The sequence below is a fragment of the Cetorhinus maximus genome, chromosome 15, assembly GCF_964194155.1.
Source record: "Cetorhinus maximus chromosome 15, sCetMax3.hap1.1, whole genome shotgun sequence".
In the NCBI taxonomy this organism is placed as follows: Eukaryota; Metazoa; Chordata; class Chondrichthyes; order Lamniformes; family Cetorhinidae; genus Cetorhinus; species Cetorhinus maximus.
In genome coordinates this window covers 82,046,720-82,159,793 of record NC_135893.1, presented here as the reverse complement: position 1 = coordinate 82,159,793, position 113,074 = coordinate 82,046,720, and the positions used below count along the sequence as shown (strand labels likewise).

Below are 113,074 nucleotides of genomic sequence, written 5' to 3'. Positions count from 1 at the left end.
GTCGTAGTAAGGTTTACTAATAGTAAAGCTCATTGGGAGTAGTAGGGTTATTAATTATAAATTAAGAAAGTAATAATAGAGTAATTAACATGTAATAAAGATGGCAAGGCAAGTGATGTGTTGCAACTGCAGAATGTGGAAATTCCTGGATACCAGTGTGATCCAGGGAAAACACGTCTGTATTAAGTGCCAGCGGCTTCAGCTCAGAGTCATTGAGCTGGAGGCCAAGCTTCAGACACTGAAGGAGGGGGAAAGTTACCTGGACACTTTGTTCCAGGAGGCGGTCACACCCCATAGGTTAAGGTCTTCTGATTTGGTTGGTGGTCAGGGCAAGGAGGGTGTGACTGCAAGTGAGGCAGAAGTAGAGGAACCTCAGCCCTTGCAATTGTCCAATAGGTTTGAGGTTCTCACAGCTTGTGAGGATGAAAGCGGGACTGCAGTGTGGATGAGTGAACTGACCTTGGTACCATGGTACAGGAAGCCTTTCAAGAGGGGGAAGTTAATAGGAATGTAATGGTAGTAGGGGACAGTATAGTAGGGGATTGACACAATTCTCTGCAGCCGAGAGAGTCCAGATGGCTGTGTTGCCTGCCCAGTGCCAGGGTTTGGGACATATGCTCGGGACTGGAGAGGAACTTGCAGGGGGGCAGGGGATGATGGGAGGGAGGATCCAGTTGTCATGGTCCATGTTGGTACCAACAACATAGACAGGACTAGGAAAGAGGTTCTGCTGAGGGAGTATGAGCAGCTAGGGGCTAAATTAAAAAGCAGAACCTCAAAGGTAATAATCTGGATAATTACCTGAGTCACGAGCAAATTGACATAAAGTAAATAAGATTAGAGAGATGAATGCATGACTCAAAGACTGGTGTGGGAGAAATGGGTTTCATTTCATGGGGCACTGGCACCAGTGAAAAGTGGGAGCTGTACCGTTGGGGCGACTGCATCTGAACCATGATGGGACCAGTGTTCTGGTGAGTCATAGAACTAGGGTGGTAGAAAGGACTTTAAACAAAATAGTGAGGGGAAAGGGAAATGTAGTAAATCAAAGGGCAACAACAAGGTGCTGAGCAGGTTAGCGATTTAGGCAAAGATAACCAGAGTCTGGCAGGAAGGGACAGAGTGCAAATTTAAGAGTGCACCAACAGATAATACCAGAGATTGCAGAGATGGTAAAAAGATCGAGTTAAAGGCTCTGTGTCTGAATGCGTACAGCATTCATGACAAAATGGATGAAGTGTTAGCACAGATAGAAATAAATGTTTATGACCTGATAACCTTTATGGAGACATGGTTGCAGGCTGACCAAGCCTGGGACCTGAATATTGAAGGAAAGATAGGAAGTTAGGAAAAGGTGCTAAGGTAGCTCTGTTAAGGATGTCATTACTACAGTAGTGAGAGATAACCTTAACACAAAAGAGCAAAATGTAGAATCAGTTTGGGTAGAGATAAGAAATAAAAAAGATGAGGTCACTTGTGGAAGTAGTTTATAGGCCCCCTAACAGTGGTTACACTGTAGAGCAGGGTATACAGGAAGAAAAATATGGGGTGTGGGACAATTTCGTAGAGCAAACGTTCTGCAGCCAACCAGGGAGTAGACTACTCTAGACTTGGTAATGAACAATGAGACAGGATTAATCTATATCCTCATGGTAAAGGAGCCTTTCGATGACAAGAGATGATAACATGATCAAATTTCACATTCAGACTGAAGGGATAAAGTGTGGGTCTAAGACCAGTGTTTTAAACCCGGATAAAGGTAAAAAGGGTAAGAAAGCAGAGCTAACCAAAATAACAGGGAAACTAGGTTAAATGATAGGACAGTAGAGATGCAGCGGCAGACTTTTAAAGAGATATTTAATAACTCTCAGCAAAGATTTAGCCCAGTAAGAAAGAAAGACTCCAAGAAGAGCGCATCATCATTCCTGGCGGAATAAAGTTAAGGATTGTATCAAATTGAAAGAAACACTATACAAATCTACAAAGACCAGTGGTAGGTCTGAAAATTGATCAGCTTTTAAGGACCAGCAAAGAAAGACTAAAACAAAGAGGGAGAAAGCCGAGTATTCAAGGAAGCTACCTAGTAATATAAAAGCAGATAGTAAGAGTTTCTACAAGTATTTAAATAAGAAACAAGTAACTAAAGCTAGTGTTTTTCCTCTAAAGAGCGAGCCTGGTGAATTGATAATGGAAAACAAGAGAATGGCAGAGGTGTTGATGTGGTATTGTGTGTCTGTCCTCACAGAAGACATAGGCCGGGAATTTCTGGCCCCATCCTGGCGGGAATTTGGTGGTGCAGCCGGAGGTCCATTGATTTTCGGTGGGACTGGACGATCCCAGTGGCAGGCGGGGATGGAAAATCCCTCCCATAGGAAACTTCCCAAAGCTACTTGAAAATCAAAAGATGAACAGGAGGGAGGAACTTAAAACAATCACCATCACTAGGGAAAAGGTGCTGGGAAAACTATTGGACCTAAAGGCTGACAAGTCCCCAGGACCAGATGGCCTGCATCCTAGGGTCTTAAAAGAAGTGGCTGCAGAGATAGTAGATGCATTGGCTATAGTCTTCCAAAATTATTTAGATTCTGAAAGGGGCCCCAATGGATTGAGAAATAGCTAAGGTAACAACTTTATTCAAGAAAGGAGGGAGACAGAAAGCAGGAAACTACAGGCCAGTTAGCCTAACATCTGTCATAGTAATAGATTCTAGCAATTTCCCTAAGGAGGTTATAGCAGGATACTAAGAAAATCATAATGTGATCAGACAGAGTCAACATGGCTTTATGAAAGAGAAATTGTGTTTAACTAATTTATTAGTTTTTTTGAGGAAGTAACAAGCATGGTGGACAAAGGGGAACATGCAGATGTGGTGTACTTGGATTTCCAAAAGGCATTTGATAAGATGCCACATCAAAAGTTACTACACAAGATAAGAGAACATGGTGTCGAGGGTAACATATTAGCATGAATAAAGGATTGGTAAGCTAACAGGAAGCAGAGAGTAGGGATAAATGGTTGACAAGATGTAACTAGTGGAGTGCCAGAGGGATCAGTGCCGGGGCCTCAACTATTTGTATTTGCATCAATGATTTGGATGAAGGTACTGAATGTATTGGAGCTAAATTTGCAGATGATGCCAAGATAGGTAGGAAAGTAAGTTGTCAAGAGAAGGTAGAGAGTCTGCAAAGGAATATAGACAGTTTAAATGAGTAGGCCAAAATTTGGCAGGTGGAGTATAATGTGGGAAAATGTGAACATGTCCACTTTGGCAGGAAGAATAGAAAGGCAGTGTAGTATTTAAATGGTGAGATGTTGCAGAACTCGGTGGTACAGAGGGACCTGGTATCCAGGTACATGAATCATAAAAAATTAGTAGTAGGTACAGCACGTGTTTAGGAAGGCAAATTGAACGTTGGTGTTTATTGCAAGGGGAATGGAATATAAAAATAGGAAAGTTTTAACTGCAGCTGTACTGGGCATTGGTGAGGCCACATCTGGAATACTGTGTACAGTTTTGGTCTCCTTGTTTGAAAAAAAAGTGTTTTGGTCTTTTTTGGGATTGGGAACAGTTTAGAATAAAGGAAAGGAGGACTAAGAGATTGATCAAGAGAGGAAAAATAGAGTGAGAGTAAACTTGCAAGGAACATAAAAGCGGACTATAAAAATTTCTGTAAGTATGTAAAATGCAAAAGATTAGTGACAACAAATGTAGGTCCCTTACAGTCCGCAATCGGAGAACTTATAATGGAGAACAAGGAATTGGCAGAACAATTAACCAACTACTTTAGTTCTGTCTTCATGGAAAAAGACACAAATAACTTCCCAGAAATACTAGGAAACCAAGGGTCTAGTGAGAATGAGGAACTGAAGGAAATTAGTATTATTAAAAAAAATAGCTCTGCAGAAATTAATGGTACTGAAAGCCGATAAATCCCCAAGGTCTGATAATCTACATTCTAGGGTACTAAAGGAGGTGGCCATGGAAATAGTGGATGTGTTGGTTATCATCCTCCAAAGTTCTGTAGATTCTGGAACAGTCCCAGCAGATTGGAGGGTGGTAAATGTAACCACACTATTTATAAAAGGAGAGAGGGAAAAAACATGGAAAATGCTAGAGTCTATTATAAACGATGTGATAACAGGACACTTAGAAAATATCAATGGGATTAGACAAAGTCAACATGGATTTATGAAAGGGAAATCATGCTTGACAAACCTACTGGAGTTTTTTGAGGATGAAACTAATAGAAGATAAGGGAGAACCAGGGGGTGTGGTGTATTTGGATTTTCAGAAAGCTTTTGATAAAGTCCCACATAAGAGGTTAGTGAGCAAAATTAAAGCACATGGGATTGGGGGTGATATATTGGCATAGGCTGAGAATTGGTTAACAAACAGGAAACAAAAAGTAGGAATAAATGGGTCTTTTTCAGAGCAGCAGGTGGGGTACCACAGGGATCAGTGCTTGGGCCCCAGCTATTTACAATATATTTCTATAATTTGGATGAGGGAACCAAATGTAATATTTCCAAGTTTGTTGACAACATGAAACTTGGTGGAAATGTGAGCGATGAGGAGGGTGTTGAGAGGCTTGAAGATGATTTAGACAGGTTGAGTGAGTGGGCGAATACATGAAAGATGCAGTATAAAGAGGATAAGTATGAAGTTATCCATTTTGATAGGAAAAACACAATGGCGGAGTATTATTTAAATGGCAATAGATTGGGAAATGTTGATGTACAAAGGGACCTGGGTGTCCTTGTACACCAGTCACTGAAAGCAAGCATGCAGGTACAGCAAGCGGTTAGGAAGGAAAATGGTTTGTTGGCCGTCATTGCAAGAGGATATGAGTACAGGGGCAATGATGTCTTACTGCAGCTGTACAGGGCCTTGGTGAGGCCACACCTGGAGTATTGTGTGCAGTTTTGGTCTCCTTACCCAAGAAAGGATAGAGGGAGTGCAGAGGAAGGTTCACCAGACTGATTCCTGGGATGGCAGGATGATCGTATGAGGAGAGATTGGGTCGACTGGGCCTGTATTCACTGGAGTTTAGAAGAATAAGAGGGGATCTCATTGAAACGTATAAACCTCTGACAGGGCTGGACAGACTGGATGCAGGGATGATGATTCCCCTGGCTGGAGGGTCTAGAACAATAGGGTCACAGTCTCAGGATACGGGATAGGTCATTTAGGACAGAGATGAGGAGAAATTTCTTCATTCAAAGGGTGGTCAACCTGTGGAATTCTCCACCACAGAAGGCTGTGGAGGCCAAGTCACTGAATATATTTAAAGAAGGGAACAGATAGATTTCTAGACACTAAAGGTGTAAAGGGGTATTGGAAGAGAGTGGGAGTATGGCATTGAGATAGAGGATCAGCCATGATCATATTGAATGGTGGAGCAGGCTTGAAGGGCCGAATGGCCTACTCCTGCTCCTATTTTCTATTTGAAAAATTATATAATTGCATTAGAAGCAGTTCAGAGAAGGTTCACTTGACTTATTCCTGGGATGAAGGGTTTATCGTATGAAGAAAGATTGAACAGGTTGGGCCTATACCCATTAGGAGTTTAAAAGAATGAGAGGTGATCTTATTGAAACATTGAGGGATTTGATAGGGTAGACTCTGGGAGGATATTTCCACTTGGGGGGGTGACTAGAACTAGGGGACACAGTTTAAAAATGAGATCTCCCTTTTAAGACGCAGATGAGGAAATATTTTCTCTCAGAGGGTCATTAGTATGTGGAATTCTTTCCCCAGATAGTAGTGGAGGCTAGGTTATTGAATTTATTCAAGGCAGAGTTAGACAGATTTTTGATAGATAAGGGAGTCATGAGTTGTGAAGGGCAGACAGGAAAGTGGAATTGAGACCACAACCAGATCAGCCATGATCTTATTGAACAGTGGAGCAGGCTCGAAGGGTTGAATAGCCTACTCCTGCTCCTAAGTCCTATGTTCCTATGTTTTCACTTCTGACAAAATGCCATCAATCTGAAATATTAACTCTGTTTCTCTCTCCGCAGATGCTGCCTGACCTGTTGGGTAGTTCCAGCATTCACTGTTATTTCTGATTTTCAGCATCTTTAGTATTGTGCTTTTTCTTTCAGTATATTGGTCTCGACTAACAATCCACAACTTGAGCAGGGTCATTATTAATAAAGACCACAACTCTAGGATCACTACTAGTAACAAGCTATTATCTGGTATGAGGCCAGCCCTGTGTTATAGCTGGGGCAGGACCAGAATTCAGACCCGAATGCAGAGGGCTCCAGTTTTACAACAGGAACAACTGTAACTTGATACTCAAGAGAGAATCAGAGAACAGAAGGATCCAACTGCATGATACATGGGGCATGGATGTATATGGATCAATTCATAAGCCATGTTTGCTCTGGTCATTTTATGATGTTTTGTCTTGGACAAGACAATTGGATAAATGGGTTTGTCTCAAGTGTAATATAATCCCACTCACGTTTAGCAAAACTAGTATGTAACACCAAGGACTCCAGGACTGCAGCCATTTCTTACCCTGACTGAGTATTGTAGCTCTGCCTAGTCATGACCTGAGAGTTGGAGGCCTTAATTCCAGCACACTTCTGAACCCGCCCAGCTCCAGCACGTGCTGAACCCGCCCAGCTCCAGCACAGTTTGGGCCTCTCAGATTTAGTCAGTATTAACTTTACTCTGGATTTTTATTTCTCATACATTGTTTCCCCCACCCCATATAGAAATGCTCCTGTATGTGTAACCCGCCTCCTGTGAGTTCATGGTCAGGGACTAGTACAGGAGCTCAGTTTGATCAGTGCTAATCTGGTACTTCTGCTGTATGAAACTGGAATTGAGCGAAGCTGAGGAACACCTGCTCGAGGGAGATCTGGTTGACTGAATAATCCTTGATTTTGTATTCCTCCTTGGCCCTTTCTAGTGTGCCGAAAATCTGCAAACAAGGGGAGGAAAATGGAAGTGATTCTCCATTTATATGCAAGCATGACAATTACAAGCACGAGCTACTAGTAATATTAGCTGTTGGTGAGCAAAGGGTTCACATCAGCAAGAATACTATCGGTAGGTTAGTAATTTCAGTTACAGTGAGTACTATTGATGGGTTAGTATCAGCAAGCAATCAGTACTATTGGTAGGTTAGTAATTTCAGTTACAGTGAGTACTATCAATGGGTTAGTATCAGCAAGGAATGAATACTATCGATAGTAATTTCAGTTACAGTGAGTACTATCGATGGGTTAGTATCAGCAAGGAATGAATACTATCGATAGTAATTTCAGTTACAGTGAGTACTATCGATGGGTTAGTATCAGTGAGCAGTGAGATGGTTTAATAACTCAGTTAATAATGAATACTATTGATGGGTTAGTAATATTAGTTCTCCTCTGGGCCTGATAAGAAAGCCTTTGGCCTTCCATGTTAGCTCCACACCCTGATCATGGTCCTGAGCTTCCTCTCTCTCCCCCACTAACCACTGGCTGTTGCAGTATTTTATTAAAGTTCAGCATGGCCTCCACATCCTTGGCCTGGCCACCTTCCCCGTTTGCAATGACTCCCCTGTTAATACTGGGGCCAAATCTACACTCCGAACACTGAGTCTCGCTCCTCTCTTTAATTGCTGTTCTTGGATGTACAGGAAGTTGTGTAAATGGGAGCAGGAAATTACAAAGGGACATAGACAGATTACATATGTAAGCAAAACTCTGACAGGTGGAGTTCAATGTGGTGAAATGTGAGGTCACCCACTTTGAATCTCTGAAAGACAAATCAGAATATTTTTTGTTGTTGAGACACTAAATCTGTGAAGGACCGACAGGATTTAGGTGTCCGCCTACACATTACTAAAATCTGGTGCGTATGTTCGCAAAGTAACCAAAAAGACTGATAGAAAATGGCCGTTAACTCAAGAGCATTGGAATCATAGTGAGGAAGTGAAGTTTCAGCTGTACCGAGCCTTTGTCAGACCTAATCTGGAGTAACTGTGCTTCACTTTGGGCACCGCACCTCAGGAAGGAGATATTGGCCTTGGAGGTGACGCAGTACAGATTCACCAGAATGACACTGGGGCTCAAAAGGTTAAATTTAGGAAGATAGGTTCTTTAGATTGGGTTTGTATTCCCATCTGATTGAGATGTTTAAAATTATTAAACAAATTGATAAGGTAGATAGAGAGAATCTATTTGCCCTGGTAGGGGAGTCCAGAAAAAGGGGGAATAACCTCAAAATTAGAACTCGGTCATTCAGGGGTGATGTCAGGAAGCGCTTCTTCACACAAAGGGTAGTGGGAATCTAGAACTTTCTCCCCAAAAGGTTGTGGATGCTAAAAAAATTGATTGAATGGTGTCACAGGTTTGAGGGGCTGTATGATCTCCCCCTGTTCCTACATAGCAGACGCAGGGCTGAATGGCCTCCTGCTGTTCTGAGGGGCTGAATGGTCTCCTTCTGCTCTGAGGGGCTGAATGGCCTCCTTTTCCTGTGCTGGGCCATTTCCTGCAGCCTCTCTCTGGAAGCTTCTGGTGCAGTGACAGCTATGAATCTTTCCTCCCAGGGTCCCAGTCAAACAAAGAAACCTACCTGAGGCCATGTCAAGTCTTGGCTGGTTAAGTGGTAATGCACCATTCCATGATGCTCATCTTTTACAATACTGCCTGTCACACAATGAAACAAAAGGATGTTAGAGCCAGAAATAAAAATAAAATGACATAATAAATATTAAAAGGACAAACAATAACCAATGAGATGGGCTCCTTAACCATTCCAGGTACACACGGTGTACACACCCCCTGGGTATGGTGACTGGGTACTGGAAGGGCTAGAGCCACTGAGTTCAAATCTCACCAGGGAAACTGCAAATTACATTCAATAAATCTGATCATTTATGCACAGATATCAACAGTCTCACCACGTCGGCTTGTCATAAAAACTCAAACGGTTCACTTATGTCTATTCTTAGCTGATCTGGCCCACAGATGACTTCAGACACACAATTGTGTGGTCAACTCTCAGTGTCTGCAGGGCAATCAGGAATAGGAAATAAGCGCAGCTTTTTCAATGTTGCCCTGAGAACAAATCTAAAAACATCAGGACTGGGCCCATTTTATCAATGAAATCAGTTGACAGTGAACAAACAGACTTCATGTCACAATGCCCTGTCACTGAACTATGCTTTCTCTAGATCTCAATGTCTTCTTGTCTTCACACATCACAGCTAGCTCTAGTCCCATTATCCAATGCCCACACATTTTGAACAGAGTTTACTGAAATACAGACATGAGCAGAGACCCTGAAGATTCTTTCAATCCTTAGCCCAGGGCACTGAGGCCAAAAGCAAACATCCTTCCCACCCTGTAACACTCCCCAAGGTCAAGTGATACAGCATAGAGCGTGAGAGCAATTCTCTTATCCACAGAAAGTGCGTGAGAGAGAGCGTGAGAGAGAGCAATAAAGAGCGCGAGAAAGGGAGGGCGGGCGAGAGGGAGGGCGGACGCATGAGAGAGACAGAGTGAGTGAGAGAGTGCTTGAGAGAATGAGAGAGAGAGCACAAGTGTGTGAAAGAGAGACAGAGTGACTGTGAGTGAGAGAGAGTGAGATAGAGAGACTGAGTGAGTGAGAAGAGCAAGTGAGAAGTGGGAGAGTGCTTGAGATAGTGCAATTTTGAGTGAGAGGGAGAGTGAGCGAGAGGGAGAGTGAGCGACAGGGTGAGAGCGACAGGGCGATTGTGTGTGAGCGGGAGGGGGCGCTGGCGAGAGAGGGGGCGAGAGGGGGCGCTGGCGAGAGAGGGGGCGCTGGCGAGAGAGGGGGCGCTGGCGAGAGAAGGGGCGAGAGGGGGCGTTGGCGAGAGAGGGGGTGCTGGCGAGAGATGGGGAAGAGAGTGGGCGCTGGCGAGAGATGGGGAAGAGAGTGGGCGCTGGCGAGAGAGGGGGCGCTGGCGAGAGAGGGGGAGAGAGGGGGCGCTCGTGAGAGAGGGGGAGAGAGGGAGCGCTGGCGAGAGAGGCGCTGGCGAGAGAGGGGGCGCTGGCGAGAGAGGGGGCGCTGGCGAGAGAGGGGGCGCTGGCGAGAGAGGGGGGCGCTGGCGAGAGAGGGGGGCACTGGCGAGAGAGGGGAGCGCTGGCGAGAGGGGGCGCTGGCGAGAGGGGGCGCTGGCGAGAGAGGGGGCGCTGGCGAGAGAGGGGGCGCTGGCGAGAGAGGGGGCGCTGGCGAGAGATGGGGAAGAGAGTGGGCGCTGGCGAGAGATGGGGAAGAGAGTGGGCGCTGGCGAGAGAGGGGGCGCTGGCGAGAGAGGGGGAGAGAGGGGGCGCTCGTGAGAGAGGGGGAGAGAGGGAGCGCTGGCGAGAGAGGGGGCGCTGGCGAGAGAGGGGGCGCTGGCGAGAGGGGGGGCGCTGGCGAGAGAGGGGGGCGCTGGCGAGAGAGGGGAGCGCTGGCGAGAGAGGGGGCGCTGGCGAGAGAGGGGGCGCTGGCGAGAGAGGGGGCGCTGGCGAGAGAGGGGGCGCTGGCGAGAGAGGGGGCGCTGGCGAGAGAGGGGGCGCTGGCGAGAGAGGGGGCGCTGGCGAGAGAGGGGGCGAGAGGGCGCTGGCGAGAGAGGGGGAGAGAGGGGGCGCTGGCGAGAGAGGGGGAGAGAGGGGGCGCTGGCGAGAGATGGGGAAGAGAGGGGGCGCTGGCGAGAGAGGGGGCGCTGGCGAGAGATGGGGCGCTGGCGAGAGATGGGGAAAGAGAGTGGGCGCTGGCGAGAGATGGGGAAGAGAGTGGGTGCTGGTGAGAGAGGGGGAGAGAGGGGGCGCTCGTGAGAGAGGGGGAGAGAGGGAGCGCTGGCGAGAGAGGGGGCGCTGGCGAGAGAGGGGGAGAGAGGGGGCGCTGGCGAGAGATGGGGAAGAGAGTGGGCGCTCGCGAGAGAGGGGGAGAGAGGGGGCGCTCGTGAGAGAGGGGGAGAGAGGGAGTGCTGGCGAGAGAGGGGGCGCTGGCGAGAGATGGGGAAGAGAGTGGGCGCTGGCGAAAGAGTGGGAGAGGGGGGCGCTGGCGAGAGATGGGGAAGAGAGTGGGCGCTTGCGAGAGAGGGGGAGAGAGGGGGCGCTCGTGAGAGAGGGGGAGAGAGGGGGCGCTGGTGAGAGAGGGGGAAAGAGAGGGGGTGCTGGGGAGAGAGGGAGCGCTGGCGAGAGAGGGCGAGAGAGGGGGCGCTGACAAGAGAGGGGGAGAGAGGGGGCGCTCACGAGAGAGGGGGAGAGAGGGGGTGCTAGCGAGAGAGTGGGAGAGAGGGGGCGCTGGCGAGAGAGGGGGAGAGAGGGGGCGCTGGCGAGAGAGGGGGAGAGTGGGGGTGCTCGTGAGAGAGGGGGCGCTCGTGAGAGAGGGGGCGCTCGTGAGAGAGGGAGCGCGCACGAGTGAGAGAGGGAGCGCGCACGAGTGAGAGAGTGCTTGACAAAATGAGAGAGAGCACAAGTGTGTGAAAGAGAGAGACTGATAGAATGAGAGAGAGTGCAATTGTGTGTGTGGGAGAGTGGGGGGAGGGGAGAGGCAGAGGGAGAGGGCGGGTGCGGGAGAGGACGGGAGACCGCAAGAGAGAGAGCAGGGGAGAGAAAAAGAGGCAGAGAAGGGGAGAGGGGGAGATGGAGAGAGAGGGACACACACTGATTCAGAAAGAAATTGAGACACAGAGTGAATGAGAGAGACAGAGGGAGACAGAGTGAGTGACAACATTAGAGTGAGAGAGAGTTTGACAGTAAGGGTATGTTAGAGAATGTGTGTGTAACAGAGAGAGAGAGTTTCCTATTTAATGTGCGGTTGACGTAGGGGAATCCAGATGAAGTTAGGTCTTTACCTTCAAATGATGTTTCAATAAAGTTCTTGAAAGGCTTGAGATCAGGTTTATCCCCGTGGATTTTGACCAGTAACGTATATCCGCTGCCAAATTTACTCTTGAGGTGCTGGGGACTCCCGAGGCACTTTAACTGACCGTTGACCATCACAGCCAGCCTGGTGCAGAGTGCCTCACACTCTTCCATACTGAAACACAGCGTGCAGACTTATTGAAGACCAATTACAGCATGTAATAGAAACATAGTACTGCATTCAGTTCTGAGCACCACACCTTAGGAAGGATATATTAGTTGGGTGCAGATTAGATTCATCAGAATGCTGCTGAGGCTACAAGAGTTAAATTATAGGGACATGTTGCATAGACTTGATGGTTCTACATTAATTGTATTCAATTGTATGCAGGTGGTGGACATTCATGAGGATTCACTTGTGCTCCTAGAACACGGCAAGAGGATGGTTGCTTAAAGGTGAAGGCTGGAAACGAAAAAAAATTCCGACAGAAAACTAAAATCCTCATGGCCATTGTGTTAAATGGCAGAAAGCAAACGTGGATGATATGATTACCCTCTGACATTCTCAGAGTCTGAACCATTCTCCGCTATCTGTTCTATTCTAGAAGGTCAGCTGGTGAAGTTTATAGACTAGGCTTGTATTCCACAGAGTAATAAAGAGCAAGGGGCGATAGAATCTTTTCATTTAATTTGCTGTGGGCATCCCTGACTAGTCACCACTTGTTGCCCATCCCTAATTGCCCTTGAGAAGGTGGTGGTGAGCTTCCTTCTTGAACCGCTGCAGTCCATGAGGTGTAGGTACACCCACAATCCTGCTAGGGAGGGGGTTCCAGAATTTTCACCCAACAACAGTGAAGGAAGGCAAGATAGTTCCAAGTCAGGATGGTGTGCGACTTGGAGGGGTACCTGCTGGCGGTGGTGTTCCTATGTGCCTGCTGTCCTTGTCCTTCTGGATGGTTGAGGTCATGGGTTTGCAAGGTTCTGTCAAAGGAACCATGGCGAGTTGCTGCAGCTGATAGGTGATGGTGGCATAGTAGTGATGTCACTGGACCAGTAATGCTTTGGGGACATGGATTTAAAGGTTCAACTCTCACCATGGCAGCTGGTGGAATTTAAATTTAATTAAATTTAAATTAATTGATAAAAAATAGAAATGAAAGCTATCTCAGGTATACAAATAGTCATTTGGTAGTACAGAACTTAGATATTGCTGAAAAAGAGTCACGTCTAAGCTTTTCGTCTTGCACTCATCAGGACACAGCTGAAATAGGGTGCATCAAAGGCATCCTGCAGGGTAATGGCTACCCTGGTCAAATCATTTTGTGCTGTATATCACGCAAACTCATGAACAGGCCTAAGACTGTTACTGGTTGGCCCTGAAAAGTACCCAGTCTATCAGATTACCCTGGAAGGGCAAGTTATCTCAAAATTTTGAGTAACAGGTGAAGCTAGCTGTTTCACACTGCTACTATGTAGTAGCAGCACAAGTGGTATTTGCCACCAACAGGATGTTGCCGTCAAGCCAGAAGGACATTCTGCCTATCACACAAATGAGTAATGTGGTGCATGAATTTCAGTGCCAGTGTGATGCTGGGTATATAGGCCGTACATCCCAAAGACTGGCGGATCATATCAAACAGCTTGTCCCAGCTGTTGTTCACAACGGTCAGGGTACAGACTGTCCCCAACCAGCCAGCCTGTGCTTGCAAAATTCAAACAGTGTCCAACATAAGATGTAATACCGCAATTGGACAACATTTGCTAAATAATCCTCAGTATGCTAAAAATTACGCTGACAACCAATTTAAGATTGTCAGTCGGGCTCGTAATGTGGCACATTTGTGTGTATTGGAAGCTATATTAATACCACCGGGCCCTGTTCTTTGCAGACAGACAGAACATGTACACACAATGCGCCTGTTTTCAGCTAAACAAAATAAGTGACAGCCATTTGTTGACTCATTCTTCAGGGCAATGCCTTGACCAATCAGGATCAAGCAGCCTGGTTTAAATTTCAAAAAAAATGCTTGGCAGTTAACTGTCAGTCACCATCAGTGGTGCATCCTCCATGGCAATGCCACTTGCCAACCAATCAGCACTCTCTTCAGATACAGTATAAATTGTTGTTTTCCACCTTATATTGATATTTTTGCAAGTGTCCTGATGAGCGCAAGATGAAAAGCTTAGACCTGACTCCTTTTTCAGCAATACTCAAAGCTATCTCAGTGATGATGGCATGAAATTATCATCAATTGTCATACAAACCCATCTGATTCACTAATGTCCTTTATAAAGGAAATCTGGCTTCCTTACCTGGTCTCGCCTATGTGTGACTCCAGACCCACAGCAATGTGGTTAGCCTTAAGTACCCTTTGAAATGGCCCAGCAAGCCACTCAGTTGTATCAAACTGCTGCAGAAAAGTCAGAAAGGAACAAAACCAGATGGACCACCTGGCATCAACTTAGGCACCGGAATTGACAATAGCACCCCCAGTCCTGTCGACCCTACAAAATTCTCTTTAACATCTGGGGACTTTTGCCAAAATTTGGAGAGCTGTCCCATAAACTAGAATCAAAGTATCTGCCAGACTGGGCTTCTGGCAGGTAGTGGTGAGGGAACCAACAAGGGGGAAAAACCTACTAGACCTGATCCTCACCAATCTACCTGTCACAGATGCATCTGTTCATGACAGTATAGGTAGGAATGATCACCGCACAGTCCTTGTGAAGACGAAATACAGTCTTCACATTGAAGATACCCTCTATTGTGTTATGTAGCATCACCAACGTGTTAAATGGGGTAGATTCAGAACAGATCTAGGAGCTAAAACTGGGCATCCATGAGGCGTTCTGGGTCATCAGCAACAGAATTGTATTCAACCACAATCTGTAACCTGGTCCGGCTTATCACTCATTCTACCATCACCATCAAGCCAAGGGATCTTGGGAGTCATACATAGCACAAAGGAAGATGGTTGTGGCTGTTGGAGGTCAATCATCTCAGTCCTGGGACATCACTGCAGGGGTTCCTCAGGGTAGTATCCTAGGTCCAACCATCTTCAGCTGCTTCATCAATGACCTTCCTTCTATCATGAGGTCAGAAGCGGGGATGTTTGCTGATGATTGCACAATGTTCAACACCATTCACAATACCTCAGATTTTGAAGCAGTCCATGTCCATACAGCAACACATGGACAATACTCAGACTTGGGCTGATAAGTGGCAAGTAACATTCACTCCACACAAGTGCCAGGCAATGACCATCTCCAGCAGAGAGAATCTAACCGTCTCCCCTTGACATTCAATGGCATTACAATCACTGAATCCCCCACTAAGGTTTTATTGGTTAGTTCTGCTACCTGGTACTTTTTAAAGGTCACTCTTATCAATTACTTTTTAAAATTATCAATTTATTGCTTTGACATTAATTTTTTTTGGAAATTCATTTTTAATATGTTTCTGAAATGTGCTCATCAGCCCCTTGAGTGAGAAAAACTTGAAAAGTGACCCCTCACGTGAAAAGGTGGACAACCCTACAGAGAAAGACAATGGCAATGGAGGCATGGAAACACCACCACCTTCAAGCTCTCCTCCTAGTCACACACCATGCTGACTGGAACTATATCGCCGTTCCTTCATTGTCACTGGATCAAAATCTGGGAACTTCCTGCCCTACACAACCATATGGACTGCAGAGGTTCAAGAAGGGGGCTCATTACCATCTTCTCAAGAGCAAATGGGATGTACAACAAATGCAGCCTTGCCAGCGATGCCATATTCCATGAAAGGATATAAAAAAATACTGCTGCTATTGTGTACGGATGGTGGATGAGGTGCCAATCAAGTGGGCTGCTTTGTCCTGGATGGTGTCAAGCTTCTTGAGTGTTGTTGGAGCTGGATTCACACAGGCAAGCAGAGAGTATTCCATCACACTCCTAACTTATGCCTTGTAGATGATGGACAGGCTTTGTGGAGTCAAAAGGTGAGTTACTCATTCCAGAATTTCCAGCCTCTGACCTGCGCTTGTAGCCACAGTATTTTTATGGTTAGTTCATTTAAGCTTCTAGTCAATGGTGACTCTGAGAATGTTGTGGATGGGGATTCAGTGATGGTAATGAACAGAAGAACTTAGACTTAGGAGCAGGAGTAGGTCATTCGGCCCTTTGAGCCTGCTCTGCCATTCAATGAGGTCATGGCTGATCTGGTTGCGCTCTCAACTTCACTTTGCCGTCTACCCCTCATAACCATTGAATGTCAAGGGGAGATGGCTAGGTTGAAGTGTTTATGATTTTTAAAGTATTTTATATGGTAGGTAGAGAGAAGCTATTTTCTTTGGTGGAAGAATCCAGAACAAGGGGGCAGAACCTTACAATTAGAGTCAGGCTGTTCAGGGACAATGACAGGGCACTGCTGCACACAAGGGTAGTGGGAATGTGGAACACTCTCCTTCAAAAAGCAATTGACGTTGTGGGGTCAAATGAAATTGAAAAACTGAGATTGATAAGATTTTTGTTAGTCAAGAGCACCAACAGTTATGGAACCAAGGTGGAGAAATGGAATTAAAGTGCCGATAAGCCATGATCTAAATGATGGTGCAGGCTGAAGGGGCTGAATTGCCTCCTCCGGTTATTATGAATGATAGTGTAATCCTACTCTAACAGAGAAGCAAATTGCCTACCTGTGAGAAGTGATGACAATAGACTTCCCGTTGTGTAGAAATCTGGTCATTGCATCCCATAAGAGTCTCCTGGAAACGGGATCCATGCCGGTGGAAGGTTCATCCAGGAAGATGACAGCAGGGTTTCCGGTCATCGCCACTGCGGCACTCAACTTCCTCTTATTTCCACCACTAGGACAGGACAAAACCAGCAGCAGCATGATTCTCAGCACGGGGAGACAAAGACCAGGAATCTCAGTGTGGGGAGAGAGAGGGGCCAGGAATTTTGGCACAGGAAGAAGCCAGGAACCTCTTTTACAGGGAGACAGAGAGGTCAGGGATCTCTTTAAAAGGGAGAGAGTGACCAGAAATCCCTGGACAGGGAAAGAGGCTGGGAATCTTGACTTAGGGAGAGACTAGGAATCTCAGCACAGGCAGAGGCTGGGAATCTCATAACAGGGAGGAACCAGGAATATCAGCAGAGGGAGGGACTAGAAATCACAGCACATTGAGAGACTGGGAATCGTAGCACAGAGAGAGAGAGACTGGCAATCTTAGCAAAAGGTTCCCTCCTTCCCCTCTTGGGAATTTCCTTATTGTTGATCTGGTAGCCTACGGATGGCACGGCCTCAAAATGACTGCAGTTCTTCTCTCCATCATTACCACCTGCCCCCAGCCCCCAGCCCAACCCCACCAAACCCAAACAAGTTCACCTCAGTTATGTAATCACCCCCGTATGTTTTGCAATTGAGCAGAATCAGGAAGGGCACTGCAGCCCATTATGTGATGGACTGAATGGCCTCCTCTGTGCTGTGAACTTTATGGCCATTGAGAAAAATTTGCCAACACCGGCCCTTCCATCTAATATGAATGAACAGTGAAGAGAATGTAAGGGTAAGGAGGCGTAGTGAAGGCCTGGCTTTACTCACCTGTATGTCCGTGCCAGCTTCCGGGCGTAAGGTTCGAGCAAGAGACTCTGCATCACATCATCCACACACTGGGTAATGGTATGCTCAGGAATGCCCCGTAATCGTGCATACATAAATAGCGTTTCCCGCCCTGTCATGTGACCAAGAAGAGCATCAAACTGGGGACAGTAACCAATGTTCTGCCGCACCTATCCAGAAACAGAGAGGAAAAAAAACAAAGAAATAAAGAAAACTCAGTGGGCTGAGATTCCATGATCTGCAACCCCACGGTCCACCTGCGAGACGTGAAACCCCCCCCGCTCCCTCCTCTGGTGGGATGTGAAACCCCGTTCCCCTCCTGTGGGATGGGAACGCCACCCCCCCCCCCCCCCCCCCCCCCCCCCCCCCCCCCCACCTTCCCCCCGAGGGATGGGAACGCCCTCTGCCTGGTGCCAAGAGCCAAGACCTGTCTGGGAAACTTCCCCCATACTTTACCCACTTGTCTTCCTCAGTCCAGTTAACAATGACCTACCTGCAATGCCCAGAAACTACCCTGGCAAAAAATGAAAGGGTGTCTGCTCCGATGTAGTGTATATCACTATTTAACTGTACAGTTGTTGTGGCACTGGAGAAGGTGCAAAAGAGGTTCAGCAGAATGATACCAGAACTAAGATGTTATACCTACCAGGATAAACTAAACAGGTGGGGGTTCTGTTCTCTAGAAAAGGGAAGACTGCGTGGTGACCTAATAGATATGTTTAAGATTATGAAAGGGTTTGATAGGATAGACATAGAGTGGATGTTCCCATTTGTGGAGCAGATCAGAACCAGCGACCATCAATATAAGACAGTGACTAATGAATCCAATAGGAAATTTAAGAAAAACCTCTGCCCAGAGAGTGGTGAGCATATGGAAATTGCTACCACAAAAGGTGGTTGAGGTAAATAGTATAGACACATTTAAGGGGAACCTGAAAGAGAAAGGAAATAGAAGAATATGCTGAAGGGTGGATGAAGAAGGGTGGGAGGAGATTGAATTTAAGCATAAACACCAGCATAGACCAGTTGGACAAAATTACAGCACAGTTTCTGTGCTGTAAGCACTTTGTACTATTGAATGGCTGGCGAGTACTCACCCTTTTTTTGTCTTTCAGGATGCTGTAACCTTTGACATAGGCATTTCCCCCGCTTATCTTCTCATCACCAGTCAACATCTTGAAGGTGGTTGATTTTCCAGCTCCATTAAACCCCAACAATCCAAAACATTCCCCTTTATTTACAGCTAAAGAAATCTTGTTCACAGCAAAAACTGTCTCTTTGTGATAAATCTGAAAGACAAAGTGTGAATTACAGACTAGGAGATCATTAAGCACTACAAATATAAACACAACTGGGAGTTAATGCCAGGTAATGACCCACTTGAATATCAGAAAGCCCAGCCATTTCCTCGACCTAAAATTGCCCCTTCGCCATTCCACCCCCAGCAAATCCTCAATCCCCAACCCAGCATCAAAGCCTTGGGGGTCACCTGAAAAGAACCAGCCACATCAAGACCGTGGCTACAAGAATAGGGCAGAGGCTGGTTATTCCATAATGAATGAAAGAAAGAAAGACTTGCATTTCTGTAGTGCCTTTCATGAGCATATAAAAAATAGGCACAGGGATAGACCATTTGGCCCCTCAAGTCTGGCCCGCCCCCAAATCCCTTGATTCACTGAGAGATCAAAAATCTATCTCACCTTGTATATACTCAATGACAGAGCATCCACAACTCTCTGGGGTAACAATTTCAAAGATTCGCACACCATTAGTTACAGCCTGGCAGCTTAAAAATACCTTGTTTATTCCTACTCACTGCTTCCTGTATATTAACCAATCCTACATCCATGCTAATATATTATCCCCAACTCCATGAGCCCTTGTCTTGTTTATTAATATTTTTTGTGGCACCTTTTTAGAAATCCAAGTATACTAAATATGCTGGTTCCCTTTATTTACCCTACTGGTTACATTTTCAAAAAAACTCTAATAAATTTGTACAACACAATTTCCCTTTTGTAAAGCTGTGTTGACTTTGTCTGATTATACTATGATTTTCAAAATGCGTTGTTAAGTCATCCATAATAAGATACCAGCATTTTACCAACAATTGATGTCGGGCTATCTGGTCTGTAGTTTCCTGTTTTATAGGGTAAAAACAGCATAAAAGGATGTAGTTCGGTTCATGGAGTCCATGCTGGCTCTCTGTAGAGCAATCCAGTCAATTCTATTCCCCTGTTCAAACCTCATAGCCTTGCAAATTTAACTTCCTCAAGTGCTCATCCAATTTCCTTTGAAATCATTGGTAGTCTCCACTTCTACCATGTTCGTAGGCAGCGAGATCAAGGTCATTACTGTGCACTGTGTAAAACAAGGTTCTTCCTCACAACACCCCTGTTTCTTTTACTAAAACCTTAAATTTGTATCCCCTAGTCCTTGTACCATCAGCTAATGGGAACTGCCTTTTTTTGCCTACTTTGCCTAAACCTTCATAATTCTGTATCCCGCTATTAGATTTCTCCTCGACCTCCTTTCCTCCAAGGAGAACAACCCCAGCTTTTCCAACCTAACCTTGTAACTAAAATCCCTCATCCCTTGTACATCTTCCGTGCAACCTCTCAAGGTCCTTCACATCCTTCAGTTGAGGCGACTAGAATAGATGCACTTAAGGAGAAACTGTGTAAGCACATGAAGGAGAAAGAAGTATAAGCATATGCTGATTAGGTCAGAGAAAGAAGGGTGGGAGAAGGCTGATGAAAAGTATAAATGGTGGCACAGACTGCGTGGGCCGAATGGTCTGTTTCTGTGCTGTACATTCTATGCAATTCTGTGATTGAACAGATTCAAACATGGAGTTGCAGGAAAGATAGGCAGGGATTTGGATTTGGAAGGCAACATCAAATGTGACCTACATGGAGGGAGGTAACAAAGTCAGTGCAATCAACCAGATCCACCATAGTCGATTGAAAAGAAGTTAAATGGCATTAAAGGGAACAAAAATGTACAAGGGCATTCCTTAAGTTTGCACAAGTTTTTAATGTGGCCTCATTAAGTATGGCATAAAGGTAAGTTATAAACTCCTGAACACGTTGAGAGGTATCAGTTTAAGCATCGCCTTGTTGCACATGCAGTTTCATTATGGCATTCTGGCTAGGTACAATCAGCTAGAGCAATTGAAGAATGTTTGTCTACTGTTAAAGAATCATTCAGTTCTCTCTCCCTCCCTTCTTGAATAGCGATGTTCCATTTGCTAACTTTCAATCCAGTGGAACCATTCTAGAATCTAGGTAATTTTGGAAAATCATTACCAATGCATCCATTATCTCTGCAGCTACTTCTTTTAGAACCCTAGGAGGTAGGCCATCAGGGCTGGAGATTTGTTGGCTTTCAGTCCCTTAGGTTTCTCCAATAGTTTTCTCTAAAGATATTAATTACCTTAAGTTCCTCGTTCTTATTCGCCCCTTGGTTACCCTCTATTTCTGGTATGTAATTTGTGTCTTCCTTTGTGAAGACAGGCACAAAATATTTGTTTAACACCTCTGTTATTTTATAGAAATACATAAGATATACACCACAGAAACAGGCTATTCAGCCCAACTAGCCCATGCCTGGGTTGTCTTATGAGAAAAGGTTGAGCAGAAATGGCCTTCTTCTGTGCTGTAATAATTCTGTGAGGCTGGGCCTATACTTATTGGAGTTTAAAAGAATGAGAGGTGATCTTATTGAAATATATAAGATTCTGAAGGGGCTTGAAAAAGTAAATGCTGAGAAGATCTTTCGTCTCATGGGGGAATCTAGAACAAGGGGGCACATATTAAAAATAAGAGGTCTCCTATTAAAGGCAGAGATGATGAAGAATTTCTTCTCCCAGGGGGCCATTAGTCTTTGGAATTCTCTTCCACAGAGAGCAGTAGAGGCTGGGTAATTGAATATATTCAAGGCTGAGTTAGACACACGGGAGTCAATGGTTATGGGGGAGGTGGGTGATTGGGGTTAGGGGTGGGGGGGCAGGCAGGAAAGTGGAGTCAAGGCCACAATCAGATCAACCATGATCATTTTGAATGGCAGAGCAGGCTCGATGAGCTGAATGGCTTATTCCTGCTCCTACAGTATTTCTTATGATCCACTCAGGCCTTCTCCCATCTTTCCTCATCTAAATCTATCATTGTAACTCTTGCATTCCCTTCTCCCTCATATGTTTGTTTTCCCTTAGATGCAGCTATACAATTTGCTTTAACCAGCCCCTGTGGTCACGAGTTCCACATTTTCACCCCTCTCTGGGGAATTTTCTTCTGAATTTGACATTAGATTTCTATCTCATATTGAGGGCCTCCAGTTATGCTCTTCCTCATAAAAGAAAACATTCTCTCTGTATCCACCCTATCAAAACCCTTCATAATTTTAAAGACCTCTATTAGGTCACCCCTCAGCCACTTTTTTTCCTCAGGAGAAAAGAGACTCAGATTGCCAATCCTTTCCTGATATGTATACCCATGTATTTCTGGTATCATCCCTGTAAATCTTCGCTGCACCCTCTCCAGTGCCTCTATATTCTTCTTTTAATATGCTAATCAGAACTGTATGCAGTACTCGTAAATTGAATGGCGGAGCAGCTTGAGGGGCTGAATGGCCTACTCCTCCTATTTTCTATTTGAAAAATGATTTAATTGCATTAGAAGCAGTTCAGAGAAGGTTCACTCAACTTATTCCGAGGATGAAGGGTTTATCGTATGAAGAAAGGTTCAACAGGTTGGGACTATACCCATTGGGACTTTAGAAGAATGAAAGGGGATCTTATTGAAACATAAGATCCTGAGGGGACTTGATAGGACAGACACCAGGAGAATATTTCCACTTGGCGGGGGGAAGACTAGAACCAGAGGACACAATTTAAGAATGAGATCTCCCTTTTAAGACGCAGATGGGGAGAAATAGTTTCTTTGAGGATCATTAGTATGTGGAATTCTCTTCCCCACAGAGTAGTGGTGGCTCGGTTAATGAATTTATTCAAGGCAGAGTTAGACAGATTTTTGATAGATGAGGGGGGCGGTGGGGTCAAGGGTTATGGGGGGCAGTCAGGACAGTGGAACTGAGACCACAACCAGATCAGCCATGATCTTATTGAATGGCGGAGCAGGCTCGAAGAGCCGAATGGCCTATTCCTAAGTCCTATGTAAATGTGGTCTAACAAGGTTGAGTGCAGATTTAGCATAACTTCCTTACTTTTCAATTCTATCTCTCCAGGAATAATGCCTAGTGCTTGGTTTGCACTTTTATGGCCTTGTTAACCTGGGAGGATAACAGGCATGAATCTCAGGGGAGGGGCCGGTTCAGGAGGTCACGCTTCGATTGACTGAGAAGCCCTCATTGCTGGGAGCTCCATTTTCAAGTGCACCGCTCTTTACTACTGCAGAACAGGAGGCAGCTGGAGGGATGGACCTCACTGTGGGATACAGACCAATTAAAGGGACCTACACTGCGATTAACTGCTCCAGCGACTTGAGACAACCAACAGAAAACTGAATGATAAAGATTGGAGTTTCCTCCAGCAGCCTCCCCTCGATAGGTCACTGAGCCCATTCTCACACTGCATAGCTGGTTTCCTGCTGCAATGTCACTATTGTTGGAGAGACATTGTACCTACCTTCGAGAGCTCCTTTATCACCAACGGGCTGTCTATTTGGGAAACTGGTGTCAGCTCGATCTTCAAACGCTCCTCCATGACATCAGAATCTTCAATGAGATGCGGGATCCTGCCTATCGTCAACGAAGCCTAGCAGAAAACAACAACATTAGCCTGTTCATATCTACTACACCACTCAAAACACTATTAGTCATAGAATGTGCAAGAAACTCATGGTAGGTCAGTGTGTGAGAGCGGAGGAGACACGTTAATGCTTCATTAGAATTGATAATGGTTCATTCTTGAAATGTTAACTTGCTTCTTTTCTCCACAGATCCTAACTGACTTGCCACATGTTTCCAGCACTTTCTGTTTATGTTTCATGTCTCCAGCATTTGCAGCCTCAGTGTAATAAACTTCACAAACAATCTACACAAACTCAGACATTTCCCTCCATTTCTCACTGGAAGTTGTTGGATTTGTATTTGGGCACAATCTCTGTTATTGATTACTACCCACCCTCCCCCAGACAGAGCTCACTGACAGGGATCAACAAACACACAGCTCAGTTCAGGCCCTTTTTCAGCCCTTTTCAGATCTTCCTCCCCTCCCCCTCAAGGTCCTCAACAACTCCCAGCGTCCACTCCCCACTCTGCGGGTCTCCCCCACCTCCTCTGGGTCCTCCCCCATTCCCTGGTACCCCCACTCTGAGTTTTCCCTCCCTTGCCAAGTCCACCCCACCTCAGGATTCTCCCCCTTCTCACCACCCCCCCAACAACCAGGCACCCCCTCCCCTAGATCCTCCCCTCCTCCGTGCCCCCTCACTCCAGACTCCCCCTTGCTGGATCACCCCTCCCCTAGATCCTCCCCCACATCCGGTCCCACTTCCCCAGGTTCCCCCTCATACCCCCATTCCTGGGTTCTTCCTCAAGGTGCTCCCCCACTTCCCTCCCTCCTTGGGATACTCTCCCGTAGGTTCTCCCCACTTGCCTGAGACAGAGATAGACTTTCATTGGGTTGAGGTAAAGATGCAAGCTTGGGTTACGGATGGCAAAGGTGGGAATGACAGTCTTCTCAGGAATCAGAAAAAATGTAACTCAGCTAATCCAATCCACTTGCTCCAATCAATTTACTTAATCCCTTGAGCGGGGGGGGATTCTGTGCTTTGGAGATTCCCTAGCCTTGTAAAACAGTAAAAAAAGGACTACGGGATCTTCGCTATTAGATTCTAGCCAGTAACTCATTCCTGGGTATCTGCTATTCCATACGTAAACCCTCCAAACCCCCTGATTAGATCCCAACCCATAACTCACAGCAGGGTAGCTGTAATTCTATATATAAACCTCCCTAGGCCTTCAATTAGATTCCAGCCTGTAACACACTCCTGGGTATCTGTTATTCTCCATATAACTACCACCTCCGAGCCCCTCGATTAGAGCCTAGTCTGTGACCCACGCCTGGGTATCTGTTATTCTATATATTAACCCCACCAAACCCCTTGATTAGATTACAATCTTTAACTCACTCCAGGGGTATTCTGTTGTTTATATAAATCCCCTGAACCTCTCAAGTAGATATTAATTTGTATCTCACTGTTGAGTATCTGTTATTCTGTAAATAAACCATCCAAAACCGCTCAATTAAATTCTAGCCTGTAACTCACTGTCATGAAGAGATATTAATGTGTATGTTATTGGAAATTATTTTTAAATTGGAATTGTAGTAGGGTCTGACTCTATGGGCAGAATCTTCTGTTCAGTGTGTGGGGGCGGGCCCCCGCACACCCACGTGTAAAATGACACGCGGTGATGTCGGGCGTGTGTCCTGACGACACCGCACGCCATTCTGATCTTCCTTTCGGCGGGCGCGCACCAGAGTTGACTGCGCGCCCGCCGAACTGTCAAGGCCATTAATCAAACAATTAAGCCAATTGAGAAAGCTGCCAGTCCAACCTTAAGGTTGGTGGGCAGGCGAAGAGCCCAGGCGGCCTTCGCGTTTTTCATGAAGCTTCATCCACGGGTGGGATGAGGTTTCATGAAGGGTTTATAACATTAATAAATATTTTTGGAACATTTGAAAAACATGTCCCAGCTCATGTGACGCTGTCACACGAGGGGACATGTGTAAATGATTTTTCCGCTTCTTTATTTGAAATTCACATTATGAAATTAATATATAAACCTCCTGCGTGAAAGAGCGCAGGCCCCGACTCTCCCTCCTCCCCCCTCCGGCACAGGTAGCGCTGAGTGCTTCCGGGCGTGCATCACGTGGAGCAGGCCTTAACTGGCCCACCCACAAAAAATGGTGGCGCACAGCTGATCACGGGCAGCGATCGGCTCCGCACCCACCCACACCCACTCCCAACTGGCCCATATTTGTGACATAACGTTCACTTCTGGGTATCTGTTATTCTATATATAGCCACCGCCCCACCAAACCCCTTGATTAGATTACAGTCTGTAACTTACTTGAGTATTTATTGCCTATTTGTTCTTACAATGATACTCTGATTAACTGCAAGCCAGCAGTCCAGTAATAGAGAGCGCTGGCAGCAAGTAACCTGGTAATGCTTGCTGAAAATAAGTTTCCTTATCTTCACTTGGCAACAATGTCAATGATCAGGAGTCGAGAAAAATTGTTCTCAGTCTCACTTGTCCAATTAATTAACTAACTATTCTGTCTCTTTGAACTCACCGTTTTCTTTCTCCAGGTGATATAATGGAAATAATTGGATAACCTTTTGAAGACACTGAACTCAATAAGGAAGAGAAGAGTCAGGAATGCCAAGCCCTGGGCTGCCAGGGCAACAATGAAACGGCCAACTCCAGGAGATTCCCAGGATAAGTAATTAAGCTGGTAGGTGATGTCTGCAAACGATCAATGATGTACAAGGCATTACTTACAATAGTGTGAGAAGAGGTTCATTAGAGAATCTAATTTTAACATTTTTAAAAATCTTCTGGTATTCAGTCCATTTCCCTGTCTCTAGGCCACTCAGCCTACCCTGATGACAATGGGTAGGTAACATATAATCCACAGACTCCTGGGTAATGCAGTAGCTGGATTCCCTTCCACTGTCAAATGAAGCAACAGCAACATAAGGAAACGTGTCTTTACACAATGAGTTGTTAGGATCTGGAATGCACTGTCTGAGAATGTGGTGAGATTCAATCATGCCTTTCAAAAGAAACTTGGATCATTATCTGAAAGGGAAACATTTGCAGGCTAAGGGGAAAAGGCAGGGCAGTGGCACTAGGTGCATTGTTCTGACATCCAGCACAGACATGAAGAGCCAAATGGCCTCCTTCTGTGCTATAACAATTCTACGATTCTATTAGGGATGATAGACAGGGCCATGGGACAAGTGGGGCGTATATTCTATTTCCTTCTAACCTTTAATATGGTAAGTCACTATATGATTACAAGCTTATTTTTGGAAACAATCAAATCCCAGACCTTTCCCACTTCTGCTGATGGTCAGTCTTTCAATACATGTAGGTTCCATGTAATACTTTGCATTTACCTACAGTAAAACCTGTCAGTGCTGTCCAATACAAATCACCGAGTAGCAAACGGTTGCTAAGGTGACCGATTTGGCAAAACACTTTCCTCGCAATATGGTAAATGTACATGTGGATAATTACAGCAACATTTATTTCATTGCTTACTGAATAGTGGCAAAATACTCAGCGATGGATAAACATTCACACGCTCTGCTTTCATTTTACCAATGAACGATCATGAATGAATGAAAAGTCAAAGTTCACATGTGAGTATGAATATTGTAATCACACAATTAATGGCGCAGTCCAATACTTACTTACTGATCAATCAACTACATTAGACTGGGAGCTATTATATTGGACAACACTGGTTTAGCACAAGTGGGAAACAGACCCACTTCTCTTTGACTGCTGTTTTGGCTCCATTATTCCTGTTATCTGACTACATGACATATCATCACAAGCAGGACATCATTCCTCCTCCTGCCAGCTCCTTCTTGGTTCATACATTGTGTGTGTAAAACTGCTTTGAGACTGGAGGAATACTCACTGAATGCCTTGCACAGATATTCAGCAACTGGGCTCGTGGTGCACACTGCGATCAATTGGTAGTTCTGGTAAAAATCATTCAGGGCCTGTCCCAAGCAGTAATTGGGTAAAATGAGAAACACTCCATCCAGAATCTTTGCTAGGTTTGTCAGACCAAGCTCTGTGGGGAGAAACCATTAAACATAATGAAACTGAGCTAGATGCATTCCTCAGCCAAAGTCCCTCATCCCCACTCCTCCCCAAACAAGAGCTGATGGCAAAGTGATTCTGTTTACCTTGAATGGTCAGCCTTCAACCTGCCAAAAAGCATCAAGCCCAGTTTGCACCAACAATGGAGATGGCTACATGAGCCATTAGTGACAGGGATGAATCACTGGAACGAAACAGTATTGAAGGGAACTGCAGGTTCCTCAGGACCTGAGCATCTGAAGTTCAGCAGTCTGAGTTCCCACAGGAAGGTTCAAAATGCTTGAATCAGGACAATGCTTTATTCCATTTCCCCCATCCCCAAGTCAAGTTCTCTCCTATTCCAAGGGCAGTTAGCTGATCTGCTCTTCCTCCCTCCTCTGTATCATCAATCTGTCAATATTCCTGGTTACAGTGAAGCCGATGTAACGCCTGGCGCCTTGGAAATACTTGGATAAGCACCTGGAGTGCCGTAACCTACACAGCTACGGACCAAGAGCTGGAAAGTGGGATCAGATCAGATAGCTCTTTTTTTCCCCATTGGTACAGACATGACGGGCTGAGTGGCCTCCTTCCGTGCCATAGATTTTCTATGTTTTTTGTGACTCTTCCTTGCCAATCTTTAGCAGGGAGATATGGATCTCAGCCTCTGCAAAATCCTGGGAAACAACTGGATCCTGGCATTCTGCAACACAGCACTAATGCAGGGTACTGTGACAGCACGAGTGCAGAGTATTATGCTATCAACACATCACTGTCATACCAATGTATGACCTGCTGACCATGCTGATGCACAGCATGTGTCAGCTGTGATGCAGGGTACCATAACAATGCCAATGCAGGTCACTGTGATAGCACCAATGCATGTCCCAGTGACAGCACTGATACAGGGCTTGGCAATAGCAATGCAACACAACATTAATGCAGTACATTGTGGCAAAGCTCTCCCTGTCTAATTGCAAAATTCAGACACCAAGATTCTACGGTGTCTTGAAGCAGCAGAATGCAATTCTCAGCCCCTAAACTCCTGTTTCTGAGTCTCTTACTTCTGAGTACCTGGAATGTTCATGATGGTGATGGCCAAGAAGCTAGCAGTGCCAGTCAGGATGTTGGCTATGGTGGTCCTGATGTAAGCTGTAGCAATCACAGAGTAAAAGTAGTGGAAGAGGTACATGACAGGGATAATAGACCAGCCGTGAAGCAGCAGAAGTATCAACACATCTCCGAGATGTTCCTGCACAGTGAAAGGTTGCAGCTGAAAGATCTGGAATATTACCTGCAAACAAATCACAATTATTTTTTTTTGCGCTCCCCTTGTTATTTTTTGATGGCTATGTGCTGCAATCAGACTGTGTTTTCATCTCAAGCTCTGGTTTCACAGTGAGGATCAGGTGTACCCAAAACAAACCTATTACAAGCCAGACAATAAAGCTCAGCAGTGTCAGTACCACAAGTTCTGCAGTGGATTTGGACCACGTCATGATTGGTTACGACTGCTGGGAAAATAATTACAGGCTCCGAACACATTCGCAATGATTCACAATTGTACAGAAACATTCCCAGAGATGCAAAGACAATGGAACTTGAGCCAAAGTAGGGATATCATCAAAGTGAACAAACACTAGTCAAAGAAATGGGTTTAAAGGGGGTATTAATTATAGATTCTGTCCCTGCATCTACCCCATGGGACTATCTCTGAATTCAGATTATCAGCAAGACCTGCTAAGTTATGGCCTGGTGGAGAGAGTTCCCATTTAAAAGCACTGGCAGACTGGTGCAGAGAAATGGAAATTACAGGTTGTTACTGGGCCCCCAACCTTCAGAATCAATCCATTAGGACAGAACATGAGTAAATAAGACCGATTTATTATAAACTCCACCACCCACTTCCTCCCAAACTACTCTCAGCACAGTTACCCAGAAACAGATGCAGCCTGACAGACGTCCAGTAATCACACTATATACAGGATACATCCACTAACTGTTTGAAAGATGTTGAGATTCCTGTTCTATTCCTCACAAGGAATGAGTCAGCTCAGGAATTAGTTTCTTACTAGGATTGCGATACACGGGATGGAGTAGTTAATCAAATCCCAGAGGAGAGCAGACATCCAGTAGTTGATGATATGAAGGCCACTGGTGAGTTGAATGTGCTTGGATCTTATGGTTCTCTCAGCCACCAACAACAGAGTGAAGGTGCTGACCAGAAATGCCATGCCATACATCAAGTTGAAGGCCAAAGCAAATCCTGTCCGATTTCTGTAAGCAAATAAAAAGAATGCAGTGAACTGGTGCATAAACAATTGGCCACCTATAACCCTAACTCCATGATCAGGATGTCACCATTCTACTAGCTCCAGCATCCCCTAACTAACTTTAATTCTGAAGTAAGGGTTATTCTCAGCTCCATTAACCACAGGCAATTGAATGATCAACAGAAATTTTCACCCGGGAACAACCTTTAATTTTGGTAGAGTGATGTCTCCCTTATATCCTTGGCAATATCCTTAGGTGTTCAATATGGTTGCATAAAGTGAGCTGGGTCTATTTGGAGTGTAGCTTATGAATGGGACTGATGTCCTTCCATTAAAAGGAGGGGGTCTCACCATCAGAAATGAAGCCCAATCTCTCATCCTGATTGTGTCTTTTTTAGCTTCTGGTCTCATTCCCAACCAAGGAAGATGGCAGCACATCAGAAGCGTGCAGGGATTGTGACATCAGCTTCAAGTTACCACAGGCACAGTGCCAAACTGTGATGTTCAGGCACAGTGCTTGCATAGTCAGTGCCCAATGTGTACACATTCACAGCAGCCAATCCACCATTATCAGTTATGAGTGGAACTTTCAGGCTGTTTTTGCTTTCTTATCTAAAGTCCAAGTAAATAACTGGTGTTACATAGAATGCCTGCCCACACAGTGCAGTGGGCATGTGAATCTAGATATACATTCTGCATAAAGCTCAGCTGCGTGTTGCGGTGCAGGAACGGATAGAGCATTAACCATGATGCATGAGGCACTGATTTAAGTTGTCGGTTCTGTTCATGACCCACTGACTGAGTTACTTACTCCTCCCTGACCTGGCCAACTGCTGCTCTTCAACTGACTGTGTGACTTTTCCTAATACAAAGCAGTAAAGTGAAGCAGGTGAAAGGTGACGGGGATCAGCAATATGTTCTTAGAGCAAGACTTGATAAAATTAAACACACACACACACGACAGGTTAAGTGAGGGAAAATGTGAGGTTATTGACTTTGGTAGGAAGAATAGAAAAAACAATTTTTAAAAATGCTGACAATGCTGGTGTTCAGTGGGATTGAGGGTTCACCAATCAGAAAAAGAGTTAGCATGCAGGTTCAGCAAGTAATTAGGAAAGCAAATAGTTTCTTGGCCTTTATTGCAAGAGGGTTGGAAAACAGAATGAGGAAGTCTTGTTACAACTGTACAGGGCTTTGGTGAGACCACACCAGGAGTAGTGTGCGCAATTTTGGCCTCGGTAACCGAGGGAGGATATACTTGCCTTAAAGGGGGTGCAACCAATGTTCAATAGACTGATTCCTGGGATGAGGAGAGGTTGTGTAGATTGGGCCTATACTCTCTGGAGTTTGGAAGAATGCGAAGTGATCTCATTGAAATGCAAACAAGTTCTGAGTTGTTTCCCCTGGCTGGAGAGTCTAGGACACAGGGGCACATTCTCAGGATAAGAGGATAACCATTTGGACTGAGATGAGGAGAACTTTCTTCATTCATAGGGTTATGAATCTATGGAGCTGTGGATGTTCAGTCATTGAGTATATTCAAGATGGAGTTCAATAGATTTTCAAACACTAAGGAAATCAAGGGAAATGGGAATTGAGCAGGAAAGTGGAATTGAGGTTGAGGATCAGCCATGATCTCACTGGATGGTAGGACAGGCTCCAGGAGCTGAATGGTCTACTCCTGCTCCTATTTCTTATATTTTTTGCTGCGCACTGCTTGGCTTGAAAATCTAGCAGTTAAGTGAGCTCACTGGTGGAAACTGCCTTAACAAGAATCAATCAGACAGCAAGGGAGAAAACTGGAACAACATAGTCATTAACTGGCTGATTATTCCCTTTCTAGGCCAGGGCATCTCTGGCTGACTCAGTGTAGATTAAGGGCTCAAACTCGGGATGTGGCTGGTCTATATGATCGAGTACTACACCACATAGGGCACCCCACTCCCAATTATCGGGTGGACCATTTCTAGCAGAAGGTTAATGCTGAGCACGTACTCATTCAGTTGGTCTATTGCTTGCTCTGTAATGTTGCGGGGCTGTGGGTAGTTGGTGGTACTGATTGAAGCTGTTGGTCCCACCAGCATTTTGAATAAGGCATTGTCCACTAACATCAGGGAAGTAGCAGAAGTATGGTAGCCCAAGTTATTGAATAAGATCCGTATCCTGGTTTGAGATATCAGTATGTCATGGAAATCAGCAGCTACCAAACATTGTTCAATAAAGGATGTTCCTTCCTTAACTGAAGAATTCAACAGATATTCAATAATATCACCTGGAGGAAAAAGGTAACAAGAATCTGTCAGACATCAGACAATAAATACAACTTAGCAAATCAACACTGCCCCACACTGACAGTGTGACCAACAGCAACTCATGCACCACAACCAAAGGCACAAGAGATATTACTTCAACTCAACAAAGTTCATATTTTTAATGCATTAACAATTTAAATTTTTAGAGAAAAATTCCCCTAGTTGCCTTGAATTTCTGGGTCACACTTGGGCAGAAGGGAGGTTGTAGAAGAGGGCTGCCCATTGGAAATTTTGTGCAAAAGCACTGCCTACAGGAAGTAATCTTGTTCAAGAGGATTGCTATTGAAGGAGATTTTGTTTAAGAGACCTGCTTATTGGAGGAGATTGTGTGTAAGCCTATTGGGAGAAATCTTGTGTAAGAGGGCTGCCAATCAATGGAGATTTTGTGTAAGAGGACTACCTATTAAAAAGTGCAGATTATAAATTAGTTATTCTCCCAGCTCTGAGCAAATGTTCCCTCAGGATTTGGTCCCATCAACAGCCTCATGCAGGCTAACAAGCATTAACAGCTTGGGCAAAAATTGTAGCATAGCTAGTGAAAGATGCCTCTTCCTGTAATATCCCTGGGAAAGGGAGCAGGCACGAGAATTGTCTGCCTCACATCCCATAAAATTCTAGAACAAAAACAAAAATACCTGGAAAAACTCAGCAGGTCTGACAGCACTAGCGGAGAGGAACACAGTTAATGTTTCGAGTCCGTATGACCCTTCATCAGAACTAAGGAAATAGAGAGATGAGGTGAAATATAAGCTGGTAGAGGGGGGTGGGATAGGTAAAGCTCAATAGGGGGCCAGTGATAGGTGGAGGCCAAGAAGAGATTGCCAAAGATGTCATAGACAAAAGGACAAAGAGGTGTTGACGGTGGTGATATTATCTAAGGAATGTGCTAATGGGGACATTAAAGGTAGCAAGCTGGACAAGCTAGTGGCAGATGGCCCTAGTGGGGGTGGGGTGGAGGGAAGGGATCGAAATGGGATAAAAGGTGGAGATGAAACAATAGATCGAAATAAATTTAAAAATAGGTGGGAAAAGAAAAATATATTTGTAAAAAAAAACCACAGAAGGTGCAACACTTGCCCCTTTACTTCTCCCCTCCTCACTGTCCAAGGGCCCAAACACTCCTCTCAAGTGAAGCAGCATTTCACTCGCACTTCCCTCAATTTAGTCTACTGCATTCGCTGCTCCCAATGCAGTCTTCTCTACATTGGAGAGATCAAACGCAGACTGGGTGACCGCTTTGCGGAACACCTTCGGTCTGTCCGCAAGAATGACCCAGACCTCCCTGTCGCTTGCCATTTCAACACTCCACCCTGCTCTCATGCCCACATGTCTGTCCTTGGCCTGCTGCATTGTTCCAGTGAAGCTCAACGCAAACTGGAGGAACAGCATCTCATCTTCCGACTAGGCACTTTACAGCCTTCCGGACTTAATATTGAGTTCAACAATTTCAGATCATGAACTCTCCAACCTCACCCCCTTTCCGATCCCCCTTTTTCCAATAATTTATAGATTTTTTTTTTATAAATATATTTTTCTTTTCCCACCTATTTTTAAATTTATTTCAATCTATTGTTTCACCTCCACCTTTTAGCCCATTTCGATCCCTTCCCCCCACCCCACCCCACCCCCGCAAGGGCCATCTGCCACTAGCTTGTCCTGCTTGCTACCCTTAATGTCCCCATTAGCACATTCCTTAGATAATATCAGCACCGTCAACACTCCCTTGTCCTTTTGTCTATGACATCTTTGGCAATCTCTTCTTGGCCTCCACCTATCACTGGCCCCCTATCGAGCTCTACCTATCCCACCCCCCTCTACCAGCTTATATTTCACCTCATTTCTCTATTTCCTTAGTTCTGATGAAGGGTCATACAGACTCGAAACATTAACTGTATTCCTCTCCACTGATGCTGTCAGACCTGCTGAGTTTTTCCAGGTATTTTTGTTTTTGTTCTAGATTTCCAGCATCCGCAGTATTTTGCTTTTACCATAAAATTCTAAATTGGCTCAAAAATCATGGTAGAAAGCAGACGTCAGTTGATTGTATTCCAAATCCCAGAGGCTTTGCCTCACCAAGGCTGAGGAACTGTGCAGCTCTCACATGCAGTGATCAGAAGCAGGGCCACAGAGTTTGCTCTCCTGCTAAGGATGGGTTTTTTGCTGTGATCCTACAAATGTAGTTATTTATGACTTATATTCTCAAAACTAAAAAAAAGAAAGTTTTGTGAAAAAAACAATGAGAAGACTGTGAATATGAAGATTCAAGTGCAGAGTTAAAGGAAAGATTAGTAGAGGAGTATAGTCAGTCCCTCACCCTCGATCTGTCTTGGACTGCCGAGCTGTTCTTGCAACACCTCTCTGTAGGTCTGAGCCAAATCTCTAGTCTGGGTCTGGGAGTTGGATCTCAATGAGTAAGGGACAATGGTAGGCCCGTACTTTTCCAAAGTCAGATTTAGCGGAGGTGAATCCTGGGGTCCTGGAAATGTCTTGGCGACAACCAATGCAAAGCAGGCAAAAATCAGCGGGACCATAAACTGGGCTGTGAACACCTTCCAGTTCCGCCAGGTGTATGTTGCTCGCTTCATGAGCATGGCGTAGAACTGCTGCAAATACAGGATGATCTGCACAAGAGAAGGGGGAGAAGTCAAGGCTTTTTACAGAGCAAGAGAATCCAACAAAATAAGAAACACCAGCACCCCAGCTCACTAAGAGCCACAGAGACACCGGTCCCCTATTAAAGATATATAGGGGCCAGGATTTTCTGGGGCAACAGAAAATTTGGAGAGGCAGTCAAAAGTCCATTGACTTTCAGTGGGACTGGAAAATTCCGGCCGCAGGCTGCCCCAATGCATTTTACAGCCAATTAAGCACTTTTTGAAATGGAGTCACTCTTGTGATGCAGGAAATGCAATAGCCAATTTGCACAGAGTAAGCTCTGATAATCAGCAAAGTGATTATGACCAGATAATCTGTTTTAGCGATATTAATTGAGGGATAAATATTGGCCAGGACACCAAGGAGAACTCTCCTGGTTTTCTTCAAAATATTAGCTGTGGAATCTTTTACATCTACCTGAGAGGTTTAACACCTCTTCTGAAAGGTGGCATAACCGACAGCACTCCAGCACTCCCTCAGTACTGTACTGGAGTGTTAGCCTGGATTATGCCCTCTAGTTTGTGGAGTGGAATTTAAACCCCACAACTTTCTGAATCAGAGGCAAAAGTGCTATCCACAGAGCCAGGCGGACACAATTAATCTTACTGGGAGCTAAAGAATAAATGATTAAAAGTTGGAAATGTTAGCTGTTAAAAAAAAGGGCAGGTCCTTCATTTTAATTCTGAAAGATGCCTGCCTCTTCATCTGCAGGCCCTTCTCAGAGTTAATGAACTTACCCAAGATAAAAGCAAAATACTGCGGATGCTGGAAATCTAGAACAAAAACAAAAAGACCTGGAAAAACTCAGCAGGTCTGACAGCATCTGTGGAGAGGAGTACAGTTGACGTTTCGAGTCCGTATGACCCTTCATCAGAACTAAAGATTATAAAATTTTTTAGTTCTGATGAAGGGTCATACGGACTCGAAACGTCAACTGTATCCCTCTCCGCAGGTGCTGTCAGACCTGCTGAGTTTTTCCAGGTACTTTTGTTTTTGTTGTTAATGAACTTACCCCTGTGTTCAGTTTGATAGAAGGGTAGTCAATGAGATGATGATGGTCACTGTCATCTGTAGCATCCATCAGGTCACTCAGGCTGGTTTTCTCCCCAGTTGACCAGTCACCTGTCCTACGCTCATGTTGGTATTGGATTGCTGGCAACTGGATTGCCTGTAAGTCCATGCTGGGGTCCACCAGCTTCCCCACCCTGCAAAGGACCAAAGGCATTGAATGACAATTGGAGTTACACTAAAGGGAGGGTCGGCAGTCCTCAGCACCAGAATCAGCAGCAGCTCCACTCAAAACATGAGGTGTAAAATCATCAGTCAACAAAAGGGAGACTGGCCCTGGGACAGGGGTAGAGGGGAGGAAGACAGAAACAAAAGAGGGTGGGGGTTAGAGAGAGAAATGGGAGGGGGGGAGAGAAAGAGACAGGAGGGAGGGGGAGATACAGAGGAAGGAGGGAAACAGGATGGAGGCAGAGAGTCAAGAGGGAGGGAGAGTGAGACAGTGGGGTGTTGGTGGGTGGAGAGACAATTGAGAGGGGAAAGGTTTGAAAAAAAAGGGGGATCTCATTCCTCAAAACTGATCAGTCATTCCCACTGGCAGTGGAAGGAACCATCTTACTGCTGCTGCTTCTTAATGTTGCTGCTTTGTGTTTCAACAGACCTGAGGTAACCCATCTCCTTGGGCTGTCTGGTTTTGTTTCTTTCCAGCTTCTGTATAACTGTTGCAATATTGAACATAGGTTGCAAAGATAAATACATAAACTATGTCAGATCACAACCTTCTGCATACTTTTTAAAATTTATTCTCCCTTCACACCATCCTCATTTTTAAACCTTGCGTTTATTTTATTTATAACTTTCTAGAAGCTCTCCCTTAACATTGTAACAACAGTTTGCATGCATAAAGCATTTATAATGTAGTAAAAATCCCAAGGCACTTCATAGGAGTGATTATCAGCATATTAGCATTTTATATTAGCATGGATAGAGGACTAGCTAACTATCAGGAAACAGGGAGTTGGGATAAATGGGTCATTTTCAGAATAGCAAGCTGTAATCAGTGGAGTGCCACAGGGATCAGTGCTGGGTCTCCACTATTTACAATCTATATTAATGACTTGGATGAAGGGACTGACTGTATTGTAGCTAAATCTGCTGACGATACAAAGATAGGTAGAAAAGCACGTTGTGAGGAGGATACAAAGAGTCCACAAAGGGATATAGATAGGTTAAGTGAGCGGGCAAAAAATTGGTAGGAGTATAATGTGGGAAAGTGTGAGGTTGTCCACTTTGGCAGGAAGAATAAAAAAGCAGAATATTATTTAAATGGAGACAGACTACAGAATGCCGCAGTACAGAGGGATCTGGGTGTCCTTGTACATGAATCACAAAAAAATCAACATGTAGGTACAGCAAGTAATTAAAAAGGCAAACAAAATGTTGGCCTTTATTGCAAGGTGGAATGGAGTATAAAAGTAGCAAATTCTTGCTACAACTGTACAGGGCATTGGTGAGAGCACACCTAGATTACTGTGTACACTACCACCTTTTCAGGGCAATTAAGGCTGAGCAATAAATGCTGGCCTAGCCAGCAATGCCCACATCCCATGAAAGAATAAAAAAAATGTTTTGGTCACCTTACTCAAGGAGGGATATACTTGCATCGGAAACAGTTCAGAGAAGGTTCACTATGCTGATTCCTGGGATGAAAGGCTTGTTTTATATAGGGAAGGTTGAGCTGGTTGGGCCGATACTCACTGGAGTTTAGAAGAATGAGAGGTGACCTTATTGAAGCATATAAGATTCTGAAAGGGCTTGACAGGGTAGATGCAGCCAGGGTGTTTCCTCTCATGGGGAAATCTAGAACTAGGGTACACAGCTTCAAAATAAGGTCGCTCCCATTTCAGATAGAGATGAGGAGGAATTTCTTCTCTCAGACGGTCATTAGCATTTGGAATTCTCTTCTCCAGCGAGCAGTGGAGGCTGGGTCATTGAATATATTCAAGGCCAAGTTAGACAGATTTTTGATTGACAAGGGAGTCAAGGGTTATGGAGACAGGAAGGAAAGTGGAGTTAAGGACACAATCCTTGATCTTAATAAATGGCGGGGCAGGCTCGAAGGACTGAATGGCTTATTCCTGCTCCCGTTTCTTATGTTCTTAATCAAAATGTGACACCAAGTTACCAAAGGAGATATTATGGCAGATGACCAAAAGTTTGGTCAAAGATGTAGGTTTTGTGGAGCATTTTAAAGGAGGAGAGAAGCGAAGAGTGTGCCAGTTTATATTTATACCATACTCGTTGACTGTGGTTTTCCCATGAGAATCAAAATGAGGTATGTTCAGATGAAGCAATGTTACAGATTATATTGGGATATGTTGCAGCAATTCATGGCCTGTTTTGGGGAGGGGGAGAGAGCGAGAGAGAGTGAGAGATTCCATAAAATGTCTCTATTTGGGGAGCAGAGGAAGAGAAACAGAACCAGTGCAACAACTGCAAACTGCTCAACCTCACACTCACCTCAAAAATACCTCCTCCATGGTAGTGACTGAGGCTCCATAACTGGCGATTCCCAGCTCCTTCTTCTTCTTTTCCAGTTCCGAGAAAAGGGCTTCAAACCTGCAGACAGAAAGGATGTAAATATATAGAATCATCAGCACTTCCAGGGGAAGTCTCTGATCCAGGTGTTGCTGTGTGGAATGTACTGGTGTGTAAGAATAAAATCAATCCAACTGTTGCTACCAATCAAATAAACTTTTGTTACTTAGTAATTGTCATTTGCATAACTTGGTCCTTTTAACACACGCACAAGAGTTTGTTTTACTCTCACACTCACTGGGAGCGACATGAACATACGATATAGGAGCAGGAGTAGGCCATTTGGCCTCTCAAGCCTGCTCTGCCATTCAATAATGTCATGGCTGATCTGATTGTGGCCTCAACTCCACATTCCTGCTTACCCCCGATATCCTTTGACTCCCTTGTTAGTCAAGACTCTATCAATCTCTGCCTCAGAAATATTCAACCACCCTGCCTCCACCACTTTCTGGAGAAGAGAGTTCCAAAGACTCACGGCCCTCAGAAAAAATTTCTCCTCGTCTCTGTCTTAAATGGGAGACCTTTATTTTTAAATTGTGTCCCCTAGTTCTAGTCTCTCACAAGGGGAAACTTCATTTCAGCATCCACCTTGTCCAGTGTCCTCAGGATCTTATATATTTCAATAAGATTACCTCTCCAATGGATACAGGCCCAGCTTGTTCAAACTTTCCTCATAGGATAACAACCCCCATCCCAGGTATCAATCGAGTAAACCTTCTCTGAACCGCTTCTAATACATTTATATAAGGCGACCAAAACTGTACACAGTACTCTAGATGTGGTCTCACTAACGCCCTGTACAACTGTAGCAAAACATCCCTACTTTTATATTCCATTCCCCTTGTAGTAAATGACAACATTCCATTTGCCTTCTGAATCACTTGATGTACCTGCATACTGTACTAAATTTTTGTGATTCATGTACATGCTGACTCTCACTGGGATCGAGATACTCACTCACTCACTCAGACAGGCCAACACACAGACTGGGACTGACACACATAGATAAAAGCAAAATACTGCGGATGCTGGAAATCTGAAACAAAAACAAAAATAGCTGGAGAAACTCAGCAGGTCTGACAGCATCTGCGGAGAGGAAACATTAACTGTCTTCCTGATACACATAGATACTGATGTTAATTGAATATTAATTGTGTTTAAATATATACACGTGGTGGGCATTAACTGGTGATTGACCCCTACAAAAAGACAGTGGGCCTCTGATAGCGCAAGAGGGCAATCGCGCAGAACTGGTCCCGTTAATATAACGCAATTTGAGGCCATTACTTGAATAGATTAGACAATGAGATAAAGGCTACAGGACAGTCTCGGAACAGAACTAGAAGCAGGAATTCTCATGATTGTGAAGTTTTGGTGGCTGCCAATAAATGTGAGGATAAACTAAAGAGAGACAAAACAAGGGAAATTAGATAGTTGGAGTTTATTCTGAGGTACTATGTAAGGGGCAACCAGCTTTATTACTAAGGTGGATTGGACTGCAAAAATTCTTGCAGGTGGGACTTTTAAGGCCAAAGTGAGGCTCATCCTAGGGGTTTCAAAGAGTAACTGGGAGATGTTAGAGTGGACTCTCCCACAGGTGGAAGTGTATTTTCGTTTACATATTTTGGCCATATATTCCAGGGAATGTAGACCAATTGACATAAAAGCCACATTTCTGCAGGGCAACAGTTTTCACAGAGCACTGTTTCTGAAGCTGCCTAAAGAGGCACCAGATGCGGAAGGAAGACAATGGAAACTAAGTAGATGCATCGCTGGCCTGAATGATGCATCATTTCAGTGAGATTGGTGTGGCTGAAAATTAATTATGTTTAACTAAAAGCAGATTCTGCAATGTTATATTGGTATCATAAGGGAAAACTTTCAGGTCTCTTCATGATGCATGTTGATGATTTCTTATGGGGTGGTACTGCAGAATTTGAGAATGTGTTATTAATAAGATTACTGTTGCATTTAAAATTGGAAGTCAAGGTTGTGGGGCTTTTACACATATGAATTTAGATATTAAACAGTGTATATGTGGAATAACTTTAAATCAACAATCTTATTTGGAGAGAGTGTTACTCCCATCCAGGTTAATCATACTAGCTCATCACAGAAAGATTATGTTATATCTAAAGAAGAGACAGAGAAAAATTAAATCTGGAGAAAAGTGTACTTAATTTTCTATCTTTAGATGACTCAAAGAACATGAAGCTAGTTATTTTTAGCAGTGCTTCACATACTAATCTTCCTGATGGGTATTCAATTGCAGTCAGTTTCAGAATATTTCTTATGGGTGAAAATGGGAAATGTTGTACTTTGGCTTGAGGAGATATGAAAATAAAAATGATTGTTAAAATTGGTTGTTGAAACACTGCCTGTGGATATGGGATTCTACTTGTCAAATATTTTAAGTCAGATTCTGTACAGGGGGCATACTGATGATAGTATGCCGACCCACTGAATGTTACATAAATAATAATAAATTATGGGGTTATGTACACACTATGAAAAGTGTAAGTGAGAAAAGGTTACACATTGACCTCGAAAAAACTCAGCAGGTATGGCAGCATCGGCGGAGAAGAACAAAGTTGACGTTTCGAGTCCTCATGACCCTTCAACAGAACTAAGTAAAAATGGGAGAGGGGTGAAATATAAGCTGGTTTAAAGTGTGGGTGGGGGGGGAGGTTGTAGGAACAAGTAAGCAGTGATAGGAGCTGATAATCAAAAGATGTCACAGACAAAAGAACAAAGAGGTGTTAAAGGTGGTGATATTATCTAAAAGAATGTGCTAATTAAGAATGGATAGCAGGAAACGCAAGGTACAGATAGCTCTAGTGGGGGTGGGGTGAAATAAGACTAAAAGGGCATAGAAGGTATAGATTTAAAAATAATGGAAATAGGTGGGAAAAGAAAAATCTATATAAATTATTGGAAAAACAAAAGGGAGGGGGAAGAAACGGAAAGGGGGTGGGGATGGAGGAGGGAGTTCAAGATCTAAAGTTGTTGAACTCAATATTCAATCCGGAAGGCTGTAAAGTGCCTAGTCGGAAGATGAGGTGCTGTTCCTCCAGTTTGCGTTGAGCTTCACTGGAACAATGCAGCAAGCCAAGGACAGACATGTGGGCAAGAGAGCAGGGTGGAGTGTTAAAATGGCAAGCGACAGGGAGGTCTGGGTCATTCTTGCGGACAGACCGAAGGTGTTCTGCAAAGCAGTCGCCCAGTCTGCGTTTGGTCTCTCCAATGTAGAGGAAACCGCATTGGGAGCAACGAATGCAGAAGACAAAGTTGGGGGAAATGCAGGTGAAATGCTGCTTCACTTGAAAGGAGTGTTTGGGCCCTTGGACGGTGAGGAGAGAGGAAGTGAAGGGGCAGGTGTTGCATATTTTGCGTATGCATGGGGAGGTGCCATTGGTGGGGGTTGAGGAGTAGGGGGTGATGGAGGAGTGGACCAGGGTGTCACGGAGGGAACGATCCCTACGGAATGCCGCCGGGGGGGTGAAGGGAAGATGTGTTTGGTGGTGGCATCATGCTGGAGTTGGCGGAAATGACGGAGGATGATCCTTTGAATGCGGAGGCTGGTGGGGTGATAAGTGAGGACAAGGGGGACCCTATCATGTTTCTGGGAGGGAGGAGAAGGCGTGAGGGCGGATGCACGGGAGATGGGCCGGACACGGTTGAGGACCCTGTCAACTACTGTGGGTGGAAAACCTCGGTTAAGGAAGAAGGAGGACATATCAGAAGAACTGTTTTTGAAGGTAGCATCATCAGAACAGATGCAACGGAGGCGAAGGAACTGAGAGAATGGGATGGAGTCCTTACAGGAAGCAGGGTGTGAGGAGCTGTAGTCAAGGTAGCCGTGGGAGTCGGTAGGCTTGTAATGGATATTGGTGGACAGTCTATCCCCAGAAATTGAGACAGAGAGGTCAAGGAAGGGAAGAGAAGTGTCAGAGATGGACCATGTGAAAATGTTGGAGGGGTGGAGATTGGAAGCAAAATTAATAAATTTTTCCAGGTCCCGATGAGAGCATGAAGCAGCACCGAAGTAATCATCGATGTACCGGAGAAAGAGTTGTGGGAGGGGGCCGGAGTAGGACTGGAACAAGGAATGTTCCACATACCCCATAAAGAGACAGGCCCATGCGGGTACCCATAGCCACACCTTTTATTTGGAGGAAGTGAGAGGAGTTAAAGGAGAAATTGTTCAGTGAGAACAAGTTCAGCCAGACGGAGGAGAGTAATGGTGGATGGGGATTGTTCGGGCCTCTGTTCGAGGAAGAAGCTGAGAGCCCTCAGACCATCCTGGTGGGGGATGGAGGTGTAGAGGGATTGGACATCCATGGTGAAGAGGAGGCAGTTGGGGCCAGGGAACTGGAAATTGTTGATGTGACGTAAGGTGTCAGAGGAATCACGGATGTAGGTGGGAAGGGACTGGACAAGGGGAGAGAGAAGGGAGTCAAGGTAACGAGAAATGAGTTCCGTGGGGCAGGAACAGGCTGACACAATTGGTCTGCCGGGACAGTCCTGTTTGTGGATTTTGGGTAGGAGCTAGAAGTGGGCCGTCCGAGGTTGGGCGACTATCAGGTTGGAAGCTGTGGGAGGAAGATCTCCAGAGGAGATGAGGTCAGTGACAGTCCTGGAAACAATGGCTTGATGTTCAGTGGTGGGGTCATGGTCCAGGGAGAGGTAGGAGGAAGTGTCCGCGAGTTGACGCTCAGCCTCCGCGAGGTAGAGGTCAGTGCGCCAGACAACAACAGCACCACCCTTGTCAGCGGGTTTGATGACAATGTTAGGGTTGGACCTGAGAGAACGGAGTGCAGTAAGTTCAGAGAGAGACAGGTTAGAATGGGTGAGAGGAGCAGAGAAATTGAGATGACTAATGTCACGCCAACAGTTCTCAATGAAAAGATCAAGAGAAGGTAAGAATCCAGAGGGAGGGGTCCACGTGGAGGGAGAATATTGGAGGTGGGTAAAAGGATCCGTTGAACAGGGAGAGGACTCCTGCCCAAAGAAGTGAGCACGGAGATGAAGGTGGCGGAAGAAGAGTTCAGCATCGTGCCGAGCCCAAAATTCATTGAGATGAGGGCGTAAGGGTATGAAACTAAGTCCTTGGCTGAGCACTGAACGTTCAGTGTTGGAGAGGGGAAGGTCAGGGGGTATAGCGAATGCACGGCCGGGGCTGGGATTGGAAGATGGGGTGGGGACGGAGGGACAGGCAGGGGTGGAGGTTCCTAGATGGGTGTTGGTGTCGATGAGTTGTTGCAGCTTGCGTTCCTTAGCACTTGAGAGAAAGATAAAAAGTTTCTTGTTGAGGCGTCGGATGAGACGAAGAATAAAATGAAACTGGGGGCACGCGCAGCTTTGAAAAAGGGTGCGGCGGTGCTGCTGGAGGGAGAGGTCGAGTGTGTTCAAATGGCGGCGCATGGCACTGAGTGTGGATCTCAGATCGCTGTTGTTGTCTGGCGCACTGACCTCTACCTCGTGGAGGCTGAGCGTCAACTCGCAGACACTTCCTCCTACCTCTCCCTGGACCATGACCCCACCACTGAACATCAAGCCATTGTTTCCAGGACTGTCACTGACCTCATCTCCTCTGGAGATCTTCCTCCCACAGCTTCCAACCTGATAGTCGCCCAACCTCGGACGGCCCGCTTCTACCTCCTACCCAAAATCCACAAACAGGACTGTCCCGGCAGACCAATTGTGTCAGCCTGTTCCTGCCCCACGGAACTCATTTCTCGTTACCTTGACTCCCTTCTCTCTCCCCTTGTCCAGTCCCTTCCCACCTACATCCGTGATTCCTCTGACACCTTACGTCACATCAACAATTTCCAGTTCCCTGGCCCCAACTGCCTCCTCTTCACCTTGGATCTCCAATCCCTCTACACCTCCATCCCCCACCAGGATGGTCTGAGGGCTCTCAGCTTCTTCCTCAAACAGAGGCCCGGACAATCCCCATCCACCACTACTCTCCTCCGTCTGGCTGAACTTGTTCTCACACTGAACAATTTCTCCTTTAACTCCTCTCACTTCCTCCAAATAAAAGGTGTGGCTATGGGTACCCGCATGGGCCTGTCTCTTTATGGGGTATGTGGAACATTCCTTGTTCCAGTCTTACTCCGGCATCCTCCCACAACTCTTTCTCCGGTACATCAATGATTACTTCAGTGCTGCTTCACGCTCTCGTCGGGACCTGGAAAAATTTATTCATTTTGCTTCCAATTTCCACCCCTCCATCATTTTCACATGGTCCATCTCTGACACTTCCCTTCCCTTCCTTGACCTCTCTGTCTCAATTTCTGGGGATAGACTGTCCACCAATATCCATTACAAGCCTACTGACTCCCATAGCTACCTCGACTACAGCTCCTCACACCCTGCTTCCTGTAAGGTCTCCATCCCATTCTCTCAGTTCCTTCGCCTCCGTTGCATCTGTTCTGATGATGCTACCTTCAAAAACAGTTCTTCTGACATGTCCTCCTTCTTCCTTAACCGAGGTTTTCCACCCACGGTCGTTGACAGGGCCCTCAACTGTGTCCGGCCCATCTCCCGTGCATCCGCCCTCACGCCTTCTCCTCCCTCCCAGAAACATGATAGGGTCCCCTTGTCATCACTTATCACCCAGCATGCCTCCGCATTCAAAGGATCATCCTCCGTCATTTCCGCCAACTCCAGCATGATACCACCACCAAACACATCTTCCCTTCACCCCCCCGGCGGCATTCCGTAGGGATTGTTCCCTCCGTGACACCCTGGTCCACTCCTCCATCACCCCCTACTCCTCAACCCCCACCTATGGCACCTCCCCACACATACGCAAAATATGCAACACCTGCCCCTTCACTTCCTCTCTCCTCACCGTCCAAGGGCCCAAACACTCCTTTCAAGTGAAGCAGCATTTCACCTGCATTTCCCCCAACTTAGTCTACTGCATTCGTTGCTCCCAATGCGGTTTCCTCTACATTGGAGAGACCAAACGCAGACTGGGCGACCGCTTTGCAAAACACCTTTGGTCTGTCCACAAGAATGACCCAGACCTCCCTGTCGCTTGCCATTTTAACACTCCACCCTGCTCTCTTGCCCACATGTCTGTCCTTGGCTTGCTGTATTGTTCCAGTGAAGCTCAACGCAAACTGGAGGAACAGCACCTCATCTTCCGACTAGGCACTTTACAGCCTTCCGGACTGAATATTGAGTTCAACAACTTTAGATCTTGAACTCCCTCCTCCATCCCCGCCCCCTTTCCGTTTCTTCCCCCTCCCTTTTGTTTTTTCCAATAATTTATATAGATTTTTCTTTTCCCACCTATTTCCATTATTTTTAAATCTATACCTTTTATGCCCTTTTAGTCTTATTTCACCCCACCCCACTAGAGCTATCTGTACCTTGCGTTTCCTGCTATCCATTCTTAATTAGCACATTCTTTTAGATAATATCACCACCTTTAACACCTCTTTGTTCTTTTGTCTGTGACATCTTTTGATTATCTGCTCCTATCACTGCTTACTTGTCCCTACAACCTCCCCCAACCCCCCCCTCCCCCACACCTTAAACCAGCTTATATTTCACCCCTCTCCTATTTTTACTTAGTTCTGTTGAAGGGTCATGAGGACTCGAAACGTCAACTTTGTTCTTCTCCGCCGATGCTGCCAGACCTGCTGAGTTTTTCCAGGTATTTCTGTTTTTGTTTTGGATTTCCAGCATCCGCAGTTTTTTGTTTTTATCTACACATTGACCTTGCTGGCCTGAAATAAATGCTGGAGAGATAGGAAATCTCTAAAATAAAATAAAACTATCTGATTGTTTTACAAAAAGAAATGTGTGCACAAGAATGATGTTAGGGATCTTAGAGGAGGGGCAACTCAAAATGCAATGCTTTGTACAGAATATGGAGGTCTTTGATTTAACTTGTTTTGAAATTTTGGTTGTGCATATTAACTCTAATTTTCATTTAGAGAGAGAAGTCAATTAATTAGCTGTATATTAATTGTGATTTTAATTGTATGCAGCTAGTGGGTATTACTTAGTAATTCACCTGAATCCCTAAAAATAGACATGGACTGAAACTGTGGCTGTTGAATTAGGAGGTGAATGCATGTTACGTGAAACTTTGTAAAGATTAGCTCCAGTTTCATCTTTTACCAAGATTGAACCGCGCACGCAACCCACACGCTCTCTCTCTCTGCTATAATATACCTGTCAGTGCTTTCATTCGGGAGGATGTAGGAGAGTTCTGCACCAGCAGTGGTCTGCAAGGCTGCTTTGGGCACATAGCTCTTCACAAGATCAGTAACGTCAGCGTTTTTACAATGAGGCTCTTTCACAATCACCATGTGGTACCCGGCCCCTGAAACAACATACCCAGCACAATAAATCACAGCAGCTAAAAAAAGACTATTGTTTCAGTTTGAATAAACTTCCCTTTGGGCACAACTTACAGGTTTATAGACTATGAGTGTGCATTACCTGTGTCATGGCTATTACAGAGTTAGGATGTGGCATTTTCATGTGATAACACCTTGTCAGCTGCATTTATCAATGGGCTTGAATCTGGTCAAATCCTGCTTCAGCCCATTGTCCCACCTAGAGTACTGAGTCGAGTTCTGGTCACTGAGCTACAAGGGATGCTGTAAGTGGTGAATGGGGTGCAAAGAGGCATTACTATGGCGATCCACATCTTAGTGATCTTAAGTATGAGGAAAAGTTGATAAACTTGGGATCTTCACTCTTCATCTTAGAGGTGGCCAAGGTAGCAGATAATATGGAAAAGAGACAATACTTTAAATTACACTACAAGAGTAGGATAAAGGGTCACAATTTTTTTTAAAAAATTCATTCATGGGATGTGAGCATCGCTGGCTAGGCCAGCATTTATTGCTCATCCCAAGGTGCCCTTGAGAAGGTGATGGTGAGCTGCCTTCTTGAACCGCTGCAGTCCCTGTGGTGTAGATATACCCACAGTACTGTTAGGGAGGGAGTTCCAGGATTTTGACCCAGCAACAGAGAAGGAACGACATTTATTTCCAAGTCAGGATGGTGAGTGGTTTGGAGGGGAACTTCCAGGTGGTGGTGTTCCCATGTGTCTGCTGCCCTTGTCCTTCTAGATGGTAGCGGTTGTGGGTTTGGAAGGTGCTGTTTATGGAGCCTTTGTGAGTTCCTGCAGTACGTCTTCTAGATGGTACACACTGCTGCCACTGTGCATCGATGGTGAAGGGATTGAACGTTTGTGGATAGGGTGTTAATCAAGCTGGCTGCTTTGTCCTGGATGGTGTCGAGTTTCTTGAGTATTGCTGGAGCTGCAATCATCCAGACAAGTGGAGAGTATATCATCACATTCCTGACTTGTGCGTTGTAGATGGTGGCTTTGGGGAGTCAGGAAGTGAGTTACTTGCCACAGGATTCCTATCTCTGACCTGCTCTTGTAGCCACAGTTTTTATTTGGCTAGTCCAGTTCAGTTTCTGGTCAATGGTAACCCCTGGGAAGTTGATAGTGGGGGATTCAGCGATGGTAATGCCATTGAATGTCAAGGGGCGACGGTTAGATTCTCTCTTGTTGCTGATGGTCATTGCCCAGGGTCAAATGGCTTCCCCCAGTTGAAAACTGCACATCCATCAGTACTGTGGACAGAAATCTGGTGACTCTGCGCTGTTGTATAGTGACTTCTCTTTCACCAATCTACGCTCATTCAAATTAAATTAAATTAAACACAGAATTCCTGGTTGGAAAAGAATGCATAAATATTCAACAAACTGAATCAAATTAACACAAGAGACAGTCTGATTCTGGCAGGTCCATCACTTTCAACATCACAACATAATTAAAGAAGCAAAGCAAAATGTGAATTATAGGCAGACCAGCACAGATTGAGCCTGCAGAGAACGTCCTAAGGGTTCATAACACCCAGTTGAAAGGCAGCATATTCTGTCTTTATCACCTTGTGTTAAGTCTCACCTAACTGCAGCATCTAGTGAGAGGATTGCAGGTCCCTAACTGAACCTGTCTGATTTTTACATTTCATGACTCAGTTCTCTGACAGTATTCCCACCCTCCCCAGTTGATACCCCTCCCTCACTCTGGGTCACCCTTCCACAAGAACTCGGACAAGGTGCAGAAAAGGTCAAGAGGACCGGAATCTAGAGTAAGCAGATCATAAAGTCCAAATATTGCAGAGTTATTGGCGAAGGCCAGGAAAGAGAATCGTCAGCTGGAAGTGTACAATGGCACAGAGCAGCCCAGTAACTGGATGCATCAACAGAATAGTGAGGGTAGGAATGAGTCAATAGGCTGAATGGCCACTTTTCACCCTTTGTTATTTTTCTAAATGTTAACATGTTCCCTCAGCTGCTGGTCTTCGCCAGATAGACAGATCTTAAAGTCTTACTGTCAAAACATTGCACACACATGGAAAAGATTGCTCATCTCCCAATGCAGTCTGTAGCAGCATACAGGAAGTTCCAGAATCTTACTCCACTGGGAGGTATCAGTTGAACTCCAAGTATGACTTACATATACATTAGATTGCAAAAAAAATTCAACCAACACCACTGAAATGAATGTTCTGCCAAGAATATCTTATCCACTGAACAGCCTCATAAATTCAGTCCTTCCCTACCCATATTGTGAATTGCGGTCCCTACAGCAACACTGAGATTAGCATGTGTAGAGGATTAGCTAACAGGAAATAGAGAGGGGAGATAAATGGGATGTTTTCAGGTTGGCAAGCTGTAACTAATTAGGAGGGGTGCTCCAGAGGTCAATTCTGGGGCCTCAACTATTTATAATCTTTATTAATGACTTGGGTGAAGGGGCAGAGTGTATTGTCGCCAAATTTGCTGACGATATAAAGACAGGTGGACAGAAAAATTCTGCAAAGGGGTATAGATAGGTTAAGTGATTGGGCAAACATTTGGCTGATGGAATATAATGTGGGAAAATGTGAAGTTATCCACTTTGGTAGAAATAATAGAAAAGCAGTGTATAATTTAAATGCAAACACTATAGAATTCTGCGGTAGTGAGGGATCAGGGTGTCCTTGTGCATGAAACAAAAAGTAAACATGCAGGTACAAGCAGGTAATTAGGAATGCAAATTGAACGTTGGCCTCTATTTCAAGTGGGGGGGGGGGGGCGGCGGCGGCGGCGGTATGTATAAAAGTAGAGAAGTCTCACTGAAAACTATACAGGGTATTGCTGAAACAACACCTAGAGTACTGCAGATGATTTTGCTGTCCTTATTGAAGAAGTGATACACTTGTTTTGGAGGCAGTTCAGAGAAAGTTCACTACGTTAATTCCAGGGATAAAGGGGTTGTCTTATGAGAAAAGGTTGAGCAGATTGGGTCTTTACTTATTGGAGTTTAGAAGAATGAGTGGTGATCTTATCAAAACATAAGATTCTGAGGGGCTTGGCAGTGTAGTTTCTGGGAGGAGTTTCCCTATAGAATCTAGAACAAGGAGGCACAGTTTCAGAATAAGGGGTCGCCCATTTAAGACAGAGATGAGGAGGAATTTCTTCTCTCAAAACGAGGAGGAATTTCTTCACTCAGAGGGTCACGAATCTTTGGAATTCTTTAACCCAGAGAAAAATGGAGGCTGGATCATTGAATATATTCAAGGCTGAGATAGACAATTCCACTATTGTTGAAGAATCTAAGAGCTATGGGGAAGAGTTTAGGGAGGTGGAGCTAAGGCCAATATCAGATCAGCCGTGATCTTACTGAATGGTGGAACAGGCTCGAGGGGCTGTATAGTTGGCTCCCACTTTTAATTTCTTATGTTCTTTTTAGATCAGGCTTCTCATTCAAGGCCTTTCCTCATTTGCTGTCCGTTTGGCAGGAACATATCACTGTGCAGCCAACGCCTGATAAACATGCACTCAACAACTTAGAATTATGTAGCATGTCTAACATACAAGTCCCAAGGCACTTCACAGGAACACAATGAGACAGAAATTGACATCAAGCCAAAAGAAGAATTTTTTGGGAGAGGCAGCTAAAAGCTTGTTCGAAGAAGTAGACTTTAAGGAACTTCTTAAAAGGAGGGTAAAGAGGTGGAGAGGTTTAGGGAGGGAATTCCAGAGCTTAGAGCCCAGGAAATCGAAGGCACAACTGCCAGCGGATCAGGAAAAGGCTAGCTGGGGGAGGGGTGTATAAATGGTTAGAATTGCGGGTGAGCAAGAGATTTCAGAGGGTTGTAGAGTTGTGTTTAGTGCTGTTTCGCATACCCACCATACTTGTTCTTGAGAAACAGTGAAGATCCACAGCACTGAAGCTGCCCATTGGCCATGATCAGAATACGATCTCCAAGGAGATCAGCTTCATCCATAAAATGAGTGGTTAACAGGATAGTGCGGCCATACTTCTGATGCTGTAGAAGGTCCCAGGCAGCCCTGCGAGACAGTGGATCCATACCAGACGTTGGTTCGTCCAACATGACAACCTGAAGGACAGAAAGCAAATAATAAATACAGGATCCACCATAGGGTTTCAGCCAGTTTCTAAAGGACGGTGGCACTGTGAAGACAAAAAAATTCCCTCTGGAAAGTATTCCACCCATTCTACAGCTCCAAAGCACCTGGTCCTTTTAGAAGGAAGTGGGCAGAGCTTGATGTACATTTAGCCAACTTTGTCACAAGTTCAGTCAGCAAGGACTTGTTTTATGGAATAGGCATGGCCAGCAATTGTTGCAGTAGCAGCCAAGTGCTCATGCAGTCACCCACCCTCTCCGCACCTCCCCCAAAACCCCCAATCTCCAATGCCCTCCCAAAGTTGGTTTGCTCAGTAATGTTGGTTCTCTGTCCTCATTTTCCTTTCTGTGGTTGGATGTCCTTCTCCCTGGCATTAACCATTGCTGCCCTACAACAGGTTGCGATAAATTAGCCAGTTGGATTCACTTTCCTGCTTCAACCTCTTTGTAAGAAAGCCATGGTTGCCCCGTCCCAGTGTAGTGACTGCTGCACTGTACTTTGTATGAGTTAGCCAGTATGGTTACTGATTGAAGGCTACTGTGACTCAGTTCTCTATAAAACAAACTACAAAATGGATTTTATCAGCCAACTGAGGGAAAAATGTTCATTATTCAAAGGCCCTTCCAGATAATTCTTGGCCCACTCACAGCGTTATTAATTATTTAAGGGTTTTCTATTTTTTGCTTCCTTTGATGTGGAATCAGTTACAGAAATAAGATCAATGTTTTGGCTAAAGGTGGTTACATCAGTTTTAATCTGGTCACTCCCAGCTCTCAAACACAGCTTAACCATACACACAGTCTGGGCCCAGCAATGGATCAGAAGAGCTGCTTCAGATTCATCTGAGTCAGGCCTGTTTGGCAGAATATTCATGTTATATTTCTTGTATACAACAGACAGTAAAAGCTTCCACAAAAGTATATTAAAGAGTACTTAAAGGGAGTTTTGGTCCCTTAGAGGGAGAGACTGGGGAATTAATAATGGGAAATAATGAAATGGCAGAGACTTTGAACAAGTGTCTGTCTTCACATTGGAAAACACAAATAGCATCCCAAGAATAGTAGAAAATCAAGGGGCAAAAATGGTGGGGGGCGGGGGGGAGTGAGGACAATATAAAATAATCACAATCACTAGACAAAAAGTATTGGGAAAACCAAGGGGGCTGAAGGCTGGCAAGTCCCCTGGACCTAATGGTCTGCATTAAAAAATAAGTGGCTGCAAGATAGTGGATGCATTGGTTGTAGTCCTCAAAAATTCCCTAGATTCTGGAAAGGTTCCAGCAGATTGGAAAACTGGGAGTGTAGCACCTCTATTCAAAAAAGGGAGGGCAACAAAAGGCAGGAAACTATAGGCCAGTTAGCCTAACATCTGTCACTGGGATAATGCTGGAATCCATTATTAAGGAGGTAGCGGCAGGACATTTAGAAAATCATAATATAATCAGGCAGAGTCAACATGGTTTTGTGAAAGGGAAATTGTGTTTGACAAATTTATTAGAGTTCTTTGAGGATGTAACAAAAATGGGTAAATAAAGGGGAACCAGTAAATGTAGTGTATTTGGGCTTCCAAAGCCTCATAAAGGTGTTACATAAAAGCCACATACAAGAGCTCATGGTGTTGGGGGCGATATATTCCCATGGACAGAAGACTGGCTAACTAACAGGAAACAGAGTCGGGATAAATAGGTCATCTTCAGATGGCAAACCGTAATTAGTGGGGTGCCACAGGGATTAGTGCTGGAGACTCAACTATTTACGATCAATATTAAATGACTTGGATGAAGGGATCAACTGTATTGTAGCCAAATTTGCTGACAATACAAAGGTAGGTAGGAAAGCAAGATGTGATGAGGATTCAAGGAGTGCAAATGGATATAGATAGGTTAAGTGAGTGAGCAAAACAATTGGCAGATGGAGTACAATGTGGGAAAATGTGAGGTTGTCCACTTTGGCAGGAAGAATAGAAAAGCAGCATATTGGGCAGAATTTTATGGCTGACGCGCGGGTGGCGGAGTCGGCACGTCAGCGCTTAAAATGTTGCGCGCTGACATCACACGAGCATCCCAATGTCAGCGCACGGCATCGCGATATTTAGGTGGGCGGGCGCGCTATGAAGCGCGATGTGCGCCCGTCATTAATTAAAGGCCTCGTTAAGGCCCTTAACTCAGCAATTGAAGCTGATTTTGAGGAGCCTGTGTTATCTTCGCCTCGGCGCACAGGCCCAACAGACAGGCGGGTAACTGATTTTTTAACAAACTTCATCCACTGGCGGGATATGTGGGCTCAGTGGGGTTGTTAATGTTTTTTCTTAAGTATTTAATGCAGAAAGCGTTTTAAACTTGCCTGTGTGATTGTTAGCAGTTCAGATCGATTTCCAATAGCTTTCTCTGTACTTTGAAGCTTCAGCTCAGCAGTCTGCAGACAGTAATCTTTATCGGGCCTGCAGCTTTCCGGAGGCCTCCATTTAGCCTGGGTATGGGTTCTGACATCTCCACTGGAGGCAGCTCCTCTGAGGAAGAAAGGAGGGATAGAATAAGGAGGAGGCTAGGAGTGGACAATCAGCCTCCAGGGGAGCCACCTTTGGGAGGCCAGGCGCAGGCACAAGGGGCGCAGGGCCAAGAGGTTGTCCAAGGTGGAAGGGGCCGCAGAAGACACCACTATCCTGCTGCCAGGGTTTACAGGTGGCGAAACAGCTACCTCAATATGACTGAGGTGCAGTGCCAAAGCAGGCTCCAACTGTCAAGGGAGACAGTGAACTATATCTGTCAGATGATTGGCCCTGAGATCTCCCCTGTGTGGGTGGACACCCCATGCCAGCGGCTCCGAAGGTCACAGTTGCCCTCCACTTCTATGCACTGGCTCCTTCCAGGGCTCGGTGGGTGATCTTTGCAGTGTCTCCCAATCAGCTGTACACACTTGTGTCAAGCAGGTTACAGACGCTCTGTTCAGACATGCATTGACCTTCATTCACTTCCGCTGCGACCAGGCAAGTCAGGCACAGCAAGCCAGAGGCTTCGCGGCCATTGCTGACTTCCCCCGTGTCCAGGGTGCAATAGACTGCACACATGTGGCCATCAAGGCGCCAGCAGGTGAGCCCGGTGCCTTCGTCAACAGGAAGGGCTTCCACTCCATGAACGTGCAGATAGTGTGTGATCACAGGATGCTGATTCTGCAAATCTGTGCAAGGTACCCAGGCAGCTCCCACGATGCCTACATCCTCAGACACTCCCAGGTGCCAGCGCTCTTCAGTGCTCCGGCTCGGCTGGATGGATGGCTGCTGGGTGATAAGGGCTATCCCCTCAGAAGGTGGCTCATGACGCCTCTCTGCCATCCAAGAACAGAAACTGAGGAGCGCTACAATAGGTACAACGGCTGTGGTCGAGAGAGCCATTGGTCTTCTCAAGATGCGTTTCCGTTGCCTGGACCGCTGAGGGGGCGCACTCCAGTACCCCCCAGATTGCGTCTCTGTGATAGTGGTAGCATGCTGCGTTCTGCACAATCTTGCGCTGGAAAGGTGGGGGGGGGTACAGTTGACGATGAAGACCTTGATGCAGTGGATAAGACTGCACATGATGAATCCAGCAGTGGCTCAGATGAGGAAGCACAGGGCGATGATGAGGGGCAGCACGCCGACCTGCTACTACATCAAGGAGGCAGGGACATCCGGGACACTTTAAACCAATGAACCTTCAGCTAGCTCCACACACATGGATCTGCAGGACCAGCATTGCCTGGCGCTTCTACACGTGGCATTTAGGTGCTACATCTTCCACCTCATCAGCTGCAACTAAGGGCTTAGTACAGAAACATCAATGTCCACTCAAACACTCATGATATGTCTGTGAAACATACAACTGCAGCACAAAGGAAACACCCTCTGCCATGGTCAGAAAACTGGACTTTATTACCACCAAAATAAAGCACAAACGTCGCTCTGATGTACATAATGATATATTCCCTAGTCTAGGGCCAACACAAAATCACCAGTGACATACCCATGGAATGCCTAACGTGCCTTATGCTTTCGTTTGCGGGTGCTACGTCTAGGTGCCGCCCCATCACTCGGAGTGGCTGGTGAGACAGCCTGCTGACTCTGCTGTCCTGTTGGCCTCAATGACCTTGGCGGCCGTCCTCTGGCCTGTGGAGTTTGTGATGGCCCCACCTGGAAGGGACTGGCCAGTTCCAGAATTGGCACCTCCCCAGTTGTCGCAGCCTCAACGGATGCAACGGTCACTGGCAAAGGGGCGAAGGAGCTGCTGCCCTCATCCGGAGCGCCCTGAGAGGAGTTCGCAGCGACGACAGGCAGCTGCTGCGCCGACGTGAGGTCACATTGGACCTCCCCGCTTACGGCAGATGGATGGGCACCGAGCGGCGACACTTGGTGCCCAGAACATCTCCCACATTGGGAATGACCACCCGTAGCCATTAGCACTGAGGGCTTGCAGGTCAGAGCATAACCCAATCAGAAGATTCTCAATCCGCTGGAAGCCCCTCTCCATGAGAGTCGCCAATCTCTCAATGGAGGAAGCCTGAAGCTCTGTCCTGAGGTTCATGCCATCACTGACATTCTGCCTGGATTCCTCCACCACAGAGACCAAGTGAAGTAGACCCTCATGCAACCCTGCCAGATGCTCCCGCGCATCCTGCCGCTTGTCCTGCAGTTGCTGCATTGGTGACATCTCCAGAGGCACATCATCACTGCCCGACTCAGCATGTGCCTGGTCCCCTGCAGTCCTCCGGCTGCTGGCGCCATTGGCACTCTCTGTCCCTGCCATCTCCTCCAGCGATTGTGAAGTACCCTCTCCACTGTGACCCGGGACACTAGCCGACATCATAATCCCCACCGAAGTGTTTGTCTCTGCGCTGGTGCCTGGCTCGCTGAAAGGATGTGACGCAAGTTGCACGTCTTGGCCCTCAGGTGTGGAGGGGGGGCCCTGGATGTGATGGTGGTGGCCATGCGGTGGTGATGCTGGAATTAAGAACAAGGACGGTGTATCAGTTAGAGTTCAGTCAGTAACACCTTTCATCCCTTCCCCCTCCCAGCCTCATATGTCGCTCACCCTTCAGGAACCTTAGGAGACCAACATTGGTGGGGTGGTAAATAGTCAAGAGGAGGCCCAAACATTGCACGCGCATACAGACAGGCTGGTTAGATGGCCTAAGGAATGCCACATGGAATGTTATGTGGACAAGTGTGCGGTTAAGCACTTGGGCAAGATAAGCAAGGTATGGGAATACATGTGTAATGGTAGGACCGTGGGAAGTCACGACGATTACAGGGGCCTTGCTGGGCAGACCCATTAAGGTAGCAGAACAGAAACATTAGGCGTTTAACAAGGTCGAAGCCAGACGTGCCTTTATTAGCCAAGGAATAGAAGGTAGGAAAAGGGAGGTCATGTTGCAAGTGCAGAACATGCTGTTGAGGCCACATCTACACTTCTGCGTTCAGTTGTGACCTGCACTTGATGGGCATTGGAGTGGGGAGAGTGCAGAGATTCCTGACCTGGATACATGCTGGCCTGGAGAGTTGGAGTTATGAGGAAACATTGCAAACACTTGCGACATTTGTCATGGAGCACAGGAGATTGACAGGTCACATTATTGATCTTCATACCGTTATGAGGGGCATAGGACGGGTGGACAGAAGGCAACATTTCCCCTTGGCGCAGGGATGACTAACGTGGTGGCATTTATTTAAGTTAAGTGCCATGAGGTTGACAGGTGAGGTGCTGAGGACCTTTTGGACAGAGTAATGTGGGACGCACCGGCTGAAAGGGTGGTGGAGGAACAAACCCTCCTAAGATGCAAAACGTATTTGGATGTGCAGCAGCGATGCCATGGCATGTTAGGCCATGGGGATAGTGGTCACAAATGGGATAAGGCAACTTTGGAAGGTGCTAGAGATGCACATCCTCAAGGGGCCGAGGGACCTTTGTGTATGACCCACACGTCTGAGTGTCTCAGTCTGTGAATGAGCAGTGTCGCAGCATTAACGATTGCAGCAACCATCAGTGCTTTGGATGGTGGGGAGACAGAGCTGATGGGACTGTGGGCCTCAAATACCTGGCCGCTGCACCCCAGCCTCGCCAGCGTCTGCCGACCTAGCCGCCTGCCTCCTCCCCAGCTCCATGGCCTGCTCCTCATACGTGGTGAGGTGCTGCAGCACGGCGTGCCCACCACCAGTCCGCTGACACTCCTGGATTGCTCTCAGTTTTTGCCTGCAGAACATAGAAGAGCATTTATTGGGGCTGATCGCTCATGTACTCTGCACGCGCACGTCGCACCCCAACCACAGTGACCCATCTGAGGCCTCCAGCGGCTCCTGTCCACATTACTGGCGATCAGTCCCCAGAAGACAGTAATGCTGCTCCCAATCCTCTCCCCCAACGGCCACCTTGGACACATTCGGTGTCCATCACTTTGAATAACACATGGGTCTTAGCGCCCATGGCAAGGAGGCGCAACAAGGTGTGGTACCGAGGCCAGCAGATGGCTCATGGCCACGACACCTTGAGGCTCCCCTTCCACCATCTCATCACCATCGATAAGACATGTGTCTAGCTGCCTCCCCTGCAGGTTGCTCCCAGACTACTCAAATGTGACAAACACCAACATATGCTGCGGGGGAAACCCATCTTCTCCTCAACCACTAAGGCTGATGTAAGCATCGTCACTATCTGTTTGCCCACCCAGCGTGCGCCAAATGCCCAATGCAGTAATGACACTAAGATGTTTGCGGGGAGGGGGGTGGGCCTCAAAGGCTAAGGCTACCTGCTGGGTAAAATGGCCAAGGCCGACATGGTACTCACCCTTCCAGAGTACAGCAAATCATTGAAGCTTTTGCAGCACTGTGTTCCTGTGCGCCGCACAGCATCTTGAGAGCTAACAGCCTCCGCCACCTCCTGCCACGCCTGCCTGGTCACGTGGGGGGCCCTCCTCCTCCCATCCTCCGGAGACAAGACCCCCCGATGGTTGGACACCTCTTCGAGGAGGACAGCAAGGCAGGCATCTGAGAACCGGGGGGCACAGCGGCACCCCGCTGGCCTACCCTGCAGCCTGCCCCCCTCCTCCTCCTCTTCCCTCACCTCTTGTGCTGCCCGGTGATTGGCCATGGTGAACTGCCTAAAGGAGGCTGCCTGGCCATTCTTTATACAGACTGCCGGTTCCCCATTGGAACCGACGGTCTGCACACGCCCACCGCCGATTTAATTTCACCGATGAACACGGGAGTCTGAAACGCACTGGGCAGGCCTTAGTTGGCCCGCCCGCGCAAAATGGTGGCGTGGCCCATTTCGGCAGCAGGGATCGGCTGCCCGCCCGCTGCCGATTCGGTTGGGCCCACCCAACCGTCAAGGGCAAAATTCTGCCCATTATTTCAATAGAGAGAGACTGCAGATTGTTGCAGTGCAGAAGGATCTGGCTGTCCTTGTAAATAACAAAAAGATAGCATGCAAGTATAGCAAGTAATTAGAATGGCAAATGGAACGTTGTCCTTCATTAAAAGGGGAGTGGAGTATAAAAGTAGGGAAGTTCTGCTACAACTATACAGGGCACTGATGCAGTGGCCACACCAAAGAGTACTGTTTACAGTTTTGGTCTCCTTACTTAAGCAGGGATATACATACATTGGAAGCAGTTCAGTGAAGGTCCACTGGGCTGTTTTCTGAGATGAAGGGGTTGTCTTTTGAGGAAAGGTTGAACTATTTGGGCCTATACTAATTGGAGTTTGGAGGAATGAGAGGTGATTTTATTGAAATAGGAGATTGAGGGGGCTTGACAGGGTAAATGATTAGACAATGTTCCCCTTCGTGGGGAATTTAGAACTAGGGGCACAGTTTAAGAATAAGGCGTGTCCCTTTTAAGACAGACCTGAGGAGAAAGTTCTTCTTTAAGCGTTTGGGTGAGGGGTGGGCAGGGTAAGATAGGAAAGTGGAATTAAGGCCACAAACAAGATCAGCCATGATATTACTGGATGGCAGAGCGGTATCGAGGAGTCGAATCTATTTCTTATGATCTTCAAATCCCAGGAAAAGAGTTAGCCATTCAAATCCTCCAGCCTGCTCTGCCACTCTATTACATCATAAGAATATAAGAAATAGGAGCAGGAGTAGGCCATTCGGCAGGGCAGGGCAGGGAGAGATAGATAGAGAGGCAGAGAGAGGGACAGAGATCATAGCTGATCTGTCCCTCAACCCCATTTACCTATCCTTGCTCCATATTCATTGATCCCCTTACCTAACAAAAATCTATTAATCTCAATCTTGAAATGTTCAATCGCCCCCCCGCCCCAGCATCCACAGTGTTTTGGTGAGAGAATTCCAGATTTTCACTATCCTTTGGATGAAGAGTGCTTCCCGACTTCACTCCTGAATGGCCTCTAATTTTAGTGTTGCTCTTGCCTCTAATTTTAATGTTACGCCCCCTTTATCTGGACTCCTTCAGTAGGGGATACAATTTTGCCATATTCAACATCTCAATTAGATAATCCATTACAAACAGTTTGCAGCAGTGTAGATGCTAAAATCATAGCACTAAGTTCTCCAAGTCATGTGCTCACACAGCAAGCTGCAGCATTCCATAGGGGGCAGAAAGCAAAACCTGACTGGAGCAACTAAGCCACTGTTTAATGTGGCACGCTCACACTCCTGGAGTATATTAGCAAGGGAGCAAGAGAAGGTTACTGGGATTGGAAACAAGACTGAGTAGGGGAATTCAGGAGTGAGTTGAGAATCCTGAGGTTTGGGAACATGTTTCTCAGTGAAATAGATGAGACTGGTGTTGCTAGTTTCAGTAATGGGCAAGTTGAGCTATTCAATTCACCTCCCAGCTATGAGCAAACAGTACAAGAGAATCATGGGTGAGGGGGTCAAACAGATAGTACAGCCATACCCTGTTCAAAGTAACTTTGAATAGCGTAGTTTCATTATTAAGTAGTTAACAATTACTACCCACTTATTTGTTGTAGGTACATACTCCGTTATTAAATACTCACAGGTTATTATTTTACTTACAGGTTATTAAGTATTTACAGGCTGAGTGTAACAATGAAAGGGCTGTTTCTCCATTATCTGGAACTTTCGGCTTAGGTTTGGGTCTTCCCCACCCCATCCTTAGAACAGTGATGTTGGCTTTTTCAGTGGCCATTCACTTGCTGTCCTGTCAGTTCTTTTTCTTAATAGGATGTGGGCGACACTGGCTAGGACAGCCTTTGTTGCCCATTCTTAAATGCCCTTGAACTGAGTGGCTTGCTGGGCTATTTCAGAGGGCAGTTAAATGTCAACCACATTGCTGTGGGTCTGGAGTCACATGTAGGCCAGACCAGGTAAGGTTGGCAGATTTTCTTCCCTAAAGGATACTAGTGAACCAGATGGGTTTTTACAACAATCGATGATAGTTGTCATGGTCACCATTACTGAGTGTAGCTTTATATCCCAGATTTATCAACTGAATTTAAATTCCACCAGTTGCCGTGGTGGGATTTGAACCTGTGACCCCAGAGCATTAGTCTGGGCCTCTGGGTTACTAGTCCAGTGGCATTACCACTACACCATTGACTCCCCCAGGAAAGAAGCACTGCGAGCCAAACTGGGCACACTTGATGTGCAGTTTGTGGCTCACATTTGACATCTTCCTCCTGGGGCTCTGCATGTTCCATGGCAGCAGCAGCAGAGGAGCAGCACACGGTCACTCACATTCTCACGTCTCACGCAACTCCAGCTTGGAGAGTGGAACTCCAGGATGTTGACCAGGAGCCCAGCAATTCTCACCCAGATCATTGCCACCAGGTTCTGGATTTCGAGGTTTGTTGAAGCGCTCAAAGGAAGAAGAGTGTCGAGGTCAAGAAACTGTCCAGTAATGGGCTAAGGATTTGTGACCAGGAAGAGATCAGCACCCTGATCAGTGGTACGTGTAGAAGCAGTGACTGCCTGGCTTGCACTTTCATACTGTGGTCAACCCTGAAGATGTGACTAGAGCCTGGCTCAGAACCAGCTCACTATGAGGGATGCAATTTTGTTTCATTATAGAGCGATCAGGAAAAAACAAAACCTGTTCTCTTTAGTTCTTTGCCACATCACAGGGTAAAAAAAGATTTGTTTACATTAAGGGGAGGTGGTGGTGTAGCAGTATTGTCACTGGACTGGTAATCCAGAGACCCAGGGTAATGCTCTGGGGATCAGGGTTTGAATCCCACCACGTCAGATGAAAAATCTGGAATTAAAAGTCTAATGAAGACCACAAAAAAAAAACCCATTGTCGGTTGTTGGAAAAGCCCATCTGGTTCACTAATATCCTTTAGGGAAGGAAACCTGCCATCTTTACCTGAGCTAGCCTACATGTGACTCCAGACCCACATCAGTGGCCAAACAAGCTACTCAGTTCAAGGGCAATAAATGCTGGCCTAGCCAATGATGCCCACATCCCATGAATGAATAATAAAAAAATGTGGTGTGTTTATTTTTGGCTTATGAATAAGGTGTATTTCGTGTTTATGTTACGTATTGGGACTGTACATCTTGGGTTGGGAACACGTCTCCTGATATTGTGTATATTTAAATGGGAAAAATGCTTTGATATATGTAGTTGTTTCCAGGAATGTCACTACAACAGCAGCTGCTGGTAATGGTTCAGCCTTTCCCTAGCATTGTAGTTCCTGCCACCAGGAGCGGCTGAACATACACACTCAGCCAGCACTGCGGCTCCCAGTGTATACGCAACTGATCCTGGCACCTTTCTGCTCAGTGGCAGGAACATCAGAAGTGCACTTGTAGCTGCAAAGCGTCAAATTTCACTTCAGATTTCTGCTTTACTATTGGGGATAAACTTGATATGCATTACAGATATTTGAAATGGAAACGGTGATTGCAAGTGTAAAGTAACAGTTTTCTGAAACAAGTTGGAAAGGCTTTTTGGAGGCAATTCCTGGCTAGTTCAGTTGGTAGTTAATGGGGCTCTTCAGCCCAGAGTCATGGTCTCACATTGGGTGATGATTTTTTTTTAACTTAATATTGTACATTATTTATTTACCGAAGAATACATTCATTTGTACAAAATAGAATAAATACTTTTGATAGCATCTGCAAAAATTCCTATTAAAAAAGCAGTACCCTGAAGTATTTCTGATGAGAATTTGACTGACAAACAGGACATTTTGGGAAAATATTTGGTTTCCTAACATGATTATGTTTTAATTTACTCCTTAATGCCAGGTTTAGTTTGCATTTCAAAACTTAACTAAGGATCCCTGTCTAGTGCAAATTATAACGTCTCAGATTGATTCACTGAGGCGGACACTGGCCCAGATTTTCACTATGATGGACAGCCTCTCCCCGTGGCAAAAAGTGGCAGACGAGCCCAGAAATCCTAAGTCCCAACCCCTGAACATGCCATTTCTGCAAGGGCAGGACTGGAATCAGGCCGAGGTTCACGCATGCGCGGTTTATAGGGGCAGCTGGCCATTTAAATCGCCAGCTGCCTCAACTGAAGTGGGATTTTGGTCTGCCAGGTATGTGAAACCCACAGGCCAGAATTTTGAGGTCGGCGTGCAGAGGCTGGCCTGGTGCATAAAATGACGCATGGTGTTGTCGGGTGTGCGTCCCGACGTCACCGCGTGTCATTTAGATCTTTCACTCGGCGGGTGGCGCCAGAGCTGGCTGCGCGCCTGCCGAACTGTCAAAGACCTGTTAAGGACATTAACAACCCAATCAAGGTACTTATCAACACTGCCCGTCCAACCTTAAGGTTGGCGGGCAGGCGAAGAGCCCAAGCGGCCTTCGCGTTTTTCAGAAAACCTCATCCATGGGCAGGATGAAGTTTCCTGAAGGTTTTATTAAATAAATAAATACTTTTTTCACAATTCATTAAAATGTCCCAGCTCATGTGACACTGTCGCATGAAGGGACATGTCTAAATAATTTTTAACTTTATTATTTCTGAACTTTTATTATGTACCTAATCTCCCTGAGGCAGCCCTGTGCCTCAGGGAGATTTCTGCGCTCTTTCGTGTGTATGCGCGAAAGAGCGCAGGCCCAGACTCTCTCTCCTCCCCCTGCCTGCTATCAGCCATGCGCCACGCTAGGCGGGCTTTAATTGGCCCGCCACGTAAAATGGCGGCATGCAGCCGATCGCAGGTGGCGATCGGCTCCACGCCCGCTCCCAACCGGCCCGCCCGACATACAGAAAATTCTCCCCAGAGTGTGCAGATTAGACTAGGTAAGCAGAGGTATGAACTTGGTGGATCTGTCTGGACAGCCTGGGTACCCCTTTGGAGAAGTAAGGTATTCCTTTAGATATGGTGCAGGGACACCTTTAGGAGAGGTAAGGCACCCTTTGGGATTGTTAAAAGTAAACATGATTGTGTGTAAAACATGCAGAAACTCATTAGAATTGTCAAGCTGTCAACGAACCGTCAAAGCTGTCAACGAACCATCAAAGAACTGTCAAAGCTGTCAGAGAGCTGTCAAAGGATACTAGGTGAGTTGGCATGGAGGGGGTAAGGGCAAAAGGTAGTGGGTGGGGACATGGGTTGGCATGAGTTGGCATAGGGGCTATAAAAGGCCAAATGGAAGAGAGGCATGGGGTTATGAGGGGTGTGAGGGCTGGAGGGATATCTTTTGTTTCAATTTTTAAAATTTAATTCAACAAAGTACCGGAGCACAATAGCAGGCCTTCCACCCAGGCCGCCTCTGCTCCCGGCAGCCTCCACACTCGTTCTGGAGGCAGCAGGCCCAACTTCTAATCCAGCCCGCACGCCCCCCCTCCCCCCCCTGCCCCCCAGAACTGCGGGTCTCTACTTTTAAAAGGTCAGGTTCACAGAGCGAGTAATTCTCCCATCCCTGTGTACCCGACAAAGGAGCGAAAATCTGGGCCACTATATCTGTGTATGTGCTGCCTTTGGTGCTGTGGCACAAATAAACACAGCCTTTCCTGAGACACATCCTTTGTTATTTTACTTGTCCCATTACCACTCCCTTTTACCTTTTTGTCATTTAATCTCTCCTGTTTGCCACCCAATCACAGGCCTTCCCTTTTGTGCCTTCCCTACCTCCTCCCTTTCCCTGTCTCTATACTCGCTTAAAACCTGTTACTTCTCTAACCTTTTCTAGTTCTGATGGAAGGTCATTGACATGAACCATTAACTATTTTACTTCTCTTTAGTGCTGAAGAAGAGTCATACGGACTCAAAACGTCAACTGTCTTTCTCTCCACAGATGCTGTCAGACCTGCTGAGTTTTTTCAGCAATTTTTGTTTTTGTTTCCGATTTCCAGCATCCGCAGTATTTTGCTTTTACATTAACCATAGGTGTTGTCTGCTCTGTTGAATATTTCCAGTAATACGTTTTTATTTCAAGCACCAGGTACCCTGAGCTCCCGAAAGGGTTATTACCTTGGAGCTGCCAATGAGAGAAATTCCAATTGAGAGCTTGCGTTTCATTCCTCCAGACAAAGTCTTGCTCCTGGCTTTTCGTTTGTCCTCGAACTTCAGCATTTTTAACATCTGGTTTACTTCTTCACGGACCTTACCAGACTGGCAGCCTTTTAGCTGTGAGGGAGAAATAGACTGGGTCAACACACCAAGGCAAAGCTATCCAACACTAATCGCCACCACATTATCTGGAAGGAGTGAGCCTGCTGCGAATCCTCTATCTTCCTCACTAATGCTGTTCTCCCTGCCACACTCCCTCTCTCTTATATGCTCTGCCTTTCTCCCACTCTCTCACACTACTTCCCTCTCCCAAATCCCCCCCTCACTCTCCTTCACTCGCACACCCTCTCCCTTGCTCACTCTCCCACTCTCCCCCTCGCTCACTCTCGCTCTGTTCTTGTTCATAGCAGGGATGAGTTCTCTCACCTTGGAAAGTGTAACAGGATTGGGTGAGAGTTTGAAGGGAATTTGAGGAGACAGGGCAGTAAGAAGACAGGGTAGTGAGGGTATGACTGTGCAGTTGGCAAAAGCTGGGCAGAATACCAGCCTGTTGATCTAATACTAACCAGTCTTATCTAATCTTCAATCGTCATCCCTCTTTCTTGGTTGATTCAGGAATATAAGATGAAAAGAAAACTGTGAATGTCTGAAATATGAACTTTAAGTCCTGATGTCAGAAATATACAACAGGTCTGTGAGGATCCATGGGAGAGAGGACAGATTAATGGTTTAGGTGGGATGCTCCAACAACACTGAGCTCAGAACAGGCACATATCATTTCACACCCACTGGATAGGGTGCAAGGAAAGTGTTTACCATGAGGTAAATTCAATTAATAAAATCTTGAATTGAAAGCTAATTTCAGTTAAGGCGACCATAAAACTATCATCCATTGTCATAAAAACCCATCTGGTTCACTAATGTCCTTTAGGGAAGGAAATCTGCCATCCTTACCTGGTCTGGCCTACATGTGACTCCTGACCCACAACAATGTGGTTGACTCTTAACTGCCTTCTGAAATAGCCTAGCAAGCCACTCAGTTCAAGGGCAATTAGGGATGGGCAACAAATGCAGGCCTTGCCAGCGATGCCTACATCCAATGAAGGAATAAAGAGAAAACAAAACTGATGCTCAGGACGCAGAGAACTCCCCTGCTCTTCCAATAGCGCCATGGAATCTTTCACACCAACCTGAACAGGCACACATCTACTCAGTTTCATGCGTCATGTGAAAGACATCATTTCAGACAGTCACCACTGTACAGAGTGTCAGCCTTTATTATGTGCTAAATCCCAGATTGGAGCTTGAACCTATGGCCTTCTGACTCAGAGCAGAACGCGCTACTCACAAAATCAAAGTGACATTTTGCAATGAACAGATGTAACATCCTGTAAGGGCTAAGCTGCCTTTATCCTCTTACCTGAATCTGGACTCCTATGTGTTCTTCCCCTTCAGTGTAACTTACCCCACTAAAAAACAACAGATGTTCTTCCACAGTCAGGTCATCATACAGGACATCATGCTGCGGACAGAGTCCCAGACTCCGGCGAATCAGCGGCATGTCTTGACAGACGTCACACCCATTAATGCAGGCAGTGCCACTTGTAGGAGGAAACAGACCTAATCGCCAGAAGAACAGGTTACTTGTTTCTGCAGCAATTTTAATAGAGAAATACAAACAGTTCCAACATGACACTTCAAATTTATTCCTTAAATAGGTCAGTCCCAGAACTAAAAATACAGCCTGCCCTCCTTGCACACATTCCCCCTCCTCCACACACTCCTCCCTCCCTCTTCCCCCTTCTTCCCCCCGCACCCCCCCCACTCCCCACCCAAATGCTCACCCCTCTCCCTCATACGCTCACCCGGTTTCTGAAATGGGTTATCAATTTTGGGGCCTCCCCAATCCCTGCTCTAAACTGTCTAATCACCAACTGCTGACCAGCCAGCTTGAGGCAGAAGTGGAATTGCTTTAAGATCAAGTAAGGTCCAACATGAAATATGTGACACTAGAAGACTGCGAGAGAGTCAACACAAGAGGCAGATTCACTCATGCAGCACCACGGTACTCTAGGACACAGTGAATGGAGATCCAATGATCCTACCCCATTTACGAGACAAAGAGGAACAGACCAGTCACTAGGATTCTTCTCACTAGACTCCAGACAACCACACAACCCAAAGCGGTAACAACATTCATTTGCCAGCTACCAATGGGCTGCCCTCCATGTATGCAGTGTTTAGGGCTTCCACTGCTTTCCCATCCTCTTTGTTGACTTTGATGTGGCCAGATCTTGCCTTCCAAAGCAGTAAGAGGGCTGGGCAAACACCCTAAGTTAATACATAATAACATGGTCCTTTAAGTAACACATTCGATTAAGAACGATGAAAAGGCAGCTGCTCTCACTAAATAAACCAGCTGGCCCTAGACAAGCTGTGCACTGCATATGCGGTCTGGAATAGACAAACAATGTGGAGCTTACTGATGCTTTCTACAGGCGTTGGTTGGTCAAATTCCACAAGACCCATATGCACACTTGAAGATCCTTACACTTTGGCTCTCCCCAACATGTGCCTAACCTCTCTGGGCAGGAGTTTGCAATTGTTTCTACAGGGAAAAAGACTGCACTCCACACCGGGCAGACAGAAACTCCATGTGTATAGATCATTCAATAGCCTGGTTTGGAGACTCTAGTGATAATGTTGTGCTCTTATGTGTCAGACACACCTGGCTGACCAGAGGAAAAATACTGAATGTTTGTGCTTTGCCAGTAATGCTGCCTAGAATGAACAACAACATCCACCTGAGTTCCAATGGAAAAGCCAAAGGGGAATTAAGTGAAGCCCAAACTGCTAACATATTCCTAGAAAGTAGACAGCACTCGTAACGTCCTTGAACTTACCGGTGAGCATGGACAGAGTAGTGGTTTTTCCTGCCCCATTGTGCCCCAGCAATACTGAGATTTGCCCCTTGTATAAGTTCATGGTCAGACAGGAAACTGCTTTCTTCATTTGGTTTCCAACTTTAAACACCTACAGAACACAAAGCTGTTAACTGGAATCACAAAACAGGGCAAGCGTCATTGCAGCTCATTTCAAAGTCTGCAATTCCCTAGATTCTAGAACAGTCCTGGCAGATTGGAAGTTAGCAAATGTAATGTAATTCAAGAAAGGTGGGAGAGAGAAAACAGAGAATACAGGCCAGTTAGCCTAACATCAGTCATCGGGAAAGTGCTGGAATCCATTACTAAGGAAGTCTTAACAATGCACTTAGAAAATCTTGGTATGATTAAAGTCAACATGGCTTAATGAAAGGGAAATTGCGTTTGACAAATTTATTATAGAGTTTTTTGATGATGTAACTAGTAGGGTAGATAACCTGTAGATGTAGTACACTTGGATTTCCAAAAGGCATTCGGTATTATGTCACACAAAAGGTTAATACGCAAGGGCTCATAGAGTGGGGGTAATATATTAGCATGGATGTTGGATTGGTTAACAGACAGGAAGCAGAGTTAGGGATAAATGGGGGGGTTTTCAAGCTGGTAGGCTGTAACTAGTGAAGTGCAAGGATCAGTGCCTTGCACTTCACCAGTAGGGCCTCAGCTATTTACAATCTGTATTCATGGCTTACACAAAGAGATAGAGAGTAATGTATCAAAGTTTGCTAATGATACAAAACTAGGTGGGAATGCAAGCTGTGAAGCGGTCACAAAGGCAGAATTTTCCCATCTAGCCCGGTGGCAGGTTGTATGACGGTGGGGCCAGAAAATTTGGAGTGAGGCCAAAAATTGGAAACCCGTGGCGGAAAAACAGTTTTGAATTTTCCCCTCACCAATTTCATGGCAGGCAGATGGCAGGTTGGGTTTCCCCTTGATCCATGATGGCAACCCCATTTGCATGCATTACCATATCATGAATGCTCATTAAAAACGCTACTTGCCGGAATCACTTAGCTCCTCCCAATCTTGCAATGCGCTAGTGGAAAATTAGACGGGTCTGAAACATGTTTGGATTTTAGTGGCGTGCAGCTGTCAGCCCTCACTTTCTTTGTGACTTCGGGTGAATGCAACACTGAAAGTCTACCTGCTGCAACACCACTCAGGTTCTCACCTAAGCCAGTGAGGTGCTACACTGGTAGGGTGAGGGAATGCGCTCTTCATTGCCTTCCTTCGTTGTCCAGGAGGGTGTAATCGGGGGCTCAGGCAGGGCAGCAACCCAGACAGAGGCTAGCACTGCAACTGGGGTTGGGGGGGTGGGGTGGTGAGGAAGGAGAGAAGACGACATGGGGGACAATGGGCAAAGGCGGAGTTGGGTCAGGGTGGTGGGAAACAATGACAGGCAGAAGGGAGACCGAGGATGGAGAAGCTGAATCCCAACATGAAAGATAGGGACGCAGACACAGGAGAGGGTGGAATGGGAACAGAACTACACGAAATGGAGGGGAAGCATGCTGACTCAGGAAAACAAGAGGAGGTTGTGTTAGTTTGGCCCAGGAAGGCAAGGCTTGCGCAAAGACTCACAGAGATGGGAGAGGGGAAAGGATTGTACATAAGGGAGGGGTTGCACAGAGGCTTATGGAGGTTGGGCGGGGAGGGGCGGGGTAGTGGAGGAAGGACACTGTTGTCAGCAGTCAAGGAGGAATGGGAGAGCAAGAGGAAAGATAGTCATTGTCCCTGGTTTGGGGCCAAGTAGTCAGGATGCCAAAGTGAAGTCAGTCTTGGGGCTTTGCTACAGGGTCATGCATGACTTGCAGGTCGTAGTCCCACTCCAGGGAGGGGCAATGGCTGCATGCTCAATGGGGATAAGGTATGGCTTGGTGTGCAGGGTGAGGTCATGGTTTTAATGTCGCTGGCCATGGTCGTGTCTTGGTACTGGACTGCAGATGGGATGGTCAGCGTTGGGGGGAGGCATCTGCAGCCTGCAAAGGGGAAAAACATAATACAAAGTGGAGAGGAGGGGGGAGGGGGGCGGTCTCCTCTGTACATGACCGTGCACACGGCCTCAAGATGGGGAGGGGTGAGGTCCACAGTGGGCATTGAGACATTCACAGTTCTGGGTTCAGGTGAGAGGGTTGGAATATCAACCACAATGACTATGCGATCCAGGATTATTGGGGGAGGCTGGAGAATAACGGGAGGCGTCTCTACCTACACACCATGGGGTTCCAGGAAGCTTGGAGGGGACAGTAGCAGCCACGGAGGGAGGGTCGAAGCTGGTCGCTTAGCAACATCTGAGCACCACCATCTTGTCAAGTTGAAGTAATGGCGCATTCAGAAATCAAAACTGGCAAAGAATCTGTATGGGAGGGGTTAGAATCAGTGTGGGAGGAACCCAGGGCTGCACTAGGGGCCCCATTTCATGGGGCAGCCTCCACCTGCTTGCACTCAAAACTTTGAAATGAAGTCAGAGCTGAGACAAAAGTGGAAGATCTCCTTGAAAGGTTCATTGGAGCCATTGCCACTTACAGTGCTTTAAAGATAGACTGCAGGAGTCATTGCCCTCACAAAGCAATTGCATCATTTCAGTATTAACACACAGGAATGAGAAAATTGAGAATGTAGGCAACTGTTAAGGAGGCACAACTGCTACATATAGGCCACATCATCAATGAATGCCTCTAATGTGCTTTCTCCAATTGGCATGGATAACAGACCAAAGGGCATTCAGTCATTACTCTTGTGCAAGTTAACAGTATAACAAATCTGAGATTGGAGGTGTCAGTTTGGTAAAGTGGCGCATATCATTAATGAATCCAAACCTTTTTCAACCTCTGTGGGATTGCACTGTTAAGTGTCAGGATTAGCATCTTCTGCACCTCACTCTGAGTTGGCACCTCAGCTACAAGGCTGTATCAGCGACAATGTTAGTAGTGCAGACGCAGCTCGATGCCATGACACAGGCTTCTTGTTTGCGAGATGTTTTACTATCTTTCCTTGTGATTTATTAATCTGTTATATCTATCATTCTACAGACAGAAGGAGCAAACAATAATGGAGCCTGGGCTCAATGCTGCCTTCTTGATGGTACTCATGGACTGGAGAAGGAGAAGAAGGGCCCGGTGCCACAGAGCACAGCTTCAGGAGGAGGCCCTGTCTGAGGTCCAGGGTCCAGAGGGATGCCAGCAAGAACCAGAGGATGAGGAGCTTAGACCCATACCATAGAGGCTATTCACTCGACCAAGGGCCTACCGGACAAGGCTCTCTTATCTGCAGATTTTAAAAATTCATTCATGAGATGTGGGCATCGTTGGCTAGGCCAGCATTTATTACCCATCCCTAATTGCCCTTGAGAAGGTGGTGGTGAGCTGCCTTCCTGAATTGCTGCAGTCCATGTGATAGCGAAAGACAATGCTGTGCACATCTACGCTTGTCCAGGATCTGGTGGAGCACAACTGCCACATTCTGTGGGAGGATCCAATGCCCCATGGAGTGGGAGGACATCACCTGCCAATGGTCCTGAAGATCAATGCCATGTTCAATTTCTTTCCCTGTGGCTCATTCCAGGGATCAACAGGGGACTTGTGCAGCATCTTGCAGTCCACCACACATAAGTGCATCAAGGATGTGACAGATGCCCTCTACAATAAGGCTCATCATCATGTGAGGTTCACACTTGAAGAAGATAGCCAGGCTGCTAGATTTATTGGTTTTGCAGCTATCTCAAGCTTCCCAAGAGTGCAAAGTGCAGGGCTTCATAGCTTCAGCCTCTCATGTTCATCAACCAGAGCGGGTTCCACTCCACTCCAACTGGTGTGTGATCATTGGAAGCACATGGTGCACATCTGTGCCAGGTGCCCTGGGAGTTGCCAGAACTCAAACATCCTCAGTCACTCCCAGGTGCCTCACATATTCAAAGGGCTCAGTGATTACAGGGATGGCTGCTTGGAGATAAGGAGTACCCGCTCAAACGATGGCTCATGACACCCATGTACCATCCTCAGAGAGCCTCAGTACATTGAAGCGCATAGCTCCACAAGATTCATAATCGAGCAGACCACTGGCATTGTGAAGATGCGCTTCCGGCATTTGGACTACTCAGGTGAGGCTCTGCAGTATTCTCCTGAGGGTAGCCCACATAATTGTGGTCTGTTGCGCCCTTCACAACTTGGCGCTTCAAAGGGAGAGATCCCTTGCCAGAGGGAGGAATGGAGGAGGCTGAGAGCTCTTTTGATGATGAAGAGTAGGAGAGCCAGGACCTGAAAAGGGAGATGAGGGTGAGCTTCCACTTGATGATGCCATCAAAGAAGCATGACGCTGAAGGCGTGCATGTGACACATCGATAGTCACAAGATTCCAAGAGTAAGGTGCAGGCAACGGGAGATGACCTCCTGTCCCTTAATGCCATGCTATTGCAATGAAAGGGATTTACAATCAGTCACATCAAAAGCAAGTTCCGCTTTCAGAATTACACCTTCAATCCTCATTGTTCACCAGGCCATGATCTCTGGAAAGGTCAGTGCTGAACCCTGCAGGGGTGCACTCTGGGAAGTGAAAGCTGACATGACAATGCAAATGCTGCGTCCTCCTAATGAGAAACTATAGCGGACATTGAGATGAGCGCAAGGTTGGAGATATCATCATCTCATCAAGTCTTGTGCTTTGGCACTACCACTTAGGAGACACAACAGCAGCTATCCCTTCAGCAGCCCTCACACAGTGTTGTCTTGCAAGCAATAAGGGTTTCAAATTCATTTAACACACATTTCCAATAAAGATTTTGACACATCTCCCTGACATCACACAAGGGTACGGTAGCTATCCCGAGTGAGGTTAACATCACATAAATGAGAGGTTCACAAAGGGAGGCAATAACTGAGCGTGAGGATGGCTCACCCTCGCATTAAGAGGGCACATATATGAATATGCACGACACCTTCAAATGGCCAAACCATTCTCAATGACATCAAATGTATTTACAAAAGTGCAAGATTTTTACAGTGATTGAACACCCGTGACCTAGAAGCGATGTTAATATTTCTTAATTTTCCTAATCCTAACGCTATGCCTGGGTGCAGCCCGACAACAGAGGTGGAGGCAGCCTGCTGATTCTTACGTCCTGTTGTCTGTGATGACCTTGGCGGATGTCCTCTGGTGGCTTGAGACCTGGAAGGCCCCTGCCTGATAAGGGTCTCCCGCTCAGGGGCAGATGCACTCCTCGGTCTGACCAGCTGGAGTTGATGGGTCACAGGCAGAGGAGATTCTTAGCAGCTGGCTACTCTTGCAGTATCTTCTGTGGAGGCCCCCCGGGGTATCCGGCTGACGCTCATCCTCCTTGTGGGTGCCTGAGGGCCCCTCCCTGACTGCTTGGGGAGAAGGGGCTCCCAGAGGTGTCAGGGTGCCCCGCCCCCTCTCACCTAGCCACTGATGGATCCCACCAATGCCTATTGCCATGGAATGCGGGTCTGGGCGCAAATCCAGCAAAATTTGCTAGAACAAGGTCTCCAAAGTGGTCGCTACCCTTCCCACAGTGGCCTTGAGGCACTCATGTTGAAGCCATGACATCAGGCAGAATGTGGACAGACTCCTCCATCCTGCTGAGTGACTCTCACATCGCCGTTAGATTTCCCATCGCTTGTTGTTGCATCTCCAGCATTGTGTCAGTGGCCAGTCGCAGAGGCTCATCATCTGACTCGGACTCAGCGGGTGCCTGATCTCTAGCAGTCCTCCGAGTTCCAGAGATCTGGGCTGTCACGGTCTCTAACTGCTGTGGAGACGTGTCATTGAGGCATTCTCCAGAAAGTGACCCCCAGCTTAATCTAGAACTATGACCCACTGAGGCATGTGTCTCTGCGCTGGTGGAGGATGTGGGTGAACGCAGAGATGGATCTTCCTGGATGGCTCCTCAACATCCTCCTCTGAGGTGGGCTGGGGTTTATGTTGGCCCGACTCCTCTGCCTGGACCTCCTATAGGTGAAAGAAGGCAGATTTAGTTCATGAGCAGGCAGGAAACAAGATTGCATGTCACTCACTGTGAATGTCAAGATGCGATCAACTCAGAGAGGTTTCATCAGTACTGGGTCACTGGGAGAAGCCGATCTCGCCTTCCCCACAGTTACGATCCCTGTCCTCCTCAGCCAGCTTGGTGGCATTCTCCTCAAATTTGTTGAACTCTGTTATGTTGGCTGTCCCTCCTCCCATCTGGGACCTCTCCCACCTGTTGTGGGCAAGCTTGGATTGCACGAAGACAAAAGGGAGGAATGTGATGAGAAGAGATGAAGCAGAGGTTGGGAATCATGCATGCCTCCCATGTGTGATGAACCCTCCCCCGAAAGGGCTGAGGATGGAGTTTGTGCAGGATGATAGAGGAGATAGTGGTAATGTCGAAGTATTCCTGAGTCAATCAGTGCTGATATGTATCCCCCACTAATGTTGTGTGAGATCCCTGAAGAGTGCAGCCATTTGTGTACATGATGTCATGATGAGAGTGTGATACTGGAGGGAGCTGAAGGTTAACTTAACCCGACGGAGCAGATGAGATTATTCATCCTCTTCCTGCACTGGATAGTGTTGTGGGGTGGTTGCCAGTCACTGACCTCGTTTGCCAATGCCTCCCAAGCCAGAGAGGTGCGAGGCTGGTGTGCTTTCTGGAGCCATCCCTCGGCTACAGCACATCCTGGTGTTGCTGTATTCCTCTTATCAAAGCCTCGAGGGAGTCGTGACTAAACCTGGGTGCAGCCTCATTCTTTTTGTTTGCAGCCATCTCTAAAGGTTTCCTGAAGACAGCTGGGCTGGAGAGTGAAATGTGTGTGCCCGGATGATGTTTAAATATGGTGCCTGGACCTTCAAACCCATTCGGTAATGCCGGTGTGTGACTTGGAGGGGAACTAGGAGAATGATAGGCGATCTCATTACCCCAGGAGGTTATGGATACACCATGATTGAATATACTTAAGTCTGAGATAAACAGATTTTTTGTCTCTCATGGAATCAAGGGATATGGGAAGCACGCAGGAAAGTGAAATTGAAGCTGAAGATCAGCCATGATTGTACTGAATGATGGAGCAGGCTCGACAGGCCATATGGCCTGCCTGTGCTCCTATTTCTATGTTCTTATAAATCTGTATCTCAAGACCTGGAACAGGATGAGGCCATTTGGCCTTTCAGCTTGTTTTACCATTCAATTAGATCAAGGCTGATTTATAGCCTAACTCCATCTACTCTCCTTGGTTCTTAATATACCTTACCCAACAAAAATCTTTAATCTTGGTTTTGAAATTTTCAATTGATCTCCAGCCTTAAAAGCTTTTTGGTGGAGAGAGTTCCAGATTTATGTGAAAAGTGATTCAGTGCCACTTCCACGGTTCTCCATTGTGACCACTATTCAAATTCTACCCCTTACCTTGGTCAAGTCTTTGATTTTGATGCCAACTTCAACACCCAATGGGTCATCCTCCATGTATTCAGTGTTTGGGGATTTATCTGCTTCCTCATCCTCTTTGATGACTTTGATGTATTCAGATCTCGGCTTCCCAAGCCAGTACGAAGGCTGCGCAAACACCAGAAATTAACACACAAAAACACGAGTCCTTTAAACAACGCATTCTATTAAGAACAATAAAAAGGCAGCTGTTCTCCCCAATTGATACAGGGGCTGATTCTCGACAGGAAGTCCACTCCATGTATGGTCCATCACAACATACCCTCAACCCAAACAATCATACCACCCCAGTCATATCCAGGATCACTGGCATTACTGGATCTCTCAAACACTCAACACATGTTGCATGAACAGTGAGTCAGTGGTTGCCTCTGCTGTGTCCCTTTGTCGAGACTCTCTGGAAATGCAGAATCAGCAGGTTAGAGCTCACTACCAGAATTTGGATTGAACCAACCCTATTTTTGTCATATTGGATTCACATTGGAACTATCACTCCATTTAATGCCAGGATTGGACTGCTGAGAGCTTCTGCTCCACATCATCCAGTGCTGCCTCCTGAGGCAGCAACATCAAGTAAACCTTCCAACTCTTGGTTGGGTCTGGTTGCTTTAGTTGAAAGCCTTCTCAAATAAATCATCTGATTTGGATTCAAATCATTTTCAAAAACGTACAAATGGAACAGCGTTATTTACAAAATCACACTTGGCTTTATCCAGCAAAAAGAAACAGATGGTTTGAAATTCAAATATTAATGATAGCTTTTGCAGATGTATAACCAACATGGCCTGTCATTTCAATAGGGATCTCTGCATGGTCCTGTGCTGTACAGGCTGCACGTGCACACATGCACACACTTGCTCACAATATAATCTGAATATTTGAATTAACCTTTTGAGATTTGTCCTTTACTTTTCTATTAAAATTTTTTTAAAAATCAAGCCAACAGATCCTGTAAAACAGACTGAAGAGAAGCATTGAGCTGGCAAAATGCAACTGAGGCAATAGACTGTAAAGTCTGCCTTCAGTGGGCAGATTATAGGCCAAATAGGCCAAACTGTCAAATCCAACACCAAGCTTTTGGGAGAGATTGAGGCCTTTGAGTAAAAACATTAACAAAAGTAATTAAAGGTACGAAAGTTAATAGTGAGCTTTAATTGTGTAATTCTGCAATACATCATTTTTTAATTATCACTAAGTTAGAAACCTTACCTGGACTGGTGCTCAGAATTGGAGAAGTTGACAGTGCACAAATCACAAAGGAAACTACAAATGTTGAACTGGTAAGACCTTGTGCACACCACCAATGATGAGCTGGGAGGAGAATGTGAACCAGGAGAATGATGTGAGGGTGTGAAATACACTACCAGAGTTAGTTGTTTTTTAAATTCTTTCTTGAGATCCAAGTGTTGTTGACAAGGCCAGAGTTTATTGTCTTTCCCTAATTGCTCTTGAGCAGGTGGTGGTAAGCCACCTTCTTGAACCTCTGCAGTCCATCTGGTGTAGGTACACTCACAGTGTTGTTAGGGAGAGAGTTCGCATTTATACAGGGTTACACGCTCCTAATCTTTGGTCACCGGCTGAGGAGAGAGGCAGGCAGGTTGGAAGATCTCCTCACTAGTCTGCTCCTGTGCCTGTCCAAGTTGGCCATTAATAGGTTCAGACAGCAGGTGGTTGAGGGTTTTTTTCGACCCGACTGCCTCTCTTTCGTGGTTAAGTCCATGCCCAGTTGTCCTTGTGAGAGTGGTGTCCTCCAGTATACTCAAGGCCTTCCGCAACTTGTGTGCACCACAGGAGCCGGAGTTTTTGACCCAGTGACAGTGAAGGAAGGGCAACATATTTCCAAGTCTGGCTGGGAGGGGAATTTGCATGGTGTCCCCATGTGTCTGCTGCCCTTGTTTTTCTAGACAGTAAAGGTTGTGGTTTTGGAATGTGCTGTCGAAGGACCCTTGGTGAGTTGCTGAAGTGCATCTTGTAGATGGCACATATTACTACTACTGTGCACAGGTGATGAAGGGAGCGAGGGAGTGAATATTTAACTGGTGGATGGGGTGGCAATCAAATGGACTTCTTTATCCTGTTTGGCGTCAAGCTTCTTGAGTGTTGTTGGAGCTGAACTCATCCAGGCAAGTGGACAATACTTCATCACACTCCTGGCTTATGTCTTGTAGATGGTGGACAGGTTTTGGGGAGTCAGGGGTTGAGGGTTACTCACAGCAGAATTCACAGCCTCTGAGCTGATCATGTAGCCACTGTATGTCCATGATTGATCCAGTTAAGTTTCTGATAAATTGTAATATTTAGGATGCTGATGGTGGGGGATTCAGCAATGGTTATACCATTGAATATCAAAGGGAGATGGTTAGATTCTCTCTTATTGGAGATGGTCATTGCTTAGCACTTGTGTGGAGAGAATGATTTACAGCACAGCCAGGCCAACATTTAGGAATAGGTTAGGTAGGTGGTTGAAGGAAAGGTGGGGAGGAGCATAAAAGAGTATGGATACAGGGCAGGCACGTGGGATGAGGACTGTACTCTGGACTGATTGAATTACATACAAATTACAACAAAATGTTTGCAGCAACTTACCAAGATGAAAAAGTACCAGGCCTGTGGCATTCCATATTCCCCAGGGAAGACAGCTTCCACATACCAAGTAACCAAACCGTAACCGAGTGAATCAAATAACATCATTGCCATTGAATGGGCAAGCGTGAAACCGTCATCCACATTGACCGCCAAGTTTAAGTTTGACCACTGGACACCCGTACCTTCAAACAAACACACAAGGAAATCAGAAAATAAACTTTCAACAGAAAATACTTGAGCCATTAGCAGTAGCACTGTATGCAGATAAATTGTAGCTCCTTGAATTAATTGTGACTTTGTCTGATCATAGTCTGTGAAGGTCACCAGAATCATTATTACAATTATCTACAATTCTCATTTTGTACATTCCTTCCCTCCTCCCCATTTGTTAATGGACCTCTGCAGAAATCATTCTAAACCCACTACTATTTAAAAAAACATTACTCATCAAACAATAAGAGAGGCCAGGAATACACCACAGCCTTTGTAAGAAACAGTGAGAGAGTGGGCAAGAGACGGTAAGGCAACACAATGGGCCGGGGGCTGGTGAGGCAGTGCAAGAGCGAGGGAGTGAGAGAGGAAGGTCCAGAGAAAAACAGCGGCACCTAAAAAGGGCAGGAGAAGGGAGGACCCAGAGATGGACAGCAGCATCTAAACGAACTATCCAATCTGTAGCTCCAGAGTGGACCGACCGCGTTCTGAGAAAGATTAAAATGTGACGTCACAGGAAAACATGTAGTTGATTGGTTGGTGAGTGTTTTTCTCATTTAGCTTTCAAAACTCAGGTAATTTTAGTAGTTATAAGGTTTTATTAGTAGTTTTAAGGTTTATTAATAGTAGTAGTAGTAGATTGGTTGGTGAGTATTTCCTATTTATCATAACGAGGGAATTTCAATAGGGGTAAGTAGAACATTTATTGAAATAATAAGAATATAAGCATAGGCAGGACTAGAGATGTTAATTAAAATTTACTCAGTAAAATAATCAATTAATTAAATACTATAAAGATGGCAGGGCAGATATGTGTGGCGGCTGCAGAATACAGGAGCTCCTGTTCACCAGTGTGATCCAAGGCAAACTTTTCTGTAGTATTTGCCGCTTGAGGGACTTCGGCTCAGAATCATTGAGTTAGGGGCCGAGCTTCTGACACTGCAATGCATCAGGTAGGGGGAATGTTACCTGGACACTTTATTCCAGGAGACGAACACACCTCTTAGGTTACGGTCTTCTGATTTGGTCAATGATCAGGAACAGGAGGGTGTGACTGCAAGTGAAGCAGGCAAGGGGATGGAGAAGGTAGAAGTGGAGGAGCCTCAGACATTGCAATCGTCCAAAAGATTCCAGGTTTTTGTAACTTGTGGGGATGACAGCGGGGGCTGCAGCTTGGATGAGCAAACTGAATTTGGCACCATGATACAGGAAGCCATTCAAGTGGAGGGGGGCAGTTAATGGGAATGTAGTGTTAGTAGGGGACAGTATAGTCAGGGGATAGACACAGGTCTCTGCAGCTGAGAGTAAGACCAGAAGGCTACGGTACCTGCCCGGTGCCAGGTTTGGGACCTGCTCTGGGCTGGACAGCAACTTGCAGTGGGAGGGGGGAGGATCCAGTTGTCATTGACCATGTAGGTACAAATGGCATAAGGAGAACTAGGAGAGAGGTTCTGCTCAGGGAATATGAGCAGCTAGGGGGCTAAATGAAAAGGCAGTACCTCAAAGATAATAATCCCTGGAGTGTTACCTGAACCACGAGCAAATTGGAGTAGGATAAATAAGAAACTTAAATGCGTGACTCAAAGAGTAGTGAGAGAGAAATGGGGCACTGGCACCAGTACTGGGAAAAGTGGGAGCTGTACCGTTGAGACGGTCTTCACCTGAACCGCGATGGGACCAGTTTTCTGGTAAGTCATGTAACTCGGGCGGTAGAGAGAGTTTTAAGCTAAATAGTGGGGGTGAGGGATCAAGTGAGGGAAGATGTGATAAATTAATGAGAGGATAAGGCAAGAGAGCAAGACAGCAGTAAGGGAATTGATAATCTGAGAATGGCTGGAAGGGACAGAGCATACAAACTTAAGAGTGCACCAGCAAATAAAGCTAGAGGTTGCAAAAATAATAAGATGACAGAATGAAAGGCACTCTGTCTGAATGCACGCAGTATTCACACAAGGTAGATGCATTGATGACACAAATGGAAGCAAACAGGTATGATCTAATTGCCACTACGGAGACGTGGCTGCAGGATGACCAAGGCTGGGAACTGAATGTTCAAGGGTATTCAACATTTAAGAAGTATAGGCAATAAGGAAAAGGAGGTGGGGTCACACTGTTGGTAAAGAATGGGGTCAGTACATTAGTAAGAGAGGATCTCAGAGCAAAAGATCAAGCTGTAGAATCAGCCTGGGTGGAGCTAAGAAACAGCAAGGGGCAGCAAACATTAGTAAGAGTTGTTTATAGGTACCAAACAGTAGTGGTAATGAAGGGCATAGAAATCAGAGGTGCATATTACAAGGTAATACAGTAATCTTGGGGGACTTCAATCTACATATAGATTGGGTAAACCTAATTAACACTAATGCTGTAAAGGACAAATTCCTGGAATGTATACGGATGGTTTTCTATGTTGAGGAACCAACTAGAGAATGGGCTATTTTAGATCTAGTATTGTGCAATGAGAAAGGGCTAATTAATTGTAAAGGAGCCTTCAGGGAAGGGTGACCATAAGATGATGGAATTTTATATTAAATCTGTCTGTCTACCATCATACCTTTTAATGTAGCTTCCTGATCTACCACAGATCAGACCATTGGTAGACAGACAATGGCTAGCATTTAAAAAGTTAATACATGCTTTACAACACTCTTACATGCCTTTGAGGCACAAAAACCCAGCAGGAAAGGTGATCTAACCATGGCTAACAAGGGAAGTTAAAGATTGCATTAGATCAAAGCAACAGACTTCAAAAGTTGGCAAAAAAAAGCAGTAGACCTGGGGACAGGGAGCATTTTACAATTCAGCAAAGGAGGACCATGAATCTGATATATAAAAAAATAGAATATGAAAGTAAACTAGCGAGAAACATAACAATGGACTGTAAAAGCTGCTAAAGGTATGTAAAAAGGAGAAGATTAGCAAAGACAAACATGGGCTCGCTACAGGCAGAGACAGGAGAATTGAGAACGGGGAATAAGGAAATGGCAGAGAAATTAAACAAATACTTTGTGCTTGTCTTCACAGAGGAAAATACAAAAAACCTCACAGGAATACTAGAGAACCCAGGAACAAGTGAAAATGAGGAACTGAAAGAAATTAGTATTAGTAAAGTTGACTGAAAGTTGATAAGTCTCCTCAGCCTGATGATCTACATCCCAGACTGTTGAAAGAGGTAACTGCAGAGATAGTAGATGCGTTGGTGGTCATCTTCTAAAATTGCAAATGTAACCCCACTATTCAAGAAACGAGGGAGAAAGAAAATGGGGAACTACAGACCTGTTAGTCTGACATCAGTAGTACGGCAAATGCTAGAATCTATTACAAAGGATGTGATAACTGGACACTTGGAAAATAATGGTAAGATTGGGCAGGGTCCACATGGATTTATAAAAGGCAAATCATGATTGACAAACCTGTTGGGGCTTTTTGAGGATGTAACTAACAGAACAGATAAGGGGGAACCAATGGATATGGTGTAACTGGATTTTCAGAAGGATTTCCATAAGGTCCCACACAAGAGGTTAGTAAACAAAATTAGAGTACATGGGATTGGGGGTAAAATACTGGAACGGATTGAGAAATGGTTAACAGACATAAAACAGAGAGTAGGAATAAACGGGTCATACTCAGATTGGCAGGCTGTGACTAGTGAGGTACCACAAGGATCAATGCTTGGGCTCCAGCTAGTCACAATCTAAATCAATGATTTGGATATGGTGACCAAATGTAATATTTTCGACTTTGCTAATAACACAAAGCTAGGTGGGAATGTGAGTTGTGCGAGGAGGATGCAAAGAGGCCTCAAGGGGATTTAGACAAGCTAAATGAGTGGGCAAGAACATGCAGATAGAATATAATGTGGAAAAATGTGAAGTTATCCACTTTGCTAGGAAAAACAGAAACACAGAGTATTTCTTAAATGATGAGAGATTGGGAAGTGTAGATCTCCAAAGGGACCTGTGTGTTCTCATTCATAAGTCACTGAACATGCAGATGCAGCAAGCAATTAGGAAGGCAAATGGTATGTAGGCCCTTATTGCAAGAGGATTTGGTTACAGGAGTAAAGAAGTCTTGCTGCAATTGTATAGAGCCTTGGTGAGACCACACCTGGAGTATTAGAATCATAGAACCATAGAAAAATTACAGCACAGAAGGAGGCCATTCGGCCCATCTTGTCCATGCCAGCCCGAGGACATCCAGGCGCCCTCTCTAATCCCACCTTCCTGCACCCGGCCCATTGCCCTGCAGCTTACAGCACTTAAGGTGCAGATCCAGGTACTTTTTTAAAAGAGTTTAGAGTTTCTGCCTCTACCATCAACTTGGGCAGCGAATTCCAGACACCCACTACCCTCTGCACAAAAAAGTTCCTCCTCATGTTCCCTCTACATCTTCTGCCACTTATCTTGAATCTATGTCCCCTGGTTCTAGAATTCTCCACCAAGGGAAACAATTTTATCCTGTCCACTCTATCCTGTCCCCTCATAATTTTGTACGCCTCAATCAAGTCACCTCTCAGCCTTCTTTGTTCTCAGGAAAATAACCCCAACCTATCCAATCTCTCCTCGTAGCTACACTTTTCTAACCCTGGCAACATTCTTGTAAACCTCCTCTACACTCTCTCCAGAGCTATTATGTCCTTCTTGTAATGTGGTGACCAGAACTGCACACAATACTCCAGTTGTGGCCTCACCAGTGTTTTATACAATTCCAACATTATATCCTTACTTTTATATTCTATACCTCTGCTAATGAAGGAGAGCATTCCATATGCCTTCTTTACAACCTTATCTACTTGAACTGTTGCCTTCAGGGACCTGTGTACTTGTACGCCAAGATCTCTCACTTCATCTACCCCTCTTAGTATATTCCCATATTTTGTGTAATCCCCTTAACTGTTTGACCTCCCTAAATGTATGACCTCACACTTCTCTATGTTAAAATCCATCTGCCACTTTACCACCCACTCTACCAGCCCATCTATATCATTTTGGAGATTATGGCTATGTAGTCTAACCAAGATTCTATACTCACCCACTTCAGTACCTTCTGAAAATTTTTATGATATACTGCTAATTTCTACATCCAAATCATTTACATACATGGTGAACAACTGAGGTCCCAGCAGTGGGATGACATTTCCCACTTACTGCCAGTTTGAAGAACTTCCCTCAAATGAAATACTGACCAAAGAACCTTCAAAGGGTTGGCAGGTCACACTCTGAGTGAATCAAATACAATTAAGGATCAATTGTACTTGATTCTCCATTATTCATAAAATGTATTTTGATAAGTAAAATTATTTATATTGATGCAACAACCACTCAATTACAATATCACAAAGGACTTAAATGGTAACTTAACATCAAAATATTGCCTTTGTCTATTCTTTGTTACTTCTTCAAATAATTCAATAAGATTGGCTAAATGAAGATTCTGGTACTTATTCCATCAGTGATGTTAACTGTTTTATAATTCCCTGGATTAGTTATATCTCCCTTTTTTAAAATCAATCCTCTGACAATATTCCTTTGCGAATTGATGTATGGCTAGTGCCTCTGCTGTCTCTTGCCTAGTTTCTTTGAATATCCATAGGTACAATCCATTTGGACCCAGGGTTTTGTCCTCATTTTTTTATCTAGCATCACTTTTCTTTGTACCATAATATCCCTTTTGACCACTTCTACTGTTATCATTCCCTCTTTGTTAGCCTCTTCAGTGAAAACTAAGACTAAGTAGCCAATCAGTATTCCTGCAATTTCAATATCATCTGTGGTCTTCTTACCTAAGGAACGATATACTTGCTATAGAGGGAGAGCAATGAAGGTTCATCAGACTGATTCCTGGTAGGACTGTCCTATGAGCAGAGATTGGAGGAGATAAAGAGACTGGGCCTATATGCTCTAGATTTTAGAAGAATGAGAGGTGATCTCATTGAAGCAACAAAATTCTTGCAGAGCTCGACAGGGTAGATGCAGGAAGGATGCTTCCCCTGGTTGGATGATCTAGAACTAGGCGGTTGGGGGGGGGTGGAAGAGAGAAAGAGAGAGAGAGCAGGGTGTGTTCAGTTATTGAGAATATTCAAGACAGTGATCAATAGATTTTTGGATATTAAAGATATCAAGGGATATGGGGATAGTGCAGAAAACTGGCTTCTAGGTAGAAGATAAGCCATGATCTAGCTGAATGGTGGAGCAGACTCGAGGAGCTGAATGGCCTAACGCTTTTCTTATTTCCTATGAGACAGCACAAGAGGGGTCGTGCGGCAGCATGAGAAGGAGCAAGGAGGTGGTCACACCTCTCAGGTTAGATAATTCAGATTTGGTCTGTGATCAGGGACAGGAGGGTGTGACTGCAGGTGAAGCAGGTGTGGGGACCCAGGGGGTAGCGTTCAAGGAGCCTCAGTCCCTGCAACTGTCCAATAGGTACAAGGTTCTTGCAAGCTGTGTGGCTGAGAGTGGGGACTGCAGGGAGGATGAGCAAACTGACCACGGCACAGTGGTACAGGGAGCCATTCAAGTGGGGGGAGGAAATGGGAGTGTAGAAGTGGTAGTGGGACAGTATAATTAGGGGGATAGATGCTGTTCTCTGCAGCTGTGAGCGTGGGTCCCAAAGGCTTTGTTGCCTGCCCAATGCCAGGGTTAAGGACATCTCCTCAGGGCTAGAGAGGAACTTGGAGCGGGAGGGGAGGGACCCAGTTGTCATCGTCCATGTTGGTCCCAACGACATTGATAGGACTAGAAAGGAGGTTCTGCTGAAAGAATTTGAACAGTTAGGAGCTAAATTAAAAAGCAGAACCTCCAAGGTAATAATCTTGGGATTGCTACCTGAGCTACGGGCAAACTGGCAGAGGGTAAATAAAGTCAAGGATTAAATGTGTGGCTCAGAGATTGGTGTGGGAGGAATGGGTTTCAGTTCATGGGGCACCGGCACCAGTACTGGGGTAGAAGGGAGCTGTTACTGTGGGACGGGCTTCACTTGAACCATGCTGGGACCAGTGTCCTGGTGAACCGAATAACTAGGGCTGTAGAGAGAGCTTTAAACTAAATGGAGGGGGCGGGGGGAGGGTTCTGGAAAGGGGATATATAGGCTTACAAAGCAAAAGGATGTGACAGCTTTGCAGGGCAGATATCTAGGTAATGATACCCAGAGTGTGACAGGAAGGGACAGAGTGTACAAACATGAAAAAACAGCACCAAATAGGGTCAAAGGGGGAAAAAATGGTAAAAAGGCAAAATTAATGGCTTTTTAGTTAAATGCATGTAGTATTCGGAACAAAATAAATGAATTAATGACACAAAGAGGTTAATGGGTATGATCTTATAGCCATTACAGAGACATGGTTACAAGGAGATGAAAGCTGGGGACTTTTCGAAAGGACAGGCAGGAAAGAAAGGGTGGTGGGGTAGCTTTGTTAGTACAAGATGGAATAAGTACGATAGCAAGAAAGGATCTTGGATCAGAAGATGTAGAATCCCTATGGGTGGAGGTAAGAAATAACAAGGAGACGACAACACTGGTAGGAGTAGTCTATAGGCCTCCTGACAGTAGCTATACTATAGGACAGAGAATAAATCAGGAGATAATGAGGGCATGTAAAAAAGGCAGTACATTAATCATGGGTGACTTTAATCTTCATGTAGATTGGGAAAATCAAATTAGCAGAGGTAGCCACGAGCAAGAATTCATAGAATGTATTCGGGACAGTTTCCTAGAACAATATGTTGTGAATCCAACCAGGGATTAGGTTATTTTGGATCTGGTAATGTGTAATGAGGCAGGTTTAATAAATGATCTTAGGGTAAAGGATCCCCTAGGAAACAGTGACCATAATATGGTGGGATTTAGCATTCAGACTGAGAGTGAGAAACGTGGGTCGGAAACAACTGTACTAAACTTAAATAAGGGTAATTACAATGGAATGAGGGCAGAGTTGGCTGCAGTGGACTGGGAAAGCAATTTAGCAGAAAAGACGGTTAATGAACAATGGCAGACGTTTAAGAAAATAGTTCATGACTCTCAACAAAGGTATATCCCAGTGAGGAAGGAGGATTCAAGGAAGGGGATAAACCAACCAAGGTTAACCAAGGAAGTTACGGACAGTATAAAATTGAAAGAAAAAACATACAACGTGGCAAAGATTAATGGTAAGCCGGAGGATTGAGAAAGATTTAAAAACCAACAGAAGATGACCAAAAAAAAAGAGAGAATAAACTAGCAAGTAATATAAAAACGGACAGTAAGAGCTTCTGTAAATATATAAAAAGGAAGAGAGAAGCCAAAGTGAACATAGGCCCCTTAGCGAATACGGCTGGGGAAATAATAATGGGGAACCAGGAAATGGCAGAGGAGTTGAATAAATACTTTGCATCAGTCTTCACGGTAGAAGATACTAATAGCATTCCAAAAATACTAAATAATCAAGGGGCAAAAGTTGGGGAGGAAATAAATACAATTACTATCACGAGAGAAAAAATACTTGGGAAACTAAAGGGCTAAAGGCTGATAAGTCCCCTGGACCTGATGGGTTGCATCCTAGGATATTAAAGGAAGTAGCTACATAAATAGTGGAGGCACTGGTAGTAATATTCCAAGAGTCCTTAGATTTTGGAAAAGTCCCGAAGGATTGGAGAACGGCCAATGTAACAGCTTTATTCAAAAAGGGAGACAAAAAACAGGTCAGGCCAGTTAGCTTAACATCTGTCATTAGGAAAATGTTGGAGTCTATTATAAAGGATGTAATAGCAGAGCATTTAGAAATACATAATCTAATCAAGCAGAGTCAGCATGGCTTCATGAAGGGGAAAGCACGCCTAACAAATTTATTAGAATTCTTTGAGGTGGTAACATGCAGGATAAGATAACGGGGAACCAGTAGATGTAATATATTTGGATTTCCAAAAGGCTTTCGATAAGTTACCGCACATATTTCTACTTAATAAGATAAGAGCCCATGGTGTTGGGTGTAGTATATTAGCATGGATAGAGGATTGACTAACTAATAGAAGACAAGAGAGTTGGAATAAGGGGGCATTTTGGGATGGCAACCTGTAACTAGTGGAGTGCCACAGGGATCAGTGCTGGGGCCTCAATATTTTACAATATATATTAAAGGCCTGAATTTTTCAGGCGGCGGGCGGGCTTGGCGGGAGCGGACGGTTACTGCGATTGGCTCCGTGCAGCCATTTTACGTGAACAGACCAATTAAGGCCTGCCCAGTGTAATACGCGAGCGGTAGCGCTACCTGTGCGGGCGGGGGGGAGGATGGGGAGTCGGGGCCAGCTCAATCTCCCTGAGGCACAGAGCTGCCTCGGAGATTGAATCAATATGGAAAAAATTAAATAAATGGGTCAAAGATTTATTTAAACATGTCCCCTCATCTGACTGTGTTACATGAGGTGGGACATGTTTTTATATTTATGAAAAAATTTTATTTATTAAAGAAAAGTTTTAGGAAACCTCATCCCACTCGTGGATGAGGTTTCCTAAAAAACACGAAGGCCGCTTGGCCTTTTCGGCTGCCCGCCAACTGTAAGGTTGGACGGGCAGCATTAACAAGTACTTCAATTGGTTTCTTAATGGCCTTAATAGGCCGTTTACACATTGGCGGGCGTGCAGCCGGCTCCGGCGCACACCCGCTGAACGAAATATCGCGGGACTGTGCAATGATGTCGGGACGCACGCCTGACGTCTTCATGCATCATTTTACGCATGGCACGTCGGGCCCGCCCCTGCGCACTGACTGAAAAATCCTGCCCTAAAGACTTAGATGAGGGAAGTGAATGTACTATCGGCAAGTTTGTGGATGGCACAAAAATAGGTGGGAAGGCAAGTGGTGAGGATGACACAAGGAGTCTACAGAGGGACATAGACAGGTTAAGTCAATGGGCAAAAACTTGGCAGATGGAACAATGTGGGAAAATGTGAGGTTATGCACTTTGGAAGGAAGACTAGAGGAGCTGAATATTATTTAAATGGAGAAAGACTGCAGAAGGCTGCAGCATAGAGGGATTTGGGAGTCCTTGTGCATGAATCACAAAAAGCTAACATATAAGTTCAACAGGTAAGAGAGAAGGCAAATGGAATGTTGGCCTTTATTTCAAAGGGAATGGAGTATAAAAATAGGGAAGTCTTGCTAAAACTATACAAGGCACTAGTTAGACCACACCTAGAATACTGTGAACAGTTTTGGTCCCCTTATCTAAGGAAAGATATACTAGCATTGGAGACAGTCCAGAGAAGGTTCACTAGGTTGATCCCTGGTATGGAGGGATTTTCTTATGAGGAGAGGTTGAGTAGATTGGGCCTGAACTCACTGGAATTTAGAAGAGTGAAAGGTGACCTTATTGAAGCATAAAAGATTCTTAGGAGGCTTGACAGGGTAGATGCTGAGAGGTTGTTTCCCCTTGTGGGAGAGTCTAGGACCAGAGGGCATAATCTCAGAGTAAAGGGGGGGCTCCCACTTAAAACAGAGATGAGGAGGAATTTCTTCTCTCCGAGGGCAGTCAATCTGTGGGATTCTTCACTGCAGAGGGCTGTAGAGGCTGGGTCGTTAAGTATATTCAAGGCTGAGATAGACAGATTTTAATCAGTAAGGGAATCAAGGGTTATGGGGAAAAGGCAGGAAAGTGGAGTTGAGGATTATCAGATCAGCCATGATCTCATTGAATGGCGGAGCAGACTCAATGGGTCGAATGGCTTACTTCTGCTCCTACATCTTATGGTCTAAGCGCATATAACTATCAAGTTTATGAATCTTTCAAATCAGGAGATCTTGATATATTTAATAATCAAGGCTGTGGTTCATTGCTAGGCAGTTGCTAAGTGTCTGTGCAAGGAACTCATAACCCAAAGTTACTTTATCACTTTAATGCACAGTAATTCCAGCAATTTTATCACAGCAAGATACATCATTCGGTTCACTGGCAACATGCATTACATTATGTCCTTGAAATAATTAGGGAAAGCTGGAAGTGAAAGCTGATGATACAGTCATGTATGACATTAGTATCTGGAAGAGTTCAGCTAACTAATTTCTGCATAGATTACCTGCAGGGAAAACAGCAAAGCGCCACCTTTTCATCAGTGCTCCGTGACAGGAGGTCTCAGTGCTATAAGTGCTCAAATCAATAGTCAGAAAACCAAGTTCAGTAAATGGTTCAATCTTGGATAAGCCCTCTCAAGGGCAAGTCAAGGCAGGTGCAGCTGCATAACAGTGTAGCCAATCCCAATACGCTAAGCACTGGAGTGTGGTAAAGGCTTTCAGAAATAGTTGACCATCCAATGTTGCTGACTGCACAAACTGACCTAGCTCTGTGCAACACAGACTGTTTTGAAAAGAGTTGAAAGAAAAAGGAAGGACTTGCATTTATATAGCAATTTTTACGACCTCAAGACATCCCAAAGCAGTTTACAACCAATGGAGTACTTCTGAATGATAGTCATTGGTGTAATATGAAATGGTGTATGAAATGCAGCAGCCAATTAGAGCACAGCAAAATCCCACAAACAGCAATGAGATTACTAACTAATGAATCTGTTTATAATAATAATTGAGGGATAAATGTTGACCAGGGCACTAGGGGGAACTCCCCTGCTCTTCTTTAATATAGTACTGTAGGATCTTTCACATCCACCTGAGGGGGCAGTTGGGGCCTCAGTTTGTGTTCCTCAACACTATGATGAAGTGTCAACCTAGATCGTGTGCTTGTCCAGGAATGGGTTTCACAGCGAGAGAGCTACCACAGACCTGAGCTGACACTTGATAAATCACTAACAATTTCATAAAATAGCAAGTGCTCTTACCTTTCCCTTCGAACATGCCAATTACCTGGCATCCCAGTGCCATTCCAACATTCGAGATCAAGCATGATGCCACTTTCTGAGCGGTTGTCATCATGCGATAACGTGGTGCAATGAAGAAGTAGGGGATGTATGAAAAGAAGTACATGAATCCACAAACTGCAGCCGCTACGTTGGCTGAAAAAAAGAGAAGCAATCAGGTAAAAATCAGACACACACATCATTCTGCAATGGGCAGATACATTTACCAGACCTACTATCTGTACAAATGCAAGTGAAGGACACTGTACCTGCAACAATGGCCGGTACAGGGACATGTGTGACTGTACTACAACCACCTCATTCAGTACGCACCCCTAGTTCCTTTTATTCCCACTTTTCTCCCCCTGAAGGCAATGAGCTGCATTGATCCCACTCTGGTATACCTCACCCAAGTGGCTGAAAATACATTTATCCAATGTGGACCAGGATATCACACAGATACCAGGATGCTCTGGTCACTAAACTGGCAACAATATCAGCTGACAGCAGCCCAGGAGCCCAGCCCAAATTTTCCATTGAACTGCAACCGATACAGAATCACAGAATGGTTACAGCACAGGAGGCCATTCAACCTGTCATGCTTGTGTCAACTCTCTGTAAGATCTACTCACCTAGTCCCACTTCCCCAACCTTTCCCCATAGCCCTTCAAATCTTTCAATTTCAGGTGCTTATTCAATTCCCATTTGAAAGCCACAATTGAACCTGCCGCCAGGACACTCTCAAGCAGTGTATTCCAGATCCTAACCAGTTGGTGTCTAAAAAGCTTTTCCATATGTCGCCATCAGTTCTTTTGTCTATCACTTAAAATTTGTGTCCTCTGGTTCTCATTGGATTACATAGGACATACAGCACAGAAGCAGGCTAATGCTCGGTCCATGCCAATGTTCATGCTCCACTTGAGCCTCCTCTTGTTTTTTCTCATCTAAATCGATCATTGTAACCCTTTATTCCCTTCTCCTTCAATTGGTTGTCTAGCGCCTTCCTAAAGGTACTATGTGCTTCAACCACTCCCTGTGGTAGCATGTTCCACATTCATGACTCTTCCACCAATGGGAACAGTTTCTCCTCATCTACTCTGTCCAGATTCGTCATGATTTTGAAGACCTCTATCAAAACTCCTCTCAAGCTTCTCATCCATGAGGAGAACAGCCTGAACTTCTCCAATCTATCCACATAATTGGAAGTACTTCATCCCTGGAACCATTCTCAACTATTACTTACAGCAATCAGCATGGAGAGAGGGAAAAGAGGAAATGGAGGATGAAGGAATGTCAGCTTCTCTCTGACACATCCAGGCTGTTGCTGGGTGCAAAATTCACTTGAGAGGTTAAGATAAAACAAGGATCAAAACAATGGCCAAAGAACCAGAAGTGAGATCAGCAGAAATGATTTTACACAGCAAGTTTGTTGCATAATGATCTTTTCTGTCTAAAAGGAGGACATCAATCTGTGTAACCTCATAATCCCAAACAGCTAGAGGACACCCCTTAATACAGGTGTCAGGGATCTATCAGATCTTACTGCATCTACTTCCTTTAACAACACTGAGGAACCACTGTTGTCTGGCTCAATGTTTGCACTGGTTAATGCAACCTGTGAGTAGCAAAGCACACCTTTCCCCTGCTCCTTATTGTCACACTCAAGAAACTGGACTCTAAATAAGAAATAAATCACAGCAATGTTACCAGCTCTGTGCAGTATATTTTATTTTTCAACAACAGGTAAAACAAAATACAATCCAATAAATAGCACCCATCACTGCCTCTGGGACAGGCCCAGGAACAAGTACCTTGGGAGAAGAAGACGCTGATCATGAAGCTGAATGAAATCGTAGACATCGCAAACATCAGGAGAAACGCAAATACTAGGGTGGGGTCACTGTGGTTCAGCACTGCTCCGTGTCCAGACACCTGCTGAGCAACACAATTTGTAAGAACAGGCAGTCCCAGTCCACCCGGTCACTAGAATCAATAAACCCATCAGACTGTCACCTCCCTCACTCCAATCCCATTACTGATAGACCCACTGCCTCCTACCCCTCCAACCCCATCACTGAGCAACTCATTCCACACATCAACCTCATCAATATGTAACACTTCAGCCCTATTATTGACAGAACCACCCCCCAACACGCGCAACTTATCACTAAATACCCCCATTACTCCAACCCCATTACTAACAAGCCCACCCCCGACACTCCAAGTACATCACTGAGCAACACCCCCGCCCCTCCAATCTCATCACTAAGTAACCCCCATCACTTCAACCCCATTAATGACAAAGCAACCAGCCATCACTCCAACCCCATTAGTGACAAACCGCCCCCTCACCCCACCACTCTAATCCCATCAATACCATCAAGTTCTCAGGATTAAAAGTTCTATAGCCTCTTCGAGGGCAGAATCCTAGATGTCTAGTACTCCTTGCGTGCGAAACAAGCTCCTCTTGATTTTACTCCTGAACAGACCAGCTTCTAAGATTGTGTCCCCTTGATCTGAACTCCCCTGCCAGAGGAAAATTATTTTAACCTATGCTATCAAATTCCCTTATCATTGTAAATACCTCAAATCAGTACACCCTCAACCTTCCTAATTTGAGTGAATATAAACTGTAAGAGAGGTTATACTAGGATCTTGTTAAATGAGCCAGGCCCACAACTGTTACCCTTCAGGCTTCTGCTGCTATTCCCTGCCCATAGCCCGCGCAATCCCAGCAGGCCTGTGGATATTGTAGGGGGCCTCTCCCACCATGCAAGGTGTGCTGGAAACTGGCATATTCCTCCGCATCATTAAGGCAGGCACATCAATTAAGGATGTCCACCTGACAGGGCCTCAGTTTAACACCTCATACAAAAGACGGCACCTCCGTATAGCACTTAAGCCCCACAGTGGAGTGTCAGCTTATATTTTGTGCTCAAGTCTCTGCATTGGAACTAGAATCCATGGTCTTCTGGCTCAAAAGGTGAGAGTGCTATCCACTGAACCACAACCTGAAGCTGCGACATCAGATGGAGAATGATTGAAAATAGCCAAACTCTAAAAAATAGTGCTTGAAACAAACACGTACCTGCACACAAAACAGTAGAGTCATGAAAAATACTGAAATGATGAGAAAAAGCAAGAACTTGCAGAACCAGGCCATCCAATGCAGCCAGTTGTTGAGACCCATCATCTTCATGTACTCCTGGATAAAAAACAAGGCCATAGGCCATCAGAGCCACCTGTCTATCAGTTCACATCAAGAGTCAGTGCTCTCACTTCATTTGCTAAAGATGGGACAATTAATAATCACAGATCAACAAAATATCACAAAGTATTATTAAACAGTTTGTTTAGTAAACACGTTAAGATTCTGACCAAAATCGAAGGGAAAGAATGATTTTGATGTTCTAACCAACCTGAATGCAAGCATGTGTATTTCTATACACACACAAACACATAGTCATGAACATGTAGCTGTGATTTTTTTAAGTTTTATTATTCGTTCATGGGATGTAGGTGTCGCTGGCTAGGCCAGCATTTACTGCCCATCCCTAATTGCCCTTGTTCAGAAGGAATTTAAGAGTCAACCACATTGTTGTGGGTCTGGAGTCACATGTAGGCCAGAGCAGGTAAGGACAGGGAAAGAAATCTGCCAAAAGACATTAGTGAACCAGATGGGTTTTTGCAACAATCGGCAATGGTTTCGTGGTCATCATCAGACTTTTAATTCCAGATTTTTATAGATTTTGGGAAACATTTTTAAATGGACACCAGAAGCCTTAAAAATGGCTGCCAAAAGTCACCTGACCTTTTCAGCTCAATGTGGTCAAGCTTCCAGAAAGTTTTAAGTGGATTTCAGGCAGACATACTAAGACATGAAAAGACTTCTGAAATTCAATGAGTCCTTAAACATTGGCTTTCCCTGACGGTGTGAAAACCTTGGCCCTTTTTGAACACTGTAGCTGATAAGGGGACTTCAGATTGCTAAATGGGATTACCACTTGCCTTCTCTGGAAGATGACTTGGCACTTTGTCCAGATCACATTATAGCCATTTTAAGTTTTTGAACAGTATAAAGCCTAGCGGCGAACAGCCATTTTGTGTGCAGAACCCCAGGAAGAACTCTGAGAAATAACTTCAGAGAGGGTTCCTGACCAAGGGAGGACAAAAATGAAGGTATTACAAAATCAACTGCCATTTCTGCTGAAAAAGTCCAGACAATCTGCTAGTGCTGTAACCTCAGAAGTAGTGAGCAATAGGAAACCTTCTCTCTCTCTCTCCCAAAAACCTGCTGAATCCACCCAAGAGAGGCAAACACCAACTGGTCAACTGCAGAAGCCATCATAGCTGCTGACAAATCCTCAAGTTTCGCCACCTTCACTTCAGAAACAAAGGAACTCAAGCAATAGGGCTGCAACAATATCTCACAGAAACTGATTTGAAATCTTATCTTTAAGTATCTTTTTCTTTTATCTACTTTTAATCTTTGTATCTGTATTGTAGTTAATAACTTTCAGCAGTCATTTTTGTAATAAACCAGCCTTTTGATCCTAAGACTAAAGTTTGTCCTGTTATTATTTAGGTTATTATTTTCCTCAAATTGAACCACTCAAATTAAAAAGGGGGCTACATACGCATATACAAATTTTTATCTCATGCGCCACTTTGAGACACACACTGGGCAGGTTTTTTCGGTTGGCGAGTGGGCCCTGCCCCCGCTCACCGACGCGTAAGATGACACGGGAATGTGTCAGGCATGCGTCCCAATGTCACCCCACGTCATTAACATTGTCAGTTCGAATTGGCTGCGCGCCCGCCAAACTGTCAATGGCCTATTAAGGCCATTAAAAAACTAATTAACGTGATTGATGGACCTGCCCATCCAACCTTAAGGTTGGCAGGTAGGCCGGGAGCCCAAGCGGGCCTCTGAAAAAGCATGAAACCTCATCCATGGGCGGGATGAGGTTTCATGAGGGTCTTTAAATTTTTACGAAAGGTTTCAATAAAAGTTATGGACGTGTCCCAACTCATGTGACAGTGTTACATGAGGGGACATGGCAGGGAAATTTTTCAAACCTCTTTATTTCAAGTTTTACATCAGAAACGATCTCCCTGAGGCAGCACTCAGGGAGATCTGTGCGTTCTTTCACGCGCATGCACGAAAGAGCACACTCCAGGCTGAGGGAATCCCCACCGCCCGCACAGGGAGCGCATAGCGTTTCCTGGTGCACGTCACGCTGGGCGGGCCTTAATTAGCCTGCCCACATAAAATGACTGCGCGCCCCCAATCAGGGGCGCCAATCGGAGGCCCGCCCGCTGGCCCCTGCTCCCGCTCTTCCCCCACTGATGGGGGGAAAATGTTGGCCACTATCTCATGGACCACTGAGAGAGAGAGAGAGAGACACACACACACGCACGACACACATAGTCCCATACATTGCACACAAATAGGCACCGTATTTTACCTTTTGCTTGGTTTCCTTTTCCAATACAATTGCTTTGGTGACATTGAGTGCCGTGTAGGTGAAGCTCAGCATTACCAGCAGTGAAAGCTGTGTTTGTATTGCCAAAATGAAGATGTCATCATTGTAGGGGTGGAAGGGGAACCGCAACATTTCTACCTTAAACAATGGAAGTAGCACGGCTGCTGCTGTGCTGGCATGATACTTGATAATGGCTCTGTCTGTTGCGAGCTGTATTGCCAGGAAGCCCTCACGGTAATAACCTTAGAAAAGCCAACGCACAGAAATACAGCACATAAATTACACTACAAAACTGGATAACAATCAAGAACATTGTGTTATGAAAATATTACAGCTTTATCAAAGCACAGTAATAAATCATTATATTCATATTATAGTAAGGGTAGTCTCTTATGACTCATTATTTCACTACACTGTTATAATTAAACTATAATAGGTGTTGTCCAAAATGTTAACTACATGTGGCAAATTGGAAATCCAGATGTGGCTAATTGTATTTCTGATTCGTAAATTTAAAAATGAGTCGTCATCTTAATATTCAATATCACATGGTATAGGTGTGTGAACTTTAACTTTTCTATGCATTTGTTGATAAAATAGTAAGACAAAAAACATAGTATGCGTGTGTTTTTGATGGCTGTGTGATTTTTCTAATCTGTAAGATTCTATTATAGTCTATGATATTTACTTCCTTGGTTACTGAATAACAATAGGTGTTAAGTATATAACCACTTGTGAAGTACATTTATATGTATTGTGCAAGTGTGTAGAAGGTGTTTTCAAGTAACATGAGGGCATGCAGGTCCCAGCCATGACTCAGCGTGTCGCACTCATCACCGAGAAGGTTGTGGATTCAAGTCCCACTCCAGACAAGAACTCATATTCCAGGACGATGCTCTAGCACAGTACTGAGGGAGTGCTGCACTGTTGGAGGTGCTGTCTTTCAGATGAGATGTTACACCAAGGCCCCCATCTGTCCTCTCAGTGAATATAAAATCTCAAGACAGAATTCAAAGAATAACAGGCTGCATTCTGGTGTCCTCAACAATATTTATCCTTCAATAAACATTGTTAAAAAATTATCTGGCCATTATCTCATTGCTGCTTGTGGGAGCTTGCTGTGCAGAAATTGACTGTCCCGTTTCTCACATTACAGCAGGGACTGAGACTTCAAAGTACTTCACTGGCTGTAAAATGCTTTAGGAGGTTGTGAAAGGCACTACAGAAATCCAAGTTGCTTTATATAGCTAAAATGGGAGTTTGGGGAAGCAGGGGAACAGGGGAAAGGTAGCAGAGATTTCCATCACTGGAATCTGTCCTGCCAATCTCAGGCTGAAATGTCAAGGCAGATTTTAAGGCACCATAAATAGCAATTCTGACTGCTGGACACTGAGCATGTCCTGGAGTACAACACAAAACCTAAAACTGGAGAGAGCTCAGCATCTTCCCCGTTGTGAATCAAACCTGCCAACAGAAAGAATGATAAGCAACAGTAGGACAAATATTTAAAAAATGAGTCAGGTACAAGGCAGAACTTGCATAATAACAGATAACAGGAGTTCCACACCCATTTCAGCTAAGGGCAACAGGGTGCAGAATCAGACTTGGAGCACAGCTCACATCAAAGAATCTTAACTCTCATTGCCTTGAACCTGTGGTCACCCTTTCCAGAATGAAGAAACATACATTTATCTCTGATCCTACACCAATGGATGTCGTTAGGACGCAGGACAGGGGTGTCCAGATGTTAAGTTCTCTGTCCACCTGGCCTGCTCACCTGTATGAGTGAAGCTGTAGAAGGGCCAGTGCTGTTAGCTCACCTGGACTGCCTCCGTCCTTGAAGTTCGGCTCACGAGGCCCAGGTACCTGGAACAGTGGGAAAAGGAACTGAGTGTGCCAGTCCCTATCTCGGTTTGGATCGAGAGAAGTTAGTTGCCCAAGGGGTGCGTTCTGAGGGCTGTATTTAAACCTTAGGTGGTAGTTTACCTAAAAAGACAAAAATTAACAATGACCAATTACATGAGAATTCTAGGTGACCTTCCTCTCTCAGCCAACATCACTAAAACAAAAAATCTCCACATAAAAGGTTCCCATTAATTTGCATTTAGCTGATGCTGATTTCACGCCAAGTGATACTCAGAATGGGCTGTCCCAAATCTCCTGGCCCAGAACAAACCAGCAAGTAAGAAAGATGAGCACAAGGAGGTCAGATTGCCCAGACTCCTGTAGCCTAAGTTGCACAGTTCAAAAGCAACACAATAACACCATGGCTACTCCAGAGAAACAATTTGAGTGATGAATTAGGGGAGTTCATTTAGGTTAATTTTACTAGTCTGATGACACCATTGCATACAATTATACCATTCACATGCTAATATAATGGACAATCTATTAAGAGCAGTAAAGGTGAGAGTGCAGGGCTCCAAATGGGACTAGGTGCCAACCTACATCTGTTTCTGCTGATATTTTAGGTTGTCCATGTGTCCAACAACCTGGTCAACTCCAGTACAACTTCTCATGGCTGCATACATCTGAACTGGATGGAAGACCAGCTCATGGAGGTCAGCTCCAGTGTTCCTCACACTGTGATTCTCCCAGAGTCACCCCTACTTTCAGGAACAGAGGTTCTGGCCAAAACAGTTAATGTTTTATCCATTCACGGGATGTGAACATCGCTGGCAAGGCCAGCGTTTATTGCCTATCACTAATTGTCTCTTAGGTGGTGGTGAGCTACCTTCTTGAACCACTGCAGTCCATCTAGTGTAAGTACACCCACAGTACTATTAAGGAGGGAGTTCTAAGATTTTGATCCAACGACAATAAAGCATCAGCAATATAGTTCAAGTTAGGATGTTGTGTGACTTGGAGGAGAACTTGCAGGTGGTGGTATTCCCATGCTTCCACTGTCCATCACAAATCCACTTTCATTCTAGATTGAAATTGCATCCCATTAGCATGGAACTGTTGACAGAACAGTCTACTGAGGAACACTCTGATCTCAGGCCCAGCTCTCTGTACACTACTGACTCCTGTTCAATGGTGTAAGTGAAACAAATTATCTAATGTTGCAACGTTTTTTGTTATAACAATAGCCTCAGAGGATCTCAAACTCTGGCAAATAAGAGCATACTGCTGGCAAACTCCAAGACACACTAAAAATATTCTAGAATTGACGATGGTTTCAAAGAGGTTTAAGTAACAAAATAGTTAAATCACTATTGGTTGGAGTTCCTATTTATCAACACCTCCAGGCTCACTGCAACATATGATATTGTGTCCTTCCCCTAAAGTGACAGGAACTGTAGCAGTTCAATAATAAAGCAATTCACAAAGAATGCTGGTCCCACTCTTCAAGCCTCCTCCTGAGGTCCCCAGCATCACAGATGTCAGTCTAAAATTTGATTCACTCCAGGTGATACCAATAAACAGCTGAAGGCACTGGATACAGCAAACGCTATGAGCTCTGACAACATCTGGCTCTAGTGCTGATGACTTGTGCTCCAGAATTATCCGTGTCCCTAGCCAAGCTGTTCCAATACAGTTTCAACACTGGCATCTATCCAACAATGTGAAAAATTTCCCAGGTATATCCTATCCACAAAAAACAGGACAAATCCAATCCAGCCAATTACCACCCCATCAATCTATTCTCTAGCATCAGCAAAGTAATGGAAGGTGTCATTGACAGTGCTATCAAGTTATAGCACCAAGTGACTCAATAGTAACCTGCCAGGACCTCTCGACTCCATATCTTAATAAAGCCCTAATAAAGCAACTCACCAAGCCTCTTTCGACAGTACATTCTAAACCTACAACCGCTATCACCTAGAACATCAAGGGCAGCAGAGGGAGCACCACCATCCTGACTTGGAAATATATCACCATTCCTTCACTGTCGCAGAGTCAAAATCTTGGAATTCCCCCTGTTACAGCACTATGGGTGCACCTACTGCAGTGATTCAAGAAGGAAGCTCACCACCACCTTCTTAAGGGCAATGGCAGATTGGCAATAAATACCGGTCTTCTTAGTGACATCCAAACTCATGAATGAATTTTTAAAAAATTAATCACATTACACAACACACCAAATACGAAACAAGCTCCTTTTGCAAACCAGAATGCAAGAGGTCATGAAACAGGATCCTCTTCCTCATTCAGGAGAGCTTCACCCTCATCAATTCCTAACAGCTGCAGCACAAAATGAAAGAGTGAATGTGAACTCCACCTGCAATAAACCCTACTTATATCAGTACAGAACATAAAAAGTTCACTAAGCACCCAGAAATTAAAGAAAATCTTTCAATATATAACATATATAATATATATATTGTATATAAAAACATGGACAGAGTTACTTACAAACCTTATCATTGCACCGCTAGACGAGAAAGAAAGAATTTATCTTATTGTCACTGAAACATTTTTGTACAATAGTGAAGGCTCACTATATAGCATATGTGTACAATGGTAAGGATTCACTATCTGAAGTATACAATGGCAACAATTCACTATGTAGCATGTACCTGCAATGGTAAACGCTCATCTCGGTGCTTAAAGTCATGGTCGATTACAAGAGCTGCCAGAATATTCCCTGTGGACTTGTTTTCCGATCTTATAAAATCATTAAATTGAGCTTCTGTTTGGAAACCTATAACTGCAAAGCAAAGAAAATTCCTGTAATCCATAAGCTAAATACCACAGATGCAGGAAATCTGAAATAAAAAACAGAAATGGCTGAAAATATTCGGCACTTCTGGCAGTATCTGTGCAGACAGAAATAGATTTAGCCTTTTGGGTCGACAAGAGTTTTGATGAAATATTGGCACCTGTAACATTAACTCTATTTCTCATGCCCTAGAAGCTGCCAAACCAGCTGAGTATTTCCAATATTATCATTTCTGTAATTCATTGTTCAAGTTACATAGGGTTAGATTGGCTGTGGTAGCCCAATGCTAATGAGTCTTGAGGCCTGGTGCTTTTTTTTTTTATTCGTTCATGTGGTTCAGGCATCGCTGGAAAGACCAGCATTTGTTGTCCATCTCTAGTTGTCCTTGAGAAAGTGGTGCTCAGCTCCCATCTTGAACCTAGTGCTAACGGGTGTCGTGGACCAATAATGTACCTCGCTACTAACAGCAACCAAGTGATCACGAATTCAATACCCACAGTAGCAAGTTGTAAAAAGATTGACAAATTTTCATGTCAGCACAAAAAAATGCCTTAAAGCTGTTCGATAGACATCTGTACCCTTTACTTGTATACTATTCCAGCCAAGAGAATAAAATCTGAATTGCGACACCATACTGAGAAATAAAATATTGCTCCCAGTACAAGAACAGTGACCTAGAACACTGGAAACTTACGTTTAACTATCCCCTGCAGGCTGTCCTTCACCATCTTTGCAATGCTGTCCACTGCAGTCACGTTGGAGGGAATGTAAACCATATTCCAATTGGCTATAGGGTGTTGGGGGAAATATGGAATATCATCAATATGAAAGGAGGAATATATGGTTGCATTCGGATGCTGCACGGAACTAACTCGCTGTCTTAGAGTTATAAGAATTGCAGCAAATATAAGTGGCAGGCTTATCTCAACGATGGTAACCAACACCTGGCGTTTCTGCATTGAAACAAAAGTAAGATTGATAAGTGAAACCATTACAGGTTTCTCTTAGCAGTATATTATCAGCATAGACATGTACACTAAACACTATGCAGCACGTGAGGTACATCACAAGTTCAAGATTCTCGCTAGGCCAGGATGCAATCTCAGCTGCCCTGTCAGATCCAATGGGAGCTTATCCCAAACTGATAGGTTCATATTCCAGGGGTCCACGTTTGGGTGCAAAGGGTAAAGGACAAATCAGTTTGTCTGCCTCACAGCACTGAGTCCAAGGCAGGACTGCAGCCGTCACTGTGATGGCCTGAGCCCAGCTGGACTCGATTGAGGCTGCATGCAGAAGTGGACAGGAGCAAGGCTTGAGGGTGTAGCTATCAGAATGGAAGTTCAATTGCACACTCCTGCAGGTGCTGGACAATTGAATGATCTGGAGAGGAACATCACAAACACACAACAGGATGGCAGACAGCACTGCTGCAGGCATTCATACACTTCACACAGATTCTCCTCCATACCATTAGTTGTAATGTTCTACTTGCCTGCAACACATAGTTCTTCCAAAGGAGCAGACCAAATTGCCGAAGCCTGGACATCCTGAACTCAAGAGCGCCCCAAAATATGACACGGGCAGTCCACGGTTCCTAACTGGGGAAAGGGGAGCACAATCGATGCAGCTAGTTCTAATACGCAACTTTCAAAGTGTTGACACACACTGCAGTGAATGGAATTCCTGTGTGTCAGTTTGAATGAGATGTTCTGGTTCCCCCATCAGCCCAGACAGTGCCCTTCTGAGAAAGAGAAAGAAAGCCTTGTATTTATATACAGCACCTTTCACGTCAGGAGCTCCAAAAATACCTTGAAATCAATACTTTTGAAGTGTAGTCAGTTTTGTAATGTGGGCATCTATTAAAATTCAAATCCATTTTTGCAGCTAGTGTCAATGGTTGTGAACAAAAGCACTGTAGCTACAAACTCCAGATAAGTGGCCACATTACTCCAAGCCTTTAGTGATGTGACTAAATTATTAGAGTTGTGAAAACCCCTCCCTTGCCCACATAAAGTAAATTATGAATTTTGCCCTTCCAGACCTGGCCACCCACTCAGGAGTATTTAAGGTGCATGCACTGGGAGGAATCATTGCTAGTTCAGGGCTTTTGCTGTTGGTTACAGCAATTTGAGTTAAGAGGCATCACACATCCCTGCTCACCCTGCCATACACCCCCAATTGCCCCCAACCCCCCTTCCCCCCTCTCTGAACAACTCATCAGAATTGTCTCCAAAAGAAAGAAATGGAACTCTGGTCAGGACAAAGCTCACCCCATCAGATGAATTACACACATGTTTTAAAGAAACTGTTCCACCATTTAATTGTCAAAGAAACGCCCTTTGTTACAATGATTGCACAAAGATACAAAAACAACTGAATCAATTCGCATGTCAGCGGCATCAAGAGTGCCTCAGAATTTCCTTTCTCAGTAAAATAAAATCTGATTTTTTAAAAATTGTAAAAATATGTATATAAACAAATATTTGCCATCTATGGCCGAAGTAACTATAGTACAGAGTCCGCCTTTTGGTAAACAGAATCTGCATAAATGAATTTGCATTAAGTGGTCAGCGCACAATCTACCAACACAAATCTTTCTCAACTCCCCTTTGAATAGGTCAAAATGCACTTCCTGAAGCCCATGGATCCTTGATTAGATTATTTAAAGGATATCATTTGCATTTTCCGTGCATTGTGTTGGAATGTGAATGTGATATTGTATAATCTAATGAAAGATCATCGAGCTGAAACATCAACCTGCATCCTCTCTCCAAAAATGCTGCATGACCTGTTCAGCATTTTTGTTTATTGCTAATTTCCAGCACCTGTACTATTTTGGTTTTGGTTTAAAATGTGAACTATGCTGGACACAGTGAGGTGATGGGCTCAATAATCTTCAGTACTATTAGTAATGTTCATTCCATTAATAATTATCTGCATCAATTTCTGCTCTCACCCTCATCTAGAGAACTCATCAACAATGCTTCCAATTCCCACCCTCCTGTACCATCACCTAGTCTATCCCTGGCTCTTTCCCTCCCTTCTTGGAATTCTTTAGCTCAGGCGGGATGGGTTAGGGGTGAGGTGAGGAGTAGCCTCCCAACAATACATGCAGCTACATTTCTCCTCACCCCGCTTCCTACAATGACTCTATTCCCTTCTCCCAGTTTCTCTGTCTCATCTGTTCTCACAATCTCACCTCCTATATCAGAGCTCCTGAAATGTCTTTAAAATCAGCAGTACTCACCAACAGGTACAGTCTGCACTGTTACTTTGCCAGAAAATAGATTATTTGCTGCACTGTCTCCTCCACTCCTTCAGATTTTTAACCTCCATCACTCAGCACAATGATAGCAGGGTGACATCTGAGCCAAGTGCTTTTGTTTGTGAAATGCATTAAGTTAATGAATGTTCTAGGTATTTGTGCAAACCCTTGGGCAGGTCTGTGTCACTCTCGGCAGAATTTCAATTTCGGATGAGCTACTTTGTTTAAAATCAGCAGACCGCTCCTGGTGTAGGCTCTTCAACCAATCTGACCACAGAAGACCCTTTAGCTAGTCTGACATCAGGAGAACCTTTAACCAATGCTCACTACAGCAAACCGGTACTAGGTGGCCTGGGCACAAGTAATAACCCCTAAAATATGAAAAACACTTTTAAAAGTTTGGTTCCCATCTGTCCACTAACACCCAAAGGTAGCAATTAAAAGCAGTTTTCACTGTGCAGTAGAAAACTATGACCTACAGGAGATTATTCCCGAGAGCTCAGTAAGGAAACAATGATGTTGATCAGTGTGGTATTACCCTGGCAACATCCAGTTGTGTCGCATAGATAGAGGAATCTGGTTTAACAACAAGTGCCATCAAGGAGCAGGTGCTGATAACTGGAACTTCCAGCTTGCATGTTTTTAAGCTGAAGCTTGCAAAACCTGAGTCACACCTCATGCACTTATCACCCAATTACCACCTTCCTCAGACATACTGAAGGTAACTCACTGTCCAACCTGTACCTCCAGGCAGGCACTTCTCTGCAACTGAATGGCAGAACAGCCTTGAGAGACTGAATGATCTCCTCCTGCTCACAACCTCTCTCTCTCTCTCTCTCTCACCCTCACACACACACACAGACACCATTAGGCCCAGTAGATCTGTGCTGGTGTTAATGCTCCACACAAGCCTCCTCCCACCCCTCTTCACCTCACCCTATCAGCATATCCTTCTATTCCTTTCTCCTTCGTGCACTCCATTAACAGCTGTGCTTTCAGTCCTAAACTCTGGCTTAAAGTAGTTTGTCCTTGAGTTTCCCCTAGCCCCAAACTCTATAATTCCTCTCTATCCTCCTTAAAACCTACCTCTTTGACCAAGATTTTGGACATCTGTCCTAATGTCTCATGTGGCTCTGTGTCACATTTAATCTGATAACACTCCTGTGTTGCATCTCAGGATATTTTATCATGTTAAGGGTGCTAAATAAATACAAGTTGTTGTTACTTATCTAGCTTCCCCTTAACTGCATCTATTCTATTTGTCTCAACTACTCCCCATAGTAGCATGTTCCACATCCTCACCATTCACTGGGTAAAGTTTCTTTGGAGTTCCCTATTGCATTTATTAGTGACTACCTTATATTTATGACCCCTAGTCTGGTATCCCCACAAGTGGAAACATCTTCCCAACACCTACCCTATCAAAACCCTTCATAATTTAAAAAATCTCTATCCCACCTCTGCCTTCGCTTTTCTAGAGAAAAGAATTCCAGCCTGTTCAGTCTTGCCAAACAGTTAAAGCCTCTCAGTTCTGGTTTCAGTCTTGTAAAATCTTTTGTACCTTCTCCAGTACCTCTGTAGCCTTTTTGTAATATGGACACACAACTGTGCACGGTATTCCAAATGTGGTCTAACCAAAATCAAAATAAGTTTAATATAACATCTCTGATTTTCAATTCAATATACATTACATTGATTACGTTGTTGGGTATGGTAGAGTATTAAATATTTTACTGAACTAGCAAATAGAGTGCAGAAGGCAACAGCAAACCACTGCAGTATCTTGCCAAGCATAACTATGGACCAACATATGGAAGTCCATGGTCACCAATGCCCTCTTAGGGCATGGTACCTGAAGACAGAGTGAGAGTGCGAGAGAGTAAATAGAGACCAGCACTTATAATTTGAATTCAGTTTTTTGAAATCCTCCAAAGGGAATCACTGGCCTCAACATCTTTAGGAAAGCTTGAAGTGCTAAGGTCAATTCTTTCCAAAAGCAAGACTGAGATTGCAAATCCAAAACATGGGAGTATTATTAAAACAAACCTGCACCCTGCACACTCATAGAATAATGGTTATAGAACAGGAGGAGGCTTTTTGGCCTGTTTGGCCTGTTGTGTCCTTGTCAGTTCTCCGTGAGAGAAACTCAGTTAGCCTCACTCCCTCAGCCTTTCTTCATAACCCTGTAAATCTTTTCTTTCAGGTGCTCACCCTTCTGAAAGCCAATATTAAATCTGCCTCCACCATGCACTCAGACAGTGCATTCCAGATCCTAACCACTCTGTATAAAAATGTTTTTTCCTCATGTCACTGTTGCTTCTGTTGCCAATTATCTTAAATCAGTGCCCTCTGTTCTTACTCCTTCCACCAATGGCACCAGTTTCTCCTATCAACTGTGTCCAGGCCCCTTCATAATTTTGAACACCTCTATCAAATCTCTTCTCAACCTTCACTTCTCTCAGTAGAACAACCACAGCTTCTTCAATCTATCCACATAATTGAAATCCCTCATCCCTGGAACCATTCTCATGATCTTTTCTGCACCCTCTCTCTCTATTGCCTTTACATCCTTCCTAAAGTGTGGTTTTCAAAATCAGACACAATACTCCAGTTGAGGCTGAACCAGTTTTTTATAAAGGTTCAACATAACTTCCTTGCTTTTGTGCTGAACACCTCTACTTATAAATTTCAGGATCCTGTATGCCTTTTTAAGTACTTTCTCAACTTGCCCTCCTACCTTCAATGATTTGTGAACATATTTCCTGAAGTCTCTCTGCTCCTACACACCCTTTAGAATTGTGCTCGCTTTCCCTAATTAACCCTCACTTGTCCAAGTGACTGTTATTTTTGTCCCAGATTATAGTTTCTAAAAGCTTTCCAACCATTGAGGTTAAACTGACCCTGCATGTAGTTGCTGGGCTGATCCTTTTACCCTTTTTTTGAAAAAGACTGTAACATTTGCAACTCTCCAGTTCTCTAGCACCACCCCTGTATCGAAAGAGGATTGGAGGATTATGGCCAGAGCCTCTGCAATTTCCCTGGCTTCCCTCAGCATCCTCGGATACATCCCATCCGGTCCAGATGACTTATCAACTTTAAGTACAACCAGCCTGCCTAATGCTTATCAAGTTTTAGTCTATCGTATCTTAACTATCTCCGCATTCACTATGAATTCAGCAGCATCTTCTTCCTTGTGTTATGACCACAGCAGATGTTAACTGCTGAGCAAACCAATCCCAGAGGGAAACTTGGCTTATGGGCCATGCCATTTTTTTGTATTCTGAAAACGAAAAAAAAGTGTACTGATCTCAGCGACAAGAAGTCAAGTAACATTTTAGGGATTTTAAAAATTAAAAGAAAAAATTTTATTAACAAGAAAAAAAGAAAACTTAAGCACACAAGGTTACAGTTACACAGTTAAAATTAGTCTTATAAAATATTCCCAAAAGACTCCCTATTTGGTTACACACACAAGTAAACACCTTCCAGGCAACACTCCCTTACAGATGTTTAACTATAAAAATTCAGTAATATTACCCACGGCAAACTGCTGTGGCTTTAATAGAGGCATACTACATGACCTCTTAAACTCTCTTCCACTCTGCTGTGGAAATTCAAGACTTCAGAACAAGACTGCTTTTTGCAGCCCAAGGCTTTTCTGGATTGACTGGGTGACTGGTTCAAACTGCATCATCTCCTAGTCTAAAGCTGTTTCCAAGAGATCTTCCTTACACTGCCAACAGCCAAGTTTTCCATAGTAACTCTAAAATACATTTTTCCCCCTTTCATCTCAGGTTACATTGTTCTCACACCTCTTTGATACTCAAATCCTTCCAAATATAAAATCTTTCATGTTTCAATCTTGTCTCTGCTTTCGGATCAATAAAATGTAATATACCCTCTTCTGTTTGCCAATGGAACTTCTGTAATATGCAAAAATGTTTCTTGTCTCCTCTGACTTCCCTTTGATATTCAAACGAGCTCTCAACTTATCCAAAAATGTAAATGTTAGATCCAACCTTATTTACTTGTACCTCAAACCCACCATAATATTTTATTACAAATGCACACCTAACGCCTCTATCCTTTTATATCTTACCTCCCAACCTAGCTCTGGTAACCTTTTGCCAGTTTAATTAAATTATTTATACAGACACACAACCTTCTTCACAGAATAACACCATATACCCCCAAAATATTTTTATAAATCCATTCGCACACCTCCTTGCAAAGAATCACAACTTCAAAAAAGATTATTTCATGTTCTCAACCTATTTTGTATTCTTACTATATTTATCTATATAAACAAAATTATTATACTATAGTGTACATGCATCAACTTGAAAATACATATACAAGTCTGTTGTAAAAATAGAGTTCATTTCAGCCCATTCTCTATTTGCCAAAATCCATGTTCTTTTGAGTTTTAAACTTTTGATAATGCATCTGCAATTAAATTTCCTTGTCCAGCCACATGTATAATTTGTTAATTGAACAGTTGTAATAATAAAGTCCACTGAAAGGTCTGGCGCTTTTGTTTTGAAACTTCTCCAGAAACTTCAAAAGATTGTCGTCAGTGTATATAACCATCTCTGAAGAACTGTTCGCAACATACACGTCAAAATCTTGCAAAGCTAAACACCAAACTTAAGAACTTTCTCTGGTTGAATACCTCTTCTGACGTACATTCAACCTCCGTGAGAAATAGCCTACCAGCTTCTCAGCTCCCAGTTCATCTTCTTGTAGCAATACAGTACCAACACCCACATCACTGGCATCAATAGCTAACCTAAACTGCTTTGTATAATCAGGTGCCGATAGAGCAGGTGTAGTAGTTAGTACAGCTTCAAGCTGTCAAATGCATTCTGACACTCCTACGTCCATTGGAATTTTCTGTTCCTTTTTAACAACCCAGTCAGTGGGGCAACTACACAGCTGAAATTTGGCACGAATTTCCAATAAAATCCACTCATGCGAGAAATCTCAAAACCTTCTGTTTTGTTGTACACACTGAGAATTTTACAATAGCTTTTACTTTTGCAACTCGTGGGGTCATGTCCAACAGTGTGGCCTAAATATGTAACTTGCACCTCCGCAAATTCACTTATAGCCAAATTTACCACCAAACCGGCTTCCTGCAGTTGATCAAATAGTTCCTTTAAATGTTGTAAATGTTCCTTCCACGTTTGACTGAATAATATTAAGTCATCAGTATAAATAGCACAACTGCTCTGTTTCTCAATCACTTTGTTTGTTAGTCTCTGAAATATTGCTGGTGCATTTTTCATAATAAAGGGCATTACTTTGCATTGATATAGACCATCTGGTGTCACAAAAGCTGATATCTCTTTGACCTTTCCGATAAGGGTACTAGCCAATATCCTCGCAGCGAGTCAACTTTTGTGATAAATGTTGACTGTCCCACTTTCTTGATACAATCCTCCAATTGTGGAATTGGGTGTGAATGAGCTTTTGTTACTGCATTCACTTTTCAGTAATCAATACATAGTCTTGGTGATCAATTTGGTGCTGGCACCATTACAATGGGTGAACTCCAATTACTGTGACTGGGCTGTATGATGTCTTTTGGAAGCACAAATTTAATTTATTTCCACACTTGAGCTACTTTTACTGGGTTTAATCTATATGGGTGTTGCCTTATTGAAACTGAATTCCCCACATCAATACCATGCACAGCTAAATCTGTTTTCCCCAATTTATATCCATAAATTGTTTTGTATGATTGCAATAGCTCTTTTAAATCACTCCGATAATTTTTTGGAAGATAACCTAACATCACATTTAGATTCTCAAGTACTTCCTCATTGTCCAATTTAATCAAGGGAAGGTCAATTTCTTCCATATTTTCCTTACTTACAACTACCAGTACCTCCTCCTGTTTATCCTCTCTGTCAAGGTATTATTTGAGCATGTTTACATGGCACATTTGCTCACTCTTTCCTTTATCTGGGGTATTCATTACATAGTTTACCTCACTCAATCTTTTTTCAATCTGGTAAGGTTCACTAAAAATGCCTTCAACAGTTCACCTGACACTGGCAACAATACTAACAGCTTTTCCCCAGCCACAAAACCATGAGCCTTTTCCCTTTTATCTGCATTTGCCTTCATCATTTGTTGAGATATCTTTAAATGCTTCCTAGCCAGCTCACGTGCCTTACTTAATCTTTCTCTGTATTTCGTCAAATAAACCAGGAGAGTAGTTTCAGAACTTTGACTCACTAACTTCTCCTGAATCAACCTGAGTGGTCCCCTTACTTCATGACCATAAATTAACTCGAAAGGACTGAATCCTGTTGACTCATTAGAGGCAATCCTAATAGCAAACAAGAAGAATGGAATCCCTCGATCCCAATCATGTGGACAGTCTTGACTATGTGCTCTAATCATAGTCTTTAAAGCCTGATGCCACCTTTCTAAGGCAACTTGTGATTCAGGGTGATAGGCTGACAACCTAAATTGTTGTATTTCTAGGCTGTTCATTATTTCTTCAAACAGCTGTGACATGAAATTCAAACCTTGGTCCGATTGTATTTCTTTTGGTAATTCATATCTTGTAAAGAATTTTGTTAACTCCTTGACAATCACCTTTGCTGTAATTTTCCTTAAAGGTATTGCTTCTGGAAATCTCATGGACACATCCATGATTGTCAGTAAGTACTGATTTCCATTTTTAGCCTTAGATAGAGTCCTACACAATCAATTAGGACCCCGTCAAAAGGCCCCTCAAATGCTGGATTTGGAATTAAAGATGCAGGTTTAATTACTGCTTGAGGTTTTCCTATGCATGGCATATTTGGCAGAATCTGACTACATCTTTATGTAGTCCAGGCCAATAAAAATGTTTCTGTATCTTAGCTTGAGTTTTCCTAATTCCCAAACGAGCCACTTGGTATCGCTACTTGGTGCACTATTGCCCATTTTTCATCAGCTGGAACATGAGGCAGTCTCCATTTCCTCATTAACACATTGTTCTTAATGTTTTCAGCTTCTGTTTCAGAATAAGCTGTCTGGTATAACTGCTTTAAGGCTGCTGTAACTCCACTAACTTCAAGGAACTAAACCCATCAACCTCATCCTCTCTACCTGAGTAATTGTTTCAATCTTTACCAGATCAGGTAAGGACAGCAGATTTCCTTCTCAATAGGACATGAGTGAACCAGATGGGTTTTTCACAACAATCAACAATGGTTTCATGATCAGCGTTAAACTTTTAATTCCAGATTTTTATTGAATTCAAATTCCACCATCTGCCATGGTGAGATTTGAACCCAGGTGTCTGGATTACTAGTCCAGCGACATTACCACTACGCCATCACCTCCCCCCTAAGCATGTAGCTGAGGTACTAAATGAGTACTTTACCAAGTGTGAGAATGGATGTTCCACTTCCACAGAAGACAACCAATTGTAGGTGAGGGCCAATTTTCCAGTTGTGTGTTCTGGGGCAGGGGGGGTGGCGTGGTGGTGGTGGTGGTGGTAATGATAGCTTTAGCCAGTGACCATATTTCAGGGAATAGCGGGCGCTGGATGAGATTTTCCCCACCACACTCTTCTCCCTGAGATACGAACTCAGAAATTTAGCCCCTTGCAGGGCATTACAGGGTCTTAGCCATTGACAGCACTTGCGATTCACTTCCAGATATGAACTGAGTCATGAACATGTCATTTGGGTCAAGGCCAGGAAAAACGGACAGCTTGACAACTTTATATTTTTGGGCCAGCAGGAACATTCTGTAGTTAAATTACAGTCAAGAGCGGAAATCCTAAAGAACGACAAGCACAATCCAAGACCTCATTATCCATCCATGCTCATGTGCTACCTAGTATACCCAAGACGGACTGAAGTGATGCCACCAATCAGTATTTACATTGGTGCATTCTGGTGGCAATTATTGTTTGGATGTATGACAATTAGTGGATCCCAAACTAGCAAGTCCTTAGAACTGATTTGAAAAGAGTGAGTACTGCAGAACTCCAACCACCAGACCCAGCAACTTTTTAAAAAATACATTTATGGGTTGTGGGCATCGCTGGCTAGTCCAGCATTTATTGCCCATCCCTAATTGCCCTTGAGAAGGTGGTGCTGAGCTGCCTTCATGAACCGCTGCAGTCCATGTGGCGTAAGTGCACCCACAATGCTGTTTGGGAGGGAGTTCCAAGATTTTGACCCAGTGACAGCAAAGGAACAGCAATATATTTCCAAGTCAGGATGGTGAGTGGCTTGGAGGGGAACTTCCAGATGGTGGTTTGCCCATGTGTCTTGCTACCCTTGTTCTTTAAACGGTAGGAGTCGTGGATTTGGAAGGTGCTGCCTTGGTGAGTTTCTGTGGTGCATCTTGTAGGGAGAACGCGCGAGCACACAAGGAAGAGAACACAAAATGTGTGCACAAAACAGGGAGAAAGATCCCCTGTATGTTAGAATGTACAAGTGCGAAATAGATTGTGGTATGGATGTGTGCAGCACCCCAACACCACTTGGTTGATTAATATAAATAGCCTATTTGGAAGTGATAAATTCTTCTCAGCTCGTAAGCCTTATGATCTGTGACATCTAACAAAGATGTCTGGTTTGTATTACAAGTTACAGATAAAAATGGAATTTTAAGTTATCTTCATGTTATAAATGGTTGGATATGTCAGAAAGCCACAAGGAATACTCTGACTCCATTAGAAAAGTCTCCTTATTTTGAGGGAAATACCATTACAACATCTTGTTTCTACAGCAGTGAAATTTCTTTATACATCAAAGAAATCTAGAGTATAAAGCAGGGAGTCTTTTGGGAATCCTGACGGGGGTTGAGTTTAAAGAACTGAGAGTGCTGAGTTTACATAAATAGCAATTTCCAATGGTCTATCAGGAAAAGAATGCAAGGAGGAGACAGTACAACTGGTTCTGGGTAAACATTCTAAATGACTATTTCTACCATATGTGTTCTTATTTCTCATATTAAAGTAAACATAAATTTGATATGTTATTTTCCCTGTACCACCATTTGTGTATTAAAGGACAAGCTGCCGCAGTACAGGCAACTAGTTTCCAACTCTTAGAAATTAATCAGCTGTAGTCAGTTTGCTCCTATATTATTGATCCTTCAATGCTATCCCTAAACCTTTTTCCAATGTTGTCAGTGGGTTGATCCATTGTACAGAGAACAATAAATGACCAAGTTATTTGTTTTAATATTATATGACTGGAGCAGTATTGGGATGCCCATAACTTGTGCTCCAGGGAGCAATTCAAAACCTGCATGTAACTGGCTGCTTCAGTAGAGTTCCTTTGGACTACTCATTCCCTCAACCTTTCACACTCTCCACTCTGCCTATTTCATGACCCAGGTTTGAACTTCTGACATTTGTTCAATGGGACAATTTACTTGTCAGCATTTATCCAGTCCTGCAGGTAACCAGTCACTCCACCCAGAGACAAAAACCAAATTAAAATGTATCTGTATTTCCTTCGCTCAGAGTAACCAGATTAAATGCCAATTTAGTGTAAAAATGTCACTTGAATAGCTTAAGTCTGCAATAGTTCTCTAGTACCAAACTCCTGTTTCTTTAGTGCTAACCACACTTGCTTGATTCTAACAAAATCACAAAGGCTTCCTGCAGGAAAATGCACCTTTATACCAGCTATATCATTAACAGGACTTGGGATTCGACTTTGGTACATCACAATGCTTTCAAGCTGTGCAGGTTAACATTATCCGAATCACCAAGACAACTTCTTCATGCCAGAACAAACCGGAAGAACTAAAATTAAATCAAACATGCCAAATTTAAATGAAAGCCCAACAATCTCACCGGGATCAGCTGGGGCAATAATTAAGTTACTAAATCCTCCATTGTCCTCAACACTTTGTGGCAACAACTGTCAAAGATGTTGGCTGAAGAAAAGCAAACATGGGGAGGATGACATAGCCTCAGCTTCTAGAGTTGGATCTTATTGTCACCTGCTCCTCAGAGGCTCAGTGATCCAGTGAAATATAATTGAAATCTCAACACAAAAGCAAGCTGAGGAGAGAAAACTGGATTACATGGCAGATTGTTCCAGTTACAGGTATTGTAGGTTGACCACAGCCCTCGCAGCCTAATTCTCTTATATCTAGGAGAGGCACAAACCACATCAAGTGGTATCACCAGCCCTGCAACTAGCAACAAAAAAAAAATCACAGAATACATTGATACAGTCATTGGTGCCCAACTGCTGCCCCTCCCCTGCGACAGAACAGTGCCCACAAATACTACAGCCCCGGGCTGCTTTTGCATCTGAGTGCGCTGCTTCTCACATGTGAAGTTCCTACCACTTCATTCCCCAGCAACAGCCGCTTCTTATCATAGCTCTCAGATCAGCTCCCCTTCAACCCCCTCCGGATCTCTGTCCTCTCGGCCCCCTGGCCTTCACTCACCTCTCTCGCTGCTGCCAAAACAATGCCGGACGCCCAACGTTGATAAAAAAGCCCCGCCCACACCCGCCAATCAACGTCTCCTTCACCTGCTATTGGTCAAGCAGTCCCGTGACTCAATGGCAGTGACGCCACAAAGAACGAGGTCAGAATGAAACTCACCCTATCATTGTCCCTCACCTTTCCGCCTTTTCACACCTCCCCCGCAAACCTCTGGCCCTCACCTGTCTGCCCCCACCAA

The 113,074-nt window shown here is 44.8% G+C and overlaps 1 protein-coding gene across 4 annotated transcripts; it reads right to left on the bottom strand.

Annotated features, from left to right (window-relative positions):
• Nucleotides 1–5,763: 5,763 nt before the first annotated feature.
• On the bottom strand, nucleotides 5,764–112,874 carry abca3b (ATP-binding cassette, sub-family A (ABC1), member 3b). Of its 4 annotated transcripts, XM_078558717.1 has the most exons (31): nucleotides 112,837–112,874; nucleotides 100,636–100,884; nucleotides 99,838–100,096; nucleotides 99,001–99,131; nucleotides 96,298–96,463; nucleotides 94,460–94,719; nucleotides 92,080–92,196; nucleotides 90,803–90,923; nucleotides 88,974–89,147; nucleotides 76,965–77,146; nucleotides 74,340–74,486; nucleotides 66,902–67,031; nucleotides 65,464–65,618; nucleotides 63,960–64,115; nucleotides 50,338–50,548; nucleotides 46,308–46,458; nucleotides 38,034–38,132; nucleotides 35,521–35,713; nucleotides 34,168–34,474; nucleotides 31,537–31,813; nucleotides 29,341–29,545; nucleotides 28,343–28,562; nucleotides 27,102–27,260; nucleotides 25,743–25,915; nucleotides 23,070–23,198; nucleotides 18,523–18,714; nucleotides 17,408–17,595; nucleotides 16,500–16,670; nucleotides 11,811–11,995; nucleotides 8,576–8,649; nucleotides 5,764–6,935 (listed from the first exon to the last, which is right to left on the bottom strand). In XM_078558717.1, exons 2-31 carry the CDS (start codon nucleotides 100,687–100,689, stop codon nucleotides 6,804–6,806), a joined length of 5,118 nt encoding a protein of 1,705 aa, XP_078414843.1. In that variant the 5' UTR covers nucleotides 100,690–100,884; nucleotides 112,837–112,874; the 3' UTR covers nucleotides 5,764–6,803. The 4 variants fall into 4 exon arrangements, 3 of the variants coding, with proteins under 3 accessions (XP_078414843.1, XP_078414841.1, XP_078414842.1); XR_013578981.1 differs by having other exon boundaries at nucleotides 17,408–17,537; nucleotides 99,838–100,884; XM_078558715.1 differs by having other exon boundaries at nucleotides 31,651–31,813; nucleotides 99,838–100,884.
• Between the last annotated feature and the right edge of the window lie 200 nt (nucleotides 112,875–113,074).

What these genes read in the sequence shown, in the direction of transcription:
- abca3b (XM_078558717.1), bottom strand. Translation starts at nt 100,689, where the DNA reads ATGTCCAGGCTTCGGCAATTTGGTCTGCTCCTTTGGAAGAACTATGTG. An exon ending in GTTTCTCAAGAACAAGTATG is followed by an intron (nt 46,459 to 50,337) that starts GTGGGTATGCGA and finishes ATGTTGTTTCAG; the next exon opens with GGGCCGGGTACCACATGGTG. An exon ending in ATTGTCATCACTTCTCACAG is followed by an intron (nt 11,996 to 16,499) that starts GTAGGCAATTTG and finishes GCTGTGTTTCAG; the next exon opens with TATGGAAGAGTGTGAGGCAC.